Raw genomic sequence first — 108,423 nt, forward strand, 5'->3', positions numbered from 1 at the left:
GTGAATATGTGAGTTTCATTGGCTCATCTAGATTAAGTTCTGTGGTGGTTGATTTAATAGTTTGTTTGTTTTTTCATTTAGTTTAAATTAAAAAACAAAAACCTAACGACCCTGCTCATGGTACAAATGTGAGATATTTGTAATAACTCTGAAGAATGTTTTTCATTTCTGAAGCTGTAAACCAGCTCCAGTCCATCAGCTCTCATCTTCACTCCAAGGGGCGTTCAGGGTCACTAGTTAACCTGATGAATGTTTTTGGACTGTGGGAGGAAGTTTCTGACAGAGATAACCACAGCACTTTCTGTAACTGTGTGTTAAAAGACATCCAGCCCCCCCCCAACATACACACACACACACACACACACACACCACAGGTAATGCCTCTAAGCCACGTTTCCATGTAGGCAGATTTACAGGGTGTCCTTAAAGGCACCGTCTTCCTTTACTTTTCCTACTTTTCCTTCCCTGATCTGCTCCGCCTGCATGGGTCGTCGCTTTGTTTCTGCTGTCTCCGACTGAATGGCTCTCCTGTTGAGCTGAACCAATCCCGGCCCAGGGCCCGGTTCGGAGGAGGCCTCTGATTGGCCGCGCCGTGGCACCAGGGTGGATGCGTGTGGTCGAGTCTGGCCGCCGCTGCAGTCGCAGGAGGAAGCGGGCATTTAAAGAGGAGGCAGGGGCCTTTCCTAATTGCAATCTATTAGCATAAGTGTCCTGATTCCTCCCTCCACCCCCATCCCCAGGGGCAAACCAGAGCCAGTCTGAGTCCAGTACCCCATCTGCCAGTAGGGCTGGGGGCAGGAGGGGGGGCCGGGGCAGATGACGGAGGCCATCCGACGCTCTGTTTCTCCAGGACCGTGCTTCTTCAGCGAGCAACACGAGCCGAGGCGAGGGAGGAGAGGGAGACGTCTGTTCTCCCCTTTCAGCTCCAGACGCCTCTGAGCGGCGGCCGAGGTTCCTCCACTGCCTTTCCTCCAGGATAATCACCATAATGGGCCTGAAACTGAGCCCGGCCTGCAGGGAGTGTGTGAGTGTGTGAGTGGTGGGGGGAGTACGAACGTATACACACACACATCCAAAACGCTGACCACATTGTGTTTGGTCACGGTCTTTTCCTTCTCCTGTGCAGATGTGGGGGCGTTTCAGGGTTTTAGGTGTGTGTGGTTCAGGAACCTCTCAGACCAAACATTTAGAAATGCAGAGGTTGAGAAGGGAACACTGAAATTAAAAGCTTCATCTTTTCCACTCTCATTCCAGCTGATGAGAAACGACTCCTTTACGCCGATGACACCGTCTTTTATTAAGCTTGACATCAGAACCCGGCATCCCTCTGGACGTTTAGAGCTGGACTGATCATCATGCAGTGAAGTAACAGAGCTAACCACAACACCACTCACATCCTGAATCACCAGAGAAGCTAACGTCAAAACAGTTAGCTTCAAATGCACTGAAGGGTTCATCAGGCATGTCAAACATTTCATCCCTGGACTGTGGAACCCTGGTCTGCAGTGTCTCTCCTTCAACAGGCTGTTGTTTTTATTAAAGCTGACATCCGTCACACTGAGTGAAACTCATCCCCACTCAGACCTTCCTGTCGGGTTGTTTTCAGTCAGAGTGTCTTCAGGTCAGTCCAGAGGACGGGCCACACACCACTGTGGTTGGAGACGATTGCTTCGGACACGCCTATAAAAACAAGCTGCAGACTAATCTGAACCCAGGAACCGTCGAGATTGAATCTGGCCTGAACTGGAGAACGAACAAGGCCAGACAAATGTCTCCGGAGCTCTGGGCTGGGAGTGCTGTTATGGACAGAACACGGCGAGGGCACGCTGGCCAGACGACCCCCAGAGGCGGCGAGCCTCAGGAACTCCAGCCGGGGCTTTATCAGAGCGAGATACGACGATGGAGGCAGGGCTTGAGACCGAGCGATGAAAGGTTCTCCGAAGTCTCAGACTGGACGGACGCTAGCGTGGCTCTTGGTAGCGTCACCAGAAAGCGAGGCGCTGTCAGGACGGAGGTCAGATGATGTTATGACAGCTGAGGAACTCTCTGGGAATAAATGTTAATGTTTTAGGAAAAAGCTCCTCATGTACTGTATATATCCCAAAAAAAAGGTTTCCATACCCAGAGCTACGCTATATGAAGGTGAACCCTGTTCTTCTCTGGAAACAGGGAGGAGGCGCCCGCCCGGCTGCAGACGCCTCTCCCCGTCCGCTCTCTGGGAGTGCTGCAGCGAGTCGGAGTGTGATGTGAAATGTAGCAGCAGGGAAGCTGCTCCATATGGAGGGACGGTGACCCCGCTGACCTTTAGGAGCTCAGTCCTTAAAGGTCATCTCGCGAGGAGGTGAGCCTGATAAGAGCAATGAAGTGTCTCCAAATGAGACTTTGAATGAAGCGGCCGCTTTAAAGAAATCACGGCTCCTCATTCATTCATTCTGCTTTCAGTTGATTCCAGTCGTTCTCTTCTTCTCTCGTTCTGCTGCGACGACGCACAGATTCCAAGATGGCCGCCCAAAGCGAGCACAGGACTCGGACTGAGGCGATTTGTTCAGGAGGATGAACACTGACCTTTCTAAAGCTGCAGCATCAAAGCTAATCCAGAAAGAGAGAAAGACAGGAAGCAGGAAGTGGAGTTTGTTTACTTCCTGTTTATGACATCACTTCCTCCGCCTGGCCAATCACTACACTTCACACCCCCAGGTTTAATTCCAGTGAAATGTTCCCAGACTCTGGAAACTACTCAGCGTTCTCCAGCCTCTCTCCTCGTCCTCCACTGGAATCTTACTCCAAAAACCACCGCAAGTGTTTCTGACGCTTCTCTCTCAGTTTGTATCGTTTGTGACGCGTTGAGGCGCAAATAAGAAGCATCCAGTGGAATCAGCCGCTGAGGAGAATGACCTCTGAGCGACCTCTGATCTCCAGTTTCGTTTTGCATTTGCTCCACGTCCCGTCCTCTCAGGACAGCCTCTGGACAGTCCGCTTGGAAAGGGAGCTGAGACCCACGGACTGAGGGGAACCAGAGGTCACTTATTCGGTCTGGGTCAGAGTTCAGGGGAGTTTTAACACAGATTTTCCGAGAAGGTCCCTGAAGTGGACTCTGGTCCGGATCAAACAGGACTGCTGTGAAAAGCAACAGCCTGCTTTATTTAGGAGTTTCAGATCCATGTAAACACACTGCCACCAGTGTGTGTGTGTGTGTGTGAGTGTGAGTGTGAGTGTGAGTGTGAGTGTGAGTGTGAGTGTGTGTGTGTGTGTGTGTGTGTGTGTGTGTGTGTGTGTGTGTACAGGCAGCATGTTTTCATTCAGTGGGTTCCCATTTCCCAGAAAAAAAAAAAACGTTGGTATTCAAGGCATGCCTGTCAAAACAGCAGCCGACCTGAGCAGCTCTCAGCCCCCCCCCCCCCCCCCCACCTCCCCACCCCCCACCCCCCCAACACAAAACACACAGAGACACTGCAGAGGCTCTTCACGGACTTCGGTCATGTGAGTCCTGTCCTCTCACAGTGCAGCTCTGAGGAGGCCGGCGTCTCGCTCACATACGTGGCGTCCAGCGGTCAACTCTGAGCCCCAGAACTGGATTCTGAGCGCCAGGGGGGGATATCCCAACCTGGCAACCACCACGACCTTCAATCCTCAGAAAAGACAGAAAGACAGGAGAAGACCTGAAGGCCTTCACCAAGGATGCAAATCCTTTGAATCCAGTCTGGCAACCAGCTCGGAGAAAATCAGCAGAATGAACTCACATCCTAATGCTGTCAGGAACTTCAAGGTGTGATCTCTAAGCAGTTCCACGTCTCTGCATTAGGTGGCAGTAGTGAGTCAGTGGGGTTGATGGGCAGGACTGGTAAAAGGAGCATGCTAACCTCTGAATAAGCAGAACTCCACGGATCACGTTGTTTTAAAGCACATTCTGAAAATATTTCACACTGACTTCATATTTTCACAAAACCTGAATGATTTGATGTTTCTAAAGACGAACAAATATAAAAAGAAGACATGCTGCACCCAGAAACGTTCTGAGAGACTCCAACTGATCTCTGCTTCCTTAGCAATTAGCATGTTGCTAAGCGGTTAGCAGGATGTCTCAGATCCTCAGTTTTATCTGCTGTCCTTCCTGTGGACGGATCCCCGTCCGGGCCGGAGGGGGAGCCGCTGGAGCGAGATAAACCCTTGCAGATGACCTTCTGCGTCTTTTCGTACATGTGCTGACTTCCTGAGTGTTCATCATCTCAGGCCACATGGTTCACATCAGAGCCGGTCGGCTCCAAACTGGAACCATGGAGACGATTCGGTGTTCGCTGAGGCTTCACATGGCTGGGATGAGCTAACACACACACACACACACACACACACACACACACACACACACACACACACACACACACACACACACACACACACACACTGTTTAACTAGCTGACGTCAGGCGGCCCAGGTCTCGGGCGGCGGTGCGTCACGGCTCTAATGTCCACATCTGGAAGTCCGATCATCCAAACCGTGATCATCAGCTGTGTGTGTGTGAGTGTGTGTGTGTGAGTGTGTGTGTGCAGGATATAAATCCTGACTCTCTATCATCAAGCTTTCATTTTTCAATACATCCGTGGTATTATTTCACAGCAGACAGACACCAGCGGACCCGTCCGTCCAGAAGCGTCTTGTCTGGACTGTGGAGCTCCGGTTCAGAACTCTGGAGGAAAAAGCTGAGCTTGCTAATCGTTCCAGAGCTCACTGGTCTCCGTCCCGGCTCAGTAAGAAAAACCTCAACTTAATAACGTTTACCAGAAGAGCGGCGTTCGCTCGTCTCCATGACGACGGAACCAACTCTGTGATGCTGATGTCCCCCTTAAAGCCAAGGCGATCAAATCTGGAGGACGCATTATGAGGAGACAGTGAGCGATCAGTGAGTCTGACTGTCTTCAGGAGGGGACGAGACCAGAGCCGACGGGATTCACACTCTGACAGCGTCCTCACAGTGTCCTCACAGTGTCCTGACAGCGTCCTGACAGCATCCTCACAGTGTCCTCACAGTGTCCTGACAGCATCCTCACAGTGTCCTCACAGTGTCCTGACAGCGTCCTGACAGCATCCTCACAGTGTCCTCACAGTGTCCTCACAGCATCCTCACAGTGTCCTCACAGTGTCCTCACAGCGTCCTCACAGCGTCCTCACAGCGTCCTGACAGGGTCCTCACAGTGTCCTCACAGTGTCCTCACAGCGTCCTCACAGCGTCCTCACAGTGTCCTCACAGCATCCTCACAGTGTCCTCACAGTGTCCTCACAGTGTCCTCACAGCGTCCTCACAGCGTCCTGACAGGGTCCTCACAGCGTCCTCACAGTGTCCTCACAGTGTCCTCACAGCGTCCTCACAGTGTCCTCACAGTGTCCTCACAGCGTCCTGACAGCATCCTCACAGTGTCCTCACAGTGTCCTGACAGCATCCTCACAGTGTCCTGACAGCGTCCTGACAGCATCCTCACAGTGTCCTCACAGTGTCCTCACAGCATCCTCACAGTGTCCTCACAGTGTCCTCACAGTGTCCTCACAGCGTCCTCACAGCGTCCTGACAGGGTCCTCACAGCGTCCTCACAGTGTCCTCACAGTGTCCTCACAGCGTCCTCACAGCGTCCTCACAGTGTCCTGACAGGGTCCTCACAGCGTCCTCACAGCGTCCTCACAGTGTCCTGACAGGGTCCTCACAGTGTCCTCACAGTGTCCTCACAGCGTCCTCACAGTGTCCTGACAGGGTCCTCACAGTGTCCTCACAGCGTCCTCACAGCGTCCTCACAGTGTCCTGACAGGGTCCTCACAGTGTCCTCACAGTGTCCTCACAGCGTCCTCACAGTGTTCTGACAGAAAGGTTCACAAAACCTAGAAAAGGTATAACTCAGAAAATATCTCAGTTCACACACACACACACCCACACACACACACATTCAGTTCCCAGCACCACACAAATCAATAATCAATAATCAATAATTGACTAAATCTGTCAAGAGACCAGGATGTGTTCTGGAAGCCTGAGAGCAGAGGGAATGGAGGAGGTTGAACAGTGATCAGTTATAATTTCCTCCTGAAGCCAGAAGAAGCAGCGTCTGATAGAGAAGTGGACAACCAGAAGTCGTGGCGGGCCAGCTGAGGAACTGCTGGACGGACTGAGGAGGTCATGAAGGACAGGCAGAGCTCAGGACTGTGCTGGTTTGAGCGTCAGATGATGTTTGCAAGGCTCATAGCTTCGGTGGAATTCAGTATCAAGTCCAATCAAGACCCCTGGTCCTCCTGCAAACGTCCCTCAGCTCCTCACAAACACCACTTCCAGAGTGAATCAACACTCCGTCTCTCGGCGGGACGGACGGTGAAAGACGAGCGTCAGAGCGGCGGTGGGAGGAGCCGGGCCGACGGGCCATCCGCCTGTAATTAGCAGGTGGCGGTGAGGAGTCCTTCGCCTGGACTGACAGCGGTGGGAGTGTGAGGACGGACGAGTGGAGCGAGGGAGCGTCTGTCATGAAGAGCACAGGACTGATGAGCTGATGGAAAACCTGAGTTTATCCGAATTAGACCTGCTGGCTTTGTGTTTCTGTTGATGTTTTATAAGTTATTCTTGTGGAACACCAGTCGAATGATGTGTTTGAGTTCACGTTAAGAAAGTCCAAATCCTCAGCTCTTCATGCATTCACAGCACAGGTCAGTTTTACCGCCTGCTGATGTGCTGTTTGAGTCTCCTGCCTTCAGCCTCTGACTCCTGTTTCTAATATTGCAGCCGATCCTGATGAATTCCCTCCAAGGCTTCATTTCTGCCACAGACCCTCTGCAAATACCTCTGCAGTTTTCCAAACAGCCTGCAGCGTGTCGCTCCCCCTCTGATAATGCTCAGGCCTCAGATCCCCGGTCTGAACCCCCAACCCGCCTGCAGCTCCCAGATATCCACTTTGAGCGGTGAAGTCCTCCGTGGTCCAATCAGAGCAGGCCTGCTCCGTCCTCCAGAGACAACCTGACGGAACTGGATTTAAAGAACCAATCAGAAAACCTACCCAGAGTTCTGACTTCTCCTCCCAGAGTTTAAGGAAAACTACTTATAGTTTCAAATCTGGTTCTACCGAAAGTCTCCTCCTCTGTGTCCAAACTGTGGCCTGTGGCCCAGTTGGTGCCCATTAGTCCCTGACAGCAGGACCTGCCTCCCCTGATCCTCCTAGAAAGAGCTTTTCAAAGCTCACTGTGGACGATGTGAGTTGGATCCTGTTCTGTCAGTGAGCCGGTGCCTCTCTGGACTACAGGACCTGGACCTTCATGTTCTCTGATGGATGAGCCTGTAGGATGAATGGATGAATTCACTCTCACACCTGTAGACTCTCAGTCAGCAGAGAGCTGTAGTCCGGACCCAGAACCCAGAGCGACCCCAGCAGAAGGGAGAGGTTCTTCACGGCGCAGAGAGGAAGCAGGACTCACAGCGGCGCCGTATGAAGCCCCGAGCTGCAGCGGCGCAGAGGAATGACTTCATCTCTTTCCACTGAGTCCAGGAGGACGACAGAGGAGGACGGAGGAGGACGGAGGAGGGCGGAGGAGGACGGATGAAGATGGAGGAGGGCGGAGGAGGACGGAGGAGGACGGAGGAGGGCGGAGGAGGGCGGAGGAGGACGGATGAGGACGGAAGAGGATGGAAGAGGGCGGAGGAGGACGGAGGAGGGCGGAGGAGGGCGGAGGAGGACAGAGGAGGACGGATGAGGACGGAAGAGGACGGAAGAGGACGGAAGAGGACGGAGGAGGGCGGAGGAGGGCGGAGGAGGGCGGAGGCGGACGGAGGAGGACAGAGGAGGACAGAGGAGGACGGAGGAGGACGGAGGAGGACAGAGGATGAGCGGCGTTCAGCGGGCCTTCATCCAGCCCGCCTTCTGTGGAGGCCGGCTGGTGAAAGCGACATCGTCACCCTTCCAGGCACCAGAGGAAATGACCCCGGGGCTGCCCCGGCACCGTGACCCCGCAACCTCTCCCACCAGGCAGGGTCACCAGACAGAGGACCGTTCCAGACCCGGGCGGGTCTGGGTGGAGCCGGAGTTCTAACAGACCCCCAGCCATGGCGGCAGTGAGCGGGACGTGTTCTAGAACTGTCCCAGGGACCCGGTTATCACCGTTCGGCTGGCAGAACGGTCCATGTCCTCAGATCCTGAAGAGTTCCTGCTGAAACTTCCCACAATGAAGAAACAACTTAACCTGTAAAAAAATCCTCAGCTCCTCTGGAGAACCGAGAGAACGAGCCGAAACCCAGCCTCCGTCCCGTTCCTGTCTGCTGCTGAGGAACCCTTCTGGAAAGACCAGACCGGCGGGGAACAACGGAGTGAGGTGACGGTGAAGGACTGGAGACAGAACACATTCACCGGTTCAGCAGAAAACAAAATAAATAAGTTGTAAGTGAGGTTTGGGAGACTGAAATAAACAGCAGACGTCAGAATGTAATCAGAGACCGGCTCCTCCGCAGCGCCGGCAGATGTTTGGTTGCAGTTTTTGGCAGAACTGAGTCCATCCAAACAACTGAAGAGACCCGAGCAGTCCCTGCTCCAGCAGCCCATTCCAGAGGGAAGAACAGGAAGACCTGGACTTCTGTCTGAGGATGGCTGAGGGCTGACTTTCAGAATAAAAGCCCAGCAAGCGACAAATAAAAGACTGCGAGCTTCAGAGTGGGAGAGGACCCTGTGTGTGTGTGTGTGTGTGTGTGTGTGTGTGTGTGTGTGTGTGTGTGTGTGTGTGTGTGTGTGTGTCACACTGAGTCCTTGTTGGAGCTCCAGCTTTCCATTCAGCGTCTGCTTCCAGATGTGGAGCTGCTGTTTGCTCAGGGATTCCTCTGCACAGGCGGCTCAGTGTGGCAGACACACCCACACACACACACACACACACACACGGACGCACGCACACACACTCTCAATCACACAGCTATGAATAAATCCACCAACAAGCACTCAATAACATGTGATCCCCGAAGCCAGACCTGATGAACATGAGAGGTGTGCACGGCGCTGTGCACGGCGCTGTGCACGGCGCTGTGCACGGTCATGACGTGCATGCTCATGAGGAACACGGCGAAGCGGCCCAGCAGAGCTGACATCCGCAGCAGAGCGAGGAGCATGAAGTGGGTTAGAATAATACCAGAATGGAAAGTTTGTGTGAAATCGACTCTCAGCCTGGCTGTTAGCACACACACACACACACACACACACACACACACACACACACACACACACACACACAGACTTGTGGCTCCGTCTTTGTGGGGGATTCTGACTGAGTGAATCGGTTTCTTAGCGTTTCACATTAAAAGTGAAGGAGTGGGACGTCGCCTCAGGAAATCCTCTCTGAACTCGTCCTTCAGATTAAATGAAGACCGTGATTCTCGGTGCCTCCAGGCCACCGTACAGTCAGCGTCTCTGTCCACTGTCCACGCAGCGTCTCCACAGTATTAGATGTTCTCCGTTTGGCCATCAGGAGTTCCTTCAGAGGACTTCATGACGGTTCCCATCAGCAGCAGTGACGTCAGAGTTTCTAACTTCCTGAAAGATTCACAGCTTTTCCTGCTGCGGCGCTGCGATGCTTCACTGTTTGACAGTTTAAGATATTTTCTGATGAAATCAATGAATTTTTTTATTTTTTTTAGCCTCCACTCCTATTCAGTTCAGAACCGTCTGCATTGAGTTTTATTTTGAAAAACACTTGATTTCCTGTGCTGAACTTTTTTTTCCATCCAAGTGGAGCGAACATGCGAACTCCACCCCCCATGAGAGCTCCCCGCTGCTCCACCGTGCCGTCCTGTTGGCCCGACTGACACCCGGCCGACCCACAAGGCCGAGCGGCGCCGTCCAATCAGGAAGCAGCCGGAGGAGAGCTACATCAGGTCTGCTCAGACAGGTGGAGGGACGCAGAGAGGCATTCTGGGACTTTTTGTGAGGAGCTCCACCCAGTGGGCTGGCCTGGTGGCGGAGGTCTCTGAGCGCGTGACTCGTGGGGAGCAGAGGGGAGGAAGTGAAGCGGGTTCTGTTAGGCTCACGATCAGAACCAGAACCAGAACCACAGACTGAGTGTGTGCTGCAGGAATTTGAAACCTAAACGTAGACGACGACAGGAAGTAGACTACAGTAGCGTCCAGCTGTCCTCCTGCCCGGTCCGTCAGCCGCCTCCTCCAGCTGCTGCCCCGGGGTCATGGAGGCGTTTGGTGACGGGGTGAAGTCCCGGTCGCCGCCGTGACCGTCCAAACAGATGAGAACCATCCTTATCGATGCAGCGCAACGCCGCTGCCAGGCCGCCAGGCCGCCGCGGCGCCGGGCCGCTGGGCTGCCGTCATGTGCTTCTCATTTCCGCCTCACTTCCAGGAGAGCGACTGCGGCTCATGCCTGAGGGATTATGTCAGGAGGTCAGGGAAAGCTGGAGGCCCCTCCGTCCCCCTCCCTGACCGGAGCGTCTCCACAGCACGGCGCAGCGGACCGAGCTCGCCATCTGTGGCTCATTCAGCGGCTTTTAACGGGAGCCGCGCAGCGCCACCTTCAAGCTGGAGCTATGCTCCAGCTGCTCCTCTAGTTATTGTACAGTATATTTAGTAAGAGTGAGAAGTGTGGCATGTTTGACGTCATCCTGCCACTTCCGTGTCAAAATAAAAGCATCTGCTCAGAGGGGGTCTCAGTACAGAGGGGGCGGAGCATTCTCCACGGGCCCTTATGATAGTAATTTTCCCATTCAAACAATCCCTCATGCTACCATCAAACAACACAGTAATGCCCACTTTTATTAAGCCAAGCAAACCTCTATGCCTCAGAAAGCAGAAAAAAGTCACAAACCAGTTCACAAAGTTGTTCTGAAGAACAAATACACACACACACACACACACACACACACACACACACACACACACACACACACACACACACACACACACAAATGCAGCCTGACAGGTGTCACTCTAAGAGCGTCCGCTGTCCATGGTGCTGAAAACTCAGATAAAAACTCACTGGCTAAATCTGTACTATCTTTGATACAGCTTAAATATAAAATGAACACAGCTGGTCTAAAATTACACAATCTATTCAGATGGATATAGACACAGCTATCTATGTCTTTTGGAATTCACGGATATTAGAAAAAAAAATAGACTCGGCGGTCTCTTATAGTTGAGAGCAACACAAGACACATTCAGATAGGGAGGTGTTTAAGACCACAGCATGCTGAAGAACTGCTTTTTCCCAAAATGTCCTGTCAGTTCAAGCAACAAAGACCTGGAATAGTTCTCCATTGACAGTGAGGGAATGCACAAGTCTCTCCACATTTAACTTTCAGTAAAAATATGGCTCAAAGAGACACAAACCTGTGAGCATGGGTGATCCAGGAGGATGTGCAACACAAACCTTGTATAAAATTATTTTAACTGTCTGTATGTCTGTGTTTGTCTACTATCTTCTGTATATAGCCTTTGTATATATTATCTTTGTTTATGTTTTATGTCAGTTATTCTTTCTTTATGTATAACATCAACCTGCCAAGGGGTCTGCAGATGGAAATTAGCCTAACACTATAATCTGACATATTTACATTTATTTAAATGTTCGTGAATATGCATTGTCCCCATTTTCGCCTAAACAAAATAAATAAATGAATAAATAAATAAATAAATAAATAAATAAAAACAAAGATAATATTTTTGATGTTAGGTTTTGGGTAGTACCGCTAGCGGCTAGCATAGTGTTTAGCTTACTGTTTAACTTCCCTCCAAAGAGTTCAGATCAAGTGCAAAAGAAAAAAACCTCGTTCATGCCACACAGCCAATCAGCGCTGGCTTACAGCTCTGATGCATTCGTGGACAGTCGTAATGTAAGAATTGGCAAACTGGAGCCCACAATCATATGCAATAACTTCTCGCACACACTGCACATTTTATTATAATAATTTATTTCCGGTTAAATGTGAACACATCACATGAAACGGGGCCCTATGGCCTTGTGGGCCCTGGAGCGACCGCCCCCTCGCCCCCACTCTGGCTCCGATACAGTCTCTGCTTGTTGCAGGTTAGTGTACATGGAAAAGATTCCATCTCCAACATGGTTCTTCCTACAATATATTTAAATTATAAAATATAATTCACAATTAATGTGTCAAGCATCTCTGAATGGAACACCTCACTGCTCATTTACCTATTTCCAAAATAAGAGGACTTCCTGGATGCATTTCTCACACACACACACGCACACACACACACACACACACACACTCTCTCTCTCTCTCTCTCTCTCTCTCTCTCTCTCTCTCTCTCTCTCTCTCTCTCTCTCTCTCTCTCTGTTTTCCCTCACTAATGCTTTACTCCGACCTGCCCTGCAGCACAGTCCTGACAGTTTGACAAGTTAATGGGGAACTCCTCTGTACCTGCTGCACTCACTCCTCACCACACACACACACACACACACACACACACACACACACACACACACACACACACACACACACACACACACACACACACACACACACACACACACATTTCATTACCTGAAGCTAAAGCCTCTTCATCTTCACACACTCAGTCTGACTGTAATAAGAAACATGTTTCTGCATGGTTCACACACACACACACACACACACACACACACACACACACAGACACACACACACACACACACACACACACACAGAGACACACACGCAAACTTGTTCTGATAGAAGAAAGGTTTTCCACAATGCAGGGTAAACAGTGAAAGCGGGAATATTTCCAACGTGAAGCGTCTAAACAGAAGAAGCTCCTCCTCGGCTGCCGGATCGGACTATAATGAGAGGTAACAATGTCTTCATGAGCAGGCGATGGACTGGCTCCTCAAGCACGTGGAAATGAAGATGATGTGGATCATTAAAGCTGCAGCTCCAGTCCCATCATCAGGAGGATAGTTGGAAAACGCCTGGTGACGGATGTGTTTGGTAGAAATGATAATGGAGCATGGCTGGAGGAAGGAGCCCCGCCGCTGCACAGCCTCGGCGTAAACATCCTGATCCTGTTGTCGCCTTCATGCTGGAGGCGTCACTGAAACGTCCCGACATGGAAACAGCTCTGTTGATGTTGTTTCAGGAGAACGCAGCTTTCATCGCTGTGTCTGGAACAGCTTCAGTTCAAAAGCCCTCAGCAGGAAGAGCTCCTGACAGGGAGGCAGCGGCCTGCAGCCTGATGTTTGATTCTAAAATATCCTTCAGTCCATTCAGTCAAAGAGCTGATTTTCTGAACAGGTTTCAAAACAAACCGTGTGAGTACAGGTTTTGGTGCTCAGAGCCTCCGAAAACACAACTTTATGAAAACGCCCTGAAACCCGACTCCGTCTCCATTGAAACGAGGGTAAACCTGCTGCTGGTCCTCTGAACAGAGCCACTCAACAGCACCAGCTAGTGGCTCCACACCAAAACTACACAGTGTCCATGGAAACCAGCATCATTTATTGTGTCAACGTGAAACTTTTCTGAAAGGAAAACACAACAACGGTTGGTTTTCACTCAGACAGCAGACTGTGCCTCTTTTTATGAAGGTCCGTTCACCGTAGCATGAAGCCTCAGGTGCTCTTCCAGGGCGGTGGCGGAGCTGACGGAGCAGGCTGGTGCTTCCATCCTTCAGTCAGTCAGGGTTCCCCACCCTGAGGGTGTCTCCGTCAGCTGGTGGGGTTCATGTGTTCATTAGGCAGACTGATGAAGCAGTGAACTTCAGACTGGAAGGAAAGGAGCGTCTTTACTTCCTGTTTCTTGAGTTAAGAAACTCTCACCATCATCATCATCATCATCATCATCATCATCATCATCATCATCATCATCACCATCATCATCACCATCATCTGTGCTAACAGCTGAGCTTCCTTCAGAAACACTCTCTCCACTCACTGACTTTCACTTTAACCTGCCAGCAGGATTCTGACCCGATCAGCTCTGATGTCTGGTTTTCTGAAGTACGTCCTGCTGGTTGATCAGCTTTCTACAGAAACAATTTAAATGTTTTATCTAACTTTATCGACTTTGAAATAAAACTATGCTAAACTGAATTACGTCCTTCCTGGAGACACTAAGCTGTGATGTCTGATTACTGGGTTAATTTACAATTTTGTTCAGTAAGGATTCCGTTTCATTAAACCAACTGAGAGAAATGAAACAATCTGCTGAACACGGCTTTTTAAAGCAGGCAGGACGTCCCAGAACACTGACCTTCCTCCTGAGGCACCCTCCTGACCGGCTGCTGACCAGCGGAGGAGTGGAGAGCTGGATGGAGGATTTCTAATTTAACATCCCCAGACGGAGTCTGAGAGACCCGGCTTGACCCTGGACCCACAACCAGGAGCAGGAACCGACCGGCTGGCCAAAGGCCAGGCGTTCATTCAGCTGGTCCTGCAGCAGGTCCCAGAGCCGGTCCCAGAGCCGGTCCCAGAGCCGGTCCCAGAGCTGGTCCTGGAGCCGGTCCTGGAGCCGGTCCCGGAGCCGGTCCCGGAGCCGGTCCTGGAGCCGGTCCCAGAGCCGGTCCTGGAGCCGGTCCTGGACCAGTTCAGCCACTATAACCAGCTCATTCCCGGAGCTCCATCCTATTAATCTCTCCTCCGGCCCAGACAGCATGTCTTTGTGTTTGATTCATTGGATTTGCTGCAGGCCGCTGAGCGGCTGGAACGCCCTCCTCCACCCACAGTCTGCTGGGTAGGAAGGGGGGGGGGCAGGGGGTGGGGGGTCTGATCAGCTGATGCCTGCAATTTAACACACCTCCAGTCCAGAAAGCAGCGGAACAGACTGAGAACCGAGGCAACCTGCAGCGCTGGAGACAGATCCTGACTGGACGTCTCAGCATGGAGGACTGGGGGGGGGGGCTGAACCCCAGCTGGACCCCCAGCTGGACCCCCACCTCCCCCTCCTCCCCCTCCTCCCCCTCCTCCTCCTCCTTCCACAGGACGGCTGGCTGATGCTGGGAGCAGCCTGCAGCCCGGGGCATCTCTCTCTCTCTCTCTCTCTCTCTCTCTCTCTCTCTCAATCTCTCTCTCTCTCTCTGTCACACACACACTCACACTCACACACACACACACACACACATACACACACCCTCTCCTGTCTGCCCATAACTCAGACCCCCCCCCCCCCCCTCCACATGGCTCTTTGTATTTCCTCTCTCTCTCTACCTCCAGACTCATCTCAGGATTTAAAGCAGTTTTTCACATTCAGCTCTAAAATCAGACACAAACACACATTTTCTGCTCTTCAGCAAAACACTTTTCACCCAAAACCTGTCCGTTCAGGCAGGCAGTGTGAGAGCTGAGAGAGCGGAGCGGGGCTCGAGCCAGTGACCGGCGCCCGTGCAGTCAAACCACTGCACAACAATGACCTGCAGAGCTGCCTGAGTGGAGGGTGGAGCAGAGAGGAGGGCGGAGGGCCGAGCTACAGCCGCTTCAGAGACAAGAAATCAGAACAGAAACCACGGAGAGGTGAGGAAGAGGAGGAGGAGGAGCAGGAGGTGAGGAGGAGGAAGAGGAGGAGGAGGAAGAGGAGGTGTAGAGGTGAGGAGGAGGAAGAGGAGGAGGAGGAAGAGGAGGTGTAGAGGTGAGGAGGAGGAGAGGGTTCTTACCTCCGCCGCTGCTCTCCGTCTCCATGCTGCCTCAGACGCTCCTGTCCTGCTGACAATGGGAGGCAGGGCGGGCCTGCAGACCCCCAGCAGCACGGAGCCCGGACGGGCCAATCGGAGGGCTGGAGTCCAGAGGGGGCGGGGCTTAGAGCGGGACACACCTCAGTGGTGGAGCCTGGATTCATCTCTGCTCTGGTCTTCATCATGCTTCAGCAGGACGTTGAGCTGAAGGACCGAGGAGGAGTCCAGCTGGCGTCTGATTGGTGGATGAAGCAGACTGCCGGACAAACCCAGTCCACCTCACTCTCTATTCAACTCTCTTCTAACACCACCTCCGCGGTTCTCCTTTTTTAATCACAATACAGAGAAATAAAGTCAACGGCAGGGAATTTAACCTCTAACCTCACAGACCTGCAGCTCTGTCCTTGTTCTCAGCAGGGGGTCAGAAAGCCTCTATGTTTACTCAGGAGCGCCGAGGCTGAACTGCTTCACGGTGAAGCCGAGATGAAAGGAAGCTGCTTCAGGCTGCAGCGTGTCCCAACTCAGGGGTCAGAGGTCAGTGTGTCCAGACCAGGGGTGTTCAACATGTGGCTCTGGGGCCTCATGTGGCTCTTTAGTCCCTCTGTAGCAGCTCCTTGAAGCTTTCACAAAATAAAACGTGAATGAATATTAAACTTATTTTTACTCTAGTAAAACACTGCAGTGCTGTTCAGAATGATTTGCCAATCTTGGTTCAAACGGTATTTAAAAAAAAAGAAAAGGCACAAGTCCCTGAAGCTCCACCTCCACGTGGTCAGTCCGACCTCCAGCCGACCTCCAGCTGACCTCCAGCTGACCTCCAGCTGACCTCTGCTTGCACCACGCCTTCAGGTGGAAGCAGAGTCTGGGGCATCTTCCTCCCTGTGATGGAGCCTCGGAGGCGGCGTTCCGCTGGAGTTACCGAAGGCTTGGCGCTGGAGTCCGTCTGAACAGAAACAGCTGCAAGCATCGCGGGGAAAACGCTCCGTGATGCAAGTTTTTTGCATTTTTCTGCGGGGATTGAAACCATGTGAGCGGTGGGAGGAGCGGCGCCGTTATGGCCTCCACGCTGCTCCGGGGAGGGAAGGCTGAAACCACCGTCAACCAAACTCTCCACATGGCTTCACTAGAGAACTCTCCGTGATTTCACCACGAAGACGACGGATGAGATGCAAGAGCCGATCAGATTCAAACGTTTAATGATGATAATATATAAATCACCTCAAAATGCCTTTTTAATGGCGATAGAGACAAACAGTGAGAGGTAAAACTCTGCTGAGCCTCGGTTCTAGAAGCAGGACGTTTCCTGTCCGGTCATCTCCCAGCTCTGAAAGACGGACGGGACACAGAGAGGCCGAGCGGCGTTTGGATAAAGCACTTTAATAGCAGATGATATTAGAAAGAGGACGTCATGACGACAGTTAGTGTGTTACTTACAGGAGCCACGGCCCATTCCACTCCGTTTCTCTTCAAAATAAAACTCTTCTCTAATGATGCGATTTGACACTACAACCTTAAGATTGAAAAACAAAAACCGAAATCCCCTCCTTCACATCAGAATTAAATAAATACGTAGCTAACACCAGCTGATGGAAGCAGCAGACCCAACAGAACGTTTCCAGTCACTCCAGAAACACACCGGCGGTCATGTTTCCTGACGAGGCGGCCGGACAGACGTCCTCCTCCCGTCCTCATGCAGAGACTCACACCATGGCTCGCACACACACAGATATATCCGCTATATGTTCAGTATATGTTCACGTACATCTTACAGCATGTTAGTTGGCGACTTCGGTCAAATTCAAGCAAAGCCGAATGAGTCCAGCTTATAAATGTGTAGCTTGTGTTCACTGCGCTCAAACCACGAGGATATAAAGAGCTGAACCTCTATCTGAGAAGGGACGACGGTCAGGCGGTGAGCGGAGATGCTGAAGAGCTGCTGCAGGCGGACGAAGCGTACGAGTCTCCTCCGGGGAACAGACGTCCTCTGGGCTGCCGCTGGCCGAACCTCCGTCTCCACCAGTCAAAAATAGCTTATAAAAATAATTTGTTCTCTTATCGGTGTGAGAGCACGTCACTCTGGCAAATGCTTCATGTTTGACACCTTCAGGACCGTCCTGGATCCACGAGACTGGAACTGGAACCAAAGGCAGCAGACCAACGCCAGCCGCGTTCAGACGGGACGGACAGACCTTCAGGCGGACACAAAGGAAGACGGGCGACGGCCCGAGCAGTCACCGGCGGCAGCGGGAGCTAAGAGGCCGCTGGTCTTCATGGGGGCGGATGCAGAAACCACACGGGAGGCGGGAGCGTCGACACAGGCCATGCAAAACGCCGCTCCTCCGCCTCCGCGGCAAGGTCCGTCAGTCAGAAGATTCCAAAAGACGAAGAAGAAGAAGAAGAAGAGGAAGAAGAAGCTGTGGACACTGCCTGGTGAAGGCGTCCCTCACACGGAGCGCCTCTCCGTGGCTTGACGGGCAGGCGCTGGCGGCGTGGCGCCGTCCGGCGGTTATGGCGGTGCATATAGAGACGTTTGGGGTGGGTCGGGGCTTCGTTTTGTTGGATGGTTCCTTCCAGACGTTGGTGGAGACGTCGACTCTGGAATCCCGGTCTAAAACAGGCGCGCCTTCTTCTTCATGTCGTTCTTCTTCCAGAGGGCCAGGCGGTCGAACTGCTCCAGGGTCATACCGAAGACCTGCTGGAAGTCCTCCGGGGACAGGTGTCTCTGAGGGGGGGGGGGCAAACAGGACAGGACGGCAGGTCAGTCAACAGCACTTCCTGGTTCTAACAGACTCATTCATCAGGACGAGGTAACCAGCAGCAAGGACTCTCAGCTACTGGGTACAAAGCACGAAGCACAGACGACTGCTGCTCAACGCCACGTTGCACGCCGTTCACCTTCTGGTCGTACGATGTTCACTCGCACCGAACGATCAAACATAGTAACCCAGACCTGCAGCGACTCTTGGCTGCAGCAGCCAGTTGGGGTGTCCGGGATTCTAATGTGGTCAGTGTTGAGATGTTATTAGTGTTTATCAGTGGACCTGTTTTATTGTGTTCTAGTGGGTTAGTTATAGTAGTTAGTGCTAAGTATCGTGTGTTTGACAACTTCCTGCCACTGTTCTTGTTCTGAGACTGTCAAAATAAAAGTATCTGCCTGATGAGTCAGCCACGCTGCGTTCTACATTATAAACTCAGAAATCAACAGACTTCAAATGAACTGAAAACCGTCGACGTCAGTGTTTAAACACAACGTCAGCATAATGAAGTAAATAGTCTCAGTACTTTATTACTGGAAGCTACTGCTGCTTGAAATTTAGAGATAAATTTAATCGAAGATGTTTTCTAAAGTGAATCTTACTAGTTGCTTGTTTGAATTAAGAGTTTAGAATGGGCAGAGATGAATGAATGATCTGCTCTCACCTCAGTTCACCACCTCCAGTCACATCAACATCACCTTTAGCATGCTAGCTACGATTAGCATGCTAGCTGCTGACTCTGCCTGATAATCCACACTGAGCTGAATCTGTGGGGACTTTGGGAGAGTGTTCCTGTCTTAAAGACGCTCACTGTCCTTCCTTCTGTTTGACCTGACACACTTGCTGCTCGGCAGAAGCTATCAGCATCTGGCCTCCTCGGCTCAGGACCAGGACCAGGACTCATGCTGGGGTTACTGAAGGCTGAAGGTTCCAGACGGTGTTTCTGGAGAACCGTCCACTTCACCACAGCCAGATGCAACCAAGCGTCTTTCTTTGGCCACTGAATCACTCACCTCCAGCCTGGTGCGATCCACGTCTCTGGGAAGCTTGACTTTCACTCGATGCGTCACTGCCAGCATCTCGTAGGGGTAGACCTGGCAGAGACAGCCAGCGGGGGATTTACCGCTACAGTCCAGAGTCCAAACCCAGCCGCCAAAGACACTAGAGGACGGGGTCTTACCTTGAACTCTGGGGGAGAGAGAGGAGAGGACAGTGAGTCTGGTGGAACAGTCTGGGCTTTAACTGCACAGCTATCATGAAAACTAGCATAATGGAGCTGGAAAATAAATCACACCCAAACCTCACAGAAACACACACACACACACACACACACACACACGATCCCGTTCAAACGGGCGTCTAACCAGCAGCTCTCTCACGTTAACTCATCTGAACAGGACTGATGGCTGAAGAACAGCCAGAGGTGTGAAGACAGGAGCTCACCTCGCATACCTCCCCAGCTCTGGGAGTCCGGATCCACCTCATCCTCCACCATCTCAGCAGCCTGACACACACACACACACACACACACACACACACACACACACACACACACACACACACGCACACACAGCTGAGCCATTGTTCACTGCTTAGCCTTTTTCCACATATAAAGATGATCTATAATCTATAAAGCTAATGAGCTACTTAGTGCTGTATTTAATATTAGCCGACATTTTTTTCCATTGTATATTTAGTAAATTCAGTTTTTTACTGAGTTAATTCTTAGCAATTTGGCTAGCTTAAAAACTCAGTTAAACTACTGCTATGTTACGTCTCACTTAATAACAGAATAACATTTTCAGCATATCAAAAATTAAAGTTTTTAATCATTTTTTTACATTTTAAATGTTAAATATTTTTTGTATTTGTAAATTTTTGTCAATTTTTTAAATTTAATTTTCTTCATTTGCTTTGATTTGTTTTTTTCATTAAATTATTTGTTGATTGAAATTGATTTTATTGTTATTTTATTTTAATTTTAAAGACATCCATGTGTGACTGTCCAACCTAATATCAGCTTAGCATTTACTTGATCAAAATAACAGCTAATCAACGAGCCCACCTGGAAGCTAATGCTGATCTTTACGTTGGTTCTTAGTATCAGAGAGGACATCGAGATTCCAGCCTGGATGGAAGTAAAGTTTATCTTTATAGAGGAGTCTAATTTACCATCCTTGACTCTCGACACGCTAAATCTGACTTATTAAAGGATACGTTCGGTTTAAACAGTTTTCACCTTGTTTATGGAATGAAGTACAACAATGTCCTCACCCAGAAGGCTTTTCTGATCTGAACAGTGCTTCGGGAGAAAGTTAGATCCAGAATCGAGCGGCGCACATCCCTATACTGTCAGCAGATGGGGCATGTATGTAGCCGCTAGCAAAACGGCTTTAATCGTCCAAAAACTCATTAGTTTCACCAATATTTCATCACGGTCCGCTCAGCCTCTCCTCCACAGCCCGATGTCGCCAGATATGTCATATATGAAGATATATGTTCCATTTGAATGTACTACTTGGCGTCCACGCGTATCTAGACACCTACATCTAGATATCTATGTCTACATGTCTCGGCGGTGGTGTGAGGACAGCTACGGAAGCTGCAGTGTTGTTGTGTGTTTGGACAACGAGGAGTTATTTCTCCAGAAACACCTGCAGAAGGGAGCGCCGGCTCACCTTGTAGATGCCGTTGCGTCCATAGCCGGGCAGAGAGGCGGACTTATTGTAGGGGAAATCTGCAGAGACACAGAGACACTGAGGGTGGGGCTGTGCCGGGGCTGGGGGGGGCGGCGGGCGGAGGCCGGCAGCTACTCACTGGGCTGGGAGGTGTCGGTCGGCAGGCTGCAGGTGGACTTACGGGGGTCCAGGTCCTCTGGACCCATCGTCCCATCGATTTCACTCTTCAAGATCATCCAGCTGGTCCTCTGCAGAGAGACAGCAGGGACAGAGAGAGAGGACGAGAGAGAGAGACAGCAGGGACAGACAGAGAGACAGAAGGGACAGACAGAGAGACAGAAGGGACAGACAGAGAGACAGAAGGGACAGACAGAGAGACAGCAGGGACAGACAGAGAGACAGAAGGGACAGAGAGAGAGAAGGAAGAGACAAAGGATGGGGAGAAGTGAGTGATGACGGCAAAGTATGAGTTAGTGAATTAGTGAATGGATGAACAGAATCTGTAGTTTTCGGAAAATGACTTAAAGACGCACACACACACACACACACACACACACACACACACACACACACACACACACACACACACACACACACACACACACACACACACACACACACACACACACACACACACACACACACACACACACACACACACACACACTGACCCACCTTGCCATCCTCACCATCCTGCCAGGATGTTCTAGAAGCTGTAAAACAGTCAGATGTTACTGAACGGCACAGTTCGTCTGAATCTCAGCTCCACCGATCACACTGCTGTGGATCCACCAGACCAGGACCAGAGCAGGACCGGACCAGGACCAGAACAGGACCGGACCAGGACCGGATCAGGACCAGAACAGGACCGGATCAGGACCAGACCAGGACCGGATCAGGACCGGATCAAGACCAGAACAGGACCAGAACAGGACCGGACCAGGACCGGACCAGGACCGGATCAGGACCAGAACAGGACCGGATCAGGACCAGAGCAGGACCGGACCAGGACCGGATCAGGACCAGAACAGGACCGGACCAGGACCGGACCAGGACCGGATCAGGACCGGACCAGGACCGGATCAGGACCGGATCAGCTGCGGATGGCATCTACTCAGAGCTTCACATGGACACTGTAACCGTGGTAACAACCCAGCAGCAGCAGGGCTGCATGTTTGTATGCATGCTGGTGTGAACTCGTGTTGGTTTGGTCCTGCAGGCGTGGCTCGTCCCTCATAGGACGCTCAGGAAATGTTCATCTGTCGAATTTAGTGAACGGACGGATTCGGTGTTGAACCACGCTCTGAGTACGGCGTGAGTGACGACCAGAAAACACTGAGCAGCGAAAACCACCGAGACGCGTCGTACCTCAGGGTTACTGACTTCACCGTGTCTGCAGCTGTCAGCATCCAACACAGGATCTGAGCGTCTAACACGTGGTCCCCGGTGGAGACGACACACGGGGACGGTGGAGACGACACACGGGGACGGTGGAGACGACACACGGGGACGGTGGAGACGACACACGGGGACGGTGGAGACGACACTCGGGGACGGTGGAGACGACACTCGGGGACGGTGGAGACGACACACGGGGACGGTGGAGACGACACTCGGGGACGGTGGAGACGACACTCGGGGACGGTGGAGACGACACTCGGGGACGGTTCCCATGAGGCAGCTCAACGGGACGGCCACAGTCCAGATGTTATTTCTGGATTCTGGTGCCGACAGCTCTGCTTCTGGCTGTCTCGGTGTTTGTTCAGATGTTCTCTGCCTGCTTGAGGTTTTCTTTAAAGTCGTGTCTCAGTCGTCTCCAAAGATATTTCTCCTGACATATTTAGATCATCCAAGGTTTGATCTCTTCAGAGACTGTGCCTATAATTAGACGACAGTAGCGTCGGAGTTTCTGACCCTGGTTAGATGATTAGAACAACAATAAATGAAGCTCAGTGGCAGTGATGGGGCGTTGGCGTTCTGGTGTTAGATTCACACTGGAAGAGAGAATATGGATCTGTCACGGACCAGCTGGTCTTCCTTCTCTGGATTGACCAGCTGATCGTCTCATTGTTTCAAACAGTGTCTGGTTTGATGCTCATGCCGGTAGGCCAAACGCAGCAGATCACTTTAGAGCCTCTGTTTCCTGATGTGGTGGAGGAGACAGCAGCTCCTACTCCTACTCCAACACGTGAGACCGGTGAAGACTCAACCGCTGCTGGAAACACTCATCGGATGACCAATGGACGGACACGGTGGTTCAAACGGTGACCAGCACGACACCAGCGCCGCCGCAGGGCGACTCACACTCCCCGCACACTCAGTGGACACACAGCAACGCCACCAACCACCGGATGAGCTAGACAGACGAGTGCAGGCGTGCATGAAGGGGTGACACCGCGTCGCCGTGGGAACCTGACCGCGCCGCTGCCGACACACCCGGAGAACAGGAAGTTCCCTCTGCTTGTGATTGGACGCACAGTGAGCACCAGATTGGTTGAACCCCAAGTGGTCATGAGCTGTAATTACAAAATCTGAACTTTTGGGTTCAATCTCGCGCTCTCTAAAGCTATGTAATTAATTCTGGGATTGCTGTCGGTGGAGCCTCCTCCAGGTGGGTCGCGGCGGTCCGGAGTCCTCGGCTCGATCGCAGCTCGTCAAACACAACAGAGGTGGAATGAGATAAACGATAAACCGGGATGAGTGGCGGGCGACATGCGACACATCGTGCAGAGACCAGACCAGAGAAGACAGGGTTAAAGAGGAAGTGGACTGTACCATGCTGTTTGTAGATGGGGGGTTTTCTATAGATATTATCTTTGACCATAGTCTCTGAAGATGGGAACAGAGCAGAGGAAAGAAAATGGAAGAAGCCAACATGGAGGGGAGAGAAAGGAAGGGAGAGAATGGAGAAAAAGAAGCATGAGTTAGCAAGTTATTGAGGGATGAGATTTAATTGAAGAAGCAAACGGGGGCGCAGGAAAAGCTCGATTCAGAACAAAACAGTTCTCATTTTTATTACTGCACACTAGAAACATCAGCAAGTTTAATAGATCCCATGCAACATATTCAAGATGGATCCATTTATCGGTCTTTGTTGAAGGGAGGTTGGGGGGGAGTTATTTGGTGCAAAACAACTCAAAGACACTCAAAGAATAATATCAGAAAACACACATGTCCAATTAAATGACTCCTAATGAGCAGTGAATTTAATAAAACAAACACCAGGACAGTAAAGCGCTGTTTTAAGTGGTCTGGGGCCAGATGGAGCTGTTGAGGAGTGGTTACCGGGGGGGGTTGTAATGGAGACAGCCTGCCCCGGGGGGGGGGGGGGCCTTTGACGGCAACGCCAACCAACAAACGCCACACATCCAGTCTCAGAAACAGCAGGACTGACAGTAAAACGGCACATGGGTCAGCCTGACGTGTTTCAGAGCCTGCCATCTGAAACAGCGTCCACGGCGAGGACAGTGACTGTGAGAGCATTAAGTGGATGATCGTCGGCTGTTTTTTCCCACTTAACTTGCTTCCAGCATGAGAGGGGTTTTCCCCGTCTGCATGGCTGACCGGCGATGGGAACAACATGTCGGATCAAACAGATTTCCTTCTCTGAGAAATGAAAGTAATGAAGGACGGGCCGGTTAACGTCAGCTCCTGTCTCAGTTACTGCTGAGCGGGGGATTCTCACGGCAGGCCTTTGTTGTGTCAATCTCTAATTGTTTGGAGAATTCAACCCAAACCCTCCAGACAAAAGGAGCAAACCGAGCAGTCGGTGCTTTATGGTTAAACCAGCTGTTGCCGTGGTTACCTTCAGGTAAGCAGAGATGTCCAGCTGGATGAAGGTCAATGAGGGACAGACATGCCTTTGATAATTAGTCCGAAACTAAAGTTAATCATACTTTATCAATCCTCCGTACATCTGGGGGAGCCGATGGGGTCAAGGGTCACGGTCAGCCTTCAGGCCACTAGGGGGCAGGATGACCAGGCTGCTGGGTATTCGCACCACGTCCTCACACTAACCATCCTACCCAATAGAATGAATGAAAGCTCTCTTCCCGTCATGAAGCCTTACCTCTCCTCGTCACTCTCCACGCTGCCCCGCCGCCCGGCGGCGTGCGGCAGTGGGACGGCCCGGCGCCGAGCGGAGTCTTACCTGGGATGTGGAAGTGCCGGGGAGCAGCCACGTATGTGGAGGCCGACGAAGGGGACTTCCCGTCGGAGTAGGTGGACAGGCTGGGGGTGCTCCGCCCACTTTCACTACCTCCAGGTGGGGACGGCAGGACAGGCGGGGGGGGGGGGGGCGTCGGGATAGGGGATAGAGCAGCGTTATCGAAGGCCAGCAGACAAAGCTTCAGTACCGAGCGGATGTTTGAGCGGTGCCAGTGACTTGAAGACCCAGCCCGTCCCTGTCCCCAGTCTGCTGAGACCTGGACACCTGTCTGAGACAGCGGTCTGCAGTGTTTGGAATGTGAGACGCTGGAAGTATGGAGGATCCCTGAACATTTAGACCTGATTACATTTGCTCCTGTCCAGCTATGGAAGTGTTTCCCTCAGAGGATCCCTGGATTCCCTGCCACTGCCTCTGATTCACCACATGACAACGAAGCCACACAATTCTGCAAAGCCTCCTGTCACCAACACTCAAAGTGCTAAAGCCTGCCTGATCGAAGCTTCTGGGACTCTTCAGGTCGGTTCTTGATTCTAGAAAGTGTCTTTTTACAGTTTCTTCAACATCCTCGGGACACACCTTCAAAGGACCTCTGCTGTAAATCTCTGAAAGACTCCGTCAGAACAGAAGAACAGTTGTCTATAATGAGCTGTAGTCGGTGAAAATCATGTTTCTGAGTTGGGGCTTTCCTAACATGGAGCTCTCTGGGTTCCCTCTTGCAAAAGTCTTCTGTGTCTGTTTTAGGTTATATCAGTATTTTGGTGAAAGAAGCGATGGGGCCTGGAGGCAGTTCTGGAACAGTCTACATGACATCAGACGTCAGGTTCTAGAAACAGAGCTAAGAACACAGGCTGATCTGAGTCTGGAGATGAGTTATCTGGAGGGCGCGACACACTGAGAGAGCTAGCCTAATGCTACGTGATTCCAGCATCGACATCCAGGTTGGTGTTTCCTGAGGCTGAGCTCAGTATTGATCAAAACTCAACACACTCTAAGAACAGCACGAGCCCGACAGCGCAGGCAGCCATAAGAAACAGCAGTATCTCCATCTCTGCCAAAGAGACACAAATCCAAATCCTTCCAACTGGAAAAAGAGACTTTCACCATGAACAACGTCCCGAGTTCCCATCAGCATGAACGCACCATTTCACACCCCACTGGGGATGAGCATCACCTGGAGTTACACTGAAAGAAAACATGTCCTGTAAGAGTGTGACAATGCTTTCAGTGTGTGTGTGTGTGTGTGTGTGTGTGTGTGTGTGTGTGTGTGTGTGTGTGTGTGATCAGAACCAGTTTCCACCCCACTGTATAATATTACATCACAGGCAGGCTGGGTGATGGAGTCACTGACACCGCCGATGCCAAAAGTCATAAACACTCTACATCCAGAGCGGCGTGTGTGTGTGTGTGTGTGTGTGTGTGTGTGTGTGTGTGTGTGTGTGTGTGTGTGTGTGCTGGCTGACTGAACACACTCTCCCCCTCTTAGGCGAAGAGGAATCACTGGCAGCGATCTGGATGTAAGTGGATGAGATCACTGACACGCAGCGCGATCTCCCACACACACACACACACACACACACACACACACACACACACAGCAGTGTCAGTGCAGGTCTAAATGTAGGGCAGATCCTTCACATAAACATCTGGAAGTGAAGGGAGGGAGTGGGGAGGGGGTGATGGGATGCATCGCAGCAGATTACACAGCGGTGAGGACATTCATTTATCAGAACCCAGCAACAGGAGTGGAGAGGTGGTTTGGGGATCCTCAGCCAGGAAACAGGGTCTAAGCAACAGCATGCGTTCCTCATTCTGTCCAAGGTTCCACCTCAGCTCGGCTTCTTTCCACAGAGTGAGGTTGAACTGAGCGTTGCTTGAATCCAGCAATAACCTGTTAGTGTATTAAAACCTGGGCCGCTCGCACCGAAACGTGCAACACGCCGCCGCAACTGGCAACCAGACTCCAAATTACAGCTGTGGGCGTCGGCATGGTTTCCTCTCTTTCATCGGCCTCATCAGTGAAGCCTCGGCTTCTCCACCCTGCAGAGGAATCGCTGCCAGAGGGAGTTCTCCGTCCTCCGGACTGAACGCTCGCTACGGCTGGACGGCGGCGAGCTCCTCAGGAACTCCTGCTGAAGATGTAAAACCTTGCTCTGTCGGATCGGTCTGGCTGAATTAGCTGTACTCGCTGGTGAATCGAACCCTAATCCAACAATCACCCTGAAAGATCTTTACGAATCAGGCTGTCCAAACGTCTGCATGGTCACGTCAAAGCCAGGAATATCTTGTTATTTGTGTCCAGCGCGGTAATGGTACCTGGAGGACCTAAAACCCGACCTCCATACTGTCATGGTGTATTTTTAAATGTTGTTTTATTGTAATAACTTCTGCAGACGTCTAAAATACCAGATGTGTTCGCTGTGAGTAAACCTGCAGAGTCTTGAAGGCCGATCTGCCTGGATACTGACCAGCCATCAGCTGGTCCTGATCAATGCCTCTTCTGATAAGGAAGACTTTGACTTCCTGTTCTCTCTTCAGGCTGATTCTCTGCCAACAGCCTCTGAGGTACAATTTATCCGTCATCCAAACACAAATCTGCTGCTTTCTATCTGTCTATGATGACAGCTGAAAACCCCCAATGTCTCACAGGACGACGAGCAAGGGGTCATTCAGGAGAGCGATGGGACTGGCTGATCGGTCAGAGGTCAAAGGCAGGCAACGGGGTCAACAGTCCCAACAAACAAGCAGGGAAAGGGAATCAGCCTGAACCGCTGTCCAGGGGTGAAAGTTCAGGGAACACTGAGGTCTAGAACAAGTGAAACCATGCACCACCACCACAACAACAACAACAACAACAACAACAACAACAACAACACGAGTGAACACTGCAGGCAGCAAGAACAACTGAGGTCCTGTGAACACTCCATGATGCACCCCATTAACCCGACGGCACCACGAGACCAGACGACAACATCACAGAACCAGCTGACCATTCCACTGGGGTGGGGGGGTGGGGGGGGGGGTGGGGGGGCACAGAGAAGAGAGACCACCGGAGTCTTTACCGTCAGGAGGAGGTAAACTGAGGTGCAGGGCGGTCCTAGGGTTAGGTTCAGGTAGGGGGTCCTGTTTGAACCCTGAGGGGTGAGGAAGACCAGGACTCAGTGCTACAGTGTGCGGGGTGGGGGGGATGGGGGGGTGGGGGGGGGGTGGGGGGGGGGGAATGGGAGTACTGGCTTGTGATGTTGAGTTCACGGACGTGGGATACGGTGAAAAGTGAAAACCTCGGTGAGTGGTCAAACAGTGGTTGCAGTGCACTCTGGGACAGGCGCTGGTTCCTGTTACGGCTCTGAGTCTGAGACCCCCTCCCCACCCCCCCACACACACACCCCCAGGGACACTTTCCAGCTCGTGATTAATCTGGTGCTCCACTGCAGCGCCATGCCATGTCAGTTCAGTGGTCGTATCACAGCACTCCATCCTGCAGGAGCCCCGGTCTGAGTCCAGCACAGACCGGACCGGCCAGAACCCGCAGATCCATCAGTCACCGTGGACTTTATCATTCAGGTTCTGTTTGGTTCTGCTGGTCTGAACCGGTCCAGGGTCTGCGTTGGACTGGGTCTGGGTCTCCGGCGCGCCGATACCTCTGAAGTAAGGGATGTAGTTGTGCTGCTGCAGCATGGCCAGCGTGGTGGGGTTCAGGTGCAGAGACAGGCCTGCGCCGCCCCCTGCTGGCGTGGGCGAGCACTTCCCGTTACCGCCACCGCCGTCCACCCCGCCATAGTAGAGAGGGAGGGAGGACGAGTCCCGGGCCCAGGCGGAGGAGGAGGGGGACCTAGTGCCGCCCAGGAGGGTTGGGGTCTGGGTGGTGTATCTACCTCCGGGGTTTACCTCGGGTCCTGGTCGTCCAATCACATCACAGACACTGGAGGTCACTGCGTGAGGTCAGAGCGCCGGGTTTCAGTTTCCCTACAGCCTTCAGGTCTGTGGTTCTGCTCTGTGCCTCCATCTGTACAGCAGCTCCACCCCCCACCCCCCACCCCCCCGTGGCTGAAGGGTGTGGAGGGTGTAGTTCAACGTGTGTGTGTGTGTGTGTGTGTGTGTGTGTCGGTACCTGCTCGGCTGTAGTTCTGGGGGGAGCGGGACGGCGTGTATCGCCCGTAGCCCCCCAGAGAGCTGTTGGAGCTGGGGCTGGAGGGTCTCCGCTGGCGGGGCGACTTCTCGCCGTCACCCTGGATGAACAAACACAGGACGGGCAGAGAGGGGTCAGCACTGGGGGGGTGGGGTCAGGGTCAGGGTCAGGGTCAGGATCGTGTTAGGCCGCCTCTGTGACACACTCCCTATGAAAGGCATCGATCACGTCCACAGCACAGGAAAACACAACGAGGGCAGTGAGGATGACTGAGAGGAAGATCTCTGGATCAATAAGTCCTGAATAACACCAGGACCGGGACGGGTCACAGGGGACCAGGAGTCCAGCATGAAGCAACGTTTCCAGGGGGTGTGTTGCTTCTCATGCTCACCTCAGTGAGCACTGAGGCCAAGCCACAGACCCAACCCCGCCTGGAGTCTGAGTCCAGCGGCTGGAAGATGTCAGTTCTGTCAGGTTCTGCTCAGGTAGCCCAGGAAAGCTTTTCATTCTGACTACACTGTTTTAGTTTTCTTTCTTTTTAATTAACTCTTTTGCTTTCCTTTTGTAGTGAATGCAGTTTGTTTATGCCCACACACACACACACACACACACACACACACACACACACACACACACACACACACACACACTGAATCACGTTACCTCGGTCGGAGTAGGAGAGAGCAGCTGGGGGGACTGCGAATGAAGACGGGAGAAAGCCAATGATTAGGACGAACTCATAACGAGCAGATATGAGTTACACACCAGCAGCGAGGGCGAGCATCAGACACAGGCGGCGAGCGGTGGGGGCCGGTGGGACAGCCCCCCCTGCTGGACGGCCAGCTGACAGGCCGGGAGCGCTCTGATGGATGGATGTGGGAGTGATGGAGGTGATGGAGGCCAAAGTGGAGAAGCGGTGGAGGGAGAGCTGACTGAAACATGTCTCTGATGTGACACAGAGGACAGACAGCCTGGGACAGGACGTCCTGTAGCCAATCAGCGAAGACTCTTTGATTTAGGGGTCAGGAAACAAATCCTGAGTTCCAGTGGAATATGTTTGTGAGTGAGTCTCAGCTCCCCCATGCTGCCGTCATGGACCCGAGCTGCGGTTGGGTCTCTGGTGACCCCCCTGTGTGTATTGGACCATGTGCAGTGGACCGCAGTCCGGACGCCGCCCCCACCTCTCCGTAGTGGCGCTCCTCGGACGGGTAGCTGACGTAGGGCGAGTAGGACAGCATGTCGGGCCGGTCGATGTTGTAGATGGCCTTGGTCTTGGGGAGAGCCGCCAGGTCCTTGTAGTCCAGGGTCTCCTCTCCCAGCTTGGCCTGGAGGCAGAGGGTGGAGGTGAGCTGAGGGCGCCCCCTGCTGGAGGGGAGGAGGAGGAGCGGCCTTACGTAGATGACTCTGCTGGGGGAGCCCGAGGCGCTGGACGCTGGGACTGAGGTGATGCTCTCCGAGGATGTGCGGGTCACCTGGAAGACACACAGCTGGTGAGCTCAGGGTGGAGTCAGGGCGGAGTCAGGGCGGAGTCAGGGTGGAATCAGGGTGGAGTCAGGATGGAGTCAGGGTGGAGTCAGGACGGAGTCAGGGCGGAGTCAGGGCGGAGTCAGGGAGGAGTCAGGGCAGAGTCAGGGCGGAGTCAGGGCAGAGTCAGGGTGGAGTCAGGGCGGAGTCAGGACGGAGTCAGGGCGGAGTCAGGGCGGAGTCAGGGCGGAGTCAGGACGGAGTCAGGGCGGAGTCATGGTGGAGTCAGGGCGGAGTCAGGACGGAGTCAGGGCGGAGTCAGGGTGGAGTCAGGGCGGAGTCAGGGCGGAGTCAGGGCGGAGTCATGGTGGAGTCAGGGCGGAGTCAGGGCGGAGTCATGGTGGAGTCAGGGTGGAGTCAGGGTGGAGTCAGGGTGGAGTCAGGGCGGAGTCAGGGTGGAGTCAGGGCGGAGTCAGGGCGGAGTCAGGGTGGAGTCAGGGTGGAGTCAGGGTGGAGTCAGGGTGGAGTCAGGGCGGAGTCATGGTGGAGTCAGGGTGGAGTCAGGGCGGAGTCAGGGTGGAGTCAGGGCGGAGTCAGGGTGGAGTCAGGGTGGAGTCAGGGCGGAGTCATGGTGGAGTCATGGTGGAGTCAGGGCGGAGTCATGGTGGAGTCAGGGCGGAGTCAGGGTGGTGTCAGGACGGAGTCAGGGCGGAGTCAGGGTGGAAACAGGGTGGAGTCAGGGCGGAGTCAGGGTGGAGTCAGGGTGGAGTCAGGGCGGAGTCAGGGCGGAGTCAGGGTGGATGCTCTGCTCAGGCTCATGCTGTGATCAATAGACAGAGTCTTTCTCAGTTCTTCCTTCACGAGGTTTAAAGAACCGTAGAACACATCAACTTCAAATCTGGACAGAATAAAGTTCCTTCACCGGCGGGTCCAGCTGGTCTGCATGCAGTCAGCACAGCAGAGCTCAGATCACACCGTTTAGTCCGTCAGGCCAGGCTGTCTCACGTGCACAAAGATATATCCGTTTTTAAAAGATTCACATTTATGATCAAACTGCATCTGGAACACAAACAGTGGGGGTTTTAGTGGAGCTACATCAGAACCAACCAGGAACTGTTAGACCACACGGGGGGGTCGGGGGAGGGGGGGTCTGCAGGGGCACCCACCTGCTGCTCACTGAGCTGGATCCGGACCTGCTTCTGGAAACGGAGACGGGTGAGGATGAGGAGTGAGCACGGGAGACGAAGGAAGGGGAACATGATGCTACGCTAACGCCAACCACGGTATAATGCTATGCTAACACCAACCAGTGAAGCATGTGATGCTACGCTAACACCAACCACAGTATAATGCTATGCTAACACCAACCATTGAAACATGTGATGCTACGCTAACACCAACCACAGTATAATGCTATGCTAACACCAACCATTGAAGCATGTGATGCTATGCTAACACCAACCATTGAAGCATGTGATGCTACGCTAACACCACCCAGTGAAGCCAGTGAATTTGAATGATGCCAGGATGTCTGAAATGTCCTTGAATCTCCTCCAGCTGTTACATTCTGCATGTTTTTTAAACTCCGCCTGACAGCATGGCTATAATGCTAATGCTAGTTAGCTCGCCTTCATGGCAGCCTCACTGGTGTCTCAGCTCTGGTCTCAGTGTTGAGTTGTGTCGCTTCTCTGAAGAAATTAAAAAAAACGTCTGTGTTTCTTTGAAATTGAAGGCATCTGCTTGGTGGTTTGGAGGTGGTTTACAAGGCCAGTTTTGGCCCACGGGCCTGTGTTTGACACCCCTGCATTGGCTTCAGAGTTAACCAAATGAGAATTCATGAAGAAAGACCTCTCAGCAGCGCCCTGCTGGGTCTGATCAGGAAGACGGCAGTCCCTGTTTCCAGATGTGGACGTCACTCTGAGACTCTATTGGACCTTACTGTAGCCACGTCCAGCAGGCAGAACTCAGTCTGAAAAGACGGACTTGTAAAACTCAGACTGAGATCCACAACGAACCAGAACAGACGGAATCCGCTCTCTGATGGTCTCTGAGTGAGCTCCTCAGGAAATCAGACTTTACAGCCTCAATAACGCCAAGAGAGCAAGGAAGGGACGTTTAATGGTGAAGTACAGTTAACGGGGTCAGAACCAGGACCAGGACCAGGACCAGGACCAGGACCAGGACCAGAGCCAGGACCGGCCCTGCAGCCCCCTCCTCCACCCACCTTGCTCTTCTCCTCCTGCTTGGCAGCTTGTCTGCATGGAGGATGCCAGATGGACGATCCTGCAGACAGAGACAGACCGGTGGTGAGGACAGGGACAGGGACAGGGACAGGGACAGGGGACAGGGACAGGGACAGGGACAGGGACAGGGACCTGTGCTGGACAGATCCCCAAGTGTTCCAGGACTGACTGGTCTGGATTGGAAGTAAACGGATCAGTGGAGGATGAGTGGAGAGTGTGAGAAGGTTCACACTGCAGTCAGTGCGCGTGTGTGTGTGTGTGTGTGTATGTGTGTGTGTGTGTGTGTGTGTGTGTGTGAAGGCTGCTCTCACCTTGCAGGTACATCTCCTCCCCCTCGGCGAACATCTGCTCACAGCGGGCGCAGCGGGCGCAGGACGGGTGGTAGTGCTTCTCCCCGGCCTGCAGACCAGCACAGCAGACGTTACACACACAGACACACACACACACACACACACACACACACACACGGACGCTCACGCACACACGCACACACACACACACACACTTACTTATATCGTTGTGAGGACACTCATTGACGTAATGCATTTCCGAGCCCCTCACCCTAACCATCAAAAATAAATGCCTGACCCTGACCTATGCCCTAAACCTAACCTAAACCCAACTGTAACCCTGAATCAAAAACCAAGTCTGAACCTCAAAAAGGCCAAAAAAGGCCTTTTGAAAAGGGTTGACTGGCAAAAATGTCCTCACTCTGTAGGTGAAAAACGAATTCTGGTGCTTACTTTAGGGTATGTACAAGAACACACACACACACACACACACACACACACACACACACACAAACTGCATTCTCTCATCAGACTCCAGTGGAACTCATGATCAATACATGACCTCTGACCTATCCAGGTCAAAGTCCACCCAAGAGTCGTCTGTGGGAGATACTGATTGGTTGACTGATTGATTCTCCAATATAATGCACTTTATCGACCATGCTGTAGACCAGAATTATTTTCATTATATTCACAAACCAGACACATTCTCAAAAGTACTCCTGGCTAAAACAGATATTTCTAAAAAAAAAGGTGCAAAATAAAACAACACAGAGTGGGAGAAAAAAAACAGCCTGAAGAAATCTCTGGAATGAATTGAATTTTTAAAATGAAAAAGAAAAACAAAACCTGCTTCAAAAGAGCCAAAACGTTTATCTCTGGTTTCTATAATGTGACCAGACAGCGGAGCTCCGGCTGAGAGCTGCGCTTCACCTCAGGGCCACCAGGTGGAGCTGCTGGACCAGTCCGGCTCCACCAGGTGGAGCTGCTGGACCAGTCCGGCTCCACCAGGTGGAGCTGCTGGACCAGTCCCGCTCCACCATAGATTTACATTGAAAGGCTTTCTATGTACGTCTATGAACTCCACCAGGTAGCGCTGCTGGACAGACTTCAGAACCTCCCTACTGCCACTCAAAGCAAAGAAGGCCACAATCACTGCAGCACAACAAGAGACCAGATCATCTATGCAGCTTTAATGAACTTTAATGAATTAATGTGATTAAAAGTCTCCCTGAGTTTGGTTTGAGAGCAGATTCAGTCAGTGAGGGAACAGATGCTGGAGATAAACGGAGTCAGAAAGTCACGAAATCAGAGTAAAAACAGAAATGAAAGAAAAATCAACCCATTCATTCCCTGGTTTAACTCTGCTGTCAGTCTCCACTCGGCTTTACATCCTGTTTAAAGCCCCTCCCTCCACAGTTCTTCTGATCATCACACACTCAGAGTTCCTTTATATGGGAAGTTGCTCATTCAGATAGTTGAAGAAAAAGCTTTCAGACTCACAGAGGCCTGGGAAACACTTTGTGAAGCAATCATCGGTTTCAGTGGTTGAAAATGAACTTCAGCCCTTTAAAAAAGAGCCAACAGCTGGACTCAGCAGAGCCTCACAGCGCCACCATGTGGCTGGACTCTGCCGGAGCAGCGACTGCTCTGATTGGTCGGGAAGCCTGCTGGCAGGATGAAGCTGACGCCGCTCGGCCTCCAGACCAGAACCAGAACCAGAACCAGAACCAGAACCAGAACCAGAACCAGAACCACTGCAGAACGACTCAGTTTCAGAAGATAAATGAAGTCCAGAAGAGAGAGCCTGCAGCTGGACGTGTTTCTGTCTGGACTGGAGCTCTGAGCCGGACCAGGAGAGACAGGAAGTGGACCTGGGAGCTGAGGGTCACAGACAGGAAGTGGCGGGAGCTGGAAGGCAGATAGCTCTGAGAGAATCCCTTCCTGTGTCCCGGCCGTGAGGACAGCCGTCCTCCTCAGAGTCCAGACCTGGTCTGAGGCCGGCCTCAGGAACGCGGCTCTGGCCGGACGCCTCATCCAGCAGGAGATAAAGGCCGCCTGGAGAAACGGTCCTGGACAAACAAGATGGGAAGAAGCTCTTCCTCCAGACGGACGGACGCTTCCTCTGAGCCTCGGTCAGCTGGGTGGAGGGGAGGGGCTTCAGGTTCTACCACTGTTCTGTCTCTCATCCATCCATCCCTCCACCCATCCATCCACCCATCCACTGATGTACTGGGATCCAGCACTGGATCCAGGTCTTCATTCTGGGTTCTTTCATCAGTCGATGTTTAATAATTCCTGCTTGTTTGTTTTCACTCCGTTGCTCATCCTGCTCCATCCTGATGTACAAGTCATTCTGAGGCTGGTTGACCGAAGTCCTTCTGCTGGTCTGGGTCCGGGATCTGGACTAAGTGTGACGGCAGTAGAACCTCCTGCTCAGACCAGAGTCCCTCCAGAGTTACTTCTTAGACCCAAGCAGAGAAACTGGTCTGATTTCCTCACAGAGTGTCGAAGACAGAAGTCAAATGAACCAAAGAATTTCCTTTAAAAAAAAAAACGCTGTGTATGTATACCAACTTAATCCAGTGACTCAGTTTGAGTTGTCCAGCTGGAGCATGATGGGAATTCTGCAATACTCAGATCCACTTGCACAGAGGTGCTAACAGCTGATCACATCGTCTCTGTGGTTTTTGGTCCAACTCAGGTTTTCTTATGTGTCCAGAATACAGGAGACAGGGACACCTTCACAACCACCTGCTGCATGCTACATGCTACATGCTACACGCTAACGGCGCTGGCCGCCGGCGGCTCACCTCCAGCACCTTCCCGGTGATGTACTTCTTGCAGCTCTCGCACTGGATGCCAAACATGGCATGGTAGTCCATCTCGCAGTACGGGATCCCGTCCCTGTGAAGACACCACCGACGGCCGGTCAACCGGTTCGATTCCCCCCCGTCCGGCCCGAGGTCCACTCAGCCGGCAGGAGGCGAGGAGTCTGACTGCCAGAGAGAGACTTACTTGCTGATGTACTCGGCGTTGAGCACCTTGTTGCAGACCTGACACTTGAAGCAGCCCAGGTGCCAGTGCTTGTCCAGCGCCACCAGCGACTGCTCGTTCCTGAACTCCTTCCCGCAGCCGCAGCAGTCTGACGAACAGCAAGCACAGGGTCAGAGGTCAAACCCGGTCAGACCCACCGTGAGCGGTCAGGGCGGCGGCGGCGGCGCTCACTGTGCACGGCCTGGATGGGGGCGGGGCTGTTGGCGGGCAGAGGCTGGGTGCACTTCTGACAGACGCACTCCTTCCCGTTAAACGTCACCCGGTCGCCGGCTGGAAACGGCTGTCTGCGGAGAGAGGGGGTCAAAGGTCAGAGTCCAGACTGCCTGATCCACAAGGTTAGACATGCTGGAGGAAGAGCGACACCCTGAGAGACACACTCCAGATTATAGAGCATCTTCCTCCTCTAGCATCAGATTATAGAGCATCTTCCTCCTCTAACATCAGATTATAGAGCATCTTCCTCCTCTAGCATCAGATTATAGAGCATCTTCCTCCTCTAACATCAGATTATAGAGCATCTTCCTCCTCTAGCATCAGATTATAAAGCATCTTCCTCCTCTAACACCAGATTATAGAGCATCTTCCTCCTCTAACACCAGATTATAGAGCATCTTCCTCCTCTAACACCAGATTATAGAGCATCTTCCTCCTCTAACAACAGATTATAGAGCAGCATCTTCCTCCTCTAACATCAGATTATAGAGCATCTTCCTCCTCTAACACCAGGTTATAGAGCATCTTCCTCCTCTAGCATCAGATTATAGAGCAGCATCTTCCTCCTCTAGCATCAGATTATAGAGCATTTTCCTCCTCTAACAACAGATTATAGAGCAGCATCTTCCTCCTCTAACATCAGATTATAGAGCATCTTCCTCCTCTAACACCAGATTATAGAGCATCTTCCTCCTCTAACAACAGATTATAGAGCAGCATCTTCCTCCTCTAACATCAGATTATAGAGCATCTTCCTCCTCTAACACCAGGTTATAGAGCATCTTCCTCCTCTAGCATCAGATTATAGAGCAGCATCTTCCTCCTCTAGCATCAGATTATAGAGCATCTTCCTCCTCTAACAACAGACTATAGAGCAGCATCTTCCTCCTCTAGCATCAGATTATAGAGCAGCATCTTCCTCCTCTAGCATCAGATTATAGAGCATCTTCCTCCTCTAGCATCAGATTATAGAGCATCTTCCTCCTCTAACAACAGATTATAGAGCAGCATCTTCCTCCTCTAACATCAGATTATAGAGCATTTTCCTCCTCTAGCATCAGATTATAGAGCATCTTCCTCCTCTAACAACAGATTATAGAGCAGCATCTTCCTCCTCTAGCATCAGATTATAGAGCATCTTCCTCCTCTAACACCAGGTTATAGAGCATCTTCCTCCTCTAGCATCAGATTATAGAGCATCTTCCTCCTCTAACAACAGATTATAGAGCAGCATCTTCCTCCTCTAGCATCAGATTATAGAGCATCTTCCTCCTCTAACAACAGATTATAGAGCAGCATCTTCCTCCTCTAGCATCAGATTATAGAGCATCTTCCTCCTCTAGCATCAGATTATAGAGCATCTTCCTCCTCTAACACCAGGTTATAGAGCATCTTCCTCCTCTAACATCAGATTATAGAGCATCTTCCTCCTCTAACACCAGGTTATAGAGCATCTTCCTCCTCTAACATCAGATTATAGAGCATCTTCCTCCTCTAACATCAGATTATAGAGCATCTTCCTCCTCTAACATCAGATTATAGAGCATCTTCCTCCTCTAACATCAGATTATAGAGCATCTTCCTCCTCTAACATCAGATTATAGAGCATCTTCCTCCTCTAACATCAGATTATAGAGCATCTTCCTCTCAATAACTGACCTCACACACCTGAATCTGAACTTCATGCTGGGGTCCTTGGATCAGTTCATAGTTTCTGGATTTATTTATTTAGCCACTAAAGAAAAGCGTAAATAAGAGTGAGTGTGTTTGTTGTGAGTCACTCCCTTCACACGGTGTGTGTTCCAGAGCAGCAGCCACGTTCTAAACCAGCTATTTTAACCCACTGCTCACAATCGGTGTGTGTGTCCTGACGCCACAAACACATTTCTGTTATCAGAGGCTCCACGATCACATTGCAAACCTCAGATCCCACACTGGAACATTCTGATCTCAGGTTCAGCACACACTCACACACACACACACACACACACACACACACACACACACACACTTGCTATGGGAATGCTTTCAGTAGCCACACTGACGGACAACACACTTAAAATTCCTGCCTGCAAGCAGCTCCCATTACCTTTCTAGGTCTGGCACAACACACACACACACACGCACACACACACACACACACACACACACACACACACACACACGGAACAGGTGAGGATGAGTGTGTTACGCCAACACGTGTCGTCATGTGCTTTTCCTATATTTATACATATGTGTGTGTGTGTGTGTGTGTGTGTGTGTGTGTGTGTGTGTGTGTGTGCGCGCCCCTACCTGCAGGAGGCGCAGACGAAGCAGCGGGGGTGGTAGGTCTTCCCCAGGGCCGACACCACCTCCCCCTCGATGAAGTCCTGGCAGCTGAAGCAGCGGGTGCCGTAGAGCCGCTGGTAGTCCAGGGTGCAGAGGTACTCGCCCTGCCGCACGAAGAAGCCGCCCTGGGCCAGCTCCGAGCCGCACACTGTGGGGGAGGACGGTTCGAGACCCGCATTAACGCCTCACCCAGGAGTCAGGGCTGATAGAACAGTTCAAAGCTCAAATGTATGAAAATGTTCACCAAAAAAACTCTTTTTAATTTGCTCTTGTTTATCATTAAAAAAAAATAAAATTTTGGTCACTTTAGCTATCTTAACTTTTTTTTACACTAAAACCATCCAAATACAGAGAAAACAGCTTCAAAATAAAAATACAAAATATTAAACAACTAAATGTAAAATGTATTTAAAAAAAATTGTAAAACAGTAAAAATGTCTGAATAATTTTGGAGAAAAGAGAAAAAATGGCTACAATGATTAGCTTTTTGGTAACGTTAGCCAATTGCAATTTTAAAAAAAGCCTCTTTATCAGTTTTATCTTTTGTCTAAAAACATCTACGATAAATAAAACGGAAAAATAGATAAAACGGGCAAAAGTATAAATGTCTGGATAAAACTAATAAAACAGTGAAATATCTGGACTTAAAACATTTCCATTTTCAAAGCTCTGAGTGTGAAGTTGTTGCTGAGAAACTTCAGAAACAGTGTCCATACGCACGGCTGCATTCAGAGCTGTTTCATGGTGAAAGTGGCACAGGCCACTCTTCAGGTCGGAAAGTTCACAAAGTTAAAGCGTGCACGGACGTGCACGTGTGTTTCCAGGAGCTGACGGCGTGGTTCAACAGAAACCGCATGACTTCACAGGGCGGCCACACCCGAGGGGAGAGCAGCCCTCCGTCCCGCTGCCCCCCTCCTGCCGTCCTCCCCCCATCCTGTCTGAATGGAAAGACCCACAGGGCGGAGGAGCGAGGTGTGAGTGCGCCGCTGGTGCCGCTGGCTGGGCTTCAGGTTGGAGGTTCGACTCCGGCCGGATGTGGCGTAATGCAGGCGCAGAGCCAGGCACCAACCGGGGTGTTCCAGCCCCCATTAAGGCCCCGGAGTGAGATCATGGCCCCGACGCCGGCAGCCCAGAACCAACAAACACAGCTTTCCAGGAGGTACAGCCCAGCCTGAGAGCCTGGACCTGCAGGACCAGAGCCGGGACCTGCAAGACCAGAGACTGGACCTGCAGGACCAGAGCCTGGACCTGCAGGACCAGAGCCTGGACCTGCAGGGCTAGATCCTGGACCTTCAGGTTTAGAGCTGGATCTGCAGGGTTAGAGCTGTATCTGCACTCAGGTCACGTCTGGGTCTTCTCCTGAACTCTCCCACACTGTTATCCCTTTGTAAAAACAGGCTACTGAACAACCTCTGTCCAGAACTTTCCTTTGTGCCTACCAGAAGCCTGCAGGGTTTACAGGACGGCGATTTAAAAACCACAACAACACGAGCAGCAGTGTTTTCTCAGGAAGTGGACAGCATAGTTTCCAGTGGCTGCTACTGCCTCCCCACATCCTGCTCACTGGGCAGTGTGGACTGAGATAAGAGGCAGAGCTGGAGGGAGGGAGGGAGGGAGGGAGGGATGATGGATGGCCAGTTGGATGGATGGTTTTACTATTGCAGGATTTCGGTCATTGTTCAATAGAAAAATCAAACTGAAGCTGAAAATCGGTCCATTTGTTTCTGAACCTGTTGATTCACTAGATTGAGTGAATGAAGTAGAAAATCTGAGGAGTAAAATTAAAATTGACAGGATTCATTGTTTTTCAGCAGGAGACCTGGAGGGAAGCTGATATACTGACCTTTGACCTTCAGGGACAGCTTGCGGAGCTGAGATTGGAGGTTTATCAGCAGTGAGGATGTTGACTCAGTCATCATCTCTAACTCCCAAGCCGCCTCAGGAGGGTTTGAGAGACTTGTCCCTACTCATTATGTCAGTCTTTTTTCAAGCTTTCCGAATGAGTGTCAACACTGAATAAATTTATGTTTGTGAGACTTTTGTTTTGAAAGTCTTCAGATTTGGCTTGGGGACTTGAATTGGACTTTGATTCACCGATTTCTGATTCAGTCAAAAGCTGTTTATGGAACAGAAGAGTCAAGTTGACAGAAACAGGTTGCCAAACACAGCAGGCCTCTTTATTCTGCCTGCATGTGCTTCTGGAAGGTCATGAGGTCACGACCACGTGAGGCGAGGGCTCGACAACATGATCCAAACTACTTTACACCAAAGGTTTGATTCCTGATCTTCAAACCACCAACCTGAGAACAACTGTCAAAGGACAAATCTGGACACTCGCTTACTTCCTGAGACAGTTTTCAAGAGTTTTCAGCCAAAGAGCAACCGCAGGCCAACCAACGGCCAACCATGGAGCAACCAACGGCCAACCATGGAGCAACCAGAGACCAACCATGGAGCAACCAGAGACCAACCATGGAGCAACCAGAGACCAACCATGGAGCAACCAGAGACCAACCATGGAGCAACCAGAGACCAACCACGGAGCAACCAGAGACCAACCATGGAGCAACTGTACACCACAGAAAAACCAAACACACAACCAAATAGCAACCATCGAGCAAGCATAGGCCAACCATACTCCAACCAAAGACCAACCATAGAGCAGCAGTAAACCATGACTCACAGAGCAATCATAGGCCAAGCATAAACCAACCAAAGACCAACTGTAGACCAACCAAAGACCAACCAAACAACAACCAAACACCATCCAAACACCGACCAAAGACCAAATGTACACCATTCAAAAAGCAAGTATCAAACAACCATAGACCAACTGAGCGCCAACCATAAACCAGCCGTAGACCAAGTCTAGACCAATCAAAGACCAACCGCTGAGCAACTGTTGACCAAACATAGTATTTTTAAAAGTTTTAGCCATCTCGACTTTGAATGAGTATGTTTTATTTTTTTGTTAAGCAGCAGGTTCGCCTTTTTCTAGAAAATTTAAGCTTTTGTTTTCTGTTTCAAAACTTTCAAAATAAGACTTCAGTCGTGTCTGAACTCATGTCAGAGCTGCAGGCGAAGCAGCAGGTGGAGGAAACAAACCAGTGAAACCTTTGATTCCTCGTTAGAGGAGACTGTGTGTGTGTGTGTGCGTGTGTGTGTGTGTGTGTGTGTGTGTGTGTGTGTGTGTTCTCGTATTTCTATCCTTGTTGAGGCCAAATGTCCCCACAAGGATAGCAAAACGTGGAACGACGTGCCTTGTGGGGACCTTTTTCCGGTCCTAAGTAGGAGAAACAGTGTTTTCTTGACCATGTTGTTGTTACTGAAAAAAGTAAAGTGCAAAAACATTTCTTTAGGGTTAGGCTTTGTTGTGGTGTGGGTTAGGGTTAGGGTAAGGGTCAGGGTTAGGGGCTAGACATGAATGGGAGTCAATGGACGGTCCCCACAAGGATAGAAATACAAGACTGAGCGTGTGTGTGTGTGTGTGTGTGTGTGAGTGAGAGAGAGAGAGAGATCATGACTGGGTTAATTACCACTTTGTTCTGAAAGAAACTGAGATAAACTCCAACTGATGACGGGGAGCTTTGACCTTTGACCTCTGACCTGTGTGTGTGTAGCGCCTGGGTTTTCAGGGGGTTTTGAGGGAAGGTCTGCTCTGACTTCCAGCCAGAATCAGGAAGACTCCTCTCTCCTCCAAGACGTACTGTTCGTTCTCGGGTTCGTTGGGTGAAGCGGGTCAAAGGTCACGCTGAAGCTGCGGCGTGTTTACACCATCTTCCACGGCCGAGAGGCAGATTACTCCACAGGAAACAGATTACTTCCATCTCTGCAGGCTTATCTCACGCTCCACTTACATAAGGCCGGCGTCCCCGGGAGGAATTCGCCGTGTTGTTGTAACGGTTGCCGTGACGCCTCGGATTCATTCAGCACGCAGAGCGAGCGGGCGGGCGGGCGAGCGAGGCGGCTACTCGTCCAGCAGATCTACCCCGTCCCGCTCTTCAGCAGTCTCTACAAACTCTGCTAAAACCAGGCTGAAAGAAAACACTCGCTGTGACGCTCTGAGGCTGCTGCTCCTGCTGCTCTGTGGACGGAGAGTTTGAACCAACGCGCACCTCAGCAGATTCTCTCCGGGACGACAGCAGTGTGTGTGAGAGCAGCGCTCCACTGAGGATGAGGAGGGTGAGGAGGGTGAGGAGGGTGAGGAGGGTGAGGAGGGTGAGGAGGGTGAGGAGGATGAGGAGGATGAAGGCCTCTGCAGGGGGACTGGCTCAGTTTGACTCCGGAACGCTGACGACACGTTGTAGCTCCAGTACCAGCAGAACCGCCACACTGCCACGCCTGAGGGTGACCCCGACCCCGCCTCACGGTCCCAGTACATCTGCATGTGTGTGTGTGTGTGTGTGTGTGTGTGTGTGTAGGGTTAAATATACATCTGCTATGTGCATTCTGACCTTGACTGCCCCTCAGGTTGAATGCAGCTCATGTGTTTGGTGGCGTGTGTGTGTGTGTGTGTGTGTGTGTGTGTGTGTGTGTGTGTTTGGTGGCGTGGGGGGGGGGTTGGGGTGTGGTTCAGGGTTTCAGGGTTCGGGTGGAGCGTTACCCCCCCTCCCCCCCCCCACAACCTTGACTGTCCCGTGTTCAGCCTGATCCCACCGGCTGACGGGACAAAAACTATTCTGGAGCCGCTGGACGGCGAAACGCAGAGAGACGAGGTCAAAGGTCAAATGGCAGCTTCAAGTTCTGTTTTGTTCTGTTCTATTCTGTTATTCGATTACATCACTTCCACAGCAACGCTGGCCGACCTCCAGGAACGTCGTCACCTCATGTTTCTAAGCCGACACGCTGATAACTCGCCCCAAACGTCTCTGAACAGAGAATCGTACATCTGACAAGCCTTACAATGCTTTGAAGTGTGTGTGTGTGTGTGTGTGTGTGTGTGTGTGTGTGTGTAGAACCTGCCAGAATCACATGTGTGTGAGGTCAGCATGCATTGCACACACACACACACACACTCCCCAGGCTGTGTTCTTCCAGGAAGTGTGTGATCCAATCGTCCACACCCTGCTGAGAACATCCAGCCATCTGTTCTCAGAGCGCCACTGGAGAACGTTCAGACCCTCCTCGCCGTTTGTTTACCTCCGGACAGACGACGGAGCGCTACGCCTCACGTGTCAGAGTGACGGCGCTGGACCTGGACCTGGACCTGGACCTGGACCTGGACCATAGAACTGATCCCCAGTATCCGGCCTCGCCGGGTTCAGGATCTCACTCACTGATTTTTAACTAACAGTTATTCTGCTCAATCACACAGAATCAGTCAAACAAGCTAAACTGTCATCTGATAACCACAGAAGAAGACGCTCTTCTCAATGAAGACGACAGCAGGAGGCAGCAGAGCGTCCTGCAGAACGTCCAGACCTGTCAGACAAATTGATAAATGCCAAGAGATTTTGGAGTCAACTGGCGAACAGGTACTGGAAGGCAGGGATGCTCTGCAGCCTCTGGGCTCAGGATCACAGGGACTTCATGTCAAATTCTAGCTTTTAAAAACACCTCAGGACAGAGTTTAGTCTGTGTTTAGCTCCTGTCTCACACTCTGACGGGACCCGGCAGTATCTACAGCCCTGTTCGTATCACCGTTCACAGATCCAACCAGCAGGATCCACCGACCAGCAGGATCCACCGACCAGCAGGATCCACCGACCAGCAGGATCCACCGACCAGCAGGATCCACCGACCAGCAGGATCCACCGACCAGCAGGATCCACCGACCAGCAGGATCCACCGACCAGCAGGGAACTGGATCCAGATCACATCACAACCACCAACCTTCATCACAGGTTTTACAAACTAACAGCAGAACCAGCTGGAAAACAGACGTGGTCTTCACGGCGTCCATATTTCAGAATGGTCGGGATGTCGTTCCACTGCACCGCCTGCTGGTGGATGGGGGTACGGCAGCTGGAGGCCGGTGGCTCGTTGGTTGTTTGTTAAACTGGATTTTTTTCGTAATCTCTTAATAATAATAATAATAATAATAATAATGCATTGGTTTTATAGCGCTTTTCTGGACACTCAAAGACGCTTCACATTGCATTATTCATTCTCTCCATACTGGGTGGTGGTAAGCTACTGCTGTAGCCACAGCTGCCCTGGGGCAGACTGACGGAGGTGAGGCTGCCAATCTGCGCCATCGGCCCCTCCCACCACCACCAACCATTCACTCTCACAACTTTCATACTAGGCAAGGTGGGTGAAGTGTCTTGCCCAAGGACACAACGACAGTTTTAGTTTATTTCAGGTTTGTTCAGGGAAAGTAAAGAAAGTCAGCTTGTATGCTTTTTACAGCCATATTAGGGTGCTCTGGTGGGGGTCAAGGGTCATGCTCAGGGACCCACAGCTGTGGGAATCAAATCTGGTGGGAGGATTTCTGATGGTCCTGCTGTTTCATCAGGTCTAGACTCCATCAGCTCCATCAACCACTACCTGAATCCAGTTCTCTGGTGAATCAGTCCTCAGCGAGCGGCCGTCGGAGTGGCGGGATGTGAAACATGAGGACGTGTTTCTGTGAAGCGTCCTGAGCTCAGTAAACATCTCGCCGCCTCGCTAACAGGAGGGTGTGTCTGGACGGCGACCATCCGACGGCTCTTCGTGGAGCAGATTAGAGGACGGAGGTTTGTTTGGTCTGCAGCTGTTCTCAGTGTCATAACAGGACGGAGGCAGACGGCTGAAGAAAACACACTTCCTCCACCGCACGGCGCTACGACCAAAACACTCATTAACCTCAGGAAGTCAAGGGCAGCTCCACAGCAACACGCTTGCTTCCTTCAGGTAGATTCAGCAGAAAACTATGTAGGACTAAGTCATTAGTTGAGGTTAACTCTCCTGAATTCCTCCATTTTTCAACACATTGTGTTTGATTAGTTTTATTTTGAAAGTGTGCATTTAAACCTGAATACTGAACGGTCTGCTGAAGGACTCTATGGTGACATGGTACCAACACCTTGGTGTTGGTTCTTCACACGCCGGTGAGATCCTGCCGGTCCTGAACTCCACATGGCCTGTGAAGGTTCTGCGAGGCATGTGGAACCGACATGTGAGCAGCAGGTCATCTACTTCCTCCTGACACGCTAAAACTCATTAAAACGTCACTCCTGCACTCCTCACGAGGGGCGTCTCATGAAAACCACAGCAGAACACTCTGGATGGACTGACGAAGTGGGAAATCAGAGCGCTGGGAGGCCAGCTGAAGAAACGTTTCAGAGCATCTGGATGTTTTCTGGTGACTGATCATTAACGTATTATCACATGCAGTCCCCAGTGACTGTAAAACAAGACGCATCCGGAGGGTGGATATCAAAATATTACCACCAGCAGGAGCTTACTGTTTATTTTCGCCTCTGTGTCGCCTTCAGTTTACTCCTGCCATCTTTCACGAGAGCTACAAATTCCGCTGCTATATTTGCGATCAGCAGCCTGGAGTGACCTTGATATGAAGCCAGTCAGAGACCAGCTCACGTCGGTCCGAGTCTCCTCACTGTTCAAAACACACAGCTAGCTGAGCCAGGTTCCCCACTGCTGCTAGCTTCCCGCTGCTGCTAGCGTCCTACGGCTATTAGCCACCTGCAGCTGTTAACATCCTGCAGCTGTTAGCCTCCTGGTACTGTTAGCATCCTGCCACTGTTAGCCTCTTGGTATTGTTAGCCTCCTGGTAGTTATAGCATCCTGCAGCTGTTAGCCCCCTGGTACTGTTAGCATCCTGCCACTGTTAGCCTCTTGGTATTGTTAGCCTCCTGGTAGCTATAGCATCCTGCAGCTGTTAGCCTCCTGGTACTGTTAGCATCCTGCCACTGTTAGCATCCTGCCACTGTTAGCCTCTTGGTATTGTTAGCCTCCTGATAGTTATAGCATCCTGCAGCTGTTAGCCCCCTGGTACTGTTAGCATCCTTCCACTGTTAGACCCTTGCTGCTGTTAGCATCCTGGTACTGTTAGCCTGTTAGCGCTCTACAGCTGGCAGCTAACAGGCTGAGCTGCAGTGCTGCAGGCTCGGCCTCCGTCTTGGGTTGGTGTTGAAGCTGGTTTGCAGCTGGAGAGCCCTGCCCTCACACAGTGTGTGTTTATGACCTGTCAATTAGAAGCTAGCCTGCAGGAGACCCTCCAGCTGATTGTTCTGTTTACACAGCGCGCGCTAAGAGGACGCTCAAACTGCTGAACCTGGCTGTGAGCGCGTGGCGGGAGCTCGCTCCTCTTTGATGTTCAGCTTTGAACTGAGGCCATCTGACTCCGGCTCTGCCGATACGCCTGTTTGATTTCCATTTATGAGTTTCAGACTCACGTCGGTACACATCTGGAAGCTTTCAGAGCAAACAAGAAACCCAAAGTTTCCACCTGAAACTACACCGACGTGGGAGTGTGATGTCGTCAGCTGTCGATCCCGTGGATAATCTGATAATTTGTGTTTGTATATATAGAGAGAGGAAGGCCGGGAATGTGAGCCCTCATGACTCGGGCGGGGCCGGCTTCACACGGCTCCTCTGACTGTAACGTCTACGTGACATTAATACACCTGCTCTCAGCGCCAGGCGGTAAATCAGCTCGTCCTCAAGACGCTCAGCCAGAGATCAGTGGGCGAGGAGGAGGAGGAGGAGGAGGAGGAGGAGGAGGAGGAGGAGGAGGGGTGTGCTGCCGACAGCCAGTCTGTTGGTCAGTGTGAGGGTGGAGGTGATAAACTCCAGGAAGCTGCTGGAGCCGTAGCGACCCCGGCGGTTGCCTGGCAACCAGAGCATGTGTTGACAACAACAGCGAGAAAACACGAGGCTTGAGCTGCACCCACCCACAACACACACACACACACACACACACACACACACACACACACACACACACACACACACAGTCACATTTCAGAGCGCTGACTCGGGCTCCCCGCCCTGATGAAGTGGAGTCTGGTCACACGTGCTTCTCGTGTTGATGACTTTCTGGTTACTGAGCGGAGGCATGACGGAGATGCAGACTATCAGAAACACATTCTGCTCCACCTCTGCTGGTCTGGCAGGAGCAGGCAGAGGACGACACTCTGTCTCTGTCTCTGTCTCTGTCTCTGTTAGGGGTTTTCAATAAATAATCACTTGTTTCGATCATTCAAACTCCTTAAAAGTCTTTGGTCAAATATCAGTCAGGAACAAAGCTCGAACTAAACCTGTTACTGACAGCTCCAGTGTAAAGGTGTGTGTTTCTCTGAGGGTCAACATCTTCCTGGCAACTCATTTAGAAATGAAATGTTGACTTCAGACTTGTTGTCTAGTCCTAAAAAACAAGAATAACATTCAGAAAGCAGCCAACATTTAACCTGCTTACTACCCTATGTTATTAGACCTGGTTTCTCAGATGTACCGCAAGACTGAAGAGCCTGAGAGGGGATGGAGCGATGGACGGAAACCCCAACCAACAAATGGATGGATGGATGGATGGATGGATGGATGGATGGATAGATGGATGGATGGATGGATAGATGGATGGATGGATGGATAGATGGATGGATAGATGGATGGATGGATCCATGGAGACTCTGAGTTGCATGGGTCTCTGACAGAGTGGGCGTAGCTCTAACATTGTGGGTGTAGCTGTGACCTGCGGGTGTAGCTCTGACCTTTGCAGGCGAAGCACTTGATGTGGAAGTGTTTGTTCTGCACCCGCAGCGCCTCTCCCTTGCAGGGCTTCCCACAGTTCTGACAGGGGATCGGTCCGCCTCCACCCGACTTCTGCTTCTGCTTCTGCTTCTGCTGCTCCAGAGGGCTGTGGACAGCCTGCTGCTGGAACACTGAGGACACACACACACACACACACACACACACACACACACACACACACACACACACACACACACACACACACACACACACACACACACACACACACACACACACACAGAGTGTAAAGCTGGTGTTTGGAGAACCGGTCCAAACAGACTGACAGGCAGACGTTCTCCATGACTCCTTGATTCTTCGGAATGCTTGTAAAGGACTGAGATCCAGAACCCCGTTCTCCAGCAGGCCCTGGTCTGCTGGACCGTACTGTCCCACTTCAGTCCTTCAAACCCAGAAGCAAAGTCACGCTTCATCACTGAGACTCGCTTCTCCTTGATCCATAAATATCCAGGATGTCTGTCAGATTCTTTCTCCACAAAGGACTGTAAAAATAACCCTGTTTTCATGTCTGTCTATACTTGGACTCACATGCACGCTGTCTACTGAGACGCTGTCTCGTGTCGGTTCTCCATTCAGACCATGAAGAACATCGGACTGAGGCGTTCCACCCTCGGCCGAGCCTCCCTCCGGAGCAGCAGTTCAGTTTCCCATCAGGTGATTGCTGCTGGGTCTGACTGACTGTCTGCTGGATAAACATCCATTCATCGTTTAATGGAACAGAACCGGATGTGAGCTCAGTTACTGTAATACTGGAACAGATCCTCTATGGACGAAGCTTTACTTCAGTGAAAATCAACTATTGCCAGGTGGATTGTTCAGGCTGCATTGAAAACAGAGTCCAGAGTCTGAACCTCAGAAAACTGACTGGCCCAGATGAGTTTCAACGTTCAGACGTGACCACCTCTCAAGCGAACTCCGGATCCTCCCTGGAGCATCGTACTCTTTAAAACCGAGCCAGAACCTCGATCAGCCCCTCGTCATATGGAAGAGTCAAAGATCCACTCTGAGGTCCTCCCAAGAGGTCTGACCCCTCACCCTGTCACCAAGACCGAGGCCCAGCACACGGAAAACAGAGGACCAGCAGAGGGTCTGGGCCAGCAGAGGACCAGGACCAGCAGAGGTTTAGGACCAATAAAGGGTCTGGACCAGCACTGGGGATCAGGACCAATCAGTTTAGCTGATTTCAGATACTTACAATCCAATTCTGAGACCCTGAAAAGGTCTGGAGCCTTTGTGCTTGGTTCTCAGAAGACTGACGCTGTTTCCGATTCTATTGGTTGGCGAATCGGTGCCACATTAATTTGAGCCGGTTTCTTCCTCTTCTTCAGCCTTGACTTCCTGTCTGGTCAGTGCTGGTTTCAGGCCACAGCGCCTCCAGACCAGAACCGAGTCCTGGACCATCCTGGTGTGAGAGCAGCCCTATCTGTCCTTCAGTGAGACCTAATAATCCACGTCCATGACTCTGACAGATGCTTCCACACGGGGAAGAGACAGTGGACCCAACAAGTCCAGAACCACCTGTCTGAATCCGTCTGAATCCATCTGTGACCAACCAGCAGGCCGAGACCCGGGACGGGGACCAGCTCCGTCCTGACTGGTTATCAGCACGCTGTCCCGCTCACGTCATAATCCTGCCTCACACACTGCCTGACTGTCCGGCCTGCTGGATCAAAGGCCCTTTGTGCTCCTCAGGAAACGTCGGAGTGGTCGGACCGGTTCAATCTGGTCTCCATGGCGACCAGTAATGAGACTGTGGAACTCCAGTGAATTATCGGAGGACAGGAAGGGACGGAACATGATGTAATGTGTCAGCAGGTTCAGGTCCAGACCGGTCTCTCATTGAACAGGTTGAACTAACGGAGCTCATCTCCTCAGTAATCTGTGTTAACCTGCTGGATTACTGCTGGAACACTGAGGAGCTCCGTCCGTCACCGTTTGATTCCAGCCCGAAACGGTGGATTGATGTCAAAGGTTCAGGTCAACATGTCTCAACTTTCTGATCCAGAACCCGTCAGTCCTCCTTTCCCTCTGATGATTTATGAGCTTTATAGTGCTGTCAGTTTTAATCGCGTTGATCACAATTAATCGTGATTAATTCATGGAGAGCTGTCAACAATGAACTTTTTTAAAGTTGAGATTAATAGCGCTGAAGAACCTAATTCTCATAAATCAGTCCCAATGTCAGGAAAAAGACTATTGTCCTCTAGTTCTTTTCTTTGACCCAATTGGCAGACCTCAATGGATTAATCAGCACTGAAGTTTAATAATCATGGTATTGAAGAAGTTGCTAATTGCTAATTCAACAGAACCACTGTGGCTCCGTCCGTTAGCGTTCCTCCTCTTGTGATCTGTTGGCAGGTCCAGTAATCTGTACATTCCAGAGTCCAGATTAAGGGTTCAGATTCTAGATTTAGTTCAAAGATTCAGTTTCAAGGTTCAAGATTCTACAGTTAGTTCCCAGATTACAGATTAAGGCTTCAATGTCCAGATTTAGTTTCTGGATTCTAGATTTAGGTTCCAGATTCCAGATTTTAGGTCTAGATTTAGTTTCCAGATTCCAGATTAAGGCCCCAGATTCCAGATAAAGGTTTCAGATTCAAGATTTATGTTCCAGATTCCAGAATGAAGGTGTCTTTCTTTTAATGAGCAACTCTTTTTAGATATCGGGTCCATTCAGTGGATTAAGATCTTGTTCAGGTTGAGGTAAGTAAACGACAGACGGTTGTGTTTTGACGCTTCCTGGACGTTCTCCCTGCTTCTGGGATGAAGTGGTGAGGATCAGTTTCGGTGCCTTCCTGTGTTCATTCTCTTTATTCAATAATAAATGATTATGATTCATATTTTACCATTTTCCACATGGAGCGGGAGCTAAGGCTAAATAAATGCTAGTTCAACAAACAAGAATCTCCTTCAGAATCTGAGAAATCATCCCTGTCTCTGTTCACTCACCAGGAGAAGAAGAAACACAAATCTACAAATGTAAAATTAAAACCAGCAGCATTGTCTAATAATAATCACAACCTTTCTGTCGTCTGTTTCATCATTGAAGCAATATTAGTTTCATAGATACAACAACCGCTCCCAGAAAGTCAGCAAAGGAAGACTTTTACAGTATTCTAAGAAAAAAAAAAAAGCTACAGGGTTTTAGATAGAAAAGTTTTGTTTTCTCTACAATCACTGAAACAAAAGTGGTTCATCTGCATTTCAAATCAACAAAATAAGTTTGTATCATCAGCAAATGTAACAAAATGTAACTAATTTCAAACTGTAAAGATGTGATTTAGATAAAGGATGAATAACCCGGGTCCTAACGCTGAGCCCTGTGGAACTCCCCTGCTCCAGCCTGGCTCGCTGATGGACTCCTCTCTGCGGCGTTCCCGGCGACGCTGTGCAGCTGGACGGTGTCTCTGTCCGTCTCCCGGAGACGCCGCTGTGCAGAGAAACACTGGACAGGAGAGAGAAAGCAGGCGCCGCTCGGCCCGGCGGAGGACGGACGGCGCCGTCTCTCTCATGTGTCTCGCTGTTTACAGCAGACGTCCAGAGCTTCTTGATGATTTTAGAGCGATGTCTTCCAACGGGCTGATGATTCAGCCGCTTCAGACAGAAAGAATTCCAGCCGGTTCCCTCTGAAACACACCGGCCTCCGGGAAATCCGTCCATACGAGCAGATTCCAGCCGGATCTTTAGATTGAAAATGTGCTGACTCCCAAATTGGATCAAGACAAGAGTAGAGCGGGAAGGGGGCGGAGCTTGAGCGTCCACATGGAAACGCAATGATCACAAACACCTGGAGAGGACGGGCGTCCAGGAAGACGAGCTCTGAATCCCAACCTGACCCGGCGGCGGGGCTCAGTGTCCACACCTGTCTGGAGGGGGGGGCGGAGCTAAAGCACCCGGCGTCAGCACGAGGAGGACAGGGACGGGCCGGAGAGCAAATCAAATGTACGCTGTGCAGAAGCAGTGGAACGTGAGCAGCTGATGAGAGTTTCACTGACACACTGTCTCTCCTGGAATACACTCCATTTGGCTTGAGAAGCTCAGGAAGCAGCCAAAAGGAGCTGATGAGGAGACAAAATCAATGGAAAAAGTCAACCGCGTCTACATTCCTCTTAAATATTACAGGGATTATTTTTTTCTCTGCTGAATTTTACTCTGAAAATCACCAAACGTGAAGAGAGAAGAGGGTGAGATTCATTCATCAGGATGTGAGTGATGCGGCGAGGCAGCAGCCGGTTTCCTTTCTCCAGGCAGCAGAGTGACGGTGCTGAATGTAGCAGCATATCGAGCCCCCCTCCTCCACCCCTCCACCACCCCTCCTCCACCCCTCCCCCCCTCCTCCACCCTCCACCCCTCCCCCCTCTCCTCTGGAGGGCCAGTTGTCCACATCATCAATCAGCCTCTCTGGTGTCTGGTCTGGCTGACGGCCACAACGAATGCCGCCGTCCCGAAGGTCGCAGCCAGCCGGGCAGGCGGCGATCCGAGCAATGCAGCGCCTCCGCTCACACCACTGGAACCCAGAGGGAACACACACCGACCACTGGAACCCAGAGAGAATACACACCGACCACTGGGACCCAGAGGGAACACACACCGACCACTGGAACCCAGAGAGAACACACACCGACCACTGGAACCCAGAGGGAACACACACCGACCACTGGAACCCAGAGGGAACACACACCGACCACTGGAACCCAGAGGGAACACACACCGACCACTGGAACCCAGAGGGAACACACACCGACCACTGGAACCCAGAGGGAACACACACCGACCACTGGAACCCAGAGGGAACACACACCGACCACTGGAACCCAGAGGGAACACACACCGACCACTGGAACCCAGAGGGAACACACACCGACCACTGGGACCCAGAGGGAACACACACCGACCACTGGGACCCAGAGGGAACACACACCGACCACTGGAACCCAGAGAGAACACCCACCGACCACTGACAGAGGCCCGGAGATCGGCCCCTCCACAGGGGTCCTACGGCTGCCCAAACAGAGACATGCAGCGGGGACACAGGACAGGTCTGGGAGCCAGGACACCAACAGGACCGTTCGCCAGTCACTGCTTTTACACAAACATTAAAGATAGGATGGCTCAAGCCTGAAACTCAGGCCCAGTCTACATGGTGTTTTTTCAATCTCATTGTAAACAATCATATTAAACGCGAGTGTATTCATGTACAGCATACAAAGTGATCCACGATGAATCCTCGTTCACCAGGACCCTGGTGAAGCTGATCATACAGCGTCCTGTGACATGAGGACAGAGTCTCTCAGGAACGTCCAGGTCTTCCTCTCTGCAGCAGCAGTCCTCAGACCCAGCAGAGAGTTTTATCTGCTGATCTCTGCTCAGATAATGTCCCAACATCTCCATGATACCTGCTGAAGGAGCGGCTGCTCCCCTGGCCGGAGCGCCGCCGCCGAGCGCCACGTCTCGGTGTAGCACCAGGGGTCTGCTCCGCATGCCAATGTTTCAAATTAACTGGCGCCCGTGTTAACTTGTGACCAACAGACTGAAACATGTAGTCGTTGTGGAGAACAGTTCGACAGTTACAGTGAGTGTATACGTTTAAAGTCTTTTGTGAGTCTGACTTGAACAGCTGCTGTTATCAGCAGGTGTTTACTCAGACCTCCACCGTCATTCGTTAACATGGGAACCAGTTAATCCATAACACCGGCCAGACGATCGCTCGTTTTCTGCTATGGAGCGCTTTATACAACTCGCTGTTGCGTGATGTGGTTCCATCTCGCCTCTCCAGTGTTTTTTCTGTCGGAGTTTTTATTAAAAAAGTGTTTTTCAACCACCGTCGTGTTCTTGGTTTTTTGACTGTCCTGCTTCCCGTTTCCTGTCACGTCACACGTCACTACGTAAGAGGGAACGCATGGTGGAACAAATAATCCTGTTTAATCCGCTCCACTTTCAGGCGGCGTTTATAAGGGACTCTGAGCGGATTGTCGATCGGTGTAGACCACCTCGTGCAATCGGCTCCAAAATACAATCCGCTCCGGATGAAACGGATCCACTCGGGCGTTTACAGACGCATTTTAAAATCCGCTCCACGTATAATCTGCTTATACATGGTCCATGTAAACGTGCCTGAATCTCAGAGCTAAGATGTGACGGGGCCAGTTCCAGGGACGCTGGCGATGGACCAGGAGAGACCAGCCGTCCGGACTCTGGAGGTGTGTGGAGGGGCGGCCTGACACACTCATGCCTTTTCCAGAAGCCACGCTCCAGCGCCGCCTAAAATAGAGAGTTCCCTCAACTCCTGGGGATCCCATGGTGCTCTGCAGCATTCCTGCTGTCAGCCATCTGCACCGGTAGGGGGGGGGGGGAATCATCGTGGTCACGTTACCACGGCAGGACTCCGTCACTGTGTCCGACCTGTCCACCTTGGAGATCTCTGCTGGTCCTGGTTCCAGTCCAGACCCTCCTGGACTTGGCAGTTTAATAGCTGACAGTCAGGTCCCCCTTGGTCTTCTGTCCATAGGAACGTCTTGTCTTCATTCAAAGCTTGTCTTCTCATCATAAACTCGGATCATGTCTCTACAGTAGAAATAAAATCTCCGAACGACTGTTTGAACCGACTGAGGTCCGTCGTCACAGACCAGCATCTGCTGCACATCTGTTTGGTTCCAGGTGTGAAAAGTGTTTTAACGGTCTAATAAGCATAGCTGTAGCGTCCGGTCTGTCTCCTGCAGCGTCCAGTCTGTCTCCTGCAGCGTCCGGTCTGTCTCCTGCAGCGTCCAGTCTGTCTCCTGCAGCGTCCAGACTGTCTCCTGCAGCGTCCAGACTGTCTCCTGCAGCGTCCAGACTGTAACACAGAGACGGTACTTGTCCTTTGTAGTTGATCAAACCTATTTCCTCTCGTTCTGCTGGACCTCGGGGAATCAGGACCCTCGTCCCTCTTTCCGTCTGTCTTCACAGCTTTGGCATCCGCCGCCACCGTCACGCCTGCAACCTGACCCGAGCGGCACTTGACCTCTGACCCTGAGATGTAACACCACAGAGAGCTGACCTCCGACCCCTCTTCCAGATAACACGGGGTGCTCCGCCCAGGCGGGGGGTGGAGCTGCTCCTGGAGCTCAGGACGTCCACAGACAGGAGGGGGGGCAGCAGTGAACATGAGTCCCTCCGTTGGGGACGGCTGGGTGGAGGTCGGGTCCACGTGGACGACTAACGTCTCACAGATAAGATCCCACGTGTGGCGGCAGCCGGCTGCGCCGCACATGGCCGGCCGCTCCAGACCAGACGACCAATCAGCTGCTGAGACACTTCCCTCATTCCAGGGAGCCCAAACCCTGAATCAGAGGAGGGAGATCCACTGGATCATCAGCCACAACGGGAGACTGTGTGGAGTGCAGGTGTGTGTGGAGTGCAGGTGTGTGTGGAGTGGAGGTGTGTGTGGAGTGCAGGTGTGTGTTTCCAGGTGGGGATCGATTCACCTGAGTGTCCTGCAGACAGGACTGACCTCCGACCCCTCTGACAAGGACACATGTTCTGCTGGTCCAATGCTTCAAAGACCCGAAAAGATCCACAAAGATCACCTATGAGCAGGTGGACTGACGTTCACTGGTTCGATTCCCACAGCAGACAGGTCACCACTCTGGAGCATGACCCTTGACCCCCACCAGCCCCCTGGAATGCAGTAATGTGGCTGCCGGCCACGCCCTAGGAATAGGAAGGGTCAGTGTGGGAACTGGACCAATGATCCAGACCGGACTGAAGGCCGGTCTTCATGTTCTCCCTGTGGCTGTGTGGCGGGACGGGGCCCTGCCCTCTCTCCAGAGTCGGCCGGTGAAGACTCCACCCGGCTGGAAGGAGGCAGGTCTACAGCATGGACTGAATGCACAGCTTTGGAAACCTGCTGTCAGGGAACTGGGAGGGAACTGGGAGGGAACTGGACCCATCAGGGAGCCTATACAGCAAAGCTTCACAGAATTCCCTCAAAAAGACTCCCAGACAAATGAAAAACTCTGGGATCAGAAACATGAAGGTGAAGTGCTGACAGAATTCACAGTGAATCATCAACAGGGATGAACAGCTGAGCTAAAGCAGTGCTCGCTCCTCTGGTAGCTCAGGACAGCCTCGGGGGAATGAACGATACAAAAAGCAGGATTTATCCACTGCGTTGACACCTTCAGCTCCAGGTGTGTGAAATACAGCCAGTTTCAGGCTGTTCCAAACTGCAGGCAGTGCTGCGGAGCTGACGGAGGAGCTGACGGAGGAGCTGACGGAGGAGCTGACGGAGGAGCTGACGGAGGAGCTGCAGCAGCAGGCGGCTGTGATTCAGCAGAAACTCACGGAGCTGTTTGTGAAGGAGCGTTAATAACAGCGGCGGCCCGCCGGGGAGGGGGGGACGGCGCGGCGTGACTCATGAATAGAGCTCTCTCTGGAAAGCCCCGAGTCAGCGCTTCCAGCAGAAACACGCCGTGCGCCAGGCGGGGGTCGCGCCCGGAGGACAGCCGGACGCCACGGCGTTCTCAGAGTCACGGGAGACAGACGGAAAGACGGCGAGCAGGAGATCAAACCAGAGGCCTCACGCTGTGAGGTGGCAGTGCTAACCACTGCACATGTTCAGATTCAAACAGAGCTGGTGTGAAGCTGGACTCTAAAGGAGAGCCTGCTTCCTGTCAGGCTCCGGTTTTAACGGGACGCGGTGACAGAGACGAGCCTCCAGCTCCCCGGTCTGAAAGCCAAGACGCTGAACAGAGTGTGTTTACCAGCAGCTCTGGAACAGTGACGACGTCTTCAGGACCGCTGACACACACACACACAGCCGTTACATCACAAACACACACACACACACACACACGCACACACACACACACACACACACACACACACACACACGTGTTAGGAGACAGACTTTACTCCCGTCCACACACACTGTTCTTCACGCCGGAGCGTCTCAGCTGCTGAAACGTGGATCATGTAACGAGTCAAACTGTTGATTCTCACCACAAAACACCCAGACTGCACCGAGAGCTGAGAGTTAACAGGTCAACGACTCCAAACGACCACGGAACTAACGTCCCGAAGATCTGATTCATGAGAGGAATTCCTATTCTTCCATTTCTATAACCAAGAAACTGTTTCACAGACAGTGCTAGAGAAGACTGTATGAAGGTATGATTGTGGAACATTGTTCAGGGCTAATCCAGCATGACAGATATCTGTGATTAACATCAAACTGCCCCTAGAAATTCATCATATTTTCAACTTTTTAAAATATTTTGGCGCTGCAATCATTTCGACGGAGTTTGACCTTTATACAACTGTTTTTGGGGCTTTACACAATTAAAACATTATGGGTATTTTTTATCTGTTTGGGTGAGATTTTTGTCCTTTCTACCTTTTCAGTGGCTTAAGTTATTTTATCAAACAATTCAGTTATTTCACCACTGTTTTCTGTGTTATTTATGCTTTTATATATTTTAGACACATAATGCTGTCCTTCTTTTTCAGCCACTCAATTTGATCTTTTCTCAGTTTTCGTTCAACATCTGGAGCTGAGCAGTCTCAGCAGTTAGACTGGTATTACAGGCAGAAATGTTTGCTGTAGGGTTTGTCGCGGGGCAGGTCGTGAAGTGAGAAGCAGTGCTCCACGAACTCCCCAGGTAAAATACAGGATAAGAACAGAATGGAGTGGCTCACTAGGGCCCTGTGGGGGTCCAAAGCAGCAGGCTCCAGACCCCTGATCCAGGCTAATGTCCAGGCTCCAGGGAAGTCAGTGCTCAAAGAAATATACGTAATTTTGAGCGTAAGTGGAATTCTCCGCATGGAGCCAAAATCCATAAAGGGGTGACCCTGTTCCACAGTGAAGGGTGAACGGGGAGGTGGTTCCCCGGCCCCGGTCCCCGGTCCAGATGGCTGGCCTCCCTCTGTCTGGGAGTCAGCCCGGGACCGGAGCGCCTGGCAGGACGAACCGGCCAATCAGCTGCTGCGCTCTGCTCACCTCCACAGAGGAAGACCCCGAGCTTCTGGCAGAGGGTTACATAACAGAGCGGGCTCAGCTGCAGGTACACAACAACCTGGACACCGCCACACACACACACACACACACACACACACACACACTGCAGAGGCTCTCCTCGGTACCTTTCTCCTCGGGCATGGTGTCTCTGGCGCTCGCTGAGGATTACTGTCGATATTCCAGAACGCCGGTCAGACCTCACATCCTCCGCCGCTCCGGGGCAGTGACAGATGGAGCAGAGTGAGCAGTCTGTCCGTCACTATCTGTGGAATGAGCTGGAGGTCACATGACTCCTCCTCTCTCTCCCTCTCTCTCCCTCTCTCTCCCTCTGAGTTATTGCTGTTATAAATAGCAGCATGTGGCGTTCAAACAGAACAACACCTCGTCCACTGGGCGTGTCCCGGTCCGCCCAGTCCGCTTCACAGCTCCGTCACAAACACACTGTACAGACTGCAGTGTGTTTGTGGCCCCTGGGGGGCGCCGGAGAGCTTGAGGAGGGTCGGGGGAAACCTGCTCTTCTCACTTCATGCTAGCCAAATGAGGTAACAGCTGCTGGCGTGGACGACTCCGCTGTCTTTTTATAAACCGTGACCGGCGTGCTGGCCGTATTGAGCCGGAACACTTCCTGTCCTGAGATCCAACACTTCCTGTTCCTGAGATCCGACACTTCCTGAGAGCTATTTCTGCTGCAGCCACGACCGACCCGTCTCCTCTGGACAGAGAACAATGTCAGCTCTACCGGAGTTGATTGAGGGTTCCTGCTGGTCTGGTAAACCAAGAGCCTAGGCCCAGCAGAGCCCCCCCCCCCCGGGTCAGAGTCTGAGGACAGACTGTCCACTCGGTCCCCAGATGGGGATTGTCCCAGTTGGACCACTTCTTCAAAGCTCCAGTTGACGTGGATGCAGGGAAAGAGTGTGTCCTTGTTGGACCTGGTCAGTCTGTGACGGACTGTCCGTCCGGGTCTTGAACCCTCCGTCATGTGGGACTCCTGACTCTGGGTCTGGTTCTAGCAGGTGTCCCCCTCAGGCTGAGTCCAGCTGGGGCAGTTCTGCTCTCTCTGTGAAGTCCATGAGTTCTCCAGACTGCGCCAGGCAGGATGTGTTTCTGGGTTTAACCAGATGTTCTCCACTCTGCGACCTTTCACATCAGAACTGACCCGGTCTATTCGATCTTCACACACTTCCTGGACAATGGTCCACAGGTCTGGATCTTCCCTCTAGTAATTCTAGCAGCTTTCCCAGAACTCTGGTTTATCTTCAACATGTGTGGAGTCTTGCTTCTGCTCCACCTCTGGACCTGAGCTGGTCTCTGATCCACATCCTGAGCTGAGGGCTTCAGAGCTCGGACAGGACCGTGGAGGGTTGTGAAAAGTCAGAGATGTTCTGGGTGGAGTGAAGCCTCCTCCCACCACACGGCGTGACAACAGTTAACAGTTCCATGACGGGAGGAACAGAGTGTGCATGGAGTGTGCACGGAGCGTGCACGGACTCCAGAACAATGAGTCCATTCTTCATCCTGCCGCTGCAGGGTGGCCTTGTTGGACCGTCTCCCTGTTCTGGGCCCCAAAAACACAATGGCCCCGTCCAAAACGGTGGGCTGATATGGCAAAGAGCCAGGTGTTCACCGGGTTCTCCAGGGAACACCACCAGGTTCTCCTGGGAACACTCCACTTCCATGTTCTCCTCTCACTGTATGGAACTTTAAAGCACCAGGGTTCCAGCAGAGTTTGGTTCTTCTTGAATGAACTTTTATGTTTACAGATGAAGTCAAAGCATTTCAGGTTCCATCTGAGCAGAGAACCTCCCAGTCTCCAGAACCTCCCAGTCCCCAGAACCTCCCAGTCTCCAGAACCTCCCAGTCCAAAGAACCTCCCAGTCCCCAGAACCTCCCAGTCCCCAGAACCTCCCAGTCTCCAGACGATTCAACTTTAATTTCCTTTCAGAAAGACAAAACATCTTCCTCCTCTAATATCCAGATTATAGAGCATCTTCCTCCTCTAACATCAGATCATAGAGCATCTTCCTCCTCTAGCATCAGATTATAGAGCATCTTCCTCCTCTAGCATCAGATTATAGAGCATCTTCCTCCTCTAGCATCAGATTATAGAGCATCTTCCTCCTCTAACATCCAGATTATAGAGCATCTTCCTCCTCTAACATCCAGATTATAGAGCATCTTCCTCCTCTAACATCAGATTATAGAGCATCTTCCTCCTCTATCATCAGATTATAGAGCATCTTCCTCCTCTAACATCAGATTATAGAGCATCTTCCTCCTATGATATCAGATTATAGAGCATCTTCCTCCTCTAATATCCAGATTATAGAGCATCTTCCTCCTCTAATATCCAGATTATAGAGCATCTTCCTCCTCTAGCATCAGATTATAGAGCATCTTCCTCCTCTAGCATCAGATTATAGAGCATCTTCCTCCTCTAACATCCAGATTATAGAGCATCTTTCTTCTCAAACATCAGATTATAGAGCATCTTCCTCCTCTAACATCCAGATTATAGAGCATCTTCCTCCTCTAACATTAGATCATAGAGCATCTTCCTCCTCTAACATCAGATTATAGAGCATCTTCCTCCTCTAACATCCAGATTATAGAGCATCTTCCTCCTCTAACATTAGATCATAGAGCATCTTCCTCCTCTAACATCAGATTATAGAGCATCTTCCTCCTCTAACATCAGATTATAGAGCATCTTCCTCCTCTAGCATCAGATTATAGAGCATCTTCCTCCTCTAACATCCAGATTATAGAGCATCTTTCTTCTCAAACATCAGATTATAGAGCATCTTCCTCCTCTAACATCCAGATTATAGAGCATCTTCCTCCTCTAACATTAGATCATAGAGCATCTTCCTCCTCTAACATCAGATTATAGAGCATCTTCCTCCTCTAACATCCAGATTATAGAGCATCTTCCTCCTCTAACATTAGATCATAGAGCATCTTCCTCCTCTAACATCAGATTATAGAGCATCTTCCTCCTCTAACATCAGATTATAGAGCATCTTCCTCCTATGATATCAGATCATAGAGCATCTTCCTCCTCTATCATCAGATTATAGAGCATCTTCCTTCTCTATCATCAGATCATAGAGCATCTTCCTCCTCTAATATCCAGATTATAGAGCATCTTCCTCCTCTAACATCAGATTATAGAGCATCTTCCTCCTCTATCATCAGATTATAGAGCATCTTCCTCCTCTAACATCAGATCATAGAGCATCTTCCTCCTCTAACACCAGATTATAGATCATCTTCCTCCTCTAATGCTCCCAGTGAGTGACAGGTGAGTTTTCTCTCCAGATGTTGGAACAGTGATGCTGCAGCTGGACAGTGTGTTTTGTGTGTCTTCCAGAGGACAGACTCGCCGTCCTCTTCAGGAATCATCCAGCCTCAGAGCTGCCAAGTGATGTCGAAAACACCCCGAAACCAAAAGAAGAGTGATGTGTTTGTTTCAGACGAGCCCCGGCAGTCGGTCCGGCGGCCCGGACGCTTCCAGACAGCAGCGGTAAATGGTAAATGGTAAATGGACTACACTTGTATAGCGCTTTTCACCCTGCATGACAGAGCCCAAAGCGCTTCACACTGCAATATCACATCACCCTTTCACACCATACTCGGTGGTGGTAAGCTACTATTGTAGCCACAGCTGCCCTGGGGCAGACTGACGGAAGCGAGGCTGCCAATCTGCGCCATCGGCCCCTCCGACCACCACCAACCATTCACTCTCACAACTTTCATACTAGGCAAGGTGGGTGAAGTGTCTTGCCCAAGGACACAACGCCAGTTTTACGCCTGCGGGAGCGGGGATCGAACCGCCAACCTTCCGGTTATAAGACGACCCGCTCTACCAACTGAGCTACTGTCGCCCCGCGGTGACGGGAAGACGCCACTGTGGACTCATCAGTGAGGATTAAGGGAGAGTTCTCGTCTCTGCGATGTGAGAATTAGCGAGGCTCTGCAGTGACTCGGCTCTTTTCTCCTGGACGGAGGGAACTTTCTGTTGCTCCAGCGCCGGTGTGCAGCGGCGCCGGAGGAAAGAAACGCCGGAGCTTCCTGTTTTAGCTTTGCATTGATAACCGCATGGAAATGAATTTATCATGAAACATCCTCACAGTTCTCCAACCCTGGTGTGTCAGTCTGTCATCCGGAGAGGAGGGACAGAGACGTGTGTGTGTGTGTGTGTGTGTGTGTGTGTGTGTGTGTGTGTGTGTGGGGCTGCACATCACACTGATTCAGCTCAGTGAAATCTACAGCTGCGGCGTATCGACTGCTTTGAGGGGTCCAGAGCCTGAAAACACCAGGAAACCCCGATGAGACGCCCAACACTGGAGAGATTTTACACTAGCGTGGTAAACCAGCCCCGCCCACTCCACATCCACATCTGGATTGTGGAGCTGGGAGGGTCTGGGGACGAGGTGATAGAAAGAGAATGCGAATCGGCCGTGAAACGGCCAATCAGCGTTGCCGCTTTTTGTTTTCAAATCTTTTTGTCCGATTCTGGTGGCTAAACCGGAAGTGACGCCATCACTGCGTAGCTTCTATGAAAACAGCCGTAGCGGAGATCATGGAAATCAACATTAACCATCGTGTGAAAGCTGCAATAAGTAAAGTTATAGCCAAAATACCAAGAATTACAACAATCAACCAAAAGCAAGAGTCTGTGCCTGGAGAGCTGCTAACAGGAAAACACGTTTTCACATGTCGAGAAGCTAAAGCTAAAGAGCTAAAGCTAACCCTGAGAGAAGCTAGAGCTAAACAGCTAAAGCTAGCCCTTAGAGAAGCTAGAGCTAAACAGCTAAAGCTAACCCTTAGGGAAGCTAGAGCTAAACAGCTAAAGCTAGCCCTTAGAGAAGCTAGAGCTAAACAGCTAAAGCTAACCCTTAGAGAAGCTAGAGCTAAACAGCTAAAGCTAGCCCTTAGAGAAGCTAGAGCTAAACAGCTAAAGCTAACCCTGAGAGAAGCTAGAGCTAAACAGCTAAAGCTAACCCTTAGAGAAGCTAGAGCTAAAGAGCTAAAGCTAACCCTTAGAGAAGCTAGAGCTAAAGAGCTAAAGCTAACCCTTAGAAAAGCTAGAGCTAATGAGCTAAAGCTAACCCTTAGAGAAGCTAGAGCTAAAGAGCTAAAGCTAACCCTTAGAAAAGCTAGAGCTAATGAGCTAAAGCTAACCCTTAGAGAAGCTAGAGCTAAAGAGCTAAAGCTAGCCCTTAGAGAAGCTAGAGCTAAAGAGCTAAAGCTACCCCTTAGAGAAGCGAACGCATGTTGATGACGTATTTGTTTTGAAGTGCTGATTGGCTGAAGTACCTGTCAGTCGAAGGAGTAACCGACGCCCCCTGCTGGAGTTTGGATTGGGTCGTCCCCAGACCCTCCCGGCTCCACAGTCCAGATGTGGATGTGGAGTGGGCGGGGCTGGTTTACCAGGCTAATTTTACCCCACATGAACGCAGAGCTCGCGGTCTGTGTTTACGTCTGCTGAATGAGCCGAAGGTTGACCCTTCACCGGAGAGGGATCCTGGAGAGGAACTCAACACTTTCGGTCTCATGGGAGAAGAAACGTATTGATTCTCGTCCTTCAGGGAAGTTCAGCACTGAGGCATCAGTTCCAACTGTCAGCCGGACACACACTTCTGCTGTGTGTGTTTTTAGCATTTTTTAAGCAAATCTGTCAAATATCTGCATGAAATCTGCACATTGTGACGAGACGGTGACCTTGATCCATGGTCAAGGTCACGGTTTGTCCCGTCGTTGTCAGTGAAACGTGTTTCCAGAGAGCGGCGTTTCTCTATGTCTGCAGGCTGTGTGTGTTTCTTTGTCTCTGGCTGAACGCCGCCTCGGCGTGACGACGGCGTTACGCTCAGACGAGACGGGAAGAGACCCGCCGCGCAGTCAGCACCGTGAAGAAACACACACACACACACACACACACACACACACACACACACACACACACACAGAGGCGCTGCATGTTAACACTGATGTGCAGGATTACAGATCCCAGCGAGGTTCAACTCAGAGCAAATCCTTCTGACACACTTCTGCTGCAGGCTGAGGCCGAAGACATGATGAAGAGGAGGAGGAAGAGGAGGGAGAGGAGGAGAAGGGAGAGGAGGGAGAGGAGGAGAAGGAGGAGGATGAGGAGGAAGAGGAGGGAGAGGAAGCAGTGACCCATATTCTGATTAATTGTTTCACTCACATGGGAGGAACCAGGAGGGATGGAGGGAAGAGAGGATGAGACTCGGAGGAGAGGAAGAGAGACGGCAGAGTGGAGGAAAGAGAAGATGTTTTAACAGAGGAGAAAAGAGAAGAAGAACGGCGACGAAATGATTAAGAAACAGACAGAAGAAGAAATGAGAGCAAAAAGAAAAGCAGGATAGCAGGGAGACAGAACAAGAGAAAAGAAGAAAAATGGAAATAATGAAGGGGGTGAACAAAATGTGAAAAAGAAAGAAAAGGAAGTGGAAATCTTAAAAAAAAACAAAAGAAGAAAAGATCAAAGGAGGAGCTGGATGGAGGACGAGAGTGAAAGTAGGAAGGATGAATGAGATGATCAGGAGGGTGAGAACAGGAGAACACAGGAGAAAGAAGAGGAGGAGGTTTGAGGTGTTGACCAAAGTCCTGAAGCGACCTGTCAACAGGTCAATAGGTCAACAGGTCAACAGGTCAACAGGTCAAAGAGCAGAGGAATCAGGAAGGAAGGACTCATTCAGGGCCCTTTCACTCCAGCCCTGTAAATCCAGATTTAGACCAAATCAGGCTTTCTGGCAGAATCCTCCTCATGTTTCATGTTTGAACCCGACCCTGGACTCTGATCCGGATCCTGCAGGTGAACCCTGGACCCCCGGGGTCGCCTGCTGTCGATCCGGACCTGTGGACTATCGACCGGCCGCAGTCGCAGGACGACATGTGGAGCCTAAAGAATCTGAATATCAGATTAAACAAAACCAACAGCCCAACTCAGCTCCGCGAACAGCCAGGAAACAGTGTCAGGAAAACACTGGAGCCGGCTCAGCCCAGCTCCAACACACACACACACACACACACACACACACACACAGTGACCTGATGAATAATTCACTGGCCCTCATCGATCCGGCGCCCCTCCCCCGCAGCGTTAGCTCGCTAGCTAGCACCTTCACCCTGAACGACGGCGTGCTCGCCAGCGTGGGTTGGTTATATGATTATACGCCGTGGTCTGGCTCCACGCCGCCCCCCGGTGGAGGCTGGGAGACCGGAGGAACATCTGGGCTGCTGTTCTGCGGCAGGCTTTAGGGTGGAGCAGCGCCGGGTGGAGCGGGAACCGGCGGGGAACCGGCGCTCGCCGAGCAGCTCTTCACAGACCCAACCTCAGCTGAGGGAGTCAAGAAACCCAGTGAGGTCTGCAGCCTCCTGTCAGCCTCCAGCAACGATCAGCAGTGGACCTGGACACTCTGGCTGTTCGCAGGACGAGCAGACCGTGAATCAGTCGGACAGAACGGATCGGTTCGTACTCAGCTGAGGACGGCGGCGGTCTGCAGGGCTCAGCCTGCTCGGCTGCAGATAACGGACGCTCCCTGAAGGTCGGCGCCGCCATTAAGGGCCGGCTAAAGGACCATTTAAATCGTTTTCTTATCCCTCCTCTGAAGGGACGGATTAACTTCACAGCTTTAATGTTACGCTGGAACATCCTGAAGATCATCAGGGCCACGACTCATAAAAACACCTGAAATAATCACATCGATTTTAGCTGTATGAGGAAAAGTGCTCAAAGGTAATAAGACCATTAAAAAAAGCAGTTCAGATATTTTAAACACCAATAAAACCCATTCCATAGTCACATCTGCAGTAGGGGTGAGAATGTCCACACTGAGGACGATTCGATACGCATCTGGATGCACAGCGACACGATACTCTAACCATACATGGAATTTTCTGGCATTTAGTTCAGATCAATGCGATCCGATACGATATGATGCAATTTGTTGCGATATGATTCGATTCAACATGATGCAAAGGAAATAAAAATGTCAAAAAATGGTACTACAAAAAGGAGTTGGCTTTATTCCTCATAGTCACTTGGCAGTAAATTCAACAAAAGTGCTGTTTTGGTCATCTTCACCCTCTCGGTGAGTAACTTACAGCGACACGTTCAACAGTGCCATCAGTGTTTGTTCATGTTCCTGTCTGCAAAACATCCTGCTGCTATGAACTCTGGGAGGGAGGCTGATCCAGCAGTGAGGAGCAGGAAGTACAAACCAACTTACACCCTTTGGCAATTGGGTTTTGTGTAAAGAAACTAAACAATTTGGCATCTGAGACTCACTAACTTAATTAGTGGTGTATTGTATGTGCCTCATGGCTTCTGTCACAAAACGCCAAATCATGATGGTGCGTTCACTGCGCCTGGGGAACAGCAGATGAGGTGAAGTTTACAGTGAATAAAACAGCGCTTGCATCGGATTTTACCGATACCCGCCACCGCATCAAGATGAATCTACATTTCACAAATATCGGTACTATTGATTGCATCGATATTCAGTGAATGAGCCGCACGCGTTCATCGATGCATCTATTACTAACATCGATTATTTTCCACACCCTTAACCTGCAGCTGCGCCTCCAGCCTCACACCAGTCAGTGTGATCGGGTGTGTGTGGAGAGCAGAGCGAGGATCGGTCCAGCTGAGCTCTGCAGACTGAACCAGTCACTTCCAGCTTGTTTCAACATGCGGCGCCTGCTGGGACAGACATGTGGTGCTTTTATTCTGAAAGTCACAGATTCACAGATAAACAGAAGCGTCAATATTGCATAGTAGCAACTTAGAATCTGCAGCTTTTGGAGGAAAAAGAATAGAAGAACACGTGTCTGAGTACTGATGTGGGTCCGATCAGCAGAACTGCTCTGATATGAACAGAAGGTTTAAGCTCGGTTCAGTCATGATTCTGATGTTCTGGATTTAGCAGTTTCATAGATGTGAGCTGACATGACTTGTGTTGGTTTGAACTTTAGAAAAATAAACTAGTATTTAGGAGTTTCTTCTGGCTGTTTCCTCTGTTTGAACTTTATCTTTACAACGTCAGCTGTTCGATCTCCGCAGACTCCGGTGTCTGTCGTCAACAGGTGTGATCGGTGAGAGAGTATCAGGACTGGTTTAATATTTCTGATTTAGTCCATTTCACTGATTTGAATTGAAACTAGAGTAATTAAACCCTGTGAAGGAGGTGTGAAGGTTCTGTGTTCCAGCCAGCAGGAGGCGCTGTGCTGCGCCTGGTTCTGCTGCTGCTGGAAGCAGAATGAAGGCTTTGTCTGTTGTGAACACAGGGAGGCTTTGTGCTCGCCGCTGAGGTCATTAACATACTGTTAACCTTTGCTTAACCCTCAGAACTGCAGATCTGATCAGAGTTCAGCTCTTTCTGATAAATGACTTCAGGATCAGCTGGAAGATGCTTTTTTTTGTTTTTTTTTTACTGTGGTGAAACCAAATGGTGGAACCCTCACAGCAGCCCGTGGCCACTGTGAAGCACGGCGGAGGCAGCATCAAGCTGGAGGGCTGCATCAAGGCAGCGCTGCCCTCTAATGTTTCCAAAGTTCACTGAAGACTTCCTGAAGGACAATCTGACGAAAACAGCTGTCAAACAGCAAACTATGAAGGAGTAAAACCTGAAAATGACTCAAAACCGAACCCTGTTTGGTCAGACGAGGCTCTGCCGTGTTAGAATGCTGCAGCGGTCACGGCGCTGCAGCATCTTTAAAAACATCAGGCGAGCTCCTCAAACACCGGCAGTGGACCAGGCTTTTAATTTGGCGGAGTCAAGCAGGATGAACGAGACGCCGACTCTGCTTCCTTCAAAGAGGCAACAGCAGGCAGCAGGGAAATGTCACGAGCTCACACCACCAGTCTGCGTGCCCGTGTGTGTGTGTGTGTGTGTGTGTGTGTGTATGTGTGTGTGTGTGTGTAATATTTAGAATCCATCAAATGATACACCAGAGAAAGTGTCCTGGATTCCATCCCTTCAGGTTCACACTCCCTCTATAGCACACACCACCCTGGCTTTACTCATTAATGTCATTAGAAACTGAAGGTTAAGAGTACCTGCGTGTGTGTGAGGACTGAGGGAACTTGTGTGTGTGTTTGTGAGGACCGACAGTACCTGTGTGTGAGGACCGACCGCTTCGAGCTAACCTGACGACCGGTCAGTTCATGAAAACCTCATGTCAGCAGTGAATTCCACACGGCGCTGCCAGAATCTGCTCAGGAGGGGGTGAGGACAAGAGGCAACGGCCGAGGCATGGTCCAGTCTGCCCCGCTTCTCCAAGAAACTGAGGGTTAGGGTTAAGATTGGGGTTTGGGGTTTAGGGTTTAGGGTTTGGCCCGTCTGTCTGGTAGGGGACCATCCGACCAAGTCAAGTCCTCATAAAGTGACTGATACACCGACGTCCTCCATCACACCTTCAGACCTGCGATCCCGATCAAACAGCAGCGACGGGACAAACCATCCCGCCTGCAGCGGGGTCACCTGAGGAGAATTACCCATGAGCACTAGAGGGAGCGTCTGTTCACAATCGGTGGACGGCCATCTTTCCATCAGCGTCTCTTCATGGAATCGGTGTCTCGGGACACTGAGGATCCATTAGATCGACCAGATTTCCCTCCAGATCAGGATCAGACAGCCTGTTATCAGGCGGCTTGAGGAGAAACTCCTCTGAAAGCACGTTTTCCTGCTGGATTCCTCAGTTTTACGGGAGTCTATTTTCCTGCTTTTTATGTGCATAATTACAGCCACTGTGTAAAAAAAGGCTCCAGCCGCTTCAAACCGCTACTGACTCAGGACTCAGCCGTGCTCAACAGGATGGAAGGCGAGGAAGACTCATCCATCCTCGCCAACGTTGAACAACAGATGATGAAGAAGCAAAAAACCTCCGGTGGTGAAACTCCCACACTGTGAGGAAAATACGGTAACGCTTCCTTTTACAGTACGGTAATTACCATGTATTAACATGGTAATTGCAGGGTAAGTACCATGTAATAAGGAGAAGTTATTGTAAAATTACCATGTAATTACAGGGTAACTATGTTTCTAATTACCTAGTACTTTTAGAGTAATTACCAAGCCAATTCCAGGCCACTTCCTTTTACAGTACAAATCCACTTTAATAACTATGTAATTTCCAGGTAAATTTTTTTCTATTTACTGGGTAATAAATGAGTAATTACCAGGTAATAACATGGAAACAGACCTCACTTCCTTTTACAGTACAAATCCACTTTAATAACTATGTAATTTCCAGGTAGATATTTTTCTATTTACTGGGTAATAAATGAGTAATTACCAGGTAATAACATGGAAACAGACCTCACTTCCTTTTACAGTACAAATCCACTTTAATAACTATGTAATTTCGAGGTAGGTATTTTTGCAGTTCCTGGGTAACGAATAAGTAGTTACCAGGTAATAGTGTGGAAACAGGCCTCACTTCCTTTTGCAGTAGTCTACAGTTCAACCGTAATTACCAGGTAAATGTTGTAGTTACTGGGAAATACTAAGAAGTTACCAGGTAAGTAGTAAAAAACACTTGACTAATAGGGAAATACATAGCGTACACACCTAGCAGTACCTAGTAATACCTAGTAAAAAGTCTACATTTCCCAATGATTACATGGTAATTACTTAGCAATTACTTAGTAAGTACTTGGCAATTACCGACATAGTTGCTATATACATTATAATTACCCAGTAATTAATACTTACTACCAGGTAGTTACTTGGTATTTGCCTGGAATTGGCTTGGTAATTACTCTAAAAGTACTAGGTAATTAGCAACATAGTTACCCTGTAATTACATGGTAATTTTACAATAACTTCTCCTTATTACATGGTACTTACCCTGCAATTACCACGTTAATACATGGTAATTACCGTACTGTAAAAGGAAGCGTTACCGAAAATACCAAGATTTATGTCCACATGTCTGTGAAACTGTTTAGTTTCTGTAGTTCTGAAGGCAGTGAGTAGATGTGTCACTGCAGGAGGGATGGTTCTGGTTCTGATGGTCTTTCATAGGTACCGACTGAATTCCGTCAGAACTACCAAGTACCGATTCACGTGAAATCAAACACCTGAATGCATCCGTGTGGCTGTGAGGGAAGAGTAGGGAATTTCCCATGCTGCACCTGAAAGGCATCAGTAGCTAGCATGTCAACAAAGCAAGAAAGGGCTCGAAAGTTCGGCTCCACTTTTCACAATAAGATGCAGATTACACTGCTGTGGCAGGAAAACTTCTGATCTGGAAGCTCCTGGATTAGAACCAGATGTATCTCCAGGCTGAGGAGCGACCAGCCTCAGATCTGCAGCTACAACTCCTGCATTCAGCACCGTTAGCATGCTAGCATCGACTAGCACACTAGCATCCATTAGTGTCATCTGCAGCCAGCAAAAAACAACATTGATTACCACGTAAACACACAACAGTACCAAAAACCGGTACGGTTGAGTACCAGTACCGATTCCCAGGTGCCAGGAATTGGTACCGTTTGGGTTCTAATGTGAGCGGTACCTGTCCCTCGTCTGTCGTAACGCAGCGAGGAGCTAGCGTAGCACAGACAGCGAGGGAGCTAGCGTAGCTCAGACAGCGAGGATATCAAATGAATGTGTGTGAGTCACTTTTTATCTGCATGACTGAGTAACTGATCCTCTGCTTCAGAAGAGATCAGACCTCAGTCCTGTTTCAGCAGCCGGACAGCTTTCATCCTGGCTCCTCAGACGCTTCCTGAAGTCACACATCAGCCTCAGACGCTGCTCGGCGTATTGATCACGCCTCTCCTCATGCGACCTGCAGGAGTAATGTGAGCCGGATTAATGGACGCCTCTTCGATCGGCCTCGTCCCTGAGGGGGGGAGACTCGCAGCTCCCCAGGAGCCTGAAGAGAACCCTCCAGTCTGTCCTGCTGCAGCTCCAGAGGACGAGAGACGCTGCAGGACGTGTTCGGCACGCCGAGCCTCACCCACTCAGCTAGCTGTTAGCTTAGCCACCGGCATCAGTAAGCCGTTAGCTTGTTAGCTTAGAAGAAAGCTAAGAAGCTAACACCGTTTCAAAGGCAATCAGTGTTTTCTTTGAAATGCTTCCATTTCCTTCCACTGGAGCCTCTTGTGGGCCAGTTTTAGGCCACGGGCCTTATGTTTGACACCCTGACTTTACTGTAAGACATTTTCTTCTGTATCTTTTTAGGTTTTGCGATCTTTTAGAATGTCGTCAGCTGGTTCTCCTCAGGTGGCTTTTCTATTTTCTGTTTTCTGAAACCGTTCCCAGCCGATCGTCTTCGATTCATAAGGCTCTCATGTTTGACCTTTGACCTTTTCCCAGGTGTGTTCTTTAGCAGTTTCAGCATTTAGCAGGCGTCCTTCAGGCTGGTGGTGAACCCGGCTGGCATCAGGCCCAGCTCCACACCTGAGAGGAATTCCTCCTCCAGCTCGAACACTTCCACCCAAAAGGTCAAAGGTCGGACTCATAAAAACGGTCCCAGACAAACGCCAGCCTGTGTTTGCCCTTTGCAGCAGCGTGCTAATGAACCTCTGCTGTCTGGACGTCCAGACGCTCTGCAGCTCTGCAGCCGGGCTCTCCGCTCAGGACGGACGGCTCGTCCTCCACCTCCTTCCTGCTGAACTCCTCCTTTACACCAAACATCTGACATCCAGATGTGTGTCTGACTATCAATGACATGCTGTCAGCGAAATCGAAGTTCAGAATCATTTACTGGTAGCTGCTGCTTGCTAGCTTAGCAGGTTTAGCATTAGCATGTTAGCAGCAGTAGATCACAGCTGCGGCTCCATCTTTACACCATCACAACAAACCTGGAAACTATTTCTTCTTACCTTCAGTACATATAAAATTAGCATTGTGCTGAGCTGGATTTATTGACTTTTTCCGTTTATTTGGTGTGTTTTTAACTTTAGTGCTCTGTTAGCCACAGTCTGTTTTAACAAGAACAAACCTTCTTTCAAACACAAGTCCTCTGAAGTCTTTAAAATCCAGCAGATTCAAACATACTGAAGTAAACTAAGGGTGGAGCCATCATGTTTCCCAGAGTCGTAACAACACACTACAAGGACAACAAAGATCACACACACACCGACTGTGGATTAATAAGTAAAAAACAGATCTGAAAGTAATTTTGGTTGGAAAACCTGAAGTTAAAGACAAATGAAACTGCATAAAGTCACATTTTCTGTCATCCTCTGGCAGCTTTGAAGTCTCCAGTCAAACATCTGTTCAGTCTAATCAGAACGGCAGACGGCTGAAGTCGGCGCTGAGGGGCTCACTGCTGCCCCCTACTGCCCGAAGGTGGCACTAGAGAACTGTCACTGCTGCACCTTTAAAGACCTTTTGTCTGCCACCACACCCCGAGCTGAGGTGGAGTCCTGATCAGGACTCAGGCCTGCTGGAGCGACTGGAGGGCCGGGAGGAGGAAAACAGGACCAGACCGGCACCGGGACGGAGGAAAACAGGACCAGACCGGCCCCCTGAGGCGTCCCCGGTCTGGACTCTGGGGATCAGACACTAACACGGACGCAGCGCGGCGTCCAGGCTGGAGACGCTGTGACGGGTCGGTCCAGGGACCTGTCAGCAGGAACAGAGACACTGCAGGTCCTTACCGGTGCTGCTCATGGCGCCGGGCGGACGTCCTCCCCGCTCAGATGATGCTCTGAAAACACGCCGCTCGCCGTCCTCCCTGACGGAGCATGAAGCAGACGCTCCGCTCGCTGCACGGGATGGAGAGGATGTGTGTAGAAAGAGAGGAGGAGGAGGAGGAGGAGGAGGAGGTGTTTTCTGCAGCTCCTGCAGACGCTCACAGCTGCACACACACACACACACACACTCTCTCTCTCTCTCTCACACACACAGGGTTCTGCGGCGCTGCAGCGCTGCACCGCCCTCTGAGCAGTGCAGGGTGGGTGTGGGCACACGGGGGGAGGGGGGCACTGCAAAACAAGGATGAGCACTTCCTGTGGATCCCTTCAAAGTAAAGTCACCATGAAAGAGCTCAGATGAGCATCAGAGCCAGAGGAGGGCAGCAGAGCAGCAGCTTCATCCAGACAGACCAGCTTTTCAGTTTCTCTCTCATCCATCAGTTTTGACATCTGGTCGTCAGCAGGATTTCTTCTTCTAACAACAAAACCTTGAAAAACTCTGCATAGCCCGTTTATTCATCAAATATTCTCCCAACTGAATTTAAATCAATTGATATTACCGCATTTCCCTGATTATGACATGTTAATAACACGTTAATTATCTTTTCCAAACAGACTGATCAGTTTTTGCCTCATTGTACAATTAAATGACTTTTTTTTAGATTGTTGATAATTCTGGAAATGTTATATTTTCTACATTTACAATTTTAAATTATTTCAAACACTGACTTCGATCCTGAAGAGGAAGATTTAAAGGTGCTGTAGGCAGGATTTTGCTATTCAATGCTAATTTTTCTGTGTTTTCTTTGGATTAAATGTTAGAGTATCCATTGATAATCCTTTAGGAGTGTAGTATAATTGCTGAAATGAGATAAGACGCCACCCCCCCCAAGTGTGACTGCAGCCGCCAGGGGAAAATAAACAAATAAACATCCAGAAGCAAAGCTTCAGAATATCAGAAAAATACACATGAATGAGAAGTCTTCATGGCGGTCATGCTGGTGGACCGTCAGAGTTTTCATGTCATGTTTGACCTGATTCTCAAAGAAAGAGAGACGTGTTTTAATTGAATTTGAATTCTGAAGTTTTCCAGGTCCCATGGTGATTTTAGAGCAGAATGAGGCTTTATTAGGATTTAAAGAGGAATAAAAAGTCCCACGTAAACACTGAGGATTTCAACCCATTGCTTCACTCCTGCAGGCCTCAGTCACTACTGCCACCTGCTGGACGAAATGTTCACTGCCACAGGACTGAAATGAGCTGGGAGGTATGAGGGACTGGTGCAGGGCCAGCCGGCTGTCCCCGGGTCCCCCACCCGGCTGTCCCCGGGCCCCCCACCCGGCTGTCCCCCGGGTCCTGTCCCCCGGGTCCTGTCCCCCGGGTCCTGTCCCCCGGGTCCTGTCCCCCGGGTCCCCCACGTCTCTCTGGATCAGGGACTTGTGGTCCGGCAGGTCGGTGTTTATCCTCTTGTCCTGCTCTTCAGCCTCCTGATGGTTTCTCCTCACAGCCTGAGGCTGAAAGGAGCTGACATGAACAGGTTGAGTCTGAAAACAAATGAAGAAGAATCAGACTGATTCTTGTGTTAATACAGAGTATAGTTGGATCCATTCCATGCGAGAGGTAGTGGGTGGCTGCACAGGTCTAGATATGGTTCAGGATATAATTTATTCAGGTGATTTGTTCAGTTTATTCTTAATGACTGGTTTGTTTGTGTCCAGATCATCGTGGGTTTTCCAGTGGAGGTTTTACACCGAGGGAGTTTTGACGGTTTCACCCATTGAGTTGAGAATCTAGGGCCCTGGAGACCTGAAGACATTCACTCCGGGTTCTGCAGTGAGCACATGAAGGGTCTGAGCTTCAGAAACACTAACAAGGGGATAAAGATGTGAAATATTAATGATATGGTGAAGATGCATTCCAAAATAAAGTAATTTGACCAAAGAAAGGTTGGCGTAGAAAAGCTGCGTTGTACTGATAACCGCCTGAAGCAGGACTCTGCTCTCAGCTGTAACTCAGCTGAAAACAAAATGCGGTGGATTTCTGCCCAGTAACAGCTGCTATCTTAAAAATGACCTATTGATGATCAGAAATGCATGAAAACTATCCATTTAGTACCATTTCCAGGACATGATGACTCAGCGATGTGCACAGACACCAAAACCAAACTCTGGTTATTCAGTATAAATAACTCATAACTCGTTTGTTCAAACACTCCTGACCTGGAAGGGACTGTGAGACTTTAAAGGATCGTCCTCTGTCCTGTGTGGTTTCTGACTGGATCAGCTGATCCCCTGCTGTTCGTGGGAGACAGAAGCCAAAGGACATCGTCCTCTGCCCTGTCTCTCGGGAGTTGATCCAGATGACCCCTGCCCTCTCTAGACTCGTCCCTGAAGGGCTAAATGTTTGGTTGGACTCACACTGTCCCCCAGACGATGGAGCCTGTTGCTGATTCACCAGAGCGGTGGACAGCGGAGCGTTTCCAGACGGACTTTCTTCTGTGAGGGCTGAATGTGTGTCACTGTCAGAGAAAAGCAGCTTCAGGTCCAGAAACCATGCAGATCCACAAACCCAAACCCAAACCTGAAACCAGGCACAGACAGAGGAACGAGATGCAAATGGAAATGTCAATGTCCAAATGGAAATGAGATGCAAATGGAATGTCATTAGTACTGGGGCTGGTGCCCCAGTACTAATGACTTTCGCCTTCTCCTGGTGTGAACGGCCCCACTGGTAGTGTTTCCCCATGATGCTTAGTGCCATGCCATGTCTCCTCTGCCTTGCTATGGGCATAAATTGGGTGTGTGCGTGTGTTTGTGTGTGTGTGCGTGTGGTGTACACTTATTGATGGTGCAGCTTTTGTTTTTTTTTTTTGTTTTTTTTTTTTTTTTTTTTTTACTGTTAAGCACTTTGCGTTGCTTTTATTATCATGAAAAGTGCTATACAAATAAATAAAGTTTGAAGTTTGAAGTTTGAAAAACGTTCTGCACAAAACAAAGACAAATGCATCGTCATTACAGTTTTTCACAATTGCTAAGACACATTTCTTGAAACCTCCATCCATTTTCTCAAAACCTTAAACACAAATCCAAAAATCCACACTAAATTCACAAAAACCTCAGACATTTCTGTCAAAATCGAATTACCGCCTCAAAACCAGTTCTCTTGTGATCAAAACCACACTCTGCGTTCAGATCTCACACACAGCAGGTAAAAACATGTTGACCTCAGATCGCTCATTAGACTCTACAGGAAATCACTGAGGACACAGCAGCAGTCCTCACTCTGAAACCTGCTGGTTCTTTTCCCAACACATTTCCTGGGTAGCCCTGGATTTTGTGCAGATTTGGTCACTTTTACCCCAAATTAGATGAATTGTGTCGACCCAGCAGAGTGAGTTGATGATTTGAACAAAATCACCATTTTGAACACTCCTGCAGCTCCTTCTCCTTCTGGCATCTGGAGACTTCTGGTAACAAACGCAACAGAAAACTGGAGTCCTGTGTTCTCACAGAGGATTATTGCAATGGCTCAGAAGGAAAAGACATATGACATCCCCCTCCTTATACTCATGTGTGGCTGTGGCTCAGTTGGTAGAGTGGTTGTCTAGCAGTTGTGAGGTTGTTAGTTCAAATCTTTTCCTCTCCCTGTCAATGAACTGCACTGAACCTCAGCTGGCTTCCAGTGGAGGGTTTGACAGCCTGGCATGGCAGAGGGCACGTGTTTCTGAATTCTTTTTACAGTAAAGTAACTTTCCCAGACCCGCTGATAAATCTTGACCCAGCATCAGGGTCAACTCTTCAACCCAAACGGCTGCTGGGTAGAAATAACCCAGCTTTGGCTCGGTCCCTTTTGGACCCAGCGCTGGGTCAGCAATTCCACCCAATGTGGGTTATTTTTACAGTAACCAGCAGTTTTCAGAGTGTGTAGTGCACAGAAAATTTTTATTTTACGTATTTGAAATGCATTTAGAAAAAAAAAACCCATCTAAGTCAAAGTGATATCTAAATTGACCGTCATAACAAAAAATAAATACAAAACAAACAAAACCAAAGCAGACTCCTGCATGGTCCCGGTCCTGGAGGTTCAGTCTCCAGCATCTTGTCTTTGTGCACACTTGGTCTGATCACATCATTAGAAATATGTGTGTTCAGTTTTGAGTTGTTGTGTGTAAAAGATGACAGCTGTGTTGGAGTTGTGTTCACATTTTGCTGCCAGTGATTACAATTTTGCAAAAATGTTGTGAAATGTGTTTAGTGACTGAGAATGTGTCTGAGGTTTTGCAAAAAAGAGCAGATCGGTTTTGAAAATTGAGCATAGGACCTGAACAGTGTTTAAGTTTTTGCCAAAAGAGTGTTTGATTCGAAAAATGAGTTTAGGCCCCTGAGAGTTTGGTTCAGGCAGTGGGGTTTAGTGTTTTAGCAATTGTGAAAAACTGTAAGTAACTCTGAAGCCATTTTCCAGCAACCCCTCGGATTCCATAGCGTTCTAGTTTTTTTTAGGAGTATTTTATGATTAATAGTGTCAAACGCTTTTTGTAGATCAATAAAAAATCCAATTGCATATTTTTTTGTTGTTCAAAGCCCTTGATATTTCCTCGGTAGCATCTATTATGGCCATAGAAGTTGAACAGTGAATTCGAAAACCATACTGACCATCATTACAGTTTTCCTCCAGTGGTTTGGCTCATTTCTTGAAAACGAAATTAGATTTTCAAAACAACTTGGACAAATCTCCAAACTACCCTGTAGCTGCTCACATCAGAACGGCATTTCTCATTCATGTCATCACATTTAAAATGTCTTAGTCCATGTCTCAATGTCTCGGAGAATCTTTGCAAATGATGAAGCACAGTAAGGATAGATTTAGCACAATTCCCAAGTGAATAGGTCATGTTGATCTAAACTGATTGATCGATTCTCAGTCTAATGGTTTTTCTCTCCAAAACATATCGGCATCATTTCATTGTATCAGTCACCACCTGCAAAATCATCTGTTCAGTTGTCAAAATGAGTCAAGAACACACTTCAACACTATGAATACCAGACATGGATGTGTTAGCATGAAGGAGAGGAGGACAGTCAGGAGGAGGAGGAGGGAGACCAGTGAAGAAGAGAGCTGTGAAACTCCAGATTCATTTACAGCACATTGGGCTACAGACAATGTTCCTTTTTGTTTTGTTACCTCCACCAAGGAGGTTATGGAATCACATCGGTTGGTTGGTTGGTTGGTTGGTCTGTTAGCAACATTACGGAAAAAGTAACGGACGGATTGCAATGAAACTTAGTGGAAAGGAGGGTCCTGGGCTAACTCAGAATCAGTTAAATTTTGGTGATGATCCGAATCACTGTCTGGATCCAGGAATTTTTTGAATGATTCTTTATCATTGAGAGATAGGGAGTCTTTCACATACCTGGGCATAACTCAACAATAAATGACAAGGGGGCTCAGCAAGAAATTACAGTCAGTTCTTCAAGGACTCTAAGAGAGATCAGCTGCTGATCCAGATCAGGAAGTGTTCCGGATACCAGGATCCAGAACAGACAAAAACAGGGGGGTTCTGGAGAGTCGGTCACTGTGAGGAAACACTCTGAGATATGAACATGCAGCAAACAGCTTTCTCCCAGACACTGTTTGTGTTGGGGAGAAATAAAATGTTTTGTTTTGTTTTTTTTTTTATCACATCTGGTGTTCTTATTGTTGTTGGTGACTGACTGGAGCTGTGGCGGAGGTCTGCGCCTGTGCCTCTCTGAGTGTCAGATTCTAGTTTTTTGTTTTTTGTTTTTGTTTCTTTGTTTTTATTTTACAGCATATTGAACTCCGATGGATGGAAGTTACTTTGTGTGTAAATAAAAATTATAACAGTTTCCTTGGAGGCATGAGAGCGATGTGAGAATCAGAACCTGAAGGTTCTTCTTACTGTAAAATGATTTTTGTCTTCATTTTCTTATACACAAGAGAAGAAAATACAAGAAGACAAGAAGAAAATAAAAACTATCACAGTCACCATTATGACTGAAGCCCTGGGCCCAGGTAGAAAGGTAGATGAGGAATATTTCAGTGGTTCTTTGCCCTTAATGACAAAACATCTGAACATTCTGACTGTCAGAGCTCACACAACGTCAAAAGGACAAAGCATTTTGAGGACATTGACCATTTGTTTGAGAAAGAAATTTAGTTTTTCCACCTGAGTGAACTGTTTTGGCAGAGATGTGATCTCTGACAGGTGAACCGTGGTTCTGCTGAACCGTCCAGGTGGTTTTTGACAAGAGAACCAAGAGAACTGAGAACGTCCGGTCTGTCTGGAGAAATGAGCCGAAGCTGCTGAGAAGGATCTTTACATTTTGGAGGCTCTGACTGTTTATATGGGAAAGAAATGAAGCTTTGAAACATGAGAGAACAGTTTTGGGATGGAGATGAGCTTTTGCAAGTGAACTCTGGTGTTGAGCTGAACTGTAAAACCGTTTTGCCAAATGATCTTCGAGTTTTGAAAATGTAATTTCAGTTTCAAGAAATGAGCCAAACCAGTGGAGAAAAACTGTAATAAGCTTCTGCTTGTCAATAAAATTTTGAAGTCGACTGTCAAAAACTTTTTCCAGAATTTTTGAAAATTAAGGGAGAAGGCTGTGGAGGTCTGTAGTTGGTGAAATTATGTCTATTTCCATTTTTAAAGAGTGGGACGACTTCAGCAATTTTCATCTTCTTTGGTACATAGCCATTTTGAATCGACAGATTACAAATATGTGTCAGAGGTGATATAATACGAGTTACTACCTTTTTTATTATTATGCCAATTAAATTACGGTCTGTAGAGAATATGTTTTTAAATTTTGAACAACAGATAGTATTTCCCTCTCGCTTACTGCGGAAAGTAGAACTGTATTATTGGTTCTTTCAAAATTCATTTCCACATTTTGGCTTTGAAATTTTGCAGCCAATTCTGGGCCAATATTTATGAAGAAATCATTGAAGTTATTAACCACACTTTGCATATCATATTTTTCACCATTTGTGTCAACAAACAAATCTGGATGACTATCTTTTCCTTTTCCTTGTTTAATAATAATGTTCAATATGTCCCATGTCTTTTTCTTGTTTGATTTGTTATCGAGTAACAGTTTTTTTATAATATAACTTTTTGGCATTTTCTTATTATATCTATCAAGAACAGCCAGCTGGCTGCATCAGCACCATGGACAGGCCTTGGGTTTGTAACGATAGAGCGACCCACTGATTATCTGCTCCACAATTGTCAATTGGTCATTTCAGCACCATGTACAGCACCTTGTGTTCATCACACCTCAAATTCATCATAAAATAGTGTCCCACTGATAATCTGCACCAAAATTAAAATTACATGCACATTACAGTGTAATGACCAGTTTGCTGCCGTTGGTCCTGATTCCAGTTTTGACGTTTCCTGAACATACAGGAGTTTCAATGTTAAAATCGTTCAATCAAAAACACAGAGGCCTTCTGTACCTCAGAGTGTTGACCACTTCCGGGTATGATGGCGCCTGTGTTGGGCTCTGCCGCTGCCCGGCTTTCCCGTGAGCTCCAGCTCCTACCTGTTCTTTGTATTGTCCTGCTCGTACTGCTGTTTGTCGTTAACGGATTTGCTGCTCGGGTGTACGATCGCCAGACTCTCCTGTTCATCAGGGCTTCCATGGTGGATTATGGCGTTTCCACTCCCTGGGCTTGCTATCCGCAAACCGCGGCACCTGATCCATTCGTGTCAGCTGACGGCGCTCCGAGCAGCGGTCTGCAGCAGCAATGCTTCCGCAAGTACAGAAGAAGGAGAGGGAGAAGGGCCGGAGTTCAGGTGAGGCTGCGATGGCTCTGGAGGCGAGGTGTCGCTGGAAAACACCGGCGTTCACTTCTAGCGAGCCGTGGCCTGACGCCCCCTGTCCCTCCGTGGAATAATCTCCCGTCACCGCTGGCTGCGTCTGTCAGATTCTCCGTTCTCCGACCGGTGGTTCCTGACACGTCCTGGGAGCTGAACCCGGCTCCTCCGGTGTCTGGATTCCCCCGCCGCTGCAGAGTGAGTCCGCGTCATCTGCGCCCTCTGACTCGGGATTCCCTCGCTGAGTTTTCACGTCTCCAAATGGCGCTACTTAATGCGCGCTCCGTAGCAAACAAATCCTTCGTGCTAAATGACTTTGTTCTGGCGAAAAATCTGGACTTTCTCTTCCTGACGGAGACCCGGCAGAGGAATATGGATCTTGCCCCCCTCATCGAGCTTTGCCCAAATGGCTACACTTTCCTCAGCTGGCCCAGACTCTCCGGTCGCGGTGGAGGACTTGCTGCGGTGTTTAGGAGCCGCTTCGTCTGCCGCGCGGTGAGCACTGCATCATTCTCTTCCTTTGAGCTTCAAATGACTAAAATTGGTCGTAAAAATCCATTTTACTGCGTTTTAATCTACTGTCCTCCAGGCTCAAATGCATTATTTCTGTCTGAGTTTTCTGACTTTTTATCTTCCATTCTTAAACTATCCAGAGTTCTCATTGTCGGTGATTTTAACATACATGTTGATGATGTCTCAAATAATTTTGCCACTAGTTTTATTAACATCACAGAGTCTTTTAACCTTACACAGCATGTATTAGGCCCTACACATAATGCAGGGCACACTCTGGATCTTGTTTTTACTTTGGGTTTGAATATTGATTCTTTAATTCTTGAGGATCTTTTTATTACTGGTCACAGCTGTATTTTATTTGATCTGTCTTTTAATCTGGATTCCTTACCCTGCCGACCTACCAGACGCTCTCGCATCCTTAACCACCTCTCTGCAGGAACATTTACTGCAGCATTTTGTTTTGATTCAGATGTGTATTGTGACGCTGACACCTTGGTACACTCTTTTAATGAATATTGCCGTACTGTTCTGGATGACGTGGCCCCGTTCAAAACAAGACGCCCCGCAACCAGGCCCGCCCCCTGGATTAATGACAGTATTCGCTCGCTGAGGAGAGACTGTCGAAGGGTTGAGCGCCTATAGAAATCCACTCAACTGCATGATCACTATCTTTCTCTAAAAGAACTTTTAATGTCTTTTAATAATGCTGTGAAGGAAGCCAGAGCTGCGTATTTCTCCAGGCTTGTGTCAAATAACCGGCGTAATCCCAAAGTGTTATTTGAGACTATTGGTAATATTGTTACCCCAGCTTTACCCTCGGTACCAATATTCTCTGATGAGGATTGTGACAATTTTCTTTCTTTTTTCTTGGGCAAGATTAACGATATTAGATCAAATATCGTCCCCTCTCCGGCCCCCTCTGGCTGTTGTTTCTCTCGGCGGTCCATCCTGGAGAGTTTTTCTCCTATAACCCTGCATCAACTCTCTGACGTGGTTAATCACATGAAAACCTCTTCTTGCTCTCTCGATGTCCTTCCAACATCTTTGTTTAAAGATGTTCTTGGGTCAGTTGGTCCTGCAGTGCTCTCTATAATCAACACCTCTCTGTTATCTGGTTGTGTTCCTGCTAGTTTCAAACATGCAGTTTTTCAGCCTCTGCTCAAGAAATCAAATCTGGACTCTTCTCTGCCTCAAAACTACAGGCCAGTGTTAATTTTGACATAACTTTTTCATTTCATTTTAGTTTTAGTCACTCACCAAAGACTAGATTTAGTTAAAGTCACATTTTAGTTTTTTAGTTTTGTTTTGTTTTAGTTAAAATTTAGTCTGTGGAGATTACTTTTAGTTTTAGTCTTAATTTTAGTCTTGATGAAATTTGACAGTTTTGTAGTACATTAGTACATTGTACATTGTAATTGTAAATTAGATAGATAGATAGATAGATAACTTTATTGTCCCAGTAGGAAATTTGTCTTGGGCAAAGTGCGAAGTGCTACATCAACATACACATAAAAACAACACAACATAAAACCACAGTAGCAGAAGTGCAAAAGGATGCGTGTCACGGTTGTAAAAACTCCACTGTAAGCATATCTTTAATTATGTTTAGATATTTAAATTTAGAATGTATCATATAACTCTTGTTTCATAAATACGAAAATCTATGGCTTGTTGGAAAAAAATTGCTTATATGAACTTCAGATTCTTTCTGTAAATTCTTACAACAAATGACAGCCTGCAAAAAAAAAAACCTCCAATCATAATGACCAGCAGGTGGCGGTAATGCAACCAAAGGGATGCAAGCTGGTAAAACATCACAGAAGAAGAAGAAAAGAAGCCCAACAAAAAACAGTGCTGCTGTGGTGCTGCGTCTCCGTATCGGAGACAGAACGGAGCCGGACCGGAGCCGGTGATCCCGGCGTGAGGACGGTTGTCACCCAGCTTGTCCGACGGCCAGCATCAGCTTTTTCGTCACATTTTTACTCGTCAGTTCATAATGTTCAGAGATTTTGTTTTAGTTTTTGTTGTCATTACTTATTAAATTTACGTTCTTGTCACAAATTAGTCACGGAATAAAGGGTCGTCAACGAATAGTTTTCGTTGAAGTTTTCGTTGACAAAATTAACACTGCTACAGGCCCATCTCCAAGCTGCCTTTTTTGTCAAAAATCTTGGAGAAAGTGGTCGCGATCCAGCTCACAACTGCTCTAGATGATCACGGTATCTTTGATAAGTTTCAGTCAGGTTTTCGAAGGCTGCACTCTGCTGAAACGGCCCTTCTTAGAGTCTCAGATGACCTCCTGATGCGCAGCGACGCCAGAGACTGTTGGGTGGTGGTGCTGTTGGATCTCAGCTCAGCATTTGACACAGTGGACCACGGTGCTGATGGAGAGACTCGGTCAGTGGGTGGGGGTGACGGGGACAGCCCTGCAGTGGTTCTCCTCCTACCTCTCTGACAGCAGCTGTGCTGTCTCAGTTGGTAACTTCGCCTCCTCATCTGAACCTCTCCGTTGTGGTGTGCCCCAAGGCTCAGTCCTTGGTCCAGTTCTATTTGCCTTGTATTTGCTTCCTCTTGGGCAAATAATCAGTTTAAAGGTGTCTCTTATCACTGCTATGCTGATGATATCCAGCTTTATTTTTCCTTCACACCCCACAATGCCTCCCTGTCAGCTCTAAGTGACTGTGTGACAGCGATAAAAAACTGGATGGCTAATAACTTTCTGCAGCTAAACTCTGATAAAACTGAATTTCTTATCTCTGCTCCTCCAAGTCTTGTCCCTAGGATCATAAATGGTTTAGGTCGCCATACCTCCGTGATAAAATCTTCTGTTAAAATTCTAGGTGTCACTGTAGATCAGGCTCTGACTCTGGATCAACATGTGAAACTTCTGATCCGTTCTTGCTTTTTTCAGTTGAGGAACAGCCAGACTCAGACCCAATGTCTCTCAAGCTGAGATGGAGATGCTAATCCATGCGTTTGTATCCTCACGCCTGGATTACTGCAACTCGCTGTTTACCTGTGTCAGCAAAACATCTTTGGATCGCCTGCAAGTGGTCCAAAACGCCGCTGCCAGACTGCTGACCAGGACGCCAGGAGGTCCCACATAACTCCAATCTTATCTGCTCTTCACTGGCTCCCCATTAAGTCTCGAATACAATATAAAATCCTTGTGGTTACGTCCAGAGCTCTGCACGGCCAGGCACCGCTCTACATCACAGATCTGTTACAGCCTTATGTTACCAGCAGGTTCCTGAGGTCCTCCGACCAGGGCCTGCTGGGAGTCCCTCGCTCAAGACTGAAAACTAAAGGTGACCGCGCGTTTGAGGTAGTGGCTCCCACTCTCTGGAACTCCCTCCCAGTTAATCTAAGATCAGCGGACACTGTCGACTCCTTTAAAAAGCAGCTCAAGACGCATCTCTACAGTCTTGCTTTTCTGTGATTCTGTTGTTTCTTTTCCCGTTTTGTGTTGTTTTTGTTCTGTTTTTTATCCTTTGTTGTTTATGATGTGTAAAGCACTTTGTGACTCAATGATCTTGAAAGGTGCTGTACAAATAAAGTTTATTATTATTATTATTATTCTGAGACCCCCTCACTGGCAGGACTTGAACCCACGCCTCCTGAGAGACTGGAGTCTTAATCCAGCGCCTTGGACCGCTCGGCCACACTACCTGCGAGACGTGTACCTCACAGTCCTGGACATCATCTACAACTGATGCTTTATTGGCGACCCTAAACGGGCCCTAGGTGTGAGTGTGAGAGTGAATGGTTGTCTGTCCCTCTGTGTCAGCCCTGAGACAGACTGGAGACCTGTCCAGGGGGACCCCGCCCACAGCAGTGGGATTGGCTCCAGACCTCTGAGACCCTGAAAAGGACCAAGCGGCTCAGAAAATGAATGAATGAAACTGAATGAAGCTGACTCCGATGTTCTCAGTGACTGAACATTCAACAGATGACGGTGTTTAACTTGTGTTTAACACAAAACTTTTCGATTCACATGCTCCTTCTCCATCTCACAAAAATTGTGTAAAGCACAACATGTTGCGACCGTGTATGGAGTAAAGGTGAAATGAACGTCATTGCGCTTCAAGAGAACACAGAAATGAGACTTTAGTCTGCCAAATGCAATCTCAATGCAAGTTCTAGCAGAACTCAAATACACGTTGAATGACTCCTCCTGTGGCGTCAGCCTTGGAGGCTGCAGATAGCCCTGCATGAGTGGGTACGGGATCTCCGAGCAGGAAGAAACCCACATGCTGCCCCTCGATCTGCACAGTTCTCTGAAAAGGGAATGTGAATATAAAAAGTCTATGAGACGGTTTCACCGTTAGTGTCCTAAATCACTAACAAAGAACATATAATACAGTGATATCATCACATCCAGCAAGATTAATGTAAATTACAAGTTCACTACTTATATATGGTTTTCTATTTGTGGAGTACGTATCTCTGCATCGTACACAATGTACAGTCATTCACATCATCAACGTTTAAATGTGAAACGCTGAAAATGGTGAAAGGCTTACCAGAAAATATACCTACCTATAATTTGAGGAATGGAGTGGGCCGTTCAAATCTGTCGGCGATGGCACGTGCCTCCTCCGAGGTGGCTACTCTAACCGGCTTTTTGATGCCTGAATCGACCATTCGGTGGCAGAATAAATACACCATCGATGCTCTTGTGAACGCCAAACTGGCTGCTGACAACACGGTATTCTGCACAACTTGCTAGTTTATGGAGCACCATGGCAACTCGCATCCCGAGAGGCAGTGGTGTGCGAACGGCTAATTCACAGGGTTCCATCACTTTCTCCATCAGCTGGCAGAGCTTGTTGTCTTCGGGTACAGGAAGAAGAAGCGGAAATGACGCGATTTGAGTTAAAGTAAATGGCGCAGTGGCGTCAGGACGATGTCCGTGTGCCGTGGTTTGGAAAGGGATATCCTGACTGAATGCGCTGACTTGTTAACGGGGTAACTCTCTCTCTGTTGAAGCATGTAAACGGGTTATTCCAAATGTTTCAGAAACCGGAATACTGACCTTAACCCGAAGTGTCTGAGGTGGTGGTCTGCAGCACGGGAGTCCCCCAGGGTCCAGTACTCTCACCTTTCCTCTTCAGCCTCTATACATCAGACTTCCGCTACTCCACAGACACCTGTCATCTCCAGAAGTTCTCTGATGACTCTGCCATCATAGGATGCGTGTCAGAGGGGATCGACTGCGAGTATAGGAAGGTCATCACGGACTTTGCCTTCTGGTGTGAGCAGAACCACCTCCAGATGAACGTCACGAAGACAAAGGAGATCGTGATCGATTTCCACAGGACACCGTCAATTACTCCACCAGTGAGCATCCAGGGACTCGACATCGAGAGAGTGAGGACTTACAAGTACCTGGGTGTTCACCTGAACAACAAGCTGGACTGGTCAGACAACACTGACTCTCTGTATAAGAAGGGTCAGAGTCGTCTGTACCTGCTGAGGAGGCTCGCATCTTTTGGTGTGAGCAGACCATTGCTGAGGACCTTCTATGACACCGTAGTGTCGTCAGTGGTCTTCTATGCGGTGGTGTGCTGGGAGGGGGGGGGGTTGCACTGAGCGAGACAAGAAAAGACTCAACAGACTGATTAAAAGATCCAGCTCAGTCTGTGGCTGCCCCGTGGACTCCATGGAGGTAGTGGGAGAGAGGAGGGCTTTGGCCAAACTACTGTCCATCTTGGAAAACTCCTCCCACCCTCTGCACCAAACTGTGAACTCGTTTAAAAGCTCCTTCAGCAACAGACTAGTGCACCCTAGGTGTAAGAAGGAGAGTTTTCGCAGGTCATTTATTCCAGCGTCTGTCAGACTCTTCAATGCTGCTGTATAAACTCCCCTGTGTGGTGTTTTTGATGTGCTTTTGCCTCCTCCGGTCTGCATACTCAACCATCTATTTATGGGCAGTGGCGCATGCCCCATCCTCCTGTTTCTGGTGCTAAGGATGTGCACGGTGTTGCCTGCAAAATGTGTGAAATGCTTGCCTGCAAACTTTTTTGCACTTTGTGTTCTTGTTTTTCTATTTATTGATATTTATTTGCGACTGTGGTACTTCTTCTTTGGCTGCTGTAACAGTGACATTTCCCCATCGTGGGATCAATAAAGTCTTATCTTATCTTATCTTATCTGAATATGACTGCATGTAAACGTACTCATTGTCGTTTATATTCATTATATTAAAACAAACTGAGGAACAGATCCAGTTATAGCTGCTCACCTGAGCCCAGAGACTGGAGGGAGAAGATGCTTCATTCAACCTCATTATTAGGGAAACTCTGCCCTCTGTTGGAAAATGTGTGGAAGTACAAGTTGAAATAATGTTTTCTGTGACTTTCACCTCCTGAAAGTTACAGAAAGAAAACACACGAAAACACACACAGTGCAGCTCATCTGAACAGATGATCACATTTATATGGAAGCCCATTTCCGCCACTTGAAAAAAAAAATCACGCACACGGTATGTCGTAATTATGATAGTAAATCGAAATTATGAGATACTAAGTCGAAATTATGAGATAGTAAGTCGAAATTATGAGATAGTAAGTCATAATTATGAGATACTAAGTCGAAATTATGAGATACTAAGTCATAATTATGAGATAGTAAGTCGAAATTATGAGATAGTAAGTCATAATTATGAGATGGTAAGTCATTGTGTGACCTCTCCTATTCAAATGAACAGGAATGGATTGTCAGTACATCGAGGACTACTTTAAGCGTGGCTTTACAACAAATGAAATACTTGATGTGCTTGCTGATTCACATGGGATTATTTTAAGCAAACGCACCCTGGAAAGGATTTTAAGCAAGAAGCGGCTCTGGCGTCGAAAGAACAAAACTGATGTGTCTGAGTTGGCAACCTTCATCGAACAGCAGCTGGAAACCTCTGGTCAGCTCCATGGTTACCGATGGATGCATCAAAAATGCCTGTTACATGGAATTGTGACAGACAGAGAAACAGTGAGGATATTGCTACGGTCACCGGATGGAGAAGGTGTTGATCTGAGGTCAAGAAACAGATTACGACGGCGTGTGTACCACAGCCGTGGTCCAAACTATGTTTGGCACATTGATGGCTATGACAAGCTTAAGCCATTCGGAATCGCAATCAGTGGATGCATTGATGGATTTTCCCGAAAGATGATGTGGCTTGAAGCTTACAAAACAAGGTAAGACAATTGACACATTATGATATAGAGATGGTAGAAATCCAGAAATAGAACATGGGTTAAACAAATTTTGAATGTATTATGTGCAGAAAATAAAACATGATGTGCAATTGTGCAGAATATTTATTAGCAATAATAATTTCATATCTTGCCTATATTTGAAGAGTCAGAATATATCACTTCTTTAGTATCAGTAATGAGCAATTCAACATAATGTAAAAAAGAAGAGAAAGAAATCAAAAAGACATACTGTATTGGCCAGAATATAAGACGACTCTGATTATAAGATGACCCCTATTTTTCAAATATCATTTTGTGAAAATAAAAATATGTTGAAGACAATAGGGTTACTCATAAAAGAACTTTTTATTGTACAATTATTCTAAACTCAAAAACTCACAACAGTGATAACACTTCACGTGATTTAAGATTAAAATATTACTGCAGTATTAAAAAAATACATTCTCTTTCTCAAAATAAGCAACAATTAAGTACCTCAAAGGTTAAAGTGACTGCATTAATGATGTAAATAACTTTATAACCATCAAATTCAAGTTCTATTCAACGTCATTAGCCCTCCTGGATGCTGGGTTCAGTCTGGCCTGTAGAGAACAGTTCTTCAGAGAGAAAGCAGCAGATTTCAGCTGGTCTGAGCTTTTATTACTTTCTCATGAAGGCACTGTAAAACTGAAACAAACAAGATATACATGTAAGTGAACAAATACAAAAGATGGATCACAACATACATCACTGTCTAGAAACAAAAGTATTTAAAATCAAAGCCGCTAGCTCAATGCTAAATATTAATGGAAACGCCATTAACATGCTAACGGAATTAGCATCTGCGTTGAAACTTCAAAACAAACTGACAAACTCACAAGTATCAGTTTCACCTCTATCCCGAACATCAACTAAGTACATTTGAGTACTTACAGGCAGATATTTTCGATGCGCTGTTTGAAATGAACCTTAGAAAAACAAACACCAGCCAGTATAGCTCCGTCTTCTTCTCACACTGCTGTAGGTTTACACTCTGTTCAGCTCACTACCTCCCCCTAACGGGGGGCGGAGCCACTGCATGCAAGCAGGGGAAGTACAGGTCAGCAGTACTCTGGCTCCATCTAGTCCTCGATTATAGCACGACCCCATTTTTGAGAATACCATTCCTGGAATAAAATATCGTCGTGAAGTTGAGCAGATGCATTCTAAGCGTGTGCAAGTCCTTCACATAGAAAAGTTTAAGAAACTCTGGTCTGATCATTATTTTTTTCCATAGGAAGAACTCAATGAGATTGTGCTGACTTGGAACAACCACAGAGTTCGTCAAGTCCACAACTCACGATCGCCTCATGGTCGTCCTTCCGTACTGCATGCAGTCCCTCACCTGTACGGAGGAGGAGAGTGTTTGCACGGTGTGGATCTGGAGAAAGTTCAAGTCTGCCTTGACGAGTGTGTCTTTAAGGACTTCCCATGTGATGAAGATGTGTTCCATGTCTGTGTGGACCTAATGTCAGAGCACAATCTGACATTATCTGATGATGTATTTGAAACAGTTGACCTGTACATCAAACTCAGGCAGCTGGTTAATGCTGAACTTGTTGAACGTGAATGAATGCTGAAATGAACTGAATGCTGAACTGTATCATTAACTTTGTGTAAATCATATCATATTCACCTCTTCAAATTGTTATGCTTTCCTCTTCTGTACTGTTCCAGGAAAAAAAATATGCATACATAATTGAAATTGTCAAACATTGATGTGTAAAAATGCAAAACACACATGAATAAACAGATGTATTTTATTTAAACAGTTTAACAGTCATTATGCACACTAAACTGAATATGATTTCATTTGAACTACAATAAAATGTTTTGCAACAGAGAGCCTTTAAAATAACTTGTGTAGGCTAGTGGGAATGGTTGACAACATAAGCTGCTTTTCAGTGCAAAAACGGCATAAATAGCAGCTGAAAACATATCGAAGAATGATTGAACATGAAGAAGTAAATGGTAGCAATGTTTCTCGGACTGATATTAGATTTGTTTTGTGACAAAATCATTTGATAAAGGTTTAATAGGACTGAAATAAATGACTCACTTTCTAACTGATTTTAAAAATTCCAACAAACAAGTATAAAACAGAACAAAGTTTCTTATTAACACTCAGCTTATTGGTGAAGTATTCAGTGACATCCTCATTTCTACACATAGGTCCCAAATTAAAGTTTTCCAGCGTAAATGACATGCACATAAAAGTCTCGAAATTAGCCGAGTACATCACCTCAGGTGGTAGCTTCAATGGAACAATGTAATCAATCGATCAATACATATAAATGAACATAACAACCCCTGTGAATGCAGACCGAGGTTCAAAACTTCATTAAAGTAACAACAAAAGAGCACAGAATGTAAAAGCTATGACACTCAGTAAAGCGTCTGCTTCATAAATCAGAAAATCTACAAAACCTGGACATAGACTGTCAATGGCAGTCCAGTTCTTGTTTGTTAAAATGATTGCAGCTTAGACTATGTCCATCACCCACACATTGCTTTCTAAGACTTTGTTCATTTCATGTCGAAAGTCTGGATAACTGTCATAACTCACAGAGAGCTCCAAGTAACAGCCACATGTATGAGCAACAGGACGTCTCTGAAATCCCTCCACCTGCGTGAAACTGACAGTGATGCGCTTTCCTGTGAACAAGTCAGATCCGGTACAAAATCTGAGGAAAGAGGAGAGGTGCTGGGTGTCTGATTCTCTGAGGTATGCAGATACATACTTGACAATTTGTTTCTCCTGAGCATTCTGGGAGCTGGGGTATGTGATTGATCTCATGATCTTTCGTGGTGTTGGCTGAAGTTCTTCATAGACAGCAGCAATTCCTTTCAACTCTGATCTCCACAGGTGCAAGTGTGTTGCTCCACTGTTCAATCACAAAAGCAGGTTCTTGAATCAGTTTTTGGTGAGCAAGTTCCTTCAGTATTTGCTCAATATTATCTGCAGTTGGAAGTCTCCGGCAGTTGTGAAGATCCATGATTTCCAACAATTCCTCTTGATCAACACTGTCAAAATCGGAGCGGCAAGATTCAAAGATTATTCGCTCTGACTCTGACACATACTTGAAAAAGCTGTCCACAAGATCACTCTCCAAAGAGCCCGAAACTGCCTGCTCGAGAAGTACAGGTGCAAGTTTCACAGGAAGGCACTTCTCTTTCTGCCACCCAAATGTGATTATTCTGCCCACACTCTCCCATTCATTTTGACCAAAGTCATGACGCAGGAATGGCACTTTGAAGCCATTTCCCATAGTGCACTGCTCATAGAAGTCATTCCAAAACTCTGACAGCACATCTCTCAAAACCCCTCCATCATCCACAGCCTTTTCAAGCTTTCCATCAGGAAGAATAAGTCTGAAACAAATGTCACTCTCTAGGATGCTTTCCTCAGAAAACACTTGAATAAGTTCTCTGAGAATCTGTCCACGATGAAGAACAATGATTTTCTTTACTCTTTCGTTGTGACTGGCTTGTTCCTGTAATATATCCACAGGAGGCAGATGTGGTTCAAAAGACAGCTCCTCAGAGAGAGGCACAGTATCATCAAGACTGGAGTACTTTGTGTACGGAAAGTGACAACACCACTATCATCTAAAGCACCCACATCAAGTAAAGCGTCATGATCTGGCAAACCAGATGCGGCAGATGGGTTGACTGTGGTGTACATTACAGAGACACTGTCACTGGTTGGATTAGCAAATGCTGTGGAGCTTCCAATGTAGATGATGTCTGAAGAATTTATCTCCACAATGTTTGTTGCAGCAGTGTCTGGAGACTGGTAATATAGATCAGAAATGTCATCTGTGCTTCCACTATGTTGTGCAGTTGCAGCACTATCTTCAGGATGTGGGCCACTGGCAAGGTCTTTTTTTTTGGTTGTTAAATAGAAGCAAAGGAGAGGTAGCCTAGTACTTTCGTACAGTTCCCCAACTGTGACACTATCATCTAGTGAATGCTCCTGAAAATCAGTTAAATCAAAGTCAAAATCAGTGACACTCCCTGCTGTATTTTTGCCATCTGGAAAAAACAACTTCCCAGCTTTTTCAATCACACCCTGCTTTTGAATGTCTTTTGGGACACTCACTTTTCTGGTTCCGCCACCCTTTTTGGTGCGTACCTGCATAAATCCGTCCTCTCTGTAGTGCATCCATCCAATCTCAATTTTTCTCTGATTCTTCTTAGCATTTTTTGGAGGCACGCTCCCCCTCTCTCTCTGATGCTCCCCCTCCGATGCTTCATCACTTTTGTTTCTGGAGAGTTTTCCTCTGAGACGCTCGAATATCTTTGACTTGCGACTGCTGGGCTCTCTTTCCTTTCGTCTGCAGTGTCCGAAAACAGCCAGTCGACCGCCATAGGATGGCAGGTATTCTTTTAGCTGGTCATCTGTCATGAGGCACACCACACTGGAATCAATCTAAAACAAAGAAATATTAATTCATTTTTCAGACAGGTATATTACGTTATAGTCATTAACGTTCGATCACAGAAATATTTTTTATTAATCTTATCCACACTTTTTAAAAAAAATACCTTTTCCCGTTCCATACGCTGTACGTCTTCCTCAGGCACATGTCGTGATTTTAAATAGTCACTAAGGTCATCCATCTGGGGGAGTTTAAAAGACTCCTGCACCTGTTGAATAAAATATATATGTATACATATGACCACCTGCATCCTCTGTACCTCCTATCCTCAGCTGTATCAAATCAAACTTTATTTATAACGCTCTTTCCATACTTAAAAACTACACAAAGTGCGCCCCAGTATTAAAAACAAAAATCACTATATAATAAAAATAATACATAGCCACACCTTCACCATAATCATGCGCACATGCTCACACATGAAAGTACAGACAAACAAAGACGCATACTCCCACTTTCGTCACTGACTTGGGAGACATGGCATGGCATGGACTTGGAGTATCGTTTTATTTCAAAGGACCTGCGCCAGTTAAAATCCTGGATGTTTACGATAATCCAACTAGCATTAGCATGTGTCCGAGGTCAAATGCAACGAGGCTAAGCTAACTTAGCTAAAGTCAAAGTCGACATTCAACAGAAAAAAAGCACATAGTAAAACTTTTCAGCATGAAGTAGAACAACTCACCCGCTCTGATGAAAAGCTGATTTGTGGCCGGTGGAGTGGCAGCCCATGAGTTCGCTACTCACGGCAGTGGAGACGCTGTCAAAACAGCTGCCTGGCAGCTCACCGCGCCAAAGCTGTTCGTGTGGGAGGTGGCTGCACTGGAGCGCATGCGCAGATCGTATCTCATAATTTCGACTTACTATCTCATAATTATGACTTAGTGTCTCATAATTTTGACTTACTATCTATGCGTGATTTTTTTTTTTCAAGTGGCGGAAATGGGCTTCCATACATTTAAAACATAGAAGAAAAACTGCTGATTCTGTTTGGTCACGTTTCCATTAATACCTCTTTATTCACTGAGATTCTCTAATTTAAAGAGCTCCTTTTCTTCATTGTAGCTCTAAAAACACAAGAGAGTATTAAACATTTTCAAACTGGTCTGATCTTCTTTTTATTTGTGACTGATTGTGATATGACGGCCGGTTCTGACCCGCAGTCTGCAGGCTTCTTGTTTTTTTTTATAATTGAAAGAATTTACACAAAACAGGACATATGGAATACAATATTTCAAAAGTATAGAAAAAACAAGTCTGGGTCCAGGTCTGAAAGTACAGCTTAATATAACATAAAATATTATATATTAAATAATATAATATTCCTTCTGCCCTCACCCATGTGCGTCGTTCCAGTCTCGTCAGCCTCCAGCTGCTCCAGCCTTTGATCGCTTACAATTCATTACTGCACTTTTCAACAATGCTGAATCACTCACTCTTAAAAGCTCCACGAAACAGACATTTCTAAGAAGCAACATTTCCTTAAAAATTGAAACCAATTTGATTAAATAATTATTTCCAAATTCTATCATTTCATTTATCATTTGTAAGCTACATATGATTGTTTTTAAAGCTAAACGGGGACGATAAATGCTATTACAGATTGTCCAGTGCTGAAGAGCGTCTCAAAACTCTGCTTACTCCTCACAGGGAAAAAAGAAAAAGAATCCTGAAAATGTTTTCTTTTTAATTGAGATGAGAAGTATTGTTTATTAAGGTTTGTCTTTCCAATTTGTTTATATATTTACATTATATTACAGTTACATTTCTTGTCCGCCTGGCGTCTGACTGAGGACCGGAAATTTGACGCCACTCTTTTATTTTGGTTTAGCGTGACGTACTACTTCCTGCGACTGACGTCACATCTGTGCGACGTGAAGACGGCATGGTCCCCGGGGTTTCTGGTGTTTCCAGGTGTGATTCGGAGCTGCAGTCGGTGCGTTTTGAAGCGGAGATGGAGGAGAGCGGCGCCGACGGAGACGGCCCGGGGCTGGAGGTGGTTCTCCCGGAGGAGGGGCGGGAGACGCCCCGCTGTCCGCACGGTGAGGCCCGCCGCACCGGACTGCCTCCGCAAACCCGCCGCTTTAACGGGGCTCCGGCGTTTCTCTGCACTGACACACCTCCAGGAGGGGTTTTAATGAGTTTAAATTACTAAGCAAAGTGTTAAGAAAGATTCGGCCTGAGTGGATATAAAATAAAACGTGTGTTTAAGTTTTAAAAAGGATGACATTACCAGCAAGGATGACTTTTCCCATGTCAATTCATCATTTAACCTGCAGTATTTTTATAAATACTGTGTGTGTGTGTGTGTGTGTGTGTGTGTGTGTGTGTGTGTGTGTGTGTGTGTGTGTAGGTCCGACTTTGCTCTTTGCGAAGGTGTGTAAAGGAGGGGAGAGCTCCAGGAGGTTCTTCGCCTGCTCGGCCTGTCGAGACAGAAAAGACTGTAACTTCTTCCAGTGGGAGGATGAGAAGGTGAGGAGGGAGGACCGGTCAGCCACACACACCATCCTCACACCCGGCCAGCACCACACACCACCTCTGCGGACGTGACCACATGACGGAGAACCAGAAGCAGCTGATGTCCGGTTTGGACTGAAGCAGAACCGGGTGTGTGTTCAGGTGTCGGAGGCCCGGCTGCAGGCCAGAGAAGCAGAGAACCGAGCCAAGAGGCCCGGGACGGCTCAGCAGGACTCCTGGAGCAGGTGGGTGTTCGGTTTGGCCCCCGGGGGCCTCAGCCGGTCGAACCACAGCGCTTTAATTAAATACACACAAACTGAAACGTGTGAAGCGTTTTATCCTTTTCTTTATTATTTTGTCATATAAATCATGGAAATGTAAAGAAATCGGTGTGAGCTGTCAGTCCTTCTCCTTCCTTTCTGTTTTAAAGATGGATTTAAATGAACTGTGGTGAAAATGAGTTTTGTTCAGCTTGTGATGTTTGTCCTTCAGGTTCGTGAAGTTCTGCGGCCTGGGTGCCCACGAGCAGCGCTTCTGTTTGGACTGCCAGCTGCTGCTGCTGCCGGCCGAGGTGGCGTCCCACGCCGCCCACTCCACCCGCCTGGTCGGCGCCGCCCAGCTGCGGCGGCCCAGCCTGCTGCTGCGGCCGCTGGACAACAAGAAGAGCCAGGCCCAGTTCCTGTTCACGGAGCGCAGCGCCCGCTTCCTGCTGGACGCGCTGGCGGCCCGCGGCTTCAGCAGGCTGCTCTGCGTGGGCGCGCCCAGGTAGCGCCGCGTTCGCGCCGGGGAAGGCCGAAGCGGTGGTTCTCTGGGAAAATGACGTGTGTGTGTGTGTGTGTGTGTCAGGCTGCAGGAGCTGGCCAAGCTGCGGAGCCAGGAGCAGGACGGGGCCCTGAAGAGCCTGCTGCTGGACATCGACAGCAGGTAGGATCCTCAGAGCGCCGCCTCGGGGGGGCAGAGCTGCAGGTGGTTGGGCCAGGCCTGGGTCTGCGGCGGTCGGAGCAGGCGCACGGCGGGGTACAGCGGCTCGGTGAACTGGTGGTGCGCCCGGTCGAACACGGGCGTCACGGCGGCGGAGAACCTCTGCAGCTCGGCCATGGCGTCGGCGTCGTAGAACACCAGCTGGCCGCGCTCGTAGTTCACCCACACCCCCACCCGGCCCGGCGGCGCCCGGCCCGCGCCCCGGCAGGCCACGTGCCGGTCGTTGTGCCACGCCGCCAGGCTGCCGCCGCGCAGCTCCACGCACCAGGAGTTCCTGTTGCGGCCCAGCTTGGCGCCCTTGTCGCGGCCCTTCCTGTCCAGGCGGGCGTAGGCCACGCCCACCGCCCAGGCGCCGCAGCAGCGGACGTCCACCTCCCAGTAGCTCCGGGCGGCGGCCAGGGGGGCGGAGCCCAGGGCGCAGCACACCCGGTCGAACTGCAGCGGGCGCTGCGCGGCCGGGGCGGCGGCGGCGGCGGCGGAGAAGCAGGCGCTCCGGCCGTCGGGACTCACCTCCAGCTGCCAGTGGCTGGTCTGCCGGTCCAGAGCCACGCTGCTCCAGTCTGGAGGCAGGAGAAAAACATAAGTCCTGATTCCGGCCCTCCCGCCCTGAACCCTGAACCGCAGGGGGCCACAGGGTCCAGGTTCTGGATGTTTAAAAAGCTCCTGCTGGGCTCTGATCACCCTGTCCCCCCCATGCTGAGCTCTAGAGGGCGCCGTACCTAACAGGAGCGTCTTCCTCTCCAGCTGGGCCCTCAGGGTCCTGGAGATGGACGACAGAGTCCTCAGGAGCCTCTGGAACCGGTCCTCGTTCAGCCGGATCCCCTCCTCTGAGGCGTCGGGCCTTTTGGGACCCGGGGAGTCCTGGCTCTGGGGAAAGAGAGACGGAAGCAGAGACCCTGGTGACCCTGGTGACCCAGAGACCCTGGTGACCCAGAGACCCTGGTGACCCTGGTGACCCAGAGACCCTGGTGACCCAGAGACCCTGGTGAACCAGAGACCCTGGTGACCCTGGTGAACCAGAGACCCTGGTGAACCAGAGACCCTGGTGACCCAGAGACCCTGGTGAACCAGAGACCCTGGTGAACCAGAGACTCTGGTGAATCAGAGACCCTGGTGACCCAGAGACCCTGGTGACCCTGGTGAACCAGAGACCCTGGTGAAGCAGAGACCCGGTCTCGGCGAGCAGCGATTGGCTCCCACCTCGCCGTCCTCCCTGGCGTCGGGGCTCCTGCTCAGAGCGGCCTCCATACAGCTGATGCCCCGGCGGACCTGGTCCCGGTGCTGCTCCCAGTCCCTCAGGACCTGGTCCAGCTTGGCCCTGGTGCCTCTCAGGTCCAGCTCCAGGGAGTCCAGGACGTCCTGCTCGTCCTGCCGGAGGACGCGGTGCAGGCTCTCGAAGCGGTCCCGGACCTGCTGCTTCATGGCCTCCGTGGTTTCCTGTCGGAGCAGAACGGCGGCGCCGTGAGCGAGGCGAGGAACCCGCTCTGAGGAACCTGGACTGGTAGAACCTACAGACAGGTCCGCTCGGCGTTTCTTCAGGGACCGGAGGTGGGCCTCGGTCCTGGACCCCTCGGCCTGCAGCTCCTCCAGTCGCCTCACCAGCTGCTCCTGCTCACAGTTCAACACCACGACGTCAAGATACCCGTCATCAGACCTTCACCAGCAGACTGGACCCCGGACCCCACCTGAGAGGGCGCCGCAGCTTTAGCCGCCTTCCTCTGGAGCTTGGGCGAGCGAGGGAAGGGCTGGACGGGTGTGCTCTGGTGGTAGTCCAGCGGCGAGAGGCCCAGGCCGTCCTGCAGCAGGCTGTGGATGCCTGCAGAGGGCGCCGCTGCGCCGGCGGACTCTCCGTCAGACATGTCTGAGGACGGTCAGAGCAGAGTCTCTTCAGGCTTCTGTTTTCCTGTGAATATGAAGCAGAGCAGCAGCTTCAGCCGTTAGAAACAGGCAGGCATCCGTTTTTGCTCCGATTGTCTCGCTTCTGGAAACAGTCCAGTCAGTTTTCTGTCGTTTTTTTCAAGGTTCCAGAAGTGAAGTTTGAGGATTCTCGGCTTTAACTCTCACAAAACCTGCAAACGGCCCCACAACATTAGGTCTAGAAGCATCGGCGTTCACCCAGACCTGTTTTTACTGACACTGGAGCTCCTTACCTGAGTTCTCGGCGGCGGCGGCGTGAAGAATGCTCCGACTGGAGCTGCAGGGAGGAAGTGTTTGTGCTGTGCAGGCTCCAGCCTGCCTCGTAGACCTCGTCCCGGCCTGGAAACCCGCTCGGGCTCCCCCGGGTGGCGCGCTCGCGCTGCCGATCAGTCTGAACTTGTCCTTCACGCGAGCGTCTGAAGGCGTGGCGTGTGTGTGTTTCAGGTACGCCCAGTTCTACCGTCCGGACGAGTTCTGCCACTACAACATGTTCAACCATCACTTCTTCGGCGGGGAGGTGAGAGTCGAGTCCTGTTTCCAGCTCCGCGGAGTGAAGCCGTCTCACCGTGGCGCTCGGTGTGTCGCCAGGCCTCCAGCGGCGTCCTGAGGGCCTTCCTCGCCGAGTCCGCCGGGGAGAAGGTGGTGATGGTGGCCGACCCTCCGTTCGGCGGCCTGGTGAAGCCGCTGGCCAGCAGCTTCTCCCGCATATCGGAGCTGTGGAGGAAGCTGCAGCCCTCCGGTCAGTGTCGCCGCAGAAGTAAAAAAAACACCTGTAGGGGGCAGCAGAGCATCAACTGGGACACACTACAGAAAGTTGATTTGAAGTCTTTTTCAAGACCTGCGACAGTCTGGGGTCATGCAGAAACCAGGGCTTTCTTTAAGTCCAGAGCTCTGGTCAGGAGGTTTGGGACTGTATCGCCCTCTGTTGGTCGTTCTGTTGGGAAAGCAGAGCGTTGAGTCACGTTCGGCCGTCCAGGTGACGGTTCTGAGCTCCGCTGGTCAGCTCTCAGCGTTCTGACTGACGTGTTTGTGTGTTACAGACAGCAGCGCCGCTCTCATACCCATGGTGTGGATTTTCCCATACTTCTTTGAGCCTCGCATCCTGGAATGCCTCCCGTCGTTGACCATGTTGGATTACCAGGTATCAGATTCCCCTGCTGCCCCAGCAGGCCAGAAATGAGTCAGAATGTCAGGAATGCTGTGTTTTGTTGTGGACCAGGTGGATTATGACAACCACCCTCTGTATAAACACGGCAAGACGGGCAGGAAGCAGTCTCCCGTCAGACTCTTCACCAATATTCCTGCTAAAGACGTGGTTCTGCCCAAAGACGAGGGCTACAGGTGCCACACCGTTCACCCTCTCACCCACCCAATGTGCCACGAAGAGGAAAGAAACATGCGTTAGTCGCATTTATTTAGAAGTTTCTTTCACAAAGCTGAAGACCAGACAGTGACATTTACTTTGGAGTAACAGAACAGGCTAATCAGTGTCTGCTATGCTAACATAGCGCGTTAGCAGTGACTCAGTCATGATTTATATAAGATAGAACTAAAACAGAGCCGGGAGCTGAGCAGGATGAATGAACACAACCGGCAAGCTCACCGAGCTCCCGGTCTCCAGCCGCTAAGCTAACGAGCTAACAGCTGATCCACGCTGATTGCTAAGCTAACAGCTAGGGTTTGTTTGGGGGCACGTTGTTTGAAATAACTGAAAGACTGAACACAGAGCGCCCCCTAGTGGCTGTAGACTGTAATATCTCCTCTTTGGTTACATATGTTCATATGTTACATATGTTCTGCTCGATTTGTCACAGAAACGGCTAAACGATGAAAAAGAAGTGTGTGAATCTGGTGTTTGAATGTTTGGGGCGACGTCTGGTGTGTGTCTCTCAGATTCTGCTCGGTGTGTGAGCGATACGTGTGGTCACTGAACAAACACTGCTCCAAATGCAACCTGTGCCCGTCCAAGGTATCAAACCCCTGCACACACACACACACACACACACGCACACCCCTGAGGCTCGTGCACGTTTAAATCCCGTCCTCTGTGTGTGTGTGTGTGTGTGTGTGACCAGGACGGCCGTGAGTGGAAGCACTGCTCGGCGTGCGAGCGCTGCGTGAAGCCCTGTACGTAAGACTCCGCCCCCGGTCCTCTGCTCAGTGTTGACGGCGATGCTAACGGGATGCTAACGGGTTTCATCCGCCGGCAGCCTGGAGGCACTGCCAGGCCTGTGGGCGCTGCGCCCTGCCCGACCACCCCTGTGGCTCCGCCCACGCCGCCCGGGGCTGCTTCCTCTGCGGCAGCCTGCAGCACAAACGCCGAGCCTGCCCGGCGAGCGCCGCTCGCAGGAAGAACCGGTGAGGAGGGCTTCTGCTTCCTGTGGTCGCTGACCGGGCAGAGAATCACCTGCCGGCTCGTTTCAGGTTCCTGACCGAAGGACAGAGCGTCTCCGGTGAGAACCGAGCCAAGGCCAAGAGGAAGTCCGGAGCGGCTCGCAGGAACAGGAAGTTGTCTCTTCAGCCTGTGGCGTCGGCCGGGAGCTGAAGCGCCGCGCCTCAGGATCAGATAAAGTCAATAAAAATGCTTCATTTCACCGGATTGTGTTCTTGTCCGCATTTGAAAGCCTCGTGGGGTTCATGTTAGGGTCGGGGTTCAGGGTCCAGGGTTCAGGGACGAACAGAACACACCAGAAGAGCGGATCCTTCTCGGTGCCTGCGCCCCTGCCTGGATCTGGAACGGGTCGGCGGCGGCGTGCAGCAGCCGAGCCTCGTCTCCCTCACGGTGTCAGTGTTGTTTAAAGAGGCAGCCGGTCTGACTGGAGCCGGTCTGGGGTCAGATCCAGGACCTGACAGGTTCCAGCGCCGCCGCCGCTGTCTTATAAAACAGACGGATGGATCCGCGGCACATCCTGCGCCGCGTGACGGCGGGGAAGACACAGATCCTCCAGCAGTCAGGGATGTTTACCGAGACGGCGGTGAAGGCTGCCAGACACAGGAACAGGCCCCGCACACACACACACACACACACACACACACACACACACACACACACACACACACACACACACACACACACCGACCTGGAGACCTGGCTGCATTCTCCACAGCGAAAAGAAACTTTTCAAAGTATAAGAAGTTTTTCAGATAAAAATAACTACAAAACAACTACAAATGCAGCAAAAACGACTGAAACATCATTAAAGAAGATTTCTAAAAAATACAAGTTCAAAAAGTTGCACGTTTATACAGCCATGTTTTTGAAAACCTTGTTCGTTTATATGAAGACAGACGGAACACCGACAGTGACGGAGTTTTCATGCATCTTCCTCCTCTGACATCCACATTATAGAGCATCTTCCTCCTCTAAATCAAGGAATCACGATGTGATCATGTAGCTGTAAAGTTTTGGGACATCACGCCAGAGTCCAGAGCTTAAGGACGCTAAATGCAGTAAGACCTGATGGGGGAGCAGAGAGGGAGCGGATCAGGGCCGGCAGAGTGTTTAAAGTGATTGAAATGCTAAGCAGCCACAGGAGAGTGTGTGTGACCGCCTTCCTCTCTATCAAATGCTAATGAGATGGAAAACAAGTGGAGGAAAAGGAAAAAAACCTCATCAGATATACGATAAAATGTGGAAGAATGGGGCTTTTCCCCACCTGTGTCTTCTCCAGCGTGATTTGTATTCACCCATGAAGCGTAATGCAGGTTTATATAGGCAGAGCAGACTGCTATCTGTGGATCTTAAGCGACACGCAGACCGTCCTGGCTGACAGGTCCAGTATTTATTCAGCCCTGTCCGTCACTGTTTATAGCAGAGGGAAGTGACGGTCTGGTATTCACGGATTTGGTTCCACTCCATCAAGCAGGTCCAGATCTCATATATAGAGCGGGTGATAAAAATACTGTGAAACTGTTTCAGTGCACGTCGTCCATCCAGGAGTTCCTGAGACTGTTGAATCGGAGCGACCATTTCCATGAGTCTGATGGTTTCCACCTCTGGAGAGCTTCTCGGTTGTTTTAGGTTGAAAACACTCCCGCTGGTGTCGTCTGCTGTGCGCTCAGAGTTCTTCTTCACGGTCTTGGACGGAGTTTCTAGCGACGGTCTGTGGTTTGATGATCCCATGATGCACCCTGTGCTGCACCCGTCTTTAAGAAGCAGCACTCGACTAACCCTAACCCCGAACCCTCTGAGGACAAAACGCTGACTTGATGCCCGGCATGTCCAACCCTCCACCAGATGTCTTGGTAAAGAGACAATCGTTCCCACCGCGCCGCCTGTTAGCATTAGCATTGCATAAAAAGTGCAGTTTTCCCCTGTTTACACTGCCACGGATCCTGAGCGGTTTCTAAAAGTTCCACCTTGAAACCTATTTTCAAAAAGCTTCCGAGCATCGTTGTGATTTAAAGTGTGGCTCCCTGACCTGTTTCTCACCAGGGACCCAGTGAAGGCCTCGTGATTTCTCCACGGACTGAAAAGACTGAAACACACAGGAGGTTTAAATAAACATTTTCACAGTGAACCTGTAGATTCTGTGTTGGTCGGGGCCGGAGCCCAGGGGGTCTGGTCCTGTCAGCACAGATTAGCAGAACTGTTGATGAAGCATGAAAGGAGTGTATCCATGGTGTCCAGCTGTGTCTTCATTCTGAGCTAAACCAGAGCTGAAAGGACTGGTTGTCGGTTCTATTCCCGTCCTGTTTGAACCCTCAGTGACCTTTTTGAAGCAAAGGCTTTTTCAGCTGCTTTAATCTACTGAGAACAAAGACACTGCAGGTGGCACCTGCATGCACACACACACACACACACACACACACACACACACACAGACACACACTGGTAAATTTCCATTGAAATGAGTCCTTTATTCAAGCCGATGCATCGTCTCCCTCAGCCTCCAGTGACCACAGAGCTCCAGAGGTCCGAGACAGGACAAACAGAACCGCAGCCGAGGAGGAGATGTTATCTACAGGTTTATATTTTTATTTCTGCAGGAATCTGGAGAACCAACGCAGGCACAGGGAGAACATGCAAACACCTGATAAACCTATTCAGAGACACTGAGCATTTTGGGGGCGCTTTCACAGCAGCCCTGTTTGATCCGGACCAGAGTCCACTTCAGGGACTTCCTGTGAAAATCTGTTTCCAGTCAGAGCGTCCACAGTCCAGGGTATGAAGGGTTTTCCACAGCAGAAAAAGACAAGAAGAAATGCATTTACATCCTGAAAAAGTCCACATTTAATGCCAAATTTTGCAAAGTCATTTTCCTTCAGCCAAGGATTTCATGAACATTTTTGGTCTGGAGCATCAGCCGTCACCTCGAAGCACCCGCAGACGGCCTGACGTCAGACAGTAGATTCATAGAAGGCTGGGAACAGGAACAGGAACAGGAACAGGAACAGGACCAGGACCAGATCTTCTCAGCTGTCCCGGGATGACAGAGCGAGCTGCCTGACACGCCGTGATGAGAAACATGCGCTGTCAGCCTCGCTTCTTGATGGAACCATCTCAGGGATGTTTCTGTGGTGAAACATGAGGTTTGGGAGCCTGAAAATCAGCTTCTCTTCCCTGAAAAACAAGCAGCTGCCACAGCTGGATGGGGCTTTGAAGCTTGTTGACTAGCTTTAGCATAGCTAGCTGTGACTGACCTCTGACCTCTGAGCGTGGCTTCTGTCTCTGGTGAAGTTGTGGATCTCAGTGTTGCAGGTCGAACTCGACCCGTCACATGCATGTGTGGTTGTGTTAAAAACAAATCTCTGACAGTGAAAAGGTAGATTTTCCTAAATGGAGGTCGATTTGAGAGATTTATCTCAAAATGTCCCAGAAAATACAAAGAGATGCAGAAGAAGGCGAGGATGGGAGAGCCGGCGTGCGTTTGTGCTTCGTCTTTTGTGTTCTGAGGAAATGTCGGACGAATTGATTCCAATCACAGTGTTGTATTATGAGACCAAACGCTGCTTGAAGTGGGCAAAATATTCTCCCCCAAAAAACAAGAAATGGTTCAAGAATGCCAGTTTTCACCAAGCTACATTCAGAATCCCACAGTGGTTGAACTCAGCTCTCCTGCGGCTGAAGAAATCCATCGATCTTCAGAAGAAATGGCTGCAATCCAAGAAAGCAGAGCTCAGAATTCACTCCACTCGACTGATGTTTTAATGAATTAGCAGTCGGCTGAAGAGCTGCTCAGACATCAAGAAACATTTATTCACAAATTTGATTTTAATTTCAAATAGAAAATACTTCTTCAATAGCCAGCATGTAAAACATAAAAAGATCAAGACAGACAGTGAATAGATACACTGTACGACTCAAAACACAAGGAGAAGGACCTGAATGTGAAAACCAGAGGAGCTCGTAAGCTAAGCAGAGTTTCACATTTTACCAGAGTTTGTCTGTCTGCATGATTCTGAGTTTGAAACCCGGATCTCCGTCCTGCGGCTCCTGCAGGTCTAACCAGACCCTCAGACTGCAGCTGGGGAGGACAGAAGGAGGAACCGGTTTCCAGGCTGGACTGGGACAGACCCCCGGAGGAGTTTGTTGAATCTTCTTTGCTACTGAAGGTTGAATGAAAGTCGCTCATGAACACGTGGAGTTGTTGTTACCGTTGTTGGGACGGGGGTTAGAGTTCATGTTGTCCTGACTGCTTGATAAGTCTTCCCTCAGTGTTTCCCTCCTGGACCTGCAGCATCGCCTCCTCATGCCGCCGGGGGGAGGCGGGGGCGGGGGAGGAGGAGGGGTCCGGCGTGAGTCGCTGGAGGCTGCTCCAGGTCCCTGATGTGGTTTTTATCCTGCATCCTCGTCTCATTCATCTCTTCCTTAAAAGGACGCGGCAGCGGCGGTGCAGCGGAGCGATCGGTCCAGCGCAGCGTCTGCCCCGCCGCCTGTGGTGGAGCCCGGCGCCGTGGGACCATGGGGTGAGTACGCGGGGCTGTGTGGGTGCAGGTTCGGGTCCTGATGAGGAGCGGTGGCGTTGGGCGAGGGGCCGCCGGGCCGCCGGGCCCCGGGGCCCCGGCCGGGCGCCTCCTCCTCCCGCCACGTCCGTCTAACGTAAACAAACACAAGCAGCCGCCTCGGACGGGGATCGGGAGCCGAGCGAGCCGATCCCACAGCGGTCCCGGCAGGGTCGTGGGACCGGCGGGCTGAAAGACAGCAAACCCTCACCTTCGACCTCCCGGCTTCCCTGGACTGCTGTGATTGGCTGGATCTGCTGTGGGGGAAGAGGAGAATCTGGCTCGCAGGCTGGTTGGTCTTTCTGTTTCTCCTCTCGCTCCTCTCCACTCCTGCTTTCCCAAGATGTGAGGCTTGAGCTCTTGAGCTCTTGAGCTCTTGAGCCGGAGTAAACACTGCTTTCTCACTGCTTCGCCCTGTTTCCCCCGGAGAGTTCTGGATTCCTCACATTTTTGCTCTGACTGCACTCATCAGTTATGAGCGGCGCTCTGCGGCGGGTCACGGCGGCTACCTGAGCCCCGAGCCGAGCGGCTCCTGACTATATAAGGCCTCTGCTTCGTCTGTCCCGGTTCTGCTGCTGGCCGGCTCCGCAGTGGAAACGTCTGTTTTGTTTTGGCCTCATCAGATGTGAGGTGTTTATCCGCCGAGTTCTTCAGTAGTGATGTGGCGAGCGGACGGACGCTTCGGCGCCCGGCCGAGTGTGTGTGCGGTGGACAAATGATGGGTTTGGTGGGAAATGAGACAGACTGGAGAGTGTCTTTCCAGCTCCAGCAGGACTGACAGCGAGCTCTGGATTCAGGTTATCATGCTGAGCCAGAGTCTGGATTAATATGAAAAACTACCAAACAGGTCAACGATGCACTGTTTACCTCATGAGACAGTTGAACATGAAGGGAATGCGGCGTGGCGTGACGGCGGTGCGTTTGGAGGATGTGGTGTTGGACGCCTGTCGTCTCTCTGCTTTGTTCATCTCTTATTCTCAATTCAGTTCTCCTCTCAGTTACAAAAATCTACAATTTTCACCATTTCAAATGAAATCAGTGGGATTTGATCGGCCTCTCTGGCATTGAAACTTAGCGGCTTTTCAACATATTTCACAGTGTCATCAGCATACAGTCAGATTTCTGTTTCTAACATTTTCAGCTCCAGCACCATTGTTTTGCTCTACTGTTGATATGATGCTATAATCAATATAAAAGATAACATGTAGTTCTGAGCAGACCTCATCATTGGCTCATTGCTGTTTGCTTTTGTCTGTTTTGTATTTCTTTAATGTTCTCATATCTTTGGCGCCTTTTCTCAGATTGTTCAGTCAATGAACTGTAGTTGGCATTTTGTGTTAAATCACATGGTTTTCTATTTGAATGGATTGTTTCTGGTTGGTTGCTGGTTATTTCCTGTTAGTCTGGCTTCCATGGTTTGTCCAAAGACACCCGAGTTAGGAGTTTGTTCAGTTTAAAAAACGATCTCCCTTTTGTTTTACTTTGAACGTTCAAAAAATGTATCATTGGTGTGATTACTCAAGAAACAGTAAATCTGTCCGGGTTTTTTTCAACCTTTTCACGTCATTTTTAGTGGGTTTTTACCAATTTTTGCTGCTTTACCTTTTCATTTCAGGCTAATGAAAGACAAGGCGAGTTGTGATTTCCTTGATTCTGTGTTAGTGGGTTTAGCTAATGAAGTTCACCTGCGAGCATCTTGTTGAAAACCCAAACCCTTGAACAACAGAAGCCTCAGCTCTTTATCATCGCTCACTGAATTCAAACCAATCTGTACAGTAGGGCCACTCGCTGCTGCCCCCTGGTGGACAGCAGTGGTTTCACTGGAACTTTATGTGCTGCTTCTTTAACAGCTCTGCCGAATCTTCAATAAAACCAGTTTTTAGTTCATTTGAAACACAAATAGTCTCCAAAAATGACATTTAGATTTTAAAAACAATGCTGTGCGTCAAGCGTCTCGCCGCCCCCTGGTGGCGAGCAGCGTTACAGTCCAGCGGTTGGACAGTCCGGTGTGTTTACAGAGGGATAAATCCGCTCCGTCTCCAGGACGCTGATGAACGGCGCCGCTCCACGGCTGCATTTGGATTACAACCCAGAGCCCAGCTTGGAAGTTATTACTCTCTAATGGGAACATGTAAGCAAAGGCCATGTGCTTTCCATCGCTCTGGGAACGTCACCGCGGCGGGAGAAAAACGGACGACCACGCGGTCTGAGATGTTTGGATTGGGCCTGTGTGTGTGTGTGTGTGTGTGTGTGTGTGTGTTGCTGGGATCGTGTTTCCTCTCGCTGCTCCCCTCTCTTGGTCTGAAGGTTACATGAGTCACTCCTTCCCTCTGGGGGTGACAGTGACGGAGCCAAGTTCCCATTGTGTTTGTACCAAAGTTCCATTTCAGGACGCGAGGCGAGCTATTCCAGGCCTCCTCGCTTTCAGAATAAAAAGACGCTGTGGACGTGAGGGAGGGTTTCTCCACGCCTCGCTCAGCTGGTGGACTGTCAGTCCAACAGGAAAACTTTATCAACTCGTTTTGCTTGTTTAACACAGTGAATTCTGAATGCCAACATGTCTGTATTGTCAATGTATTAATCAGAGATCTGCAACTTTTAGACCATTTCTCTAACAACTTCCAGCTATTACAATTTGTCAGTGGCGGCTCAAAATGAGGGTAAAGCTCTCTGTAGCTCAAAGCTTCCACTGAATTTATGACATTTATCAGTGAGGAATTAGAAGTGTTGGCATGCTAATGACTTTTTCCTTCATTTATATTGGATGTCCTATCAGGT

General features: G+C 49.6%; 3 protein-coding genes and 1 long non-coding RNA gene across 15 annotated transcripts; 1 reads left to right on the forward strand and 3 right to left on the reverse strand.

The window, feature by feature from the left end:
* Positions 1–16,966: 16,966 nt before the first annotated feature.
* ablim2 (actin binding LIM protein family, member 2) lies at positions 16,967–73,413 on the reverse strand. Of its 12 annotated transcripts, none has more exons than XM_030086383.1 (23): positions 73,277–73,413; positions 48,584–48,754; positions 38,895–39,078; positions 36,561–36,673; positions 36,351–36,477; positions 36,146–36,239; positions 33,354–33,441; positions 33,024–33,082; positions 31,966–31,998; positions 30,730–30,807; positions 30,517–30,660; positions 29,999–30,031; positions 29,318–29,435; positions 28,848–29,138; positions 25,192–25,299; positions 23,817–23,870; positions 21,717–21,754; positions 21,181–21,289; positions 21,042–21,100; positions 19,807–19,867; positions 19,544–19,551; positions 19,377–19,457; positions 16,967–18,329 (listed from the first exon to the last, which is right to left on the reverse strand). In XM_030086383.1, exons 1-23 carry the CDS (start codon positions 73,287–73,289, stop codon positions 18,216–18,218), a joined length of 2,178 nt encoding a protein of 725 aa, XP_029942243.1. In that variant the 5' UTR covers positions 73,290–73,413; the 3' UTR covers positions 16,967–18,215. The 12 variants fall into 12 exon arrangements, with proteins under 12 accessions (XP_029942243.1, XP_029942235.1, XP_029942285.1 ...); XM_030086375.1 differs by lacking the exon at positions 73,277–73,413 and adding an exon at positions 58,761–59,012 and having other exon boundaries at positions 19,807–19,866; positions 21,041–21,100; XM_030086425.1 differs by lacking the exons at positions 28,848–29,138; positions 73,277–73,413 and adding exons at positions 28,269–28,340; positions 58,761–59,007.
* A 2,020-nt stretch (positions 73,414–75,433) lies between these two features.
* LOC115386036 (uncharacterized) lies at positions 75,434–83,916 on the reverse strand. Its single transcript, XR_003931247.1, has 3 exons — positions 83,786–83,916; positions 82,335–82,337; positions 75,434–75,446 (listed from the first exon to the last, which is right to left on the reverse strand). It is a non-coding gene; the product is annotated as an uncharacterized LOC115386036 (long non-coding RNA).
* An 11,313-nt stretch (positions 83,917–95,229) lies between these two features.
* On the forward strand, positions 95,230–101,259 carry zcchc4 (zinc finger, CCHC domain containing 4). The gene is made up of 13 exons (XM_030088411.1): positions 95,230–95,387; positions 95,699–95,817; positions 95,965–96,047; positions 96,295–96,567; positions 96,649–96,726; positions 99,145–99,217; positions 99,289–99,439; positions 99,741–99,841; positions 99,920–100,041; positions 100,594–100,669; positions 100,776–100,827; positions 100,911–101,058; positions 101,125–101,259. The coding sequence occupies exons 1-13, from the start codon at positions 95,231–95,233 to the stop codon at positions 101,243–101,245; spliced, it is 1,554 nt and encodes a 517-aa protein (XP_029944271.1). The 5' UTR covers position 95,230; the 3' UTR covers positions 101,246–101,259.
* On the reverse strand, positions 96,559–99,060 carry LOC115386191 (E3 ubiquitin-protein ligase TRIM50). Its single transcript, XM_030088412.1, has 6 exons — positions 98,934–99,060; positions 98,469–98,686; positions 98,296–98,391; positions 97,984–98,220; positions 97,503–97,650; positions 96,559–97,343 (listed from the first exon to the last, which is right to left on the reverse strand). Exons 2-6 carry the CDS (start codon positions 98,640–98,642, stop codon positions 96,736–96,738), a joined length of 1,263 nt encoding a protein of 420 aa, XP_029944272.1. The 5' UTR covers positions 98,643–98,686; positions 98,934–99,060; the 3' UTR covers positions 96,559–96,735.
* Positions 101,260–108,423: the final 7,164 nt, after the last annotated feature.

Source organism: Salarias fasciatus, chromosome 3, assembly GCF_902148845.1.
Source record: "Salarias fasciatus chromosome 3, fSalaFa1.1, whole genome shotgun sequence".
Classification (NCBI taxonomy): domain Eukaryota; kingdom Metazoa; phylum Chordata; class Actinopteri; order Blenniiformes; family Blenniidae; genus Salarias; species Salarias fasciatus.

Bases quoted from the DNA above. Each gene is read 5' to 3' on its own strand.
- zcchc4 (XM_030088411.1), top strand. From the start codon at position 95,231: ATGGTCCCCGGGGTTTCTGGTGTTTCCAGGTGTGATTCGGAGCTGCAG. The intron at 96,048-96,294 runs GTGGGTGTTCGG...TTTGTCCTTCAG, and splicing joins CAGCAGGACTCCTGGAGCAG to GTTCGTGAAGTTCTGCGGCC. The intron at 96,727-99,144 runs GTAGGATCCTCA...TGTGTGTTTCAG, and splicing joins CTGCTGGACATCGACAGCAG to GTACGCCCAGTTCTACCGTC.
- ablim2 (XM_030086375.1), bottom strand. The intron at 30,661-30,729 runs GTAAGGCCGCTC...CTCTGCCTCCAG, and splicing joins CCCCCAGCAGAGTCATCTAC to GCCAAGCTGGGAGAGGAGAC. The intron at 21,101-21,180 runs GTGAGTAGCTGC...GTGTCTCTGCAG, and splicing joins GACCGACACCTCCCAGCCCA to ATTTCCCCTACAATAAGTCC.
- LOC115386191 (XM_030088412.1), bottom strand. From the start codon at position 98,642: ATGTCTGACGGAGAGTCCGCCGGCGCAGCGGCGCCCTCTGCAGGCATC. The intron at 98,392-98,468 runs GTGGGGTCCGGG...AACTGTGAGCAG, and splicing joins AAGCTGCGGCGCCCTCTCAG to GAGCAGCTGGTGAGGCGACT. The intron at 97,651-97,983 runs GTGGGAGCCAAT...CTCTTTCCCCAG, and splicing joins ACGCCAGGGAGGACGGCGAG to AGCCAGGACTCCCCGGGTCC.